This window comes from Hirundo rustica, chromosome 1 (assembly GCF_015227805.2).
Source record: "Hirundo rustica isolate bHirRus1 chromosome 1, bHirRus1.pri.v3, whole genome shotgun sequence".
Classification (NCBI taxonomy): Eukaryota; Metazoa; Chordata; class Aves; order Passeriformes; family Hirundinidae; genus Hirundo; species Hirundo rustica.
The window spans coordinates 101,323,818-101,467,996 of NC_053450.1; the positions used below are offsets into that span (position 1 = coordinate 101,323,818).

A 144,179-nucleotide genomic window follows, 5' to 3' on the forward strand; every position below is an offset into this window, starting at 1 on the left:
TCTTACAATTTTAACATTCCCACTGTAGTAAGGGAAGAGCTATAAGGAATGAAAGTTACACTCTTGTTATGACCAGAACCTAGAAGTGCTACATTATCTGGCTGGGAATCAGCTATTTTCTTATACAGTAACACAACATACAGTTAGGTATTTTAATAAATTTTAAGGGTGGATTATTTCACAGACACAAGCCTTTCTGAATCATAATCTAACTTCTTAAATACCCAGATCTTTCAAATCTCCAGATGAGTTTTTCACAAGTGTAGAACATGGTGAAACATCAATGTCTCTGGACTTTATGAATGCAAATATGCTAAATGTTGTACTGTGATACTCCAGTCCCTGTGGCTGTGGGACTATACTTTAGACTGCCTTGTATAGTATGTAATGTCACACACTGGATAAACAATAGCTTTTTTACTAAATGAAGACCATTTAAAATATTCAAGTATTTTCAAATAGAGCCACACCAGAGTAGGGATTTTCAATATTTCTGAAATTAAGTATATTTAATATTTACTTAGAATACTAAAAAAAATGTCTACGGCTTGCAGTCTCACTGCAGCATAGTGGATTACTGACAGTCATCCACAGTCACATCTGAGAAGCCCTTACAGCAACAGCAAGGGCTTCCTCCCTAACACCATAGGAAAACCTAAATCAACAATGCTAGCTCAACATTTTTATTAGCTTGCACAATTACTGACTCTTGCCTTATCTTGCTCAGACAAATAGGATACTCTTTGTGGTGTTTCACACGGGATGTAAAATTCCACAATCACTTTGATAGGCAATAGTATCCTAATTACTGTGTCAAGATACTGACTTCAAGATACCTCTCAGAAATAAAAGGCTTGATACACAAACTGGCTGTCTGCCTGACAAGGGAAAAAAAAAAACCTTTTTGGAGTGGAAAAACCCAAATGCATACAGTCTAAAGGGGTTGTTTCCCCATTTTTCCTGTTGCAAAAATCCAGCTGTTTTTTTAATTTAAAGAACTTCCACTGAATGCAACATTAGGATTACCAACACTCCTCCTCCCCCAAGTCTACTGTGTAAGAAATATTCTCCTGAGTATATAAACTGGACATTGAGAAATTATGTAAATGATTTTTAATGCACTGCATTTGTATATGGTCACTATATTTAAAAAAAAGAAGTGTAAATTTACTCTGTGCATTAGAATTTTATCATTGCAAACCAACATTAGAAAATACTGTCATAGACTGAAAAAAGAAAAAGACATTCTTATAACTGGAAAATCAATCACCAAAACCACTAAATGCCACAGCTCAACATTCCAGAGAAGCACTAATAATTGTTAGTTATACACTACACAAATGATATATGTCCTCAGTCAAGGAAGTAGGTGTCAGGTTTTTAGGGAACTGTACATATACTGACTTTACATTTATTTATTGTGGCTGTTGTAAGACACTTTATTCTTCTGATAAACTATGATTGTTTATCAAAATATTCTGTAATTCAAGAGAAACATTCATAAAGTGTGTTAAAATGAAAACCACCAGTCCACAGAAATCATGTCCACAAAATCCAATTTTGTGGATTTATAGCAGAAAGGCATTAAACTACTGTCTTGCAGGAACAGCAGAGTAGTCACTGCAGTATAACTGGCACAGCAGTAATGATTAAATTGACACATCCTCCTGTCACAGCTGTTAATCAGCTTAATAGCAGTTACATTATTGACATTCTTGTAATTACTTTTCCTACAGCATATTTGTGCAAAATATATTTGACCTTAATTTTCAGTACTCAAAGGTGAGTTCAGTTTTCAAATGTATGGTCAAAGTAACAGTGCTAAATACATGAATCAACTCAACGGGTTATCACAATTATCCTAGTGTAATACCGGTACTACCTGCTACCTCGGCAAGTAAAGTAGATTTGTTGTACCTTCCCATCTTCTGAGCAAACACCCATGTGTTCTCCACTTTCATCCAGGCTGATCTGATTTATCTTCACTGGGCTCTAGAAAAAGAAAACAAAGAAATACTGTTAAAGTTATATCACCAGTCTCATGCTTTAACATTCCTTGTACTTTGAAAGATTTACATGTAAACAGCTGAGTAATGTTTAGTTGCATGAATCAAAAAACCCTCACAGAATAGGTATTTCTGTAACAAAGACAAAAGACAGCCTTCTTTCCAGCCTTCTGTCCAACTCCAAAATGCTGACTTTCTTTTTACAGTTACGTGCCTCAGGGCTCTGGATTTCTCATGAAGTGCCTTAAGCATCTGTGCCTGTGCACCATGGCTATTAGTTCCTGCTCTCAAAACTTATGATAAAATATGGTGACACACAGGCATCAGGGCAACTGAAAAAATCTTTTTGTTTGGTCTGATGACTAGAGCTGGTAGTTATTTCTTTTCTTCAAATACTTTCTCTCACTTTATTTTTGGCTCTAATACTGTCCTCAGAAGTGAGTATTAGAAGGTATTGAAGTGCAACATAGGTTTATTCGTTCTTGGACAAATACGGAGAAAAGCCTGCAAACTGTCTCAATTTAATAAATTTTCCCTTCCCTATCCAAATACACTTTGGTTCTAACCTACAGGGTTAGACAGTATCTGCTACTGTTTATTTAGCTTAAACAGCTATTCATACCTGAGGTATGGAGCACTAACTTAGAACATCATTTGAATAACCTGATGCATATCTTCTTGCATACAAAACCCAATCCAATTATATTCAAGTACCAAGCTTGTACCAACTTCTTACATATCCTGACCCTGATTTCACCCTCTGTAACAAATAGCTCATCATTTCAAGAATCACTAAAGGATCTTCACACAGGTAAGTCTCATACTTTTAAGAACAACTTCTTTTATTCTCATAAAATATTGAATGGATTAAACCACAACTCAGATCATTCCTGTGGTTCTGACCATGATAGAAGAAATCCATTGTATGTTTGTGTAAAAAATAAAGTGCCACTGGAAAAGCACTGGGGTTGTGGGATCACATCAGATGTTACACAACTGTGTCTGAAGTTATCACTGCTATGGCAGTTGGAATTGCATTAAAATTACATGCTAAGTATATAAAAACACACTGTCCACATGGGATATCAGGATATAAAGAATATATCAGGATATCAGGAGATAAACTGAGGTGTTCTCACACCCTTTGGAAAGTTTTTCCCCTCATAGTCTTTCACACACACAAAAAATTCCAACTCAGAGAAAGGAAGCTTTCCTCTCATCCACTTTGAAAATACATATGCCCAAATCATATTTTCTAGAAGCTTCTTTATAATCAAGGTTCAACAACTGAACACTGCACTGCCATAGTTGCCAGATGAGTTGGTAAAATTACACAGCCCTTTTTGCTTTCCTGCTTTCTTGTGAGTGGAATACATAATTCTTGGTTTCACCACAAAATATTTCACCTGGAAATATTGCAATTACTGTCTATCACAAAGTGGTCTTTCCACTGTGTGTTGTTTGCAAAGAAAATCACTGGGAATTAAAACCAATTTTCCTTGACTTATGTGCTCCAGAAGTATTTTTGTTTGCCACAGACTGGTTATGCTGGGTTGCTACATTTCAAGATCAAACACGAGTGATGACTAGCAGTGCAGGCAGCTGGTACACATTCCACAGCTGTGTTCCTCCTGTCACATTTAGTGAGGGATCAGCACAGCACACAGCTGACACCCACCAACCTGATGGTGTGGTGAACAGCCTTGCAAAAGATCTATTCTCGGATATTACACACTGTTTCATTGTGTGGCAATAGTGACCATCATGTCCAGGGAGGTTACAACCACCTGCAGGGAAACAAATGAGACAAGTCTTCGTTGATAATCTCGAGGGGGTGAAGACTGAGAAGGGTGAAGACTGAGATAGGTGAAGACAAAGGGTGCAAGAAGGGGCAGAGTCGTGGGTTTTATAGGGTATTATAGGGGCAGGGTTTTCAAAAGAGGAGTTAACAAAGCTAAGAGACCATAAAATGGGAGCATTCACAACACACAGAACTGGCTAATTCCATGACTGGAGGATGCTGAGTAGGGCAAGGTGTATCAGCTGCCAGTCTGACTTTCTAGAAGCCTCATAACCAGCAAGTATTTTTATTCCTGCCTTGCCTTAAAAAATGGCTTTCTAAATTTCTGTTTTGCTCATCAAGGTGCAAGAGAAGACTTTGCCTCTGCCTAGAGGTGGGCATGGGGAAAAAACTAGCATGTCTGCACCATGCTCTCTACAACCAGGAACACCTCTGTCTCTCTGAAAGGACAAGCACAGAAAGTTTAACTGAGCTTATCATGGAAGCGGCATGGGGTTTTTTGTTCTGGGCTGCATCTAAGTTGTCATTGCCACAACTTTCCCACTAAGTTTCTCCTCTTCATTTGTTACTTTACAATTGAAAAGACAAAATGTCTGTCTTCAATAGTCTCGTCTTGGCACAGGGTGATACACTAAGGTACAGTGTTCAACTGGTCATGTTCTTCTCATGACTCCAGCATATACATCCACCATGAGGGTGACATTATAGCAACAGCAGATCTGGCAGTATTCCAGTGTTATAGGCCTTGTTGGAGACATTACTGCAACAAAACCCAGGACAAAAAGACACAAAACAGGACACCCCAGAGGAGCTAACAGCTCAATACTGCAGTCCACACTATTCCTATTTTCCTTTCAAATGGCTTTGATAAAGTTTGACTCTGAAAAAATGAAGTAGGCAGTAGAAAGTAGGCAAAGTAGACTACGTAAGCTATCTTCACATAAATGTTGAATTTGAGGATCGGGATGATGGAATTTGAGGATCAGGATGATGGAATTTGAGGATCAGGATGATGGAATTTATCTGTGATGCGGTTTGAAAGCCATATGGCAATACTTTGGAGATTAAATGTGTGATTGTACTCAGGTAATTAACAGTGCCCAGCAAGGCAAAACCTCTCCTTCAGGATACTAAGGATAACTGGAAGGGCTTCTATACATGTGTTAAGCAAAAGAAAGACTAGGGATAATGTGGGCCCTATCTGGAAGAAAACAGGAGACCTGGCTACCCCGAAAAAAGAGGAGGCTGGGGTTCTCAGTGACTTCTGTGCCTCTGTCTTCAATGGCAAGTGCTCCAGCCATGCCACCCAAATCAAAAAAGGCAGATGCAGGGACTGCAAGGTTGAAGATCCTGAGCCCACTGTAGGAGAGGATTAGGTTTGAGACCATCTAAGGAACCTGAATGTGCACAAGTCATGGGACCCAATGAGGTTCATCTGTGGGTCCTGAGGGAGTTCACAGATAAAGTTGCTGAGCCGCTATCTATAATTTTTGAAAAATTGTGAAAAATTTTGAAAAATTCAGTCAGGTGAAGTCCTTGATGAATGGAAAATGGGAAATGTAACCCCCATTTTCAAAAAGGAAAAAGTGGAAGACACAGGGAACTACTGACCAGTCAGTTTCACCTCTGCCAGGCAAGGTAACAGAGAAGATTCTACTGGAAATGACGCTAAGGTACCTGGCCAACAAAGAAGTGACTGGTAACAGCCAAAATGGTTTTACAAGGAGCATAACAAGTTTGGTGACCTTCTATGACAGGGCTACAGTGTTGGTGGACAGGGGCAGAGCAACTGACACTGTCGACCTGGACTAAATGCAAAGTGTTTAACATTCCTGCATGACATCTTTGTCTCCAGATTGGAGAGAGAGGGATCTGATGGATAGATCACTCGGTGGATAAAGAACTGGCTGAATGGCCACACAAACAATGCTTTGGTCAAAGGCTCATTGTCCACATGGAGAACAAAGATGAGTGGTGACCCTCAGGGGTCCCTACTGGGACTGATACTGTTCAACATCTTTGCTGGTGATATGCACAGCAGGATGAAGTGCACCCTCAGCAAGTTCACTGATGATACCAGATTGTGTGGTGCAGTTGACACGATGGAGGGAAGGGATAATGGCATGCAGAGGGACTTCAGCAGGCTTGAGATGTGGGCAGAGGCAAACCTCATGAAGTTCAACAAAGCAAAGCACAAGGTCCTACACCTGTGTCATTGCAATCCCAGACACACCAATGGGCTGGGCAGAGAAGTGATTGAGAGCAGTCCTGCTAAGAAAGACCTGGGGACGACAGGTGATGAAAAACTCCACAAGCCAGCTGTGTGTGCTCACAACCCAGAAAGCCAATTGAATCCTGGGCTGCATCACAAGGAATATGGCCAACAGGTAAAAGGAGGTGATTCTACCCTTCTACTCTGCTCACATGTGAGATCCCAAACAGAGTGCTGCATTCAGTTCTGGTGTCTCCAACATAAGGAAGACATGAAACTGTTGGAGCAAGTCCAGAGGAGGGTCATGAAGTTTGTAAGAGGACTGAGGCAACTCCTTTATGAAGACATGCTGAGAAAGCTTAAGCTGTTCAGCCTGGAGAAGAGAAGGTTGCATGGAGACCTCAGGGCAAACTTCCAGTACCTAAAGGGGACCTACAGGGATGCGGAGAGGAACTCTTCATCTGGAACTGCAATGATAGGACAAGAAATAATGAGTACAAATTGAAAAAGGAGAATTTTAGATTTGATATTGGGAAGAAATTATATACTGTGAGTGTGGTGAGACATTGAACAAGTTGCCCAGAGAGATTGTAGCTATCCCAAGCCTGATAGTGTTCAAAGCCAGGCTGAATAAGGCCTTGGGCAACTTCATCTAAGGGCAGGTGTCTCTGCCCATGGCAGGGGGGATTAGGACTACACAATCTTTACATTCCAACCAATTAACATTCTGTGATTCCAAAATTCTAGAATGTTGTCAGTGGAAAAAAGGGTGATTCCAGAGTAATTGCATTTTTCCCACATTCAAAACAGCGCACAGTACTTCCAAACTTGTTCTACTGTTAAACAGAAATTTGATGATACAGTATTTCATAACAGCATATACAACTAGCAAAGTGTTACAAGCCTTCTGCATGCTCAACACCTCCGTCAGTTACTATTAACTTTTTCTTTCTCCTATCGTTTTTTTTCCTTTTTGTCTGCACCACACACAGATGACAATCAGGGAAAACAACTAAATCCAACTAAAGAGACTTGCTCATTTACACAAACCACCTGCTAAATTTCAACAGGAAGTGACAAACACAGAGTAAAATTTTTTTCAGTACTCAAGCCAAACTAGCATATTAACTATTAGCCTGTTTGCTGACTTTACAAATCAGAACTTTCTGTGGAGCTCAGAAAGTGATGATAGATCATGATAGTCCAGGCTGAATATTACATGCATTTAAAAATAAAGTTTCAGGAAGAACTCTAATGCCAGATTCTTCTTGTTGAGAGTTAAATAACAGTCAAGCCTATGATTTCCAGAGCTATGTTCCACTGCAAAGCTGTTTGAGAATTAAGATCTCAACCTATCCAGGAAATCAGAAAGAAAAGACCACAGATAAAATTGGTACATATATTATCTAAACTGAAGTGTTTCTTCCAGAATCAGCTCCAATTCTTCTTTTCATAGCCATCATTTGTTTAAATATACTTCTGTGCCAGTCAGCAAAGTTGCTTACCATTTCAAATTAAATTGCATCAAAATTAATTGCATTTAATTGCATCCAATACCCTGTGGATAATTTTGATATTTCAGAAAGAAGGAACACAAATAATATGGTGGATCACCCCCTCTCACCCTGCTTTTACTTTTAGATTTTTTTATTAAATGTTATAAACTCAGGCATGAAGTTACATTACAACTGCCTTTCCCTTGTGGGTTTTTGTTGGTTGTTTTTTTTTTTTTTTTTTAAAAGCTTTGTCCAGCTAACCCACTGAAGAGTTTGTCTAACAAAAGAAAACACGCTTTGGATTTTACAGTAAAGGAATAAATGCCCCTCCTGCAAGATCTACCTTTACAGGTCTACAAAAGATGAAGAATCACTCAAGGTTAGAGAAGACACAAGTAGTTACTAATCATGATTTGAAAGACTGATTATTTAATACAGTTGGAACCATGATCCACACTGGGGTTTGGTCACTTGACTGTTTTAAAGGCATTTTAAATGGGTGTTGGAAAAAAACCTGTAATATGTACAAGAATCTAAAATTTAGAACATATAATCTATGTAAACATCAATCAGTTAAGAGATGGTCTAATCCTAAACCCAGAGGCAGCTGTATATAAAATGTTGAAAAAACTACTATTTATTATTTTATTAGCACTACATTGGGTAATCTTTTCAGGACCCCTAGCATTAAGTCAAAAAAGTAAAAATGCACAACTACTTTGTGATCAGAATGATGCTTCCATCACTGTACAAGTGATAATAATACACACTGAATTTCTCAAGCAACGTAATTCAAATCTGTCAATAAGGTGGATCCTGTTAGTTAGGAATGGAAATACACTTAAATTATTTACCTGGGAACAGCTTCAGAATTTCACACCCTGTTGAAGTACCAGCAAAGAAGGAAGAAATACCTTCAGCTGAATTTCTATTAGCTGCAGTTTTTCTTCTGATAGAGACATGTTTGGAATTCTGGACAAAATAACTAAGTTTGACTGTTCAAAATCAATAATGTCAAGCTGACACCATAGAACAAAAAAAATGTTACCTTAATGGATGAAAGAGAAGTTTAGGTAGCAGGAGAGAAAGCTAGCAGACACCTTGCACATAAAGATCTAAATGCAGACTTTTGCAAAACCCAAAATTTAAAGGAAAGAAAAACCAAAAATCTAGCAGCAAATATACCTCATGTGATAATCAATTACCTAATGTAAAATGCTTGAAACAAATGTTCTTACTATGGATTAAGTCAGCTCTTCAATTAGGAGTAAATTCGCTCAGAAAGCTTCTTTTAATTGTGTACTTTGTGGCAACCCCTTCTCCCCTGACACTCATCATCAACCCACCTTATACAATCAGTCCTCCAATGGTGAACCTGAGAAATCAATCTACTAATGTATAATTTGTAAAGCTCCCCGACTAACAAATGGATAATTGATTCTTTCACAAACACTGCATCCCAATGGATATGAAGTGGATGAACATGAAACATAAGACTGGATTTTGCTCCAGTTCTGTGAGAAATGCAATATTTACAAGCTAGGAATCTAAACACTTTAATAGTTGTCAGTGACTTCATGCCTTTTAGCCATGGTTTGCTGGCAAGCCACACACACATTAAGAGTGTGAAAAGCAAAGCAGTGTTCAATCATACTTAAAGCAAAGCTCATTTTACTTCAAGAGGTTCTCATCACTTCTACAACCCCCTTAATCAGTGCTTTCATCCACTGTTTTTAAAGAATTTTCAGAAAATTTTCTTAAATTAATTTAAACATTATTATTTATCTGTGTGTGAGGAGCCAATTTAGCTTTGATTTGTCTCAACACTGATTGTCAGAGGCATAGGGGGGAGGGGTTGCATATATGCCACCTGCAGGAGGCAACTAGAAGAAGCCTTGTCTCCAGGAGGACTTCACCTTGCAACATCTCCCACAGGACAGTCAGTAAGAGACACTGAACTCCCCAGAAAGGTTCTCCAATCAGACGGTGAAAGGTCTCCCCCGCAACAGAAGGTTGGACTGGGCCAATGGTCTCCTGTCCACAGGCAGACTTTGGGAGCAGCCAGAGGGCATGAAAAGTAACTGCACCTTGAGCTCTGGGGGGGCTTTGGAGACTGTGTTTTTGTGTCTTTTTGGGGACTTGTCTTTTGGCTGGGGGCTTTTGAAACTTGCTTTTTGGTTTTGGTTTCTGCATGCTGAGGGGCTTGCTGCTGCTCGCTGCTGTGCCCTTGCTGGCTAGCTCGCTTCTTCCTTTGCCCTGGCCCCAGCCTACATTCTATGTCTCCTGTCCTTGCTGACTGACTCTTGCTTGCCCTTGCACCTATCCTGCCTTTCTCTGTGTCCCTGACAGCCGCCTTGCCGCTTCACCCCCGCATCCTTGCCTGACTTTCTTGCATCCAACCCTGCAACGCTGATCCAGCATGCCTTGCGCCCCGATCCAGCTGGTCGCCACGACTCTCGCCACGACCCTGTCCAGGGTCCTGGACCTCCGGTCAGAGCACCTACTCGCAGCGCGTCCGGTCCCGTTGTCGTGGCAGCCATGCCTGCGAGGCCGTGCCTCTCCGAGAGCCGCGCAGGCTCGTGTAAGAGCCAGCCCGTGCACAGGCAGGCAGTGTGCGCACTGCCCATCACCTGGACACCGACCGCACTTCCCCCAACTCTCAGATGCTAATGCTCTCTTGACCCCTCTCTCTCCTCTCCCTCTCTCTCTCTTTCTCTCTTCCCCTTCTTTTCCTTCCTTCTTTTCTGTCTTTTCTAGCCCTCTTTCATTTGTGTAATTTTTTTTTTTTTACGTTACCAATAAACCACGTTCAGATACATTTGCCTTGTTTGGCTTAATTTACTTCCTGAAATACATCCATTTCTAAAAAACCTCGCAGCTTCCGTCAGGGAAACGCGACACTGTGCATATACACACACATATACCAAAAGAAAAACACCTAAGGGTCTTTTCTGCTACATGAGTATCAATCTAGATCTGCATAATGATTATGCAGCTGTCCTGCATACTAAGGCAAACTGTATATACATAGTTGCAGTGTAATAAAAAACCTGTCTCCAAAAAGTACCTATTTTTCATTTACTCATTTTTCATCTGCATGCCATTCATGTAAACAAGCATGTAAAGCTCCAATGTACAGCAATATGATCAATCAACTCATGGTTTTATACGGTTAGCCTAGTGGAGTATGGACTACCATTATTATGTCTGTATTATTTCCACCATGGTGGAGGTATCCAAGCGTAAAATACTGATTTGCTAACAAAAACCACCTCAGTTATTGTCATAACTAAGCTAAGATCCTCAGAAAATGCAAGCCTTGCTCTATGCAGGATGAAGAAGTTGCTTTAAAAAGCACCCCAAATCCTCAGCAACATCTAAAGCACAAGTGCATTACATGCGTGTCCCATCTGTTTCGACTTCAAAACACTCATACCCAGAGATCTCTTGTACTGAGGAACTGTCTTTAAAAAGAAACTGAACCCATGTACTTTTTACATCCCAAATGCTGCAGTGTTGCACTGACTCACATGTATTTCACATATTTGTAGAATTTTGTTGATACAATACAGGCAAAAGCAACTCAAAACCCAAATTCTGATGCTGTACTATGATTTACCTATAAAAAGACAGAAGTACACACATATGTATTTACACATAGCCGAGAAACAAAGTACAATTAACACAACAGTCTAAACTGAATAGGCAGCTGTAGGAGTTAAGATGTTAAAAAAGATGTTAACCACTGCCCACAACAAAGTAGGATACTCTGAATTCACAGCACATAAAGTCTCATTTGCTGAAAATTTACTAATGTCCACACTAAAGAGGTTTAGTTCAACAATACTAGCAGTGAAATTCTGGTAAGTGAGAATTCTTGCTCCACTGCATTTCCAATAACACTCTTGAATCTGTCATTCTCCAAACGGGAGATTATGTTGGTTAGAAGAAAAGGGAGGGGGGAAAGCTTGGGAGAGAACAAGGTCTGGGACACAGAACAATAACGACACAAACTTTTATTTTGTCAGCAGGAAGGCAGACCTTACCTACAAAAAACACAGATCTCAAAAGCTTATCTAAAACTAAGGGACTATGAGGACAAGAACTCTCATATATAGTCTAAGACAGTGAGAAAGAACAAAAAGCCTACAGTGATTTCAGTATTTTCCACATCAGTGAATCCCTTAACCTTGTTTGTCAACTGCAGGGACTAAGAAAAAAAAAAAAAATCCAAGGAAAAAAAATATTAACAAGCGATCTCCCTAAGTCTCTAGTAGCTACTAGATAATCAGGATGCTTGTTTAGGAATGATAGAACTGTTAGCAAAACAAAATATATATTTGAAAGCCTAGACTACTTCCTAGCAGAATTGAATTGTTAGCTATTTCCTGATGGATCCAAAGAAAAATTTCTTTTCTATTAAAGCACTGCTGGGTAAGGGGATATCCTCCTGGGAACTCTGGGCCAAAGTAAGCAAACTACTCCCATTTCCTTTCCCCCCCAAGCCCCCTTTGCCATCTGTATAACTGTAAGGATCTTCAACAATGTTATGTCCTAAGCCTTCCTCCACTTTGTTGCTATCTGGGTGTTAAAGCCATTTGAGAATATGAAGCAATATCCCCCATCACACACCCATGGGAAGGCTGAAGTACAGGGGGAGGGCTGAAGAAAGTCTGTTGGTGATAGATATGCCTTCCTTGGAAAACCCAACACCCCCTGGGGAGAAAGACTATTCCAGGCAATGTGGAGGTTCACCTCACCCATTTCTGTAACTGCTTTCTTTTCAGAATAGTTTGCCAAACACAATGAACTTGTGAGAATTCATCTTTAAACATAAACTTTCAAGAGAAGCTACTGAATTATTAAAATGGGTTTTGAAGAACAATCCCCAAAACATATCTAAAACTCTGAGGACGTAACTTAAGGGGCACTTTCACTGCTCGTTTCTAACAGAATACCACCAGGACTGTCATTAATGTATTTAACAGAATTTTGTAGAATTCCATTCTTGAAGTGAAAAGTATGAGATCTTACGCCATTTCTTGAGAAGACACATTTCAGAAACATGACTAAGGAAAAAGGCCAAGAAGGTCATATGGTGAAAGTTCTTGTGAGGAGAGATTTTCCTTTTAGAGATTATTTTTTTGGTACTTCCACTAAACAACTTTTGAAGAAGCAAAGGGGCTGTTGACTATTCTGCTCGGGACTCACGCACTGTTGTGCCAACATATTTCTAGGAAGGTCTTCTGAGAAGCCATGATGCTCAACCCACTCTCCGACCTAACACAAGAGAGAGGATATCACCCCATGGAGCCTAAAAACACTGTTTCTCCACACATTCCACACAGGGCCATTATTTTCTTCATAGTTCTTTTTTTTCTATAAGCTCTTGCAATGAAAAACTGCAGTAAGTACCTTCTCTATTTTAGTTTGTCAACCTCTCTACTACAGACAATGATCCAAACTCAGTGGCTACTGAAATCAGTGAAAGGATCTCCACTGATGGAATTAGAGAGATGCAGAAATATTATAAGGGCATGAATTCCCTTTCATGGCTGAAAGCAACATAAGTAGTCATATTCCTGGCATAGTTAAATATTACACCGGGTGATCAATGTTCAAGCTCAACCAACACCAACACCTACAGTGTCGTTTTCCATGTAGTTTTAGTTATCAGCACTGACACAGATTGGCATAAATCAGAGCTATATGCAATAATAAACACATTTTCTGATTACTGAAAGCACTGTATACTCTTTGGATACCAACTCTGGAACTTTCTTTATTTGCAATTATAAACATCTGGCAAAATCTCACAAGTCCACCAGAGATACTCAGTGTTGGGTGTCCAATTCTTGCCAGGATCCTAAAACATATGCAAACCAAAAAGATGGATGGAGATAGAAAGTACTCACACAAGTAGAAACTGCGTATCATGAAGTGCACTGTAACTTACTGTAAGCAGTATATTGTATGCCATATCCTCATTGTGACAGTACAATAGGGAAAGCTAAATATGAAGATGAATTGATCCTGTGCAAGTTCCTCAACACATTTACATACAAAGAAGCTCTATTTCAATACCAGTGAAGTGTAGATTTGATTGCATATCAAACTTTATTTAAAGTAGATCAAAAAAGCAAATGGATTCATTCACTCCATCTTTACACTGCTCACATTTCAAAGCTCCTACCTATAAAACTGCCAAGACCTTCAGCAGCCAGACTTCAATTAGCAGCGAGTTTAGGATTACAGTGGTGAATCTTCCAGCACCAAAATACTGATTTCTGATGCTTCTTATACTTTTATTTTTCTGTGTCAGAGGACACTGAGTGAAACTAACTTCTTCAGCAGCACCACAGTGGAGGTGGCCAGCTTGAAAATAGATACTTTTATCAGCAGCCACTCTGAGGGTATTAACACCAGATACAGGTCAAATCTGGACTGTACATAAAATATTAATATGTTTAATATTCCATCCCAAGTGAAATAAAGTGCTATACACACTGACATATCTTTTAAAACAAGTAAATCTCATCCTTCAGAAAGGACTCTATTAGAATTTTTAAATTCATTATCAGTATCTTCCCCATAGGAAAAACTACTTGGTTTTGCCTTCATGTTTTGCTCATCATATTATGCCCCTGTTACGTCATTAACTATTTTTAACAGTGCTGTATTTTTATTGTTAATGGAAACAAGGGGCTGTAGCTCTATCATTAATGTCAACTTGTATAAAAAATATTGTCCTCCAGAGCTCAGTCTTTCTAACTAGGAAAACATTTTCTAATGCAAATAATATTTTATTAATGCCTGAATTCTTAATAATTCTGACAGGCAAACTACTTTTATTCTATATATGGACATAAGTGCCTGTGTTCCCTATGGACAAAAATGCCATCCAGGTATAATACCCCATTTGGAAGGAAAACAGCCCTCGGAATCAGCAACACTAGCTTCTTACAATCACACCTCTCCACATACTCCCTATGCTTGTAAGTGTTATTAGGTTTTAGAAAATCTGAGTTACCAGTCTTCTATGAAACTACTTAATCTGTTCTACCTGAAACTAGCTGTTTCATTGTTGCCAATAAAACTCTAGAGCAATTTGGCACAGTGGTCCACTTTCTAAATAGTCATGAGACGTGATACACATTCAAAGAGCAAATGTCACTAGACCTGGATGGTGAAAGGGTTAGAATGGAAAAAATAATGTTTTGATAATTTTGATGTATCTTAATAATACCACAAATAATTTTGTTCAAAACTGTTTGAAAATGACACATGTAAATTCACTTAGCAGGATTACAGTCAGGAGGATCCTCTATTTGATCCTCCATAGAAATAAGAGGCAACAACGTCTGGTGAAAAAAAGAAAACAAATTGGAAACCTTGCCCTTTCATTAATCAAGCTGTATTAAACACCACAGTAGTTATGTTGTTAATATTCTCCATGGTTAGGTTTTTCCCCTTTTGAAATATCTCTCCCCTACAATATTCAATACTTCAATTTTTTTTTGAAAAATCATGCAGAATATGATAGCACCCTACCAAGTCAAGAAAACTGAACTATTTTCTATGTCCAGATGCTTGTGACAGTATGCAATCACAGTCCTTTACCTCATTAAAAGTGACAACAGATTTCTACTGAAATCAGTGACAATAAAGAGAAGGTTGCTAAGGTACCCTAAATGTAATACATTTAGAGTTGGGCATGAAATGCGACTGACAACAGGATATCCACTCTGAAGAAAAGTAGTTGATACTGGAGAACAAAACAGGAGACTTCTTCTTAGGCTTCTAATTGAAAGGTAACAAAGTTGCAGAAGGACATTTGGGTTACATTTGGTCTAAAGATGGGGCTGTAATCCTATCATGGATTAGCACAATTTTGTTTTCTACATATAGAGAAATGTAAAATGTTTTTCTTTGCCCTGACTGCAGCATAGGTTGGGGGGGGGAAGACAACGACCTATCAAAAAGCAGGCTGGGATACTGGCAGCTAAGTTAACCAATGAGAATTGTCAGTGTGACTTTCGAAGGAACATTTAAAACTAATCTGCTGGGACCACCTCGCTCTCTCCCTTCGGTGATCTGCCATGAGGTAACATTGTGGTCGGGCCCGGCCCTGCCCGGGTCGGGCTCTGCTGCCCCTCTGGGCGGCCGGGCCGGGTCCGGCCGGGCTTCCAGAAGCTGCTGCCTGCATGGAGAGCAGGGAGAGCCCAGGGTGGGCCCCCCACTGCCGGCCGGGCAGCTGGCCCGGGCCTAGCCAGGCCTCTGAGAACTGCTGCCCGCACGCAGCACGGGGGAGGCTCAGGTCGGGCCTCTCTGTCCTCTGGGCGGCTGGGCCGGGCCCGGCCGAGCCTCTGAGAGCTGCTGCCCGCATGAGAGCAGCCCGGGTGAAGCCTTTTTACAGCTTAGTGATAGCTCCGAGCTGGACCGCCCTGGATGAGACCGAGGGGTGGAAAAAAGGACATTTACCAGTTTCTTCTACCAGCTCAGCCTTGTGGTTTTTGTTTTTTTGTTTTTTTTTTTTGTTTGTTTGTTTGTTTGTTTGTTTGTTTGTTTGTTTGGGTTTTTTTTGTTTTTTTTTTTTTCTTCACCCCTGCAGCCCGGTGCATGCACATGGCATTTGTAAGCCCGGGCGGATTTTAACCCTTTCTTAGCAACACGGAACTTTTAAAGCACAATTCTTACTTGAGAGAAAGAAGAAAGAGAAAAAATAACAGAAAGTACATGGAACAGACACTGCATGAAGTCAGTTAGATGAGAAGTGAAAGAACTAATAATACTGGAATAGGATTGAAGAAGTGGACATTTTTAACTGGACTTTTCTAAGGTAAATTATGAAGAAATGAACTGTTCTTTGCAGCATCTTAGTATTATTTGGGTAGAATGCTATTCTAATCAAAATTAAGGACTGATGTAATAGAGATTTATTTGGGAACTTTGGAACCCCTGCTCCTGGGTCAAAAAGGAGGTCTCAGCCTTTTGAGACAAAGATAATTTTAGATCAGAAGAAGTATTCATAAATAATACCCCAGATACACTGAGAAGCTCTGCGGATAGAACATCACAGTCTGCGAAAACTCCGGGCGGCAGCAGAATGTGTAACAGAGCGAGCACTGGACTATTTTGTCTTGTAGTAAACGTCTTCATAAAAAGATCTGAGAAGTACTCTTCTCCTAGAGTAATGAGTAGTTATGTCTAAGTGGTGAAACTGACTGAAAATCCTAAGTTGTGTCTTTCTATGTTGTTCAATAAGAAAGTTAATAGTTTGTAAGAAGAAAGAAGCATGTTTTAAGGTATCACTCTGTTTTAGTTTAAGTTTTTCTTGTTTCTCAACTTTTTTTTTCTTTTCTTAGTCTTTTAATATATGTTAATAAAACTATTTTCGTTCATTTTTAAGCTTAAGCCTGCTTTGTTTATTTTTCTCCTTATCTCTCCCTCCCACAAAAATATTAACACTAAAACCCCTACATTAATTAGGGTTTCTGCCCGTTTTATTAAATTAAAACCATTACAAATCCTTCTAAAAAAGGTACATGGGCAAGACAGCTGCTAGTCAGGAGCTCAGAAGAGAAGGCAGAAACAACTGCTATTCCAGAATCAGCTGATAAAGTACGTAGGCTTTAAACTTTAGTTGAAATGAATTAGATCTACAGCATACATGTTACTGTTTGCTGCAGTACAAGTACACATCTGACTTGCATGAGCTAACAACGTTCAAGAAATAAATGACTGGACCATACAAGACCTTCTGTAGCTGAACTCATACCTCCAGCTAAACTTTTTACATTATTCTGCACTAAGCTACAGTTATTAAAACTACAAGCTTGAAAGAATAATTGAATGAAACAGTCACACTTGCCTCAGTTTTGAGCTATAAAAATTAATCGTAAGTGATTCTAAAATTGCTTAGAATTCCCACATTTCATCCATACTCCAAGCAACACATTTCTATTAATAACAAATGCCGTCCATATCCCTTTGATCTTTTTGGTTAAGTAAAAATTAAAGCAATATTCCTTTCAAAGGGAAGTCAGATACAATGGTACAAAGACAATGTGAAAACATGTACAAGGGTTTGGGTTTTTTTCTTGTTTCAGACAAGAAACTTTTCTAGATCTATGGAATAAGGGTCACGACACCACAATTTCTGCCAGTCTAGGCAAGATACCATGCCATGATTCCTGCCAAAGATGGTTCTAAATCTTCAATAGCTCCACAGTTCCCATTAGAAACAGTTCAGGTCATAAGCAACCTAATAAGGATAGTACCAGAATAAACATGTAAAACATACTTTCCAAGCTTTTATACCAAAAAGCCGGACTCAAAAGCCATCTGAGTTATTCCCAAAACTACTGTAAAAAAGGATTTCCAAATCCTCTGCAGTTAAAATGAAAAGACAGATAAAAAGAAGCAGAAGTGATATTAAATTGTGTGTAGATGCTTAAGCCTTAAGACAAAAATCACAAAAGGTGACATTTTTATCCTTTTTTTCCATGTGAAAGAGCTAGGGGTTGTCATAAAGCGTTTAAGACAACGCAACACCCATTTGGGTAGGAAGTCTCAAGGTGGAGAAGGAAATTTGTCCCTTGCATAAACACTTGCTTCTATCAAAACTTTAGTTTTTATTTTGATTTTGGGAACTATCACTTAAAATAGTCCACTTAGTTCTGTAAACAAAACAGGATTTCACCTTCAAATTTAATAGATACAGCAACATCATGCAAATAGTAACAAATTCTGTTGCTTCACTTCACTCCCTGAATAAGTTTTCTTACACAGTTCAACACTAACAGCTAAAATGATGCAACTAAAGGTAATAAACAGGGAATTTTAAGTAGCCAGTCAAAGTAAGTGACATTTATATCATCTTAGTCTCAAACTCTCATGCAAAGTTCCACCCAAAGCAATTTTTCATTTCTTCAGTGAAAAGCTAAGTACCCTCCCCACTGGAAGATATTGCATAATCTCCCACAGCAGCTAGTAGGTTTTGCAACATTACTAGCAGCAGTGCTTAGTGCTTAAGAACAGCTGTTTCTTTGTTAGAAATATTTTTTCCTGTTAACAATAAAACTCTTGCCAAGAGACATCAAGTCAACTAAAACCTCTGATGTTTTCTTTGCAACCTGCTGAGTTATCAGCAAAACCAATAGGCCACAGACTGACCTTCAAGCAAGGTCTTGCTCCAGAGGTTGGTGAGTGCTGTAACTTCAATACACCCAAAGAAAATAATATCACCACAGAAGGAAATCCCTTTCAAGTTCTCAGGGTAGCAGAGATGATACAGTGATTTTGGATTACTATCACTCCAATTAAAAAACCCTATAATTAAATAGTAAGTGCTACACAACGTGAGACAATTAAGAAAAAAAACAGGGCGCAAGGAAAGAAAAACGTGAAAAAAGATGCTGTGAGGAGGTGTCTTTCTGAAACTCTAGCAGCCTCGAATAGTTCACAAATGTTGCATGCTACAAGGACTTCATTTTCTCTGTACTAAGAGAAGCTTTAAAACACTGTTTACATCGTTTTCTAGACTCATGCATCACCACTGAAACACTTTCAATGCATTAAACATTTAAATCCCCATTACTTATAAAATAGGCAATCTTTCTGCTTCTAACAGACTATCACTGGCACCATCGAAGACTTCTTACCACTTCTGCTTTAAGTTTGATGTTTATTAGAAGACCAGAATGGGTACAAGTTTTCTTGCCCTTTGAAAGCTTTTTGATTTGTTACATAACTAAACATGTTTGTACAGCTTTCTTCATATCTACAAATCCTTAATCCACAGGACGTCAGTTCAGGCAATAATTATGTCAATAAATTGTAGATAGTCTAAGAAGGAAAGAAAGATGGAGAGACACTTGGAATTAACGTGCTGTGAATCAGTCCTGCATCATCCTTTGTCAGTGGAATTAGCAGGCTTTTCTTCCCTCTTCTTCTTGCCTTTTAGTAATAATTTTCAGTGCATTTGACACATTTCATCTCACTAAATGCACTGAACCCTAATAGAAGAGAACACCAGTTTTTCAAGCATAAGTTACTGAGGATGCATACCAGTTAATCTTAGGCAGCTGACATTGTCAAAGAGAAGCCACCCTGGCAAGAGCTACAGAAATCCTGGGCCAAGAGGAGAGAGGGATAACAAGCACTAAGATACCAAGCAACACAAAAGGCCAAGGCCTACCAATTCCTATCTCAATTACCCCCAAACCATAAATATCTCACAACAGTTTCAGAGCACACATTTCCACTGCTGTTGACAAGAGGAACTGCAAGCCTGAAATGACTAGTCGTCCACTTGGCATAGATTTCAGCATCGGATACTTGAAGAGCTGGATGAGAGCAAGACGACTTCTGAAAATAATTTTTAGTTTTTTACATGAGTTTCACAGAAGCCTCTCTGAATATTTAAGGGTCAAAGTAGTGTAGGCACTACAGTATTTGTATACCAGGATAACCACATTGATTTGCTGCTATGAACATTAGGTAGTACAGTCCTAAGAGGTTTTTAAACACTAAACAAAAAAACTGTGTTATAACTGCAGAACTTCTAGGGATGCCATGCTTTATATTTTAGTGTTTCTTACAGCTGTTTTTAGCTCAAATTAAAATGATAAATGCATTCAGTCTTTAAAAGGAGTGCTGTCATTCAAAATCTGGCCATTCTGGTGATAATGCAACACACTGGTGAATTTTCTCCCTCATTTTGGCTCAAATGCAGATGCAACTCATTATGGAAAATAAAGGATTTATTATAAAAGCAGAATTCTTATTTCTTCAATTTCCAAGACCATTTATATTTTTGAACACAGCTTCCTGAAACTGGGAAAGAAAAACAGAAATCAAGAGGACTATGAGAGCAGTAATGGTATTTTCTAAGTATATTTAATATTAACCTGCCATTAAAATGAATTTTTTAAAAAAGGTTAAAAAAACCCCTCTTGCTTCATTCTGGTTTATTTTACATACTAACAGTGTTTCAAATCTAGTAGCTTCTAAAGTTTCCCGTGTATGGTTTGTTTTTGCTAATTACACAATTAACAGATGTATAGAAAAGTAATTAATTTTTCCATTTTCAAAATTTTCTTTAAAAAAACCCCCAAGCCAAAACAACTCCCTTAAAAATAGAGAGAAGACTCAAATGAAGTACAGTTCCTTGACTTACTTTCGCACAAAGGGCATCACATTGCTATCCTTACTATTAATTTCTGCAATGTCACAAGACAGAAAACATGTGCTGAAAAGATCCTTTCAATAAGAAAAATACATAAAAGACACTCCCCAGGTACACTGTTTACTGCAAACAATTAAAGTATTTCAGTGGTAATACTGCTATTTTACTCAGAAAAAAATCTATACAATACTTTCCAATATAATTTCCAATATTCAGTAACAACAGATACTTCCCCTATTAACAACTTCAAGATAGAACTGTATATGCCATTCCACCAAAGAAAAAGGTTCTGAGAAGGAATTTGCTCTTTTTGAATCAGAGAAAACCAGAAAAAATACCACCAGTGAAAACATTCTTCACCAGCCCATTTACAAGAAAAGCTTTGTCCCTGTGTGACTGCAGGAAGCAATTCTCTTTCTTTGCAAGAAAGGGTTAGGTTTTATTTGGGATTCACAACATGACAATACTTTAATGCAAATTCCCCAGGAGAGACAATAAAGAGGCATTAGTAGGAGAGAACTGAAGGATGATATGAATGTTTTGATAGTGATGCCTCTAGTCTGAAATCGAACATCTTGAGAAGTTCAGATTAGAAGGAAAATATTTTGATCTACAACAGCCAGTTCAGAATAAACTGTCTACGGGTTCAGCAGCTGATATTATTAATTCAGAAAACTCCTCAGTTAAAGCAACCATGTACATCATAGAGCTGCTTTCTTCTCGCATAGGCAGCCTGTTCTGCTCTACAACAGTTAATAGTTCCTCAAAAAACTTTTATTTTAAAGACAAGTGGTGCTAGAGAAAAATCATTCTTCTTCAAACTAGAAAAAAAAAAAGGTAAAAAAAGAAAAAGAAGCACCATTTCCACCTAATCTGTGATATCACCTATTGCACTGGAGACATGTACATTACAGAAGAGATATAAACATTAAGAATAGACTCCAAGAAACATTTCTTTTTCCTATTCTCCAGCTCAAAAAGCAGTTTGTACTCTAACAATAGTTTTAAAAGAAATCATTGCCATCTTTATAAGGAGACACAGCACAAACATCATCCTGAAGCAGGCTAAGCTTGGAAAAGTAACATCTTTGAGCAGAAAATAACTATATAGTCCAACACTAACTTCATAAGAAACCACCCGCACAGCAGGCACTGGAAGGACTTTTTCGTAAAGAAAAGCAAAGAAAATAACAGCAGATTTGGGAAGATGTGTATAAAGAGAATGCAGGGATTTTGTTTTATAGATTTTAGCAGGTCCCCTTGTTCCTTGTTCTATACCTAGGCAGTCCCCTAAGTCTTTACACAAGGACGATTGCATCTCTTGGAACCAGTGTGAGAGAACAAGGCAATGGTGGTGGACAGAAGACTGTTCTACAACTAAAATTTTTCAAGTGCTTTTCACTGAATAGAACAAATACAAGTTCAGGATAGTTAATGCCAGACAATACAAAATCTCCACTTCATTTGAGTGAGTCTCTGCCTTCTACTGCAGCTGTGGAAGAGAATAATTCAGGCATATTTAATCTGACCTGCCTCAAATAGACAGTTTCTCCTACCTCCCAGAGAAACTCTATCAAGAAGCATGCATGTTAAGTAATCAGAACTGTAACGGAGATGCCTAAAGCTTTTCCTCTTCTGAAATGCAGTCAGCATTCTCAGCTGCAGGGCTGATAAACATACAAAATTAAAAGAAATAGAAGCACATAATCAGCTTGACTTTAATCAATTTCCAGTAAGGTCATTGACACTCCGACTAAAATGAAATCTAAAAGTTCCTTCCAAAGCTGTGTTTTAAGTTTATACTCCCCTACTCCCTTGTACAATTCATAATAAGATTTTTCAAAAATCCAAACAAACGCTTGACCCCTTCCATGCAGCTGTGTCAGCTTTAGAACATATATTCTCTTTGCAAACATGTCCACGTCTTGTGATGGTTTCTATGGCTAGTGCTTACACTGCTATGAAAAAACAGAGCTTTGCTATTAGAATTTTTGATGACCTGAGGAGAAAAAAAATTTCTAGTTTTCTTCCTTCCACTTTCCAAGAAAAACAGGGAATTTGAAACTAATGAACTAATATCCACAATAAAAAGGAACATTTAATACTCTAGAACAGAGCTTTAAATTAAGCATTTTATTCTTCTGATACCATGAACCACAATAAAGAAAAAGGCCTCTTCTTTTCCTTCAATCAATACAAACCCCTAATAATTCAAGTTTCAAAATATTTACATAAAATATTAGCATTATATATGTTATTGAAAAACTGAGCCAGCAAGGTAATCTGTTTTCAATTATTTGTGGCAACTAGAAAAGATGATAACACATAAAGTAATAACTGACAATAATCATCCAATGAACAGGTTCAGGCCTTATGGAAGCAATAAGCTTCCATTTATAATAGCCACTTGCAATCATAAATATGTATTTCCTTTTCTGCTTCATCAAGTTTATTATATATATACTGAGATGTGCTCACCATCCAGCGTAACTTCTTTCTGCAAGGACCATACACTGTTTTTTATATTATGGAATGGGTTAGTATAATTGCAGGTGTAACAAGAGTGTTAACTGACTTATTGGTACATTAGTACATCCCTGTAAATGGGTTCTGAATAATGTCATACTTACAACATCAAACTTCTGTGTGATGTTTCCCTGGACATCAAGTAAATAAACTTTGCCATAATGTGTTCCCAGTGCCAAAAACTGTGAAAGAAAGAGACTGGTTACATAAACCCAAAGACATCACAAGAAATACTATAGCAATGCTAAATGAACTCCAGCAACACTGAGAAAATGAAAAAAGCACACCACTTTCTATAGAAAAAGGTTATTTTAACAATACCCAAAGAATAAAACAGGGCTTCAAGCCCATATTACTCTGATAGTGCAAGTTAGCTGTCAGAATGAATCATGAGGACCCTTATCCACTGACAACTAATGGTACGTCTGCAGTCTATACACACCAGCTGATGGACTGTGGCAACAAATTAAAAATGCAGCGTGAGAGCAAGAACCAACAGAGATCTGAAATAGTTCCTAGATCCTTTCTGCAGCTTTGTTTCAATCCTAATGTTTCCTTTGAGCTTTATTTTTAATTCTTCTTCATTATTAAAATAAAAACTAAGTGTACAAACACAGCAAAAGGGCAACTGTAATCCACTGGTTAAATACAGCAGAATTATGGAAGGTCTCTGACAGTGCATTTAAGCACACAGATAACTCCTGGGTTTGCTTTCCTTCACAAAGTAATATTCCTAAACAGAATACTCCCAAGAAAAATACAATTCCTTGGAAATTACAGGAGCTTCATTCTAAAAAGTAGTGGCAAAATAAAGAAATCTCTACCTGAATCCATTCTATCCCAAACTTATTTTGATACACACAAGAAGAGAATTGGTTCTGAGAGATCTGCTGCTAATTGAACCATGTGAACTACACCTGAACAGAAAAGATAGAATTTCAGTACTACTTGATTTATGACAGAGGTTTCTTTTATTTGCCTCCTCCCCCACCCTCCCACTTTCAGCATTACTGAAATAGTCTAGGCTACTCAATTCTCTGTATTTCACTGCATGTGAGCATGCTTCATTGCAACCTATAATGAAATGCTCAAATTTACAGGCACTGCTAAGCGTGTCAGTCAGGCAGCACAATCTTTAAAAAATAACCTTACAGAAAGTCAAGGTTTAAAAGGATTTATCAAAATGGAATTGCTTAAAATGAAATTTCAGTTCAGGCACTTAAAATATGAAGCTACATTAAAAGGAGTCAAGAAAGGGAAAGAAGAGGTTCATTAGAAATTCATTCCCTGCAATGCCTTTCACTCCTGCAAGGTTGCCTTTTTTCAGGAAGAAAAAAGTCCCCCGGGTAAAAAAAATCAATACTGGTTAATAAAACATCAGGTGTGCAGACATAACTAGGTATGACTATTCCACTCTACAGGCCTGCTTGAATGCACCAGGTGCCATGACGATTAGTCATCCACTGCAGACAGCAAGCCTGGTGAAAATATGATGCTTTAGCAGCAAACATGAAAAAATATATATTCTGGGGGGAAATTAGTCTGAATACAGAAGCCAGATCTCAGGATTCCCAATAAAGTTAAACTGCTTTAGTCAGAATCATATTTTACATATTACTGTATAATTTTTCTAATGATAGCATTTAGCAGGGCTTTTCCTGTTCGTTCAGGGAAAAAAAAAATCCCAAAAACCCAACCAGAATGAAACAGAAATACCCTTGCAATACCTATAACCCAGTTTCATTTTTAAGGTCTCTGTTGGAAGAGACCTATTCCTAAAAGATTTCAATACCTGGCTCCTAACAATATTGATTCTTCTCATAAATAGTGTAACTGGTTAGCTGGAAAACTAGAAGTGCTGGGATACTTCAACACTTTTCCTGTATTGCCACGCTTTGTGACATCATAGCAAAAGCTCTGCACATCCTTATAGAAAAATCCTGTTAAACCCTGGGTTTTCAAAATTTACCTGAGATGCAGAAATAAAAGGTAACAGAAACACACCACAAAGAGGAAATGCTTGCCAATTTTCCAAATATCTGTGTAACTCTAAGTTATCAAAACCATTTTAAAAAGACTTATTGTTTTCATTCACACAGTTAAAATACAAGCTTCATCGTAAGAGCCTCTTGAGCCATAGCAATAGCCCTCTGAGGAAAAGAAACATAGCACAAGTCAATTTAGAAATATAGCCAAACAATACAGATAGATCCCTCTACAGTAACTGTTAAGGAGGTATTACTGGCTATGAAAAATTATACATTCAGAAAATAGCAACTATGTTTTACATACTAATAGCTGACAAATCGTTAACTCACACTTTCAGATGCACTTCAGCATGCCCCAATATTCTAAAATATTTTTCAATATTAATAAAAGAGAAGAAAACTCATAAAATACAAAAACAATTGTTAAAGTAACTAAAGAAGCATATGAAGTTTATTCCTTTTAAGAACAAAATATTAATTCTTCTTAAAATTTCTTTACTTTGCATTGTCTATTACTTTACCCCTATCATTCTCCGGTACATCAAAACCTCTGGAATGTGCAGTTCCTCTCTTTGTTTTCAACATACTGAATCAGGGGAGGAGACAGGGGAGTATTAGTATGACACCTCCCAAAAGAAAAACCTCAGCAAACAAAAAGATACAGTAAATACTTTCTTCTACATTGCACTAACATGTCTTCCACAGCTGAATATACGCTAAGCTCCTGGCATGATCAAGTTGGTCTTTACTGACACAGACTGTAAAAGTAAGCACAGTATATTCCAACTTCCTTTGTGAATAAAGAAGTTAGGACTGTATTCTGATTGTAGTTCATAATATACAATATTATGAAACATATATACAATATGAAACATATACAATATTATTATTTATCAAAATAAAATAAAATGTGCCACTTCATAATTAAAACTGAGTGAGCATTTTTCTAGTAGCTTATATAAACATCTCATCTAACAAATCACTGCATCTTGATTTCTCGTCTCTTTTCCTCATTGAGAAAACATATTTCTCACTGAAAAAATGCTTGATAAATACAAGAAGGGAATTGATTTGAGAGATCTGCTGTTAATTGAACCATGTGAACTACTTGTTTTATCACTGAGAAAATGTGGTTTGTGCAATACAGGTTAATGGTGAATTTTGTTTACGTTACTGTTGTCTTGCAGTGCAACTCTACATTTGGCATCACTTCTACACAGAAATATACCAATGATTATAAGCACAGATAAATATATAAACCAAGCAGAAGTGCTTGCTATCTCAGCCACAAAGTCACATAATACCTTTTCATGCACTGTCATGCAGCTGGCTGCATCTTTCTGGAGAATTTCAGTCACTCCATTAGAAAGCCGTTCATACTTGAGCTTAGGTTCTTCTTCACTCTCATCTTCCTAAATTTTTAGGAATGTAAGAAAATGGAAGCAAGAGAGAAAAAAACAACAAAAAAACTTAGAAGTTTATTTTAGATAAAAACAATCCCAAAATTATCACACAGCAACAGGCGAAGATGGATCACTGCGATCTCTTCATAACAGCCATTACAATCAAAAGCCAAACTTTCACAGTTTAATAATCTGAAGGGATTTGGGCTGTGCTTTTTTTGTTACTGGTTTTTCTTTTTACTCCAAAGTTCTGGGTGCAAAGACTGTATAGCAGCATGTCAATTCAGCTGTAAGAGGCACTTTGTATCTAAAAAGCAGGAAAAAATGTGCATGTGTACTTTGTTACATAGTCATTTGCAATTTTGAAGTAAAATACAAAAAGGATGGATACGATAATGAATGATGATAAAATAAAATGTGCCACTGTAGCCACAATGAACTGAAAGCTGAAGCATGCACGTTACAAGAAACTTCATGACCTTTACAAGATGCTGCACCTCTGTAGGAAGGATAGAGACAAAATGCTGTGAACAAAAATAAGAATCCACTAGGAATAAGTTAATTGTATAAAATCCACCAATGGGCTTATGGTAAAAAAAAATTACTATAAATATGTTTTCTGGGAAAAGGATCTGGACACAGTATATTCCTATGAACCACCTTTATCTTCTTTACATTAGGATCTTTTTCTGGTAAATACTGAAGTTTTCCCTTTCCTTCTTTTCAAGCATGTTCAGTATTATCACCCAATCACTACTTAAATGCAAGGAAAGATCATGGGGCAAAGAGTGAAGAGAAAGGAAACCAAGCTAAAAAAACCCCCAAACAAATAAACAAAAGCAAGCAGCAAATTTGTTGCTCAAAGAAGACCCAAGATGTTTATCTTTTAGGAAAAGAAAATCCCAGTTGCAAAATAGCTCTTGGGTCTTAGGCATCTATCTGTAACAGTCAGTCTACAGAAGTACAATGCCAGAGAGATTCCACAGGCTTCAGTAAGTCTCAGTTAATCTTATACATGCACAGACATACACAAACCCTTATATACCCCTTGGTCCTCACTGGGAAACAGTATACCTGCAATAATATTCTCCTACACTCGCTACTGACTGTAATGAATATATCAACACTGAGTAAGTTTCCCACACAGAACATATCTTTCATTCTTAAGCAACCAGAATATACTAGTGAAGTGCTCCAGTTAGAAGTGCTTGACTTCCCACCAACCACTGCCTTCCAATTCCTAAAAATGCCCAGTGTCAGCCTACAGCAAAACGGTATTTGTGCAATATTTTCTTGTAGTCAATGTTGCAAAAAATAGATTTGGAAGAGAGACATGTTAACAGGTGAATAAAATGTTTTTTACTTAAACTGCCTTTGCAGTACTAAAGCCAGTCTTTCCCAAGTTAAATAGTATGGTCATTTACTATGTGTGCTACCATCATATATGGTAACAAGAACATAACCTCATAAATAACACAAAAAAGCCATATAAACACCTATGGAACCAACCAGTATTTAGCCTCATGCTTATAGAAATATGCTGCAAAGAGAGTCTATTTTAAAATGTTATGTGAGTGTTTTATGACAGAATACAAATAAGATTAATACAGGGATGCCAGCAGCGCATGACGTAGGAGTATGAAGTGAGGTGTCAAAATGTCCACCAAGAAACAATTTTATTCAGTAAATCTAACACTGAACAAAGTTGTTACACGACAGAATGACAATGTCAAATTACAGGTCTGTATATAAATCAGTCAAATTCTGCACGCCTACAGATTGTTAATGGCTACAAGGTACAGGGAGGAGGTGAAGCCAAAATAAAAAGCATACATGTGATAGAAGGAGGGCATAAAGAAGTATGTGTCCATTTTATAACAATTAATACATTACTGCATTTTATACATTGCTTACAAAGATTACACTTGAAATGCATGGGCAATCATTGAATAAATTCATAAAAGTAAAAACTGAACTCCAGTCATCTAGTTTTTATAAGATCCCACATGTTGCGGGGGCCTGGACATCCAATGTGCAACCAACATGAAAAGTTAATTCTAGTCTCTTGAGTAGTTTGCAAAAAATCTTTCACCCATGGACCATTAGATAAAGTTACTGTAAATAAGTTTTACCTGTCTTATTTATGAGTGAAAACAGTAATGTTTTCTGCACATGTGTCTAGGTTTGAAAGACAGGTATCTGCTAGGGAGGGGCAGGGCCTCTCTAGGAATGGGGAATACCAATCCCCTCCTTCCAAGATATTATAATTTAGAAGATTAAAGAGGCTTTTCAGTCAGAGCTATGGGAAAAGGAATAACAGTTCTTTACTAGTAAGTATAACAAGGCAAACAAACAACAACAACTACAGCATTAATAATAAACAGAACCAGGAACCTCAAGGGGCTTTGTTTTACAAAGCCCAGGGCAGTCTGATCTCTTGGGACTCCAAGAACCCCAAACTGAACAGTGGAAACTCCTCGGCTGGCGGCTGGAATGGCAGGATGACCGCATCAAGCATCAGGCAGGGGAATGTCCCAGCAGGGGAGGGGGATGCAGGGCTACAGTGTAGCAAAAAGAGCAGTGCTGAAGAAGCCCTGACGGCAGGACAGGGCTGGCCTAGCTCCAGCAGGGCAAGCAAAGGAGTTCAGAATTCCTGGGCACATGAGCAGATGATAGTAGATTTCCCAGGATTGGACTTTTTGTTGACAGTGGACTCCTCCTGCAGCAAGCAGCAGCCTGGCCGTCCTCTCCGATGCCAAGAGCTAGAAGAACCACCCCCCCCGCTCCCCCAGCCCTGTTCTTTTCCCTCCTCCAAAACTCATGTTGGTGTTCCCCCTCCCAAATTTTGGCCACTTCTTTTGTGTTGGTCAAGCACTTTCTAAGCACCAGTACTTAGTCTCTTAGCAATTTATGGGGAAAAATTCTATAGTAAAAAAAAAAAAAAAAAAGAAACAAACCTAATCCCCAACAACATGCATATACAAAAAATATATACTTTCAAAAGTCAGTGCACTGAAACATTCTGCCAGGCTTCAAAGTAAGTAAATAAAATGAAAACTCCCTAAAAATAGGCATGATGATGTACCTATTTCACGCTTTCTTGACAGGTATCTTCTGTGTTAAACAGAAGTCAAGCTAAAAGGTGCATTAAAATGAGGTTGGGGCACTTTACTGTAAACAAAATGAAATAAAAAGGTGATTTGCAAGATTTTTCTACTGCTTCAGAGTGATATATTAAATCCATTTGATGATCTCTTATTTAGAATAACAGGGTTTAATAATTTTAAAGGTATTTTTCTATCAGGAAAAGCTTTCATGCAGTTTGAACTTCTAGAGTAAACACAAGCCACTGTTAATAACAGCAAATCAATATTTTTTGTTAAATTTTAATAATCTTGAAAACCTGCAAATTAAACCATGAGCAGCCTGAGTGGAGATGTCAGTTAGCTGTGTTTCTATGACAACCTAGAGGAATAGTACAAGTCCTGACTTGCAGCAAAGCTAAGATATAAAGAGTGACATTTACCCCATACAAGAGAACTCACAACTTTCCTAAGGGAAAAAATAATAAAAAATCAATTGCTGCACTTACATGGATTTTTACTAAGTGTATGACACTTCTAATTAAATCCTCCTAGAGGATTTGAAAATAATTTTTATAACACTGCTTTTTGTATTACCACTTAATGCTACTTCAATATTTAATGCCTAAAATTATCTGAAACAACAATACTGAATTCTGAGATATTTGGCAAATGTTTTAAGAGAAAAAGAAATATTTACTGCACAAAATGTGTAAAGCACTTCACACGTGACAGCCTTAAATTCTGAAAGGGAAGGAGACCCACAGAGCTGCCAGGAGGAAGGTACTTTTGCGATGTTGTAAAATAAATAATGACCATTTTTCAGCTACAGGAATGCTAACTTGAAACTCATACTTAATTTGATTTTCTACTTGCCTTTTAAAGCTAAAGCTAGCAGTCATATGACTAAAATATGCTGTAAAGAACAGGTATCTATAAACATTTCCTATTGAAAGCCCATTTCCTACTGAATTAAATAGTCTAATTAGCCCCTAAGACTTACACAAACCCCCTCCTACTTAGAACTCTTCCAATTGTCATTGCTGAACACTCCTGGACTGAAAACAAATTCCTTTTCATTCACCCAGCACCTACTCAATACCAACTCTTCTTCTGAAATGGATTTACAAAACTAACGAGAGCTACACATCTGCAACAAGCTCTAAACAAGCCAGTGCCACTGCAAGGGATGCTCACCACTCTTTCTGAAGCCAGGTTCACAATCTTCTTCCCACATTCTACCCCATTTTTCCTAGCTTTGCCTACAGGAACTTCTGTGCTGCTATCATGAGTAGGAAAAAAGGAAAATAAAAAAAAAAAAAAAAAAAAAAAAGAAAGAAAGAAAAAAAACCTGAAATCAATCCTTGTGAAGAAGATTTCTAGAAGTAACCTGTGGGCAGGTCCCAGAGTCATTCCATTAGCCCACATTTGCTCCTGCAGCAGAGGATCTGCCCACGGGACAGTCTGTCACATGAACTACATGCTCTATTGATTACAGATACTCTAATTATGTTACAGGCACTGACAGCAGAGTGTCATCCTTCCGACAATTTGTCCCCAAGGTTTTTCAAAGCCTTTATGGAAATAAACATTGCATACATTATAAGGTAAGTGTCCTTCCCCTTTGCTGCACATCTTCCGTCCCAGTTAGAATTCCAGTTACTCTAAGTGGCCATTCCAGCCTTGTTTATGCCTGCAAGTTTTGATCCTGCAAAGCATTTAAACTCCAATACAGAAATAGCTGAGGTCCATCACTGAAGCAATTTCAAAAAAGACACACTCACAGCCTACTCCAACAAGGCCCTGGTATCATAGCCCTTCTTAAAAGGCTATGTCGGGGGGGGGGGGAAACAAACAAAAAAACAAACCAAAAAAACCACCACAACAAAAAAACTCTACAGGTTTTTGTTTTTGTTTTTGTTTTTTTTTTACATGCTTTCTTTAAAGTTTACATTGATTTCAGAGATTATAAGAAAAATTTTGAATTACCTCATTTCCTCCTGGCCAGGACAGGGTTAATTTTTGCAGAAGCCAGAGGAGGCATGGCTAGGACACAGTCTATCCTACACCACATCATGCCATTGCCAGGTGAGGGGAGGGACAAGGACCCTTCTGAGGAGAAGGGGTTCCTTCTAGTTGAGCAGAGGATGGGTTGGGTAATGCTGGTTCCAAGTCAGAGTAGCGGGAGAGTATGGGTGAGTATTTTTGCATGTGAATCATTCTCCTTTTTGTACACTTTAGTTATTAGTGCTATCATTGTTACTGTTCATTTTCCTATCTCTTTGTTGTTTCCAGTAAATTGTTTTTATCTCAACCCATCATCTTTCCATTTTATGCCTCCTACTCTCCTCTCCAGCCCACTGCAAGGGAAGAGGAGGAGGGGAGCAAGCAAGCAGCACGTGGTTTGTAGAGTCTCAGAGTGAGAAGCAGCTTCTAGCCAGACTGCTATGAAAGGCATAAATCCCATCACCAGTGGGGTTTCTCACCACCATCTGACCCCCCCCCCCCAAAATGTCTGCATACCCTTTTTATCACCAGACTTGCTTGGAAGGGTAGGATTGCACCCAGGACAGACATGCAAACCTTACTTTGGACAAGGGAGGCCAAGAAGCACCTTACAAACTTAAGGTTAACTGCCACAAGATTTCCACAAAACAAGTACTACCAAACAAAAGATACAGATAAAGCTTTTTATTAAAACCTTCACAGTGTTTCTATATGTGGCAACTGTACCAAATGGGTCACAATGCCTCTTTTGGCCCAATAAAGAAATTATGACTATTTTCAGCCTTTAACCTTTCCAGTTAAGCTCTCAGACCTTTGTTAGGACCCAATTATTCATTCAAGGTAAAGAGATACTGATTTACAAATGAACCTGATTTTACACTTGCTGAATTCCATTCCCAAAAATCTACAAGGAAAATAATCTAACACCAAGTCCCTCAGACAAGCAGGTTCACTTATCTGTCATCTCTAGTTTTCTCCACCCATACTATATTTAGGCTAAATGTGGTTTAAACAATCTGGTAATCCAGATAATTAGACAGAAGCCTCTATATTCTCAGTATCACCCACAAATATCCATGTGCATAATTTCTCACTTTCTTCTTTACCATATTTCACACCAAAACATTTTCTAATAGCTGTATGCTAAAACACTGAGACTTACCATACTTTTCTTGTATCTGTACAGTGGCAGTAATTAAGCTTGACAAACTTGTCCTAGGTTACAATGTAAAATGTGCCCAAAGTATGTATTCTATCACCATCTACATGAAATGTTGAAACTAAGTTGTGCACCACTGTTTCCCGTGCCCCCTCCCTCCAGACTATCTTCTGTTAATGGCCCATCAATGCCGTCCTGCATGACTCATAGATAACTCTCCCCAGGAGCTATCTCTGTTTAATAGGCAATCAAGGACTCATTACAAAACTGATAAAATTATATCAGTCCATTGTGAGATGCTCCGCCCAGGGGGAGGAGCCAAGCATTCCCACCTGGATATAATCTGGGCCTTGGGACAGCACAGGCAGCCTTACCCACTGGATTCCCAGAGGACAAGAGCTACCAGACCTTTCTGCAAGAACACTGCTTCAACAAGACCACTTCATCTAGACTGCTACCACCACGGTTTCAGGTTGTATTCTGACTCTGTCAGTGATCTTTTGTACCATTGCATGTGTTTTATTTTATTTTACTTTTTTTCCCCTCTCCTATTAAATTGTTTTTTCTGACTTGGAGTCTCTTGCTGGTTTTGCCTTCAAGCCAGTACATATATTTTGGTGCCCAATGTGGGGCAGGAGGTACTGAGAAAAGTCAGAATTACAATTTTGTAGTGAGGAAAAAAGAAACAGCTGTCCACTATGATGCTCAACATGCTTTCATATATCTTATACCTAGCTCTCTACATTTTCCCACACATAGGGCAGTATTTGCCGGTCTTAATGCTCATGTGTAGACCAGGGTATGGTACCAGAATTGCTGTATTAGTCTATTATGTTTATTGTTTGATAACCTCTGAGGCAATGAGCATCATTCGGAATATATACTCTATTTTGTGTTCTTGTCCTGGTCCAGAATGCTACATCTGGGCTCTCAAGAATCGCACCCAGCCCCTGTGGGGAGGGGTAAAGAACGATTTTTTCCAGTCTTTTAGGTATGGCACAGCAGTTTTCCAAAGTATTGAGTTCTCTCTAGGTGCCAAGGACAGCATAATATTGTTGTTAGTTCTGCTTTGCCTTCTCTGCACGGCCTGCACCATGTTTAGAAATCAAACACTACATGGGGTGGTGCAGCGTCTCCTTGAGGAGGAGGGAAAAAGAAACAAATGCAAAACAACGGCATCCGTGTCTACACAAACTGTCGTAGAGGAAACAGGAACCGCATCTATGCAGACTGTCACAGAAGAGAAAAGAACCAAAAACAAAGCAACAGTGTCAGTGTCTACACAAGCTGTCACAGAGGAGAAAGAAACCAAAGGTGCCATCAGCATCTCCACACAAACTGTCACCAAAGCAGAACAACCTAAACCAGTGGCAGTTGCCCCTGTTCAGAAGAAGAAATCAAAGAGCAAATCAGTCCGCATAATGACTGATGAGGATGTGGCAGGACCTTTGCACCCAGCAGAAGAGACAGAGCCAGAGATCATCACCCGCTCTCTGTCCCTGGGTGAACTGCGTGACCTGCGGAGGGAATTCACCCGCCAGACAAACGAGTCCATCCTAACCTGGCTGCTCCGCATCTGGGACGCTGCAGCCAATTACACCATTCTGGATAGAAGTGAGGCCAGGCAACTGGGATCGCTGTCTCGGGATGTGGTCATTGACCAGGGGATCGGGAGAACCCAACAAACTCTCAGCCTCTGGCGGCGACTGCTAACAAGTGTGAGGGACAGATACCTTTGTAAAAAAGACCTCCAGGTGCACCAAGGAAAATGGAGCACAATGGAACAAGGTATCCGATGCCTGAGGGAATTGGCTGTGGTGGAGATCATTTTCTCAGAAGATGAGAGATTTCCTAAAAGCCCAGATGATGTCCAGTGCACATCGCAGATGTGGTTGAGATTTGCACGGCTTGGACCAGAGATGTACTCCCGTTACCTGGCAACGCTGCAATGGAGGGAAGGTGAGGACAAGGTGAGTGTCTTGGTCAATAAACTAAGAATTTACGAGGATACTGTCACCGCCCCATTTCGTACCCATGTCTCATCCGTGGAAACAAGGCTGGCTGAGCAAGTCCGGAGCTTGATTGAAGAGGGCCATCAGAAACTGAAAAAGGAACTTAAGGAAGAAATTTACCACATCTCACCAGAACCAACAAGAGTCTCTGCCATTAGGAGCAGGTACCCACCAGCCAGGGAGAGAGGATACACTCCACGGGGTAACCTCTAGTCTTTTCTTCGGGAGCATGGAGAAGACATGAGGAATTGGGATGGAAAACCCACCTCCTCCTTAGCAGCCCGGGTACGTGAACTGAAGAGAGAGACACCTACCACGAAGAGCTCATCTAGAGCCAACACTGCTCCAGTCTCAAAGGCACAGAACTCCAGACAGTATAAGAAGAATGATATGACTGATCCACTTGAAGGGACCTCAGGAACATATTTACAGGAAGAAAGCAACGTGTACCATGACCAGAAATAGGGGGGCCCTGCCTCTAGCCAGGTAGAGGAAAGGGACAATCGGATCTATTGGACTGTGTGGATCCGATGGCCGGGCACATCTGACCCACAAAAATATATGGCTTTGGTTGACACTGGTGCCCAATGTACCCTGATGCCATCAAGGTATGTAGGAACAGAATCCATTTCTATTTCTGGAGTGACAGGAGGGTCCCAGCAGCTGACTGTATTGGAGGCCGAAGTGAGTTTAACCGGGAATGGGTGGCAAAAACACCCCATCGTGACTGGCCCAGAGGCCCCATGCATCCTTGGCATAGACTACCTCAGAAATGGATACTTCAAAGATCCAAAAGGATATCGCTGGGCTTTTGGGATAGCTGCTGTGGAGACAGAAGACATCAGACAACTGAGTACCTTGCCTGGTCTCTCAGATGACTCCTGTGCTGTGGGACTACTAAGAGTTGAAGAACAACAGGTACCAATCGCCACAACAACAGTACACCGACGGCAATACCGCACCGACAGAGACTCTGTGATTCCTATCCATGAGATGATTCGGAAACTGGAGAGCCAAGGGGTGGTCAGCAAGGCTCATTCACCTTTCAACAGCCCTATATGGCCAGTGCGTAAGTCCAGTGGAGAATGGAGACTGACTGTGGATTACCGTGCTCTGAATGAAGTCACCCCACCACTAAGTGCTGCTGTGCCAGACATGTTAGAGCTTCAGTACGAGCTAGAGTCCAAGGCAGCAAAGTGGTATGCGACCATTGATATTGCCAATGCCTTCTTCTCCATTACTTTGGCAGCAGAGTGCAGGGTCCAGTTTGCCTTCACCTGGAAGGGCGTACAGTACACCTGGAACCGACTGCCCCAGGGGTGGAAACACAGCCCCACCATCTGCCATGGACTGATCCAGACTACACTGGAAAAAGGTGAGGCTCCTGAACATTTACAGTACATTGATGACATCATTGTATGGGGGAACACAGCAGGGGAAGTCTTTGAGAAAGGAGAAAAGATCATCCAGATTCTGCTGAAAGCTGGTTTTGCCATTAAGCGAAGTAAAGTGAAGGGACCGGCCCAAGAAATCCAATTCCTGGGAGTAAAGTGGCAAGATGGACGGCGGCAGATTCCCACTGAGGTCATCAATAAGATCACCGCCATGTCCCCACCGACCAGCAAGAAGGAGACACAAGCTTTCCTAGGCGCCATAGGTTTCTGGAGGATGCACATTCCTGAGTACAGCCAGATTGTGAGCCCTCTCTACCTGGTCACCCGCAAGAAGAACGATTTCCACTGAGGCCCTGAACAGCAACAAGCCTTTGCCCAGATCAAGCAGGAGATCGCTCATGCGGTAGCCCTTGGCCCAGTGAGGACGGGACCAGAGGTGAAGAACGTGCTCTACTCAGCAGCCGGGAACAATGGCCTGTCTTGGAGTCTTTGGCAGAAGGTGCCTGGGGAGACTCGGGGCCGACCACTGGGATTCTGGAGCCGAAGCTACAGAGGGTCTGAAGCCAACTACACTCCCACAGAAAAGGAAATCTTAGCCGCCTATGAAGGACTTCAAGCTGCCTCAGAAGTAATTAGCACTGAAACGCAGCTGCTTTTGGCACCCCGACTACCAGTGCTGGGATGGATGTTCAAGGGAAAGGTTCCTTCCACGCATCATGCCACTGACACCACATGGAGCAAATGGATTGCCCTCATCACACAGCGCGCCCGTATTGGAAACCCGAATCGCCCTAGGATTCTGGAAATTATAACTAACTGGCCTGAAGGTGAGACTTTTGGATTATCTTCTGAAGAAGAAGAAGAACAAGTGACACGTGCCGAGGAAGCCCCACCATATAACAAGCTACCAAAGACTGAAAGACAATATGCCCTTTTCACTGACGGTTCCTGCCGAATTGTAAGCGCTAACCAGAAATGGAAAGCTGCAGTATGGAGCCCCACACGACGAGTTGCACAAGCTACTGAAGGACAAGGTGGATCAAGTCAGGTTGCAGAACTTAAAGCCATCCAGCTAGCTTTAGATATTGCCGAACGAGAGAAGTAGCCAAGACTCTATCTCTACACCGACTCGTGGATGTTAGCTAATGCTCTGTGAGGATGGCTGAACCGCTGGAAAAAGGCCAATTAGCAGCGCAGAGGAAAACCCATCTGGGCTGCTGAGATTTGGCAAGACATCGCCGCCCGAGTAAAGAAGCTGACCGTGAAGGTTCGACATGTGGATGCACATGTGTCCAAGAGTCAGGCTAATGAAGAGCATCACAACAACGAGCAGGTGGACAAAGCCGCCAAGGTGAAAGTATCACAGGTGGATCTAGACTAGCAACACAAGGGAGAAGTATTCTTAGCCCGTTGGGCCCATGATGTGTCTGGTCATCAGGGGAGAGATGCAACATACCAATAGGCCCGTGACCGAGGGGTGGACCTTACTATGGACAACATCTCACAGGTCATCCACAACTGTGAGACCTGCGCTGCAATCAAACAGGCCAAGCGGGTAAAGCCTCTGTGGTACGGTGGACAATAGTTGAAGTACAGGTATAGGGAGGCCTGGCAGATTGACTACATCACCCTTCCCCAAACCTGCCAAGGCAAGCACTATGTGCTAACTATGGTGGAAGCCACCACTGGATGGTTGGAGACCTACCCTATGCCTCATGCTACTGCTCGGAATACTATCTTAGGCCTTGAAAAGCAGGCCTTGTGGAGACATGGTACTCCTGAGAGAATCGAGTCAGACAATGGGACCCATTTCAAGAACGGCCTTATAAACACCTGGGCTAGAGAACATGGCATTGAATGGATATATCACATCCCTTATCATGCACCAGCTGCCGGGAAAGTTGAACGGTGCAATAGGTTACTTAAGACTACCCTGAAGGCGCTTGGTAGGGGGACTTTCAAAAATCAGGAACTGAACTTAGCAAAGGCCACCTGGATGGTCAACACTCGAGGGTCAATCAATCGAGCTGGTCCTGCCCAGTCTGAACCCTTGCACACAGTGGATAGAGATAAAGTCCCTGTGGTACACATGAAAAGCATCTTAGGAAAAACTGTTTGGATTAATCCCACATCAAGCAAAGGCAGACCCATCCGTGGGATTGTTTTTGCTCAAGGACCTGGTTCCACTTGGTGGGTAATGCAGAAAGATGGGGAAACCCGTTGTGTACCACAGGGAGACCTAATTTTAAGTGAGAACTGGGTGTAGGGTTTCATTCTGTATATGTGTATATTTATCTATCTAGCTGTAAGAATGTATTAATTTAGGTATGATATAGATGGTCATAGAATAAGGGGTGGATTATGTCCTAGGTTACAATGTAAAATGTGCCCAAAGTATGTATTCTATCACCATCTACATGAAATGTTGAAACTAAGTTGTGCACCACTGTTTCCCGTGCCCCCTCCCTCCAGACTATCTTCTGTTAATGGCCCATCAATGCCGTCCTGCATGACTCATAGATAACTCTCCCCAGGAGCTATCTCTGTTTAATAAGCAATCAAGGACCCATTACAAAACTGATAAAATTATATCAGTCCATTGTGAGATGCTCCGCCCAGGGGGAGGAGCCAAGCATTCCCACCTGGATATAATCTGGGCCTTGGGACAGCACAGGCAGCCTTACCCACTGGATTCCCAGAGGACAAGAGCTACCAGACCTTTCTGCAAGAACACTGCTTCAACAAGACCACTTCATCTAGACTGCTACCACCACGGTTTCAGGTTGTATTCTGACTCTGTCAGTGATCTTTTGTACCATTGCATGTGTTTTATTTTATTTTACTTTTTTTTTCCTCTCCTATTAAATTGTTTTTTCTGACTTGGAGTCTCTTGCTGGTTTTGCCTTCAAGCCAGTACAAAACTATACAGTTTCTTCACCCTGGAAATAATGCTTCAGTTTAGATACCCTTGCTCAGCTAGGACAATGAGCAAATTCTTCAACTTTGCTGATTTGGACAGCGAGGCAGAGCAACTCTACTACAGCTCTGCAGGATTAGGTCTGCTGACAGGGTTACTCTCAGTTTTGGGACACAAACTGACAAGGAAAACAGTGACTATCTCACCACAATATTATGAAGGTTAAAGGATTGAAGGACTGCCTTCAAAGTACCAATCAAACTCACCTACAATCCAATTATCCAAAAGACCCAAAGGGGCTGGTTTCCACTCTAACACTTAACCTCCACTTTTAGGACTGCAGAGTCTTGAATGCTCACAAGTCTTTCCCAAGCCTCACTTCCCTTACAAATCTCCTCTTCTCCATCCCCTTGTAACCCTCAGATGGACCTTTGCTGATACCCTAACTTCCCTCAAACACTTTATCAAGCCCTCTCAGTCTAGACTGCAAGTCCAGGTTTAACATTTTTCATTGTGCCTGCCAGGAACCCCATCTTCCTCCTCTACAAAACTACCATGTCCTCAGTTGGAAGCTCACTTCCAACAAGACAATCCTCATGGCATAGCTTTCCTATACAGAGTTTTTAATGACTGCTTATAGCCTGATATGAAACAGCTGTTCAAAGAACACCAGAATTCAGCATGAACAGCTTACCAAATATACTATAGGTGGTTCTTGGAAAAGGCAAACAGCTCCCATCCCAGCAGCACACCCACACCAGCTCAGAGACATTCAGAGGACACAGATCAAGACTGACTAAACGGATTTGGCAATGCAGACAATTACCATTCTGTATTTCCATATCTAAAAAGTTCAAATATTCTTATAATACGTGGAATGAAAAAGAAGTTTTATTTACTAATTCAGGGTTGACACATGCAAACGAAGACACTGCTTATTTGCAATACAAGGGAATATGGGAAATTAATAAAAATATCTAGCAAATAAACCTACTGCAAGTGCATGGGAGCAACAGATGACAACACATGTAGGAGGGTTAATAAATCAAGAAAATGTTAAGCAGCAAGCTCTAATGAATTGCTAAAATCTGTTGAAGAATTTAAGGAACTGACATCATCATGTCACAACACAGTTGGGAGATCCCTTTGATTTCTACCTCAGACAATGTCAAAGTCCCTGCACTATTTGGTAAAACCAATGAATAGGTTATTTTGGGTTTTGAGAACATGAAGAAAAACTCCTAATCTTTACCTACTAAATGGCTTACCCTGCTCACAACTTTAAGTACAGTAACAACAGGGTTACACCTGTGATGAGGTAAATTTGCCTTCTCCCCCTCTTCCTTGTTATATTTCTATTTCACAGTCACAAAACAATCAGTCTTTATAAATCCTACTATTGCCTTATGACTGCAGACATCAGAATATCACTTGTACTTTAAAGATGAGGGGTAGAAGTTTTGAACCCAAACATTAAATTGGTGTATGATCTATCTGATATAAGAAAGAATCCAGGAATATTTCTGGACATTTGTCCACTTACTCCTACCTTAAGTATGACAGCTACAGCAGGTCTGTAGCTGCACAGGTAAAATTAGCCATAACAAACACCAACTTGACCAGCCTAGCTCATTAGAGATTAATGGTCAACGAGTCCCTGAGTATGATAATGATAGGGTGGATTCAAATTCAAACAGGGGACCCCAGCCAATCCCATTAAATCATGAATGCACCTATACCATTGGCCAGTGAGCTTACATCACATATGTAAGCATGGGAAATTTGAAGCCCCTATAAAAGGGGTCACCCAACAATAAACTTCAGCTGTTGCTGCATGAACTCAGCATGTTCTGGTCGCATTCCTGTCTCCAACATCAGCAATACCCAAGAGCAAATATGTTCAAGTAATCTGACCCACTATTAATTGCATTACATGTGCATACCAGCTGAGTCTTATTCTTCCTCAGCAACACTTGGAAAATTTGAAGATGATGACCAATTCTAGTCAGAATGGGGGTAGGAGAAAAGTTTGACTTTGGAAAGTTTTAGGAGACAAAATTGTCAAAATATGCAAATTACTGTGGTGGGCAATAAGGACATAACACTAGCATTGTAAAGGAGACAGCTATTTACTCAAAGTTCTTCCATTGTAATGACAGGCTTCTTCGGTGTTTGCCTCTGATGCTGCCACTTTTGAAAGAAACTGCACACAAGACAACCTGTTGACTGCATTCTGACATGGAAGTCAGAAAAAATCCCTAGCCTAAGTCCTGCTTCTTCTCACACCAACTGGAACCCAGGTTGTAGTTTAGAAATAATTTTTAAAAATCATTATTTCTGAAAAATAGCTGGAAATTAACAAAAAATATTTTAACTTTTTTTTCATTGTTGCAAAACCTCTAGAAGATTGTTACTCTGTACCATCAGAAAACTCATAAAGTATAATTTAGAATCTAATTAGATCTTTAAAAAGATAGCACCTTGTGCTGGATTTGCAATAATTGATTTTTGGTGAAGATGGAAGAAGTCAGCTATGGAAGTGATTCTCTGTGAAGAGCTGCTAGCTGCTTCCTCTGTGCCTGGCAAAACCAACCACTGGCTGGCTCCAACCATTGGCTGGCTCAGAAAACTGGCACACTGCTAAGTCAATTAGAAAAGCTGGAAATGCCTCCATGATAACACATTTAATAAGGAACAAACAGGGGGAAGTTCTCTTGCTCCCTGCTCTCTACAGAGAAATACGTGGTCAGCTGGGGCTCCTTTCCTGGAGGGGGCCACTGGACCCGTGTGGCTGCAGCTTTCTCAGCACGGCTCGTAACAGACTTTATTTACTTAGCTGCTTTTAACCAGCTATTCTGGAGACAGAATGACAAAAGCGGCGGCAGCAGTGATTCTTTTTCGGTGTCCTGCATGAAGAAAAGGCGTGCGGTGGAGCCGGCAGCTAGCGCGGCTTACGCAGAACAGCGGAGATCACGTGACCAACTGAGAGGGAGGCATAGTGAACAATTGCCTGATTGCGGAGCCTGGACAAAATCAACTTTTCAGCGCTACAGACCTCAATGAAAAACTATTTCAATTGATAGAACTTGATAACAAACGAACCTACGAATACCAATTCTCTCCCGAGTCAGAAAAAAGGAAAAGTGAAGACACGTGAGGAGAACAATATGGCAACACTAAGGCCGGTGAAAAAAAAAGGGAGGGAGAGTCGTTTTGAGCATTGGAGCTGAGATTCTTCTGCAAGCCATGGTGAGGACTATAATACAACAAACTCTTTCCCTGTAATTCACAGGGATCCCTGTAATTAATAAAGTGCATGGGGGGAAAGGTCTTCTAAAAGTTTATTTTAGTTCTCATTATCCTCTTAATATTTTTTTTTCTTTTATACCCTTGAAAGTTTTGAACCTGTTTTGTCCTTAAAGTGTTTTCTCCTAATCCTTATCTCACCCCATGAGTTTTCTTTTCCCCTCCTCTGCTTAACTATAGCTAAAGAAAATGAATAAATTATTTTCCTAGGTACACTGGCATTTGGCCAGCATCAACCCATCATATATCCCAAACTCATTCACTAAAGCTCCTCAAGTAGATGTCCCCATATTTGTTTTTTTAAAAAGACTTCTGTGTTCTAAAGTGGTGCAAATACACCTTCCTTAATGGCCATTTCTAGGTCTTACCTGACCTTCCTTCAAAAGAAAAAAAGTCCAAAAGCAAGCAGAAGAGAGCAGTCCATCCCACAGTATTTTGGATGGCATATTCACTTCTGCTGAAGAATCAAGTGCCACAGGGCAAACAAGGAGAATTATTGTAATAGGGTGTGTAACTATTATAAAGTATAGCTTCATCATTACAATTTCTCCATCCTTAGGAGATGGCTTCCAGAATTCTGCTCCTACCTCAGTGATAAAAGGACTACCAACGCTATTTTCAGAATTAGGATTCTAACTCAATTTCTCCCAATGCAATTGTGATATATGTCCTAAAGTTAATTCGTGTTAAAAGATACAAAATGTAATACTATCCCTATAAGTTTTGTTTTAATCCAATATGCTATGAGTTAACTCAGAAGAAAGCAACTCAGTAAAAGTACAGGAATTTCTCTTGCCTAAAAAGACAAAAGGGGGGACACAAGACAAAACATGATTAGAATTACCAGGAGGGAGACACAAACATGCCTCGGCTGGGAATCATTAAAAAGGAATGTAACATATGTTCTAAAGTTAATTCATGTTAATAGGATATAAAATGTAATACCTAACTGTATAAGTTCTGTATAAACTAGCATGTTGGAAGTTAAGTTTTGTTTAAAATAGCATTTTGTGAGTTAAATCGGGGGAAGGGGACTTAATAAAATACAAGAATTTCTCTAGCCTGAAAAGGCATGGGAGGGACACGAGAAAAGCTTAATTAGAATTACCAGAAAGGAGGACAGAAGACTGTCACTGCCAGGAATCGTTGAAAAGAAACAAAAGGCAACGGAAAACGGGGATGATAGCCCGGAGGACCCGATGATTGTATCAGATCCGTATCTAGATGGTCTCCGTCTGGAATTAACATTTCCACACCACACCTGGACCCGACCATTAACAGCATTGTCCTCCTCCGCTGATCCATTCAGACTCTTAGAACTGAAACCTGCATGTTTAATGAAGCTGCCTCGGAGGGAGGACTTTCGACATCCCGAGCCTCTCTCCGCGATCCAGTGTATAAAAAGAGACTTCTGCAAACCAAAAATGTGAACTTGGGGATAACAGACTGGCAGAGTGTGTTATCGTTATTCACCCAGCGGCGACCCCGGGCTCGACGCTGTCCCTTTAATTGTGGCTGTCCGAGACTGTTATTTTGTCTCTCAATAAAATTCCAAATTTTGATTTATCAAATTTGGTCCTCTCATCTATAAGACAATCAAATCTCCAACACTAACAGAATGCCAAGAAAAGTTCAGACTAAGGCCTTTAACCAGGCTACTTGACAGTACCAAAACTGGAATACAATTTTATTGCAAGTTTTTTGTGGTTTTTGTTTTGTTTTGTTTTGTTTTTCACTGTGTTGAATTTAAATCCTGAGCACTTTAACAGACCTTTTGGAAGCTCACTGAGAGAACAGTGAACACAACTCTTTTCCTCCATTACTTTCCTATCAAAAAGTTGTTCTTACAAGAAAAGTTTAACAAAGCAGAAAAAGAAAAAAAAAAAAAAAAAAACCACACAAACCCTGGCTTAAGAATGAGACTAGCAAAGAGCATTTCATCTTGAAGTCACTGGTTCCAAAACAGGTAGAGGAATAGTGAATAAAAGCTAGAAACCCATTAAAGTTTTCAACTTGCACAAGAATTAATTTCAGTTCTTCAGCTGTTGGTATACAAGAAAACAAAAGGTACAAAGACTGAAATTTCTAAACTATGACAGCATGTTTGTGACTTAAGCTGCTAAAAATATTTTTCCCAAATTCTGTGGAGAAAATACAGTAATGTTAGTACAGTGAAAAACATGAATAACCTCTGATCTCATTCCTTTACAACTGTTCATAAGGCACATCACCAAAGCTTTTCCAGTACCTAGCTGTAAAATTGGTAAATATGGATTAGGATGGTAGAATTTCACACAGCAGCTTTCTGTTCTTCCCATGCATTTCCACAGGGATTTATTTAATACCCTGGCAAAATGCAGATATACACCAAGAGCACAGAATTAAGATTATATGGCTGCCTGTGAATATGTCTCAAAATGGGCTGCATTTACAATATGAAATGACACACTGATGAAAGACAAAACAGAGCATTTTATTTCCTTGCAAAACTGTTGTGACATACAGAATATTAGACTATATTTGCACAATACCAATTGAAGATTTACTCCTACAGGTTTGAAGGAGCTGGGCACCAGCCAAGTTTTGAAGTTACTTACAAACAAAGAGGTGACATACTGCACATGACCAATCCTCATTAATGGCATGTTTTAAAAAAAATAGTAGTAAAAAGTCCATACAATACAATTTGGTTTCATTTCAACTACCTCAATTTATTTTACTGATAGTTTTGTGCATGACAAAGAATACCTGAAACTTCCAAATCCACTTCAGTGTTCAAAAACACAGGGTAAGTCTATTCACACCAAGTACGCCATACAGAGGCAGCACAGGATAAGCTATTTTATCTTCCACATCCAAATCCAGTTATAGCACAGAAAAATCCAAACTCAGTTCAAATCTCAATGAAGCTATGCATTTCTACTTTTACTGTCCTTTTGCTGAGTAAGGAACTTGGGAAAACATTTGTTTCCCCTGTGAACAATACTCAAGCAACCCAGTTGCCACCTTGTGATCTACTGCATATGAAAAGCTGACAGTGTAGTTTGGGGAATAGCAGTTTTTGAAGCTTACCTGCCCACCACTGGGGAAGAGCTGAATTTCACCATTACTTTCTTTTTGCAGCCAAGGGTGTTATTCCACACAGAGAAATACATTTAGTGTTTTCAAAAATCCACATCTGCATACTCTGCTAACACAGTAGCTTTTCAACTGCATTTAATTTATGTAGGAAGCACAGCAGCATTTTTACTTTTTATGTATTCCACAACACACAGATAGAACAGGCACTTCTGGTTACTATTAATAGCTCATTAAATGAAGTATTAATTTTTGCTCAAAACCAGACCATCTTAAAAGTATTTTGCAATAATCCATTTCATCCTGCAAGCCAATCCTCTAATAATGTTTATTAAAATGTTAGTTATAGTGTTAGTTATAATGTTAGTTACTGCAAACTTGTTTTTCAAATAAATGTATGAAAAGATTCCATTTAAACTTCAATAAATAATTTACTATGCTCATCCTACTGACTCAAATTGATAAATTATTTGCATCATACATTTCCTCATCAATAAAGAGAACTTTGTACTTGGAATTTATATAACTTTTCCTTCCATTCTCCCCAAAAGGCCAATTTAAATTAAAGCCATGAAGAGGGAAGCAATATCTCTTCAGACTTCCCAGATATGTGAAACAGAATATACTTTTTGAGCATTTCTCTCCCGTGTTACATTTTAGAAATAATCTAGTGTACAACTATTTATTAGTAAGGAAAAGTGGCATGATTAAAAGAAGTACTTTGGAAAAGGTCAGACAGGAAGGAAAAAAGGCAAGTCGGACTAAGATACAGTAGCCACATCTACTTTTCAACCATCCATTTTTCTTGTAATGCCCCTCCAAATGCTACTATCCATAGAACAGCTTATCTCTTCCAGCCCAGTGCTCCACACCCCATGTTAAGAGAACATTTTGATGGAAACACAGTATGACAAGAAGCCTTTTTCACCAGATGCTTTATTTACTTGAAATTCTTTAATTGCTTTGACCTAATCAAGACCCAACCTACCAGACTGAAACTTGGAGCACACTGAAAAGAGAAAGAAAATATCATGGCTTTTTAGTTGTCTCTTTTTAAAGCTCACATTTTTTTCCTGTGTTCCTCCTCTGATCAGTTTTCAAAACCTTAAATAACAAAAACACTACTAATTTCAGTGGTAAAAGTGTATCAGAGAGGGATATTTCTAAACCACCAGAAACAGTTTGAGCGCTGGATTAACCAGGAATTTCTACAATACCTTTCTCTCTCCAAACTCTCAAGGTATTTATTAATACAGAGTTTAAATAACTAAACAAGAAACTAAATGAATGAACATGTCCCTTGTACAAGGTAACAGTGATCAAAACAGCAAAAAAAAAGTTAAGAGGGGACATATAGAAATGGAAGTGCTAGAATGAAAATATATGCAATACTGATGACCAGTTTATGAATGTATCTAACAAAAAAGCAGGAGTACAGGTATCAATATACCTTTTATAAAAAAATACTATTCTAATACCTTTTTGCAGAACATGACCATCTGCACCCACATGGCATTTTTTGTGATTTAACAAGTAAACAATTGCAAACCAAAAAATTTTTGCTGTAGTGCATCATTAAAAAGAAAAAAAAAAAACACAAAAAACACCAAAAAAACCCAAACCAAACCAAACCAAACCAAACCAAACAAAAAAAAAACAAAAAAAACCCACCAACACACAAAACCCCCACAAAACCAAATTCCAGGGACATTTGTTATTGAAAGGGTACTTCCTGTAAAAAAGCAGCATGCTGGATAAGAACAATCTGCTCTGAACCCCTGTAGTAAATTAGAATTGAGAAAATGTTGAGCCTTTTATTCTTTGATAATTAGCTGGCAGAACTTAACTATCTGAAACAGCTCAACTAAGAAAAGTACGATTTTACAGAAACAGATGTATTGCGAGGAAGAATAATGTGAAAATAAATTCAGATTCAGGCTGTACATAATTTATGAAGATTTTTTTTTCCTCCACAGTTTCCAAATAGCCAAAAGTCAGATTACTTTGCTATCTACTTTTTAGATCTCAAAAAATATGACAGTCCAAACATCTAACTTCAGGTGCTATAAAATAAAATTAAATAAACAAATGAAAACATTGTACTAGGACTTTTCAGCCAAACAAACCTGCTCAGATCCAGCCTCATGGCTGTGTATTTGATGACTAGACAAGGCTGGGACAAGTAATGCATACTTCAGAAAAAATAATTTAAAAACCCACCAAAAATACTAAAATACTAAAAGCAAATGTCTAAAGCCAAACATACAAAAAGAAAATATCCATGCTTCAAGAATGCAGTAAAATTACTTCACAAAACAAGAAGGTTTTCCCCTAAGAATTAGATATACAGCTGCCTCATCATACCATGGCATAACATATAGCAGTCTGATTACAGGGGAAAAAACCAAAAAACTTATAGTATCACAAATCACGTGTAAGAACATGATAGAAAAGTGTCATCTGTATTGTAGTTACCAGGAAAGATCAATTACATTTCTAGAAGTGCTACAAGTTCTACAAATTTTACAAGTAACTACAGCTATCCCTATATTGAAAGTAAGGTCTGCTCAACATCTGAACCATCTCAGCTAATCGATACCTCTGCATTTTACATATTCTGACTTAAATAGCTGGCAAGTATTTTTACACCAGGGCAGCCATAGGAACTCAATATCCTGTGGAGCCATCACTGGAACCAAACTTAGATTGATGAGCTTTTAGATGATATACATTCAAGACAGTCAGTTTTTCCAGACTCCCACATTTGAGGCCTACTAATAAGCTCTATCACCAAGGCTCTGCGAATAAGCATCCTGGCAATAGTTAAAGAGCCTATCATTCAAAACAAACCAAGCAGGTAGCACAATAGCACTATAATCTTATTTGCTAGAAGATGCTAAAGGAATGATAGTAAGAGAGTTGCTGCATGAGACAGAATTAATGCATATTTGATTCCTTGCTAAGATAATGGCCCAGAAGTGTAAAAACATCAGGAAAAAAAGCCTCCATAGTTGGTTTATCCATCCTGTTGACACAGGGGCATAATTTACTCAAAATTGGAAATTTTAATATTGCATTCCTCCATAATAGAAAACTGTCTTCCAAATCTGTTGGCACCCGTTGAAGAGGTGTTTTTTCTTTCTCTCATAACTCTGGGGTGGAGAGGGCAGGTGCCTTCTTTCATGGGCCAGCTGTTAAAACCAGGTGGAGCAATGTTCCTTATCTCTTCCATGACCCATCCTCTCTCCAGGGGGATATCTTCTGTTAATGGGCCATTAAGGCTCACCACATGACTGATAAAATTACATCATCTCTCTGTGAGATGCTCCACCCAGTGGGAGGAGCCAAGCATTCCTACCTAAGATAAAAGCTGAATTCAGAACACCAAAGCAGCTTGTTTTCCACTGGTTTCCCAGAGGAAAGACTGGACCTAGCTTGCCACCACTGGACCTTTCTACAGGATCATCTCTGCTCCAAAAGAACCACATATGTTACTCCAGGAGAACTTACGTGGACTACTCCCAACACCCTGACCAGTGTGTCAAGCTGTATTCTGATTCTGTCAGTGTTTCTAGGATTTTTTGATTGTTTGTTTGCTTTACTACATTTGTATTTTTAATATTCCTAGTAAAGAACTATTATTCCTATTCCCAATCTTTGCCTGAAGGCCCTTAATTGCAAAGTTATAATAATTTGGAGGGAGGGGGCTAACATTATCCATTTATCCATTCCTAGGGAAGCTCCAGCTTTCCCTGGCAGACACTTGTCTTTTCCAAGCCAAGACAAAAACACATCTGTAATGTAAACTGTATATGTGTCATGTGCCCTCTGGAATCATTAGTAACAATATTCTATTTTCTATGAAGAATTTAAATTAAATTAATTGCAAGAGTAATTGTATATGTAAAAAGATTTAGTACTACGGTAAGATGTCCATGGCAAAATATGTATTTTTAATGGCTAAAACTAAACACAGGCTGCAAGAATTAGAATGTCCGATTCTAGAACTACCACCATAAAATACATCCGTGATTATTCAAACTATAGGCCATTCAAAAGAAGTAATTACAATTCTATGATCACAAGAGCTTGGAGCGAAGCTATCAGTTTGATCCTTAGCTCTGACCATACTTCAAATAATATAAGCAACCACTGAGAACATTTACACTTTGTGCTTTTACCATTTCGGTTTTCTCAAAATAATTATTAGAAATAGTCTAATCAGTTTCATTCCATTAACTATTTACTGATGATCAAGATACAACAGACTGGACTTAATACTCAAAGACAACTAAGGCAAAACATTTTCACAGACATTAGAATGACCATTGTCCTTTAGATCCCATATTTACATTCTCAGTACATAAATTTCTTTTCACTTCTCTCTGCATGTGAAATTAACATTAAAAATAGACATCAACTTTAATATAGGTCTACTTGAAATTTTAGGACTTTCAATACTGTGAAAGATGCATGATGCCTATTTTCCCTTAAGGTAAAAAACAGTAAACCCCCACTAATCTGGCCAATCATTTACGATTAATTCTGCTGTAAATACTAATTTGCTACTGCTGAAATCTTGAAAGGCCATTAAAACTGCCGTTTTTCCATTGCAAGAGGCTTTAAGAAAAAAAAATAGAATCACCTCAGTAGGTATCTGTGTTCACTATCCTGTTAATGTCAAGCCTTGTGAGGATTACTATTCTACCAAGTACTGAGTCATTGCCAAACAATTGTTTATCTCCACATCACAAAGCACTATTCAGAATGAAAGCATTTCACACTTGTTGCTGTGTATTATTTGGTTTCATATTGTATTTCATTTTTATATTGGGTTTTATAATGCTTTGTTCTATACCCCCTGTTCCCTTGGAAAATGTACTATCCCAAAGTTTGTCCCTGCCTATCTCCCACATTGCTCCCTTCCTGGAATGTAATCCAACCCTGCCTATCTCCCACCTTATCCCCAATTGGGTTGTGGCTTGCCCCTGCCTTTAGCCCCTTCCCTGGATATAAGCTGAAGCGACACGTGGTCTAACCTCTTGGTTCGAGGAGTGGGACTGGGCTCCTGACACAGGCTGGGGCAGGACCATAGAAGAAAGACTGAATAAAGCCCTGGTTTCACCCTTGGATCAAGTGCAGACCTTCCTTTGCCATTGACGGAGTCTCGCTCTCTCTCTTAAAGGAAAGGTTCTCGGCTGCTCCTGGCTTTTACAACCCTGAGGAAAACTCCTTCTAACTGCGGTTTGTCTTGCAAGCTAGCTGGGGCGAGAATGGAGCTGGAGAGCTCCATGAGAGAGACAAGCCACTTGTGTGATGCCCAGTCGTAGTGCCCGAAGCCACTGATGTGACCCTCAGGAGTGAGGCCCAAAGAACCAAGCGTGGAGCATGCGGCACGGGGCCCAGACTTAATGCAGGCACGTGAGTCCAAAAATGTGGCCCATCCACGCAGAGAGACAGACTCGTCAGGTTTGGCGTTCGCCGTGGAGTCCCCAAAACACTGGACTCCACAGAGTGAGGCTGTGGTTTTCCTGTGTTTTCCCATCAGATTGATGCGAAGAAGCCTCCCGAACAGCACGCTGCTCCCAGAGAAAGCAGATCATGTGTTCATGGCCCACAGACCCTGGGAACTGAAAGTGAAAGCTCTTTTTGCACCAAAGAATCATTTTCAGGCACAGCACAGTGACTGGGAAGTTTTTTTATCACCACGCCAGAGCTTGGTAAGTATTCCCACTAGGGAATCTTAGGAAAAAATCTTTCAGAGGCTTCAAACCACAGGGAAAGGTTTTTCCTTTGGGGGAAGGTTCTCACCTTCAGGGCAGACCTTCAGGGTTGCTTTTAAAAGCAAATTGGTTTAGGCTGTGCAGCTCCTGGGTGGAAGAGGTAAAGGTTTCTCTCCTCCTGGGTTTTTTTTTTTCTTTTCTTTTCTTTTCTTTCTCTCCGGCGGGGTTTTTTTTTGGTTTTTTCTCTTGGTTTCCCAGTTGCAGACAAGAGAGATGCAGAATCTTAAAATCTGAGCCAAAAAAAGGGTGCTAGGCTGTCTGTGTCCCAGAAGAAGGTCTTTTACCAAGATTTAGTTGCCTTGGATGATGGTGGGACCCATTGTTCAAAGAAACAGTTGAAAAAAATTTATTTGCTGGTTGTTTTTTCGCTTTCCCCATGTGTCCTTAGAACAAATCAGCAAACCGCAATTTTGGGAGGCTGCTGCAAAAAATTAGCTGAATCAGGCACATCTAAGGACCCAGAAACCGCAAGTTTTACTCTCTGGAGTTTGCAAATTCAGCTTGCATTGCAAAAGCAAAATGAAGTGAACAAACAGCTAGTTCCTAGTGAATTTTCCCCAGTTTCTGCCCCTCGCAACCCCAAAATCCCTTCCCCAGACTCGGGTATTCCGAGGAAAGCAGCTCACTAGTCAATGCAAAGAAGCTGCAGTTCCCTTAGCCTTCCCCAAATTCCTGATTCCCTCTGCCCAAGTGATCCTGGCCAGACTGCTCAAGAAACCCCTAAACCATCCCTAAACATCCCTTCTTCCCCAGTTTGTAAATCCCGTCTTAGGTTTACCTTTTCGGACAGTTTAGGTGCCCAAAATCCCCAGTTTAGTGATCCCCAAGTTAGTTTTGGTTTTGGGGGGGGGGGGGGGTCACAAGATGGCCAGGACCATGCGGCATTCTTCCCCTTTGTTCCCCAAAATGATGGATGCCATGTGCTCCCAAAACACAAGCAGCCGTCTTCTTTGTTTCCCCCTCATTCTTCCCAGAATTGCTTTTGTAACCCGAGCAACCCCTTCGTCTTCCCAAACCCCTCCTTCCCTTCAATGCCACCTCCGGCACTGCCCTCTCCTGCAACTCCACCCTCTACCCTCAACCCTCCACCCTCCAACTACGCCCCTTATGAGTCATGCCTCCAGCCCCTCCCTACCTCTGGCTCCTACGGTTTCCCAGTTCCCACGGTCCAGAGGGGGATGTGGGGGCAGCCAGGAAACCAGATGCAGGAACCAATCCCAGCTTTTCTGCTACCCTGGTCACATACTGATAGTAAAAAAGAGGGGGTGTTGTCCATGGCGATTGAGGCCCCTTCCCCCAACAAGCTATTTGGGATTTATGCAAAGCTCATAAGGAATTTGGTTGTAAAAGTGAATACTTTCACGACCTTTTAAAAGCAAATTTAGCAGGGAATGTTATAGTCCCCTTTGACCTGCGACAGCTTTTTTCGTGTTTTATATCCTCCACAGAATTCAGATTCTGGGAGGCAGCATGGAAAAAGCTGTTGGGAGAATTACTTCCCAAGCTGTGGCAAAATCCTGAAATGGCTGCTGACAACAACAACTTGCCAATTTGATTGGAACATTTGTGTGGTGATGGTGAATGGGTCTCAGCACTCAAGCAGGCTCAGGAAATTCCTTTAGCTGTCTTGGAGCACATTAAAGATGCTGCTTCCAAAGCATTCTTTTCAATCTAGCCCAACAGCCCTCTCGAATCATATAGTAAAATAAAGCAACTGCCATCAGAACCTTTTATAAAATTTGTAGAGTGATTAACAAGAGTTACGGAGTTACAGGTTAAAAAAGAAGGAGCCTGGGAAGAGGTCTTGGAGGAAATGGCTCTGGCCAATGCAAATGATCAGTGCAAAGCAGCCATCCTCAGCCTCCCCATGGAACCGGCTCCAACCTTAGTTGCTCCAGGTGTGTGCCAGGAAGGTTCCCTTCATGACACCTCACCAAAGCCACAGCTCAAGAGATGCATTCAAGCTACCACAAAGAGCCGCTGCTGCAGACACTGTGCCTCCTGTGCCTGTGCCACGACCATTGCCCAGGAAAAGAACAACGTGTCTCCTGTGCGATTAGGCTGGACATTGGGCATCTCAATGCCCTTTAAAGAGACAATTTTTGGACTTCAGGGACAACGGGGGCGGGGGGTCTCAAGGGCCCAAAGGGAATCTTTAAAAAAATGAAGGATGACCACTGGCTTGCCCAGCGTGCTGCCATAAATGGGGCAAGTCCAAGGAGGGGGGGAGAAAAAACTGAAAAATGCAAATGTTAACCCAACTAAACCTCCTTTAAACCAGTTCTACCTTTTCAGAAGAAGTCACTGGATGTGACTCTTACAGATCATGACATAAGCACACTCAATCTAACCTAACCACTGAATGTCTCTGGGAGCCCTTTAGATTGCAGCTGACAGAGTCCTTGCACCTAAGTGACACAGACTGGCATTTAGGTTCAATGGATCTGCAGGTGCCAGGCTCCTGGCAACACGTTGGCATTAAGTATGTCATCCTTGGGGACATCAAGCACACCCCACAAGAAATGGAGATCCTTCTGGGTCTCGTATCATCAAACCTTAAACAACTTGTTCTTTGGCTGCGCTGTGTCCACCTACCCTTGTTTCTGCCTAAGGGGCAGAAAATAGCTCAGGCAATTCCAGCAACTGACCCATTCCCTGGGAAAGACACGGGAAAGACGAGGGAAAAACACCCTGAGGTTTGCCCCACACAAGCTATTGGGAGGGACAAACCCATAATATCATGTGAGGTCCATCACAGTGGGAAAGTCATAAATATCAAAGGACTTTTGAACGCAGGGGCAAATGTAACAATCATACCAGAAAGGATGTGGTTGTCACATTGGGAACTGCAAAATGTGGCAGGGCACGTGCAAGGTGTAGGGGGAATGCAATTGGCAAAACATTCAAAGAGTGTCGTGTGAATTAAGGGGCCAAATGGACAATTGGATACACTGCATCTGTTTGTTTCGGATTATTCGGAGCCCTTGTGGGGGAGAGACTTGATGGCCCAGTGAGGAGTCACAACTGGCATTCCTGTTCCCCCCCCAGTTTTTCGGGCTGCAGCCACTGAAAAGCACCCCACCTAGAAACTCAACTGGAAAACTGATTTGCCAGTCTGGGTAGAGCAGTGGCCACTCAGTAAAGAAAAACTGAAGGTCTTCAGGAGCTAGTGGATGAACCGCTAGCTAAAGGCCACATTGTGGAGACCACGTCTCTGTGGAATTCCCCAGTCTTTGTTATCAAAAAAGCAAACAAAGGCAAGTGGCGGCTCCCTCACAATCTATGTCCAATTAATAACGTCATTGAAGACATGGGTTCTCTCCAGCCAGGGATGCCATCCCCAAAATTGGAATTTGGCAATTATTGATATCAAAGATGTTTTTTTCCAGATTCCTCTGCACCCTGATGATGCTCCACGTTTCACCTTCTCGGTCCCAACCCTCAACTGAGAAGCCATGAGGAAGAGATACCACTGGAGTTATCTTCCCCAGGGGATGAAGAACTCACCATTTATTTGTCAGTGCTACCTCTCTTCCTTGCTGTCCCCAGTGCACGCAGCTGCGGGAGAAGCCATCATCCTGCACTACATGGATGATGTGCTCATGTGCACAATGATGACTTACTCTCTGTAAGAGTTGGTCTGAAGTTCCCCTCATTTGCCTCACAATCGTCATAAGGACCCCGAGGAGCCCACCACAGTTCTGGCCTGCTCGGGGTGGATGCTTGTCAATCATCTACAGGTGCATTTTCCTGTATCACCACGCCACGGTACACTGGCTTTGAGCAGTGTAATGGCAGTTCTGTACCTAAAGTTTGCACCTGCTTCATGCTCCCAGCTTTACAACAATAGCCTATGAATTTCTCCACCTCTTGGCTAAGTGGACTTTCTGGGGTAACTCTGGTGGTCCCCCACAGAAGATCCTTCATCTGCTCCACAACCACCGTGACAGATGGAGATTGAACCCCCTCCCAAGGACTGAGACTGAGACCTCTATATGAAGCCCCTCTCAAGGACTGAGACATGAGACCCTTACAACCCTAACATGGGGGCAGGGGGTGGGGGCTGACCTAACCAAAGTGAGATGTTTGCCTGCAGGCGTGGTCGTTGGACCGATTGACCGGACCACGAGGACTTCATCTCCACGTTTGGTAGCTATATCCCTTTTTTTCTCTCTCTCTATCTCTTTCTCTCATTCTTAATCCCTCTATTGCATTTGCCATGGTCAATCAATAAAAGGTGCATCTGTTTTAATGCTGAAATTTCCTCTGTGTTGTGTTTTGCACTCTGAGATGAGTAAACGAACCACCACAACCCCCGCATGTATGAGCGGATCGTGACACTTTCCCACGCACTTGACCTGACAATCGATTCTCTAGTTGCTGCAGGGTTCGAGCTTCAGGACGAAAAGATTCAAAGGATGCAACCTTGGAAGTACCTTGGTCTGCATATTGGTAAGTGGACCATTGTGCCACAAAAATTGGCTGTCAAAAAAAACATCAGAACCTTAGCAGATGTCCAGCAGCCGTGTGGGTCTTTAAATTCGGTAAGACCTTGGCTAGGTCTGACCACTGAGGACCTAGACCCCCTCTTTAATCTTTTAAAAGGGGGAGAGGAGCTAAGTTCTCCTAGGACCCTCACCCAAGAGGCAAGAGCAGCCCTAGAAAAGGTACAGGACTGTATGGCCACCAGACAGGCCAAATCAGACTTGCCATTTAAATTCATCATTTTAGGCAAACTGCCACACCTACATGGGATGATCTTTCAGTGGGAAAAAGTGGAAAAATCAAAAAAGGACAAAGACTGTAGAGATACCCTCTTAATCATAGAGTGGGGTTTCCTCAGTCACCACCAGTCCTAAAGAATGACCAGGCCACAGGAACTGGTAGCAGAATTGATCCAGAAGGCCAGGACCCAGATCCGGCAGCTGGCAGGATGTGATTTTGAGTGCATTCACATCCCAACTGATGTAAACTCGGGCCAAATCACAAAACCAATGTTGGAGCACCTGCTTCATGAAAATGAATCTCTGCAGTTTGCTCTGAATAGTCACACAGGTCAAATTTCAATTCATTGGCCTGCTGTTGGGGTTTGAGTCTCCTGTAGAATTTTTTCCCCCCTCCCAAGTTGCTAGGAGACTAAGTGCTGAGTGCTTAACGTGGACAAAAGAACTGATAACTTAGTTTTGGGGGAGGGAAAAAAGCTCCCGGAGAGAGCGGAGGGTGGGGGGATCTCGCGGCTTTTCTTTCTTCTTCCGGGGGGGGAGCACCGATCGGTCCAGGGCTGGCTGCTGGAGTCCACGGTTAACAAAGGAGTCTGGTCCTGGGAATTCTACCATCTGTTGAAGTATCCAGGAATTCGGAGTTTCTTCGCTGTCCTGCTGGATTTTGGGTGAGACCGGGTCCCGCTGCTGCGGCTTTCTCCGGCACTGCCACCTCTGCCTGCCGAGGACACCCCGTGCCTGCGGAGGACAGTCCACTGTGCCCGGCTTCCAGCCATCAGCGCCGGAGCTTCCACCGTTTGCCCTCGGGGTTCTTGGTTCTGTTCTACTATTGTTATAATTGCTGTTGTTTTTTTGTCTGTCCTGTTATATTTACTAGTAAAGGACTATTATTCCTTTTCCCCATAGCTCTGACTGAAAAGTTTTATTTTTAATCTTCCAAATTATAATAACACGGAGGGAAGGATTCAAATTCCTCATTTCCTAGAGAGGCCTGCCTCTCCATAGCAGACACCTGTCTTTTCAAAACCAAGACACCTGCCCACAAATTATTCAGAGAACAAATTCAGTTCAAATTGTCATTAAAAAGTGTTCAGAACAGGAGGCCCTTGAAGGTTCTAACTGTTTTTACAGATGCGTCTGGAACATCCCACAAATCAGTAATAACTTGGAAAGATCCTCAAACTCAGCAGTGGGAAAAAGATATTGTCAAGGTGGAGGGATCACCTCAGGTAGCTGAGCTGGCTGCAGTTGTCAGAGCTTTTGAAAAGTTTCCTGAACCGTTCAATTTGGTCACAGATTCGGCTAATGTAACAGGTATAGTAGTATCCAGAGCTGAGCAGGCTGTACTGAGTGAGGTCTCCAACTGCACTTTTCAACTTGCTCTCAAAACTAGTAAACCTGGTCTCCCACCAAATGAAACAATTTTATGTGATGCACATCAGATCACACACCGATTTGCCAGGGTTCATAGCCATGGGCAACAGAAGGGCTGATGCTCTTGCTGCGCCTGTGGAGATGGCCCAACTTCCAAACATCTTTGAACAAGCAAAGATCAGCCACCAGCTTTTTCACCAGAATGCACCAGGCCTAGTGCGCCAGTTCCACCTAACTCAGGAACAGGCTCGGGCAATTCTGTCAATGTGTCCCTTGTGCCAGCAACACGCACTCCAAGCCCTGAGCGCAGGAGCAAACCCCAGGGATTGAACGACTGTGAGGTATGTAGACAGACTTGACACACATCATGTCCTTTGGTAGTCAAAGGTATGTCCACGTATCTGTAGACACCTTTTCTGGAGCTGTCTATGCCTCTGCCCACACAGGGGAGAAGTCTAGTGATCCCATGAAACACCTAATACAGGCTTTCTCCTTCCTGGGCATCCCCAAATCAATAAAAACTGATAATGGACCCACGTACACACCCAAGGAGTTTGGAAGCTTCCTGCAACAATGGGGAGTAGAGCACAAAACCGCCATCCCCTACTCCCCAACAGGTCAGGCCATCATATAAAGGACCTGCCAGGATCTCAAAAGGGTCCTCAGCCAACAACATCAGTCTCTAAAAGATAGAAACACCCCGTATCCAGTTATCCAAAGCCTTGTTCACTCTGAATTTTTTTATTTGAACATACGAAAATTTTAACCCACCGATTGTGCGCCATTTCAGAGAGAACTGCCAACTGCAGCTGAAAGCAAAGCCACTAGTGATGGTAAAGGAACCAGCAATCTGGGAAACAGAGGGCTCTCATGATCTGATCACCTGGGGTCGTGAGTACACCTGTATGTCCACTCCCTTAGGTCTCAAGTGGGTGCCATCCAAGTGGGCGAAACCTTTCATCCCTAAAAGTGCAAAGCCACCTGTAGAGGCCCCACAAGTGGTCAGCGCTGCCTGGAGAAGGAGAATGCACCGAACCCTCCCCTTCTAATTATCCTTTTTCCCTTAACAGTGTTTTTCTGAAGGATTTGTTTGCACTGGGTGTCATTCTTTTATTTTTCAGCTTTAAAGGTACTCAAGATCTGGACTCTGAGCATCTCCCAAGGACTGAGCCTTCCTCCTCCTAAATTTGATAAGACAGGGGGAGATGCTGCTGTGTATTATTTGGTTTCATATTGTATTTCATTTTTATATTGGGTTTTATAATGCTTTGTTCTATACCCCCCATTCCCCTTTAAAATGTACTATCCCGAAGTTTGCCCCTGCCTATCTCCCACATTGTTTCCTGCCTGGAAAGTAATCCAACTCTGTTCCACTCCCACCTTATCCCTGACTGGGTAGTGACTTGTCCCCACCTTTAGCCCCTTCCCTAGATATAAGCCAAAGTGACATTTGGTCCAGCCTCTTGGATCGGGAAGTGGGACTGGGCTCCTGACACAGGCTGGGGCAGGACCATAGAAGAAAGACTGAATAAAGCCCTGGTTTCACCCTTGGATCAAGTGCAGACCTTCCTTTGCCATCAATGGAGTCTTGCTCTCTCTCTTAAGGGAAAGGTTCTTGGCCGCTCCTGTCTTTTAGAACCCTGAGGAAAACTCCTTCTAACTGCGATTTGTCTCTCGAGTTAGCCGGGGCAGGAACGGAGCTGGAGAGCTCCATGAGAGAGACAAGCCGCACACACTGGGCAAAAAAAGTCTGACCCAGGCAGCTGTTCCACAGAGCAATGTTAAAGGGCCAAAAAACCCCTGCCTTTCACCAGTACTGCTGTTCAGTGCCAGTGAAGACAACCACTCAATGGCAGAAAGAAAAAAAAAAAAAATCTCACAAGAAACAAAGCCACCTTCCACTGGGAAAATATTTTTTAGGAAACCACCACTATAGTCTCTGCACTATCCACTGTCATAGAAATTAGGATTTCTGACTGCTTAGTGCTTAAACTAGATCTCAAGTATGGAGATTTGTCCCTTGGTAAAAAACAAAATCCTCCTAATAGCAAGTCCATTAAAGTTTTGTAAGTCTAGGAGCCACTCTGACTTAGACATACAATGAGTGAAAACACGCAAGGTAATAGTCTTCTCTCTGTCATCTGTTCTTGCCCGTGAAAACTTAAGCTGCTCAGCCACCTTTATTGCTTCTTTCATGTAGCCATCCTAGACCACCCTGATGTCAATTAACTCTTTCATATCTTTTATGGTTCCTTCAATGATAGCAGGTTTGGAATTAATACGTTACTGTTCAGGGAAAAACTCTTGAACTCCATAGCTTCCTTCCTCTCGTCACCCCCAGCCCCCTTTTCCAATCACCTACAGCAGTGTAGGCAGACCTCTTCAGGAAATTAGACAATTTTTGCAAAAACACCATCTCAAGAACAGAGAATTTACAGATTCTCTGTACAGATTCTACAGAATTTACATGATTAAGTCTAGACTGTGAAACAGTCAGTGAAACTGTGAAACAAAGCAATTACCTGAATGTAGTGTTACTGCATATATAATTATACTTACAAATTTTCATTTTATTAAAACAGAAGCAAATGCACTTGAATTTATCTCTCAACATAATTCATTATACTATAATGGGGTGATTGTGGGTTTTTTTAAATATAAAGAAGCTTCCAATAGCAATTCACAGCTTCTTTTTAATAATTTAAACCCAGATGAACAATCCTTGCTACATAATACTGGCCAAACGTCTAAAAACAATCACTGAAATAGTATTTTTCACTCCATATTGAAAAAAAACTAGCACTGATCGCATTGACACAGATTCGAGTGTGAAACATTTTAAGAAGGGTTACCTCAGATTCATCTGTTGATTCCTCATTAGACCTGGTTTCCTGAAAATGACACAAAAAACAAAAGAGGTAAATAGCTAAGTACATAATTGAGCAGTGTTTCCTTTAAAGAAGTACTTTTAAATCCGTATTAAGAAATTAAAGACAAAACAGAAGCAACTCAAAGTTCAGAGTTTTCATCCTTGTCATTCACACTCAATTTGTGCTTGCACTTGCATTTGAGTGCCACAGTGATACTCAGGAGCAACAGGGACACTTACCCAGTTACCCTAAAAGACAGAGTGATTAGGTTGTCTGAGAATCTGTCCCTGTTGTATCTTCCCCTCTTCTAGAAGCAGTAGCAAATTTTGCAAAGAAGCTGCCCATATTTAACTTCCATGGCAGAACAGCATTCTCAAATTACCCACAAGCCAGCTTTGCTATTCAACTATTCAGATGTCAATAGGCTTATTTTAAACTTAAATAATTTCAAACCATTTTCCACAGAAAACCACCATTCAATGACTTTCTCCTTCACATCTGATGTTAATGCAAGATGCAGCTTCCTCCTGCTTTTGAAACAACTGTACCTTTAAAACGGTCTCTGGCAAGATGATTCTTTCTACCCTACAAAAAAAATTTCGTAAGTCAACTCCTGCTCATTTTTTGTCTGTCCACTGAGAAAATCTGCTGATGCAATGCCTCCTCAAAGATGTCAGTAAAACGAAGATTTACTTAACGCATTTATCTCTGTCAATAGCAATAAAGGATTACAACTAAAACACTGGCAGTGAATTTAAGCATTTTAACAATAAAATATGATACAAACAAAGAACAAGCAGGAGAGAAGGCAGCATTTCAAATCTTATGAAGGGACTCTGAAGTGTAAGATTAATAACTACAGAATTCCACCAGACAAGACAAAAAAAAAAAAAAAAAAAAAAGGAAGCACCCTTATCAATAGCTTAGAGAAAAATGGAAAAGGAAGAAAATTTAATACACTGACAACCAGTGTAATTTTTATTTATTTTCTATATTTATATAATGCACTGATTGTGACCTGTACACCAAAAGCAAATGCTTCCTTTTTATTAGCGGAGGCTCACATCAATGCCCTTAATGACAATCACAGCAGATGGGAGAGAAGTAGAGCAGCTCTTCTATCTGATACTGGAAGCTTTGTGCAGGGTGTTACCACCATTACTGACATCAGTTTTCTCCATTTTTCTTACTACAGATAGGTCCACCTCTAAAATACACATCCCATAGAAGGGTTATCAGTGTAGTCCATACTTGCGCCATGAGTTGGGAAACTCAAAGCAAGAAGTACACGGGAATCAAGGGAAGATGGAGTAAAATCCTGACATCCTTTGAAGTTTAGGTTCAACTTAGCAAGCACAACAGTGTGTCTGTCAGTCTCCTCTCGGTTTCTCTTCCAAGATTCAGGTGGTTTTAGAGTCTTTTTGCCTTCTGCAAAGCCCTGAGCCAGATACAGGAAAGAGATGAAGTCTTCAGGTTCTGATTTTTCAAGCTTGCGCACTCTGTTTATTGTTTCTCATCTTACAATTTTCTCAGTGCCCAACTAAAGTCTGTGCAGCTGCTCGGGCATCAGGCGACTCCTCCCCACTGGGCTGCGGCGTTATCTTTTATACTAATTGTTACGTGTTCTTTATTTATCATTATTTGCCAATACCTATCACTTATACTAAAAAAGTCATCCCTACTTTGACCCAATCTCTTTAAACTACTTTGTGCCACCGTCACTGCAAAAAATGGAGTGAGGGAAGAAGAAAGAAGAAGCAGGAGACAATGCCCAAAATCGTCCATCTTGCTCCCATTCACTTCCATACTAAAAACCCAAACCGACCGTTTTTCACCTTGTGATAAGCTGAACTACTATCTTTCACACTCTCGTGACTTGCAATCCATCCTGCAGTGCAGGAAGCCTTTCCCATGGACTGGGATCAAAGCCAATGTCTCTCTGAGCTCTGTGCCAGGGTCCCAGACCCCCCATCCAGGTCTCTGACCCTCCAGGGCGGCCAAATGAATGCCCTGGACTCCAACAGTCTCCCAGTCCCTAACCACAACCTGCTGTAACTTTTCAGGAAATTACAATTTTGTCACCTACAACCTTTGTGTGTCTTAAACTCTACTTAACAATAACCAAGTGAGAACATGACTAAAACATTGTGGTGCAATATTGCCAGCTGACTGGATGAGCTAGAACAACAAAGAAAGTCCAATGCAAAGTATCATCAGATTTCTGATTTAAAAATGTGATTTCCTCTCCTGAATACCAAGAGCTGCCTACTCAACTCCTTAAGAAATCAAAATCAATAGCACTACTGGTACAATATTATAATTCACACTGTGTGAAAAATAAAAAGCTTTCCCAAACAAAGGAATTGCAGCAAGTGACATTTTTGCTGGTATACATGATACTTTTTAGTGCAGCTACACCACTTACATCTGCCCCTCATGGTTCCAATTGTTTTGTCTGTCTAGGAACAGAAACTTACTTTCAGGATGAGCTCACTCTCTAACACCATGCCCTCAGACCAACAGATATGCAGGGTGGAGTTAACAGCCCACTTAACTGAGACAGCAGATAGTCATCACATCCACCTGAGCGACTTACTGAGCTGCAAGTTATGCGCAAAGGCATCCCTAGAGAATATTGACGTACAAAATTAGGGCATGCCAGCAGTTGATTCCAATAACCAATCCATGTGAACTAAGAAAATATAAATCTATTTTTATTTAAGACATCTATCCTGGTATCCCTACTGTATTCAAAAGGCACTGCAACCCGATACTAAATTTCACAAATAGCATACAAATACAGGTAAATGCTTCATGGCTTTTGTGTTTTACTGCAGAAAATAACATTAAAAAATCAGAGGGAGTCTTGGCTTAGGAAAGCAACGCAGAAATTGTATTTGCTCCCTGACAAGAACTTAGCTGAAGGTGCTTAGAATAGATACTTACTTAAACTCACTTTGGTTGTAACTTACTATGAAAACCTTTTTCCCTGGGTTTTCCTATTTGCTTAGGCAAACTGGAACAGTAAACTGCAGTTATGATTGCCCTGGGGTTTTGTCAGGTTCCTTTGCCTTCCCTATAAACGCATGAACTGAGAGGATTATCCTCCACTTACACTTTTTAGTAGCCCCGTAACTGTGGAAAGGAAATCACTAGAAAGGGATTTGTAGACAAGCAGAATCCAAAATCATGCAGGAATAGCAGTCTCTAGCAATATCAGACTCTAGGGGAAAATCAGCAATACACTTCAGCCAGCTGACAAACGCTGCTTAAGTAGTGTAAGAATGCAGTAAGGGAACACGTGTGGATGAGGAAACCATAGAAATGTGAAGTAATCGGTCACCATTATGATCTCTCACTTAACAGATCCAACATAACTTCTCAAAAAATTCTTAAGTGGGCTTTCCAGTATGATGGGTATATGGTTTTCCCTTCCCCTGGTTTCACAAATATCAAATGTAATCCACCACATGTTTAGGCCCATAACATAAACCTGATGGAAGGTGAAAGCCACAAAACTTGAGTTTTACAGAAACATATGCACAGCACACACATCCTTTCAGTAGAGGTGCACTTGCTATCAACAGGAAATAAACTGAAATGAATAAGGTAACTCTCCTATCATAGTCCAAAGAGAGCAAAACATAGGCCAGTTTAATCTCTTGTATTGTTACAGAACACTTGTTCAAGTTTGTTTCATCCTTCCAAAGGCTGTCACAGTTAAAATCTTACCAGTCCTGGGAGAAAAAAGTCTCCCTCAAGGAAGCCAAGCCCTCTCAACAAAACTCTGTCAGCAGGGAAGGTGGAAACCAGACTCTAACTTTGGCGGGTTACCTTGAAGTAATTCTAAGACTCTCACACTTAGTCATCCAAGACTGACAAAGATCGCATAGTTCAACTGTCTGTCCAAATACTGGGTCAGCAAAGAAAGATTTAGAAAGTACCTGAAAGGGCCAGGAAGTACACTTTTTGCTTTACTTTTTTTTTTCTTGGGAAAGAGCAATCTAGGGACGGGGAGCTTTAGGACAACACCCAATTAAGGGAACAACAGCACCAAACTCCTCAAGTTTTGTCTTAGAAAAAAATTCCCTTGTTGAGATAAACTTGGTCATGTCTTCTGTGTCCCTCGGCAGAGAGACCCTCCAGCTCTTTAATCTTGGCTCCACAGCGGCGCCAGACGCACTTCTAAACCCACCCTCCCGGCCAGGCCCAGGTTCCGCTGCCTCCATCTTCCCTCCTCCGCCCCGGTGCAGCGAGGCTGTCTCGGAGGCTGCGCCGAGGCTGCCCTCGCCGGCAGGGCTGGCTGCCGGTCTCTGCCCCCTGGCACAGGCACTGTCCCTCCGTCCCTCCGCTCCCATGTACCCCCACCCCGGCCCCCGCGCTTCCGCCGCCCTCCTCTAAGTCCTGCTCCTCAGCACTGCGGCCACAGTACACTGACAGTCTCTACCTTCTCCCCGGCTTCCGCCATGGCGCGACCAGGCAGATGTCATGTGAGGACCGGAAGCCGACGACGCGGAGGCAGTCTGGGAATTGTAGTTTCGAAAACAAGGGATTTTCTTTCTTGTCTTTCTTTTCTTGCGCCCCTTTTTTTTCCTTCCTCCGGCCAGCCGAGGTGTGGTGGCGATGCCGTACAAAACGGAGGGCAGACACAAGGCTGGGCCCAACGGACAACCCACCTCAGCCAAATTGCCTCTCCACCCCCTTAGCTGCGAGAGGCTTTTTTAAGCTGAAATCCATCGATTCTCTCAGGGACTCCAGCATGATCTCCCAGCTCCTTGGTACCCCAGCTGTGATGAGACTGAAGGTAGCCGCTGCAGTGCTTGACGAACTGGTCCCTGATTAGCGAGAATTCGGGGGTAGCTGAAGCTAAGAGCCATTGCAGCCTGCCTGCTGCCGCTGTTGCGTACAGTACTGCCAGTGCTCCGGGACCAGGATCATCCGTCTGAGCAGCACCTGGTGGAGCAGCACCCGGTTGCCATTAGATCCTCCGATTTACATTAAATCCTACATGTAGCAGCTTCTCTTCTCTTTGTACTTTTTATTTAATCATCAGTATTGAAATGGCCCACTCTAGTGTCAGGAGAAGGATTTCAGAAAGCCTAAATATCTTCAATTCTAGAAGCTGCTGCATTTTGATTTTTAAAAGCATAAAATAAGACTTGAATGTCTTTCTTGCACCCAAGTGGCTTTCTTTATGAGTTAAAAACATAATCAAAGCTAAAAAGCAATAGGCAGAACTTTTTACCATTTGGGTTTTGCCTTTGGAGCTATTTAAAATCTAAGGTGGAGCTACAGTCTTATATGTCCTTGGGTTCAAAGCCATGAATTAAAAAATGTGCAGTGCAGATCACCTTTGGCAATAAAAAAGAAATCTTGTAATACCACACTGCAAAACTTTGAGGCCATACAGTTAGTTGTAAGAGTTTCACCTTGCCTATGAAAATAATGCATATCATTGGCATACCTTTAGAAAGTAATTGCCAGAATTTTGACTGAGAAGAGGTAGAACTCTCCTTTAAAAAATCGCACTGAAAGTGGTATATAAGGTTGAGAGAGCTATAAAAGTTACCAGTTTCAGTGCAAGAACATATGAAAATAGCTATCCTGAATAAATATAATTTGCAAATAATAAAATAAAGTATCTTTTTTATACTTTGTCATGGACTATAAAGGTGCCATGGCGAAGAAGTGTGTAAATGTCATCCAGGCCATATAAACCACGGGATATCTACAGAGAAAGAGATGTTTGGCTTCCATTGGACAAAATATTGCTGAGACCACACCTGGATATAACTGTAAATTTGGAGTCCCCTTTGTTTAAAAAAAAATTGATTGAAAAACTGGAAGGGACCAAAGGACCACTTTTAGGGTCTGATCTGTTGGAGAAGACTGATAAAAAGAAAGGCTTAGCAACTTCAGTCTAGCAATAAAAGAGAACTGAAGAGGAACTGTTAAAGTAAAAGGTATGAGATCAAATCAGTATCAGCTATTTTCAGTACATTTAGGCTGGAAATGAGAAGTAGATTCCCATGTGTCTGACATGCTTGGTCCTCAGAAGAATCTTGCTGGCAAGAAATTTAACTGATTTCAAGATGAAATTTAATGAACTTAAGAGACTGTAAGAGGTATTTGCTAACAGCTGTGTGGCTTACCCAGAATGGTGCTCATTACCGGCCCATTCAGGCTGCCTTCAATCTTAGTCCTATTCAGATCAATGAAAAAATATAACTTTGCTGTCAATGGAGCCAGGATTTATCCTCTAATATATAATGCACAAGCTATTTTTTCTGTTACTTGAAACTGTGTATATCTTGTAAAAGAAAGAGGAAATTTGGCCAGTGGAGTTTTCCCCCTACTTTCAGGGGAAAAAAAACAACAAACAAAACAAAACAAAAAAAAAACCACCCAAACAAAACAAAACAAAAACAAAAAACAAAACAACAACAACAAAACCAAAAAAAACCACCACCACCACAACAAAAAACCCACGTCAATATGGGTTTTGGGCTACAGGGTTTGTTTTCTTCTTTTCTTCCCCCTCCACTCCCCCCCCCCCCGCCCCCCTTTTTTTTTGTTGTTTTTGTTGTTGTTGCTGTTGTTGTTTGTTTGTTTTTTCTTTTTTATAGGTCAGCAGGTATTTTGTGGCACTTTTTAAACTGGAGAGAACATTAGTAACTGACTTTTTAAGTGTCAAGAAAAACAGAGTGCAAGGGGAAGTATGGCAGATCTTGTAAACTTTGCCATTATAACAGGTAACAGTGCACATTTGTTCAGTTTTCACAAACTGAGCCATCAAGGAACAGTTGTTCTTGTTTTCATTGCACACAGAATAAGTAGTATAAACAATATGATTTACTTATTGTGTGCTGCTTATTTCTGGCAGAATGGTGCAAAACTAATTCTTTTGTTGTTTAGACTTAAGGTATAAATTTAATCTGCCATGATTATGGGGTTTTATTGTGTCAGGAAAATTTAATATGTTGGCATCTGATTCTGCCACCTCTTCCACCCTCACCCTCCAGAAGAGCTGAAAGTCATCTAGAAGCAATGCCATCAGTAGGTTTTAAAATCTTTCAGCTCCTCCCACAAAGTTCTTAACATCCTACAGATTTAGGCCTGAGAAGAGTCAACCTTTGGAGGTAAAAATCTTAAACATTGTTCAGTATAAGTGGGAAATACTGCACTGCCTAAAGGAAGTAACCATTCTGTCCTATCCTTAAAACCTATTCTCACCCTCTGTGCAAAGAACTGAAGTCTGGGTTAAATTAGTTGTACTAAAGGTAGAGATTTGGGATATCTGGTTAGATTATGGATGCTTGGAAGTGTAGGTAGAGAATTTTGGCTCAGATTAATCTCATGTGATAGGTGGCTGTACTTTATTGCTTAGTTTTAACTAAGTTCACCAAAAGTTACAGCCTTCATGAATCTTTGAATAAATGTTTTAGCTGTACCATAATGACTTTAATGTTCTTAGTGTCTATTTTAATGCAGAGCTTCCAGTGGATGGGAATTCTGCAAGACATTTCTAACAGGATGCTGACATACTAGCCAGTACTAGCCAGTTTGAATTTTAAAAAATTAAGTCTGTCAGGAACTTCTGTTTGGGTTTTCCTCCCCCCCCCCCCCCCCCCCCCCCCCCCACCCCCCGAAATCAGAATTAATGTTGAAACTTGGACCTTTGATATGGAAGATGTTTATGAATATAAGAATATAGCCTTTTAGAAGCAGCTTTTAGTGATTTTGTGAACGTGAAGAAACAGCATGTATTAAGAACACATAAAAGATTAGGTAGTTACTTAGTAACAGGTCATATAGCTAAGATGTATAATGTTGAAACTCAGCAAAGCGGGACCTAGGTATTTGTCAAAGATCGATAAAGCAGAACTTTGTGGCTTGAATCCAGCAAAATCAAGCTCCTCATCTTTGTCAAGAGCAAGGTGACCTGAAAAATAGCCAAACCTCCACCGTGCCTGCCTAGAAGCGAAGATCAAGCTGAGGAAGATGTCAGCCTTCCTCCAAAGACCCCAACTCAGGACCACCAGGAGGCATGACAGCTCATTAGAATACAAAGCAAGAGAAGGTGAGGAAGGGGCGGTGGGGAGGTGTGGATTTGTAGGATCAATGTGTGTTTAAACCTGGACCTTGTCTTGACCAGGTACCCATGATTTGGAGGAGATATCCCCCGGTGTGTCCCAGCTGGAAATAAAACATACCTGTTTTACAATTTCTAATTGTAAAGTCCTTATTCTATGCTTCACCTTGACCAACATTCAGAGTTCAAATAGTGTTAAAATTTTTCTGCCTTGCTTTAACATACTTTCTCTCTGACTACTGTGAAACATAACAAGTAGCAATTATCCTTTGGTATACTACAGTATTTCAGTCTCCAAGAGCTCTGTTTCTTTCAAACAGGACTGATTCACCCAAGAAAATGTTCCACTGGATTATCTCTCACCACTCTCACCACCACTTCTTCAGTTAAAAAAAAAAAATAGAAATAAATAAAAAAGGTGGTGTTGTCTGTAAGTTAACCGTGTTTAAAAACACTATGCTGTATAAAACAGAAAACAGGTAATGTCAGTACAATGCAAGTTCAAAGATTTTCCTCTTTCTGTTTTTTTGTAGAAATAAACTTGCAAAGACTTTTTTTTTTTTTTTAATTATTTCTTGCAATCAAAGAATTATTTCTGTAAAGCACTTTCAATTTGTACCATAGCTTACATAATTATAGTCTTGAATACGTTCAGGAACTTTGTGCTTTAATAACAATTCTTTTTGACTTGCTAGCATTATAATTTTTTTTGCAGTTGTTTACTTTTTTCTTCTTAATCCATATCTAAAATTTATTTGCAACATTTCTTCCTGAAATAAGTATCAGATCAATGACTGTAGAAAAAAATTCAGTTACAAATGTAAAACATAATAGTATCATATGGGCATCATAGTAACTGCCCTCTTCAAGTGGTGCTAAAGATAACCCCTATGTAATTTACAGTATCATCAAGAAGGCAAGGTAAGAAATGGAAGTATGCATTACCACTATGTTCCAGCACTGCAGTATATTTATATTAAATTTAAATTATCATCTATTTTTATAAAAATGAGAGTGGTAACAATTTATTACAAATTCTATAAAATAGTTGATCTTTATTCCCTGACATTTAAAGACTTTCTCAAATTAAAGTAAATTATTTTCAAATCCTTCAGAGAGTCTCCTCAGTCTTTTCTTTCTTCCTCTGACCCTCCCTGTCCATCTGTCTTTCTTTTGCTCACTTTCTTTGTCTTCTCTCTCAGGCAGTCTTTATTGAAAGATACTTACTTGTGCTGTGTAGAACACACAAAGAAGATGAAATAATGTGAAGCACAGTAAACAACATAAAGCCATTTATTAAAGATAAACATGGGCTGTCATAAAGGGAGAGGTAGTAAGAGATCCTCCTAAAGAATTTATAGTAAATATTAAAAGGGTCTTGTAGAGAAGGATCATTTGAAATTGAAAATTTATTATGCTGAGAAAATTTCTTAGATCTATAGATTATGAAGCCAGATGGGAATAATAATGTTATTTAATCTGAGCTTCTCCCTAACATGGGCCATGAAATTTACCTGAATTAATTCTTCTTTGTACCATTTTTTAGAAAAGAAATATGTGATGTGTGACATCACATTTCCAACTACACAAAACTCCCTGCACTTCTGATAAGTTGTTTCAAGAGCAGTTCTGCTCACTGCTGGAAAAATCAAGAACACAAAAGAAATAGAGCAGTGATCCATCTATCTTGGTCTTCCACAGTGGTGATAGGATGCAGTCTGAGGAGAGCACATACTGCCGAGCTTCACACCCTTGTCTTATCCTAGCATCTACTGGCATGGAATTAGGGATGTCAGAAGGCATGTCCCTGACTGCTTCTTCTCATATCTGTTAACAAACCTGCTGTTGATGAATTTGTCTCTTTTTGACTTGCTAACACTATGTACCTCCAAAATCTTTTGAGATGACGAAACCCCAAAGCTGTCTGCCTTCTGCTTAAAGAAGTTTTGGGGTTTTTGTTTTTGGTTGGGTTTTTTTGTTTGTTTGTTTGTTTGTTTTCCCCCTGTTTTAAACTGCTCTGCTATGGTTCTCTACCAGTTTTGATAAGCACACTTTCTGTCTAATGCAGGACTTGGTACATACCAGGTTTTTCTTATCCCTATGGCAAATTTAAATTTTTCTTACCTCAGCTTTGAACCCCTCCATTCAGTCCACCATAGAATCATCTGTCAGTAACTTCTGAAAGTTCTGTATTCAAAGATTTCTGTTCCCCATGTAACAACTTTTAGTCTGACATTTAATTGTTTCTTAGTTATTTGTTAAGTTAAATAGAAAGGTGAATTGATTGTTTCACAAAAGATGTTTTACATCCTACAAATAATTTATTGTGACTGTTGTTTGCTGTACCTAAAATTTGTTACCATCTCTGTTAACTTGTGCTTGGTGGGACATGGCTCTCTTAGTTTAAACATATTCACTCCTGTTATATTATGTTATTATTGTGAACAACTCTACCATTTTCAGTGGGCATTCCACTTAATGGGTTCTTTCTCCTTCCTAATAGTTAAAATACTCCTTGTCTTTCATTCTAATATTTACCAGTTTTTGTTTGTTTGTTTTTTGTTTGTTTGTTTGTGGGTGTGGGTTTGTTTGTTTGTGGGTTTTTTTGCTTGTTTTGTTGTTGTTGCAGGTGGTTGGCTATTTTTGGTATTTTGGGGTTGTTTGTTTGTTTGTTTGTTTGTTTGTTTTGTGTTCCCTCTATATTTTTTTCTTGTGTTTCCTAGGTTTCCATTTCCAAATTTCCAAATTTAAGTTACTGCCACTGATTTTTTTATCTTTGAAACAAAATATAAAGGTGAAAGTCTATAGGTATATATAAACCTAAAATGGATGGTTGCATATTTTCCTCAAGGACATTTTATGGTTTTTGTCTTATTGTAGGGTCCTTATTATTCTTTTAGGAGTTCCCACTTCCCATTTATATGCTCCTCCCAGCTGCTATTCCTTAGTTTCATCCTTTTAAAGCAGCATTAGCATTTTTTTTCTGTTAGTGCCACATTCCATTGTTAAACATAAATGTAATTAGCATTCTCATCAAAGAAAGCACTCTGATTTGATCTAATTTAAAACTGACACATAATGATTAGAGTAGTATTAGGATATAGCTTGGTCAAGAGTTTCAAGAGCAATCTTAAATTTAATCTCCAAGTTAATACTAAGTTTTTAGCAATTTTACTTCTTTCCTATATATTGAGAACTGCTGTCTATAAGTGAGGCTCTTAAAAGAAAAGAGATAATAGGTAGGACCACTAATCTTGACTCTAGAATTTTATATTTTTATCAACATATCTGCAATTTGAAATTGAAAATCCATTATCCTAAATTCTAGAATTTCAGTCTAAGTTTAGAAAATTCTTATATATTATCTGTCTTATGATGGGACATTATTAGAACTGTTTTTCATGGTCATTAAGGTCAACTTTCAAAATGGACTCCTTGTCATTACTGAATTATCAAAACATTTCCATCTATATTCTTGTTACAGATTGCACCGGTAAGAGAATCTCCATTCCCAAGGTGTTTGCTACAGACTGTCTTGAGGCATTGCCTTCTTCTCAATTTACAATTTTAAGTACTTGGAATGATGTGAAGATAGTTGTTCTGTCTGTCAGGTGGGTGTCTTGTGTTATGCAGAGTTTTTTCATGTCCAGGAAGGAGACACAAGCATGCAAAAGCACAAAGCCTTCTAGAGTAGCACCGGAGACCCCTGTCTAGTAATGTATTACATATTTCAGCAAATTCAGATGTCAGGCTATTGAATTATGTTATCCAAAACTGTGGATTTAAAAAATGCTGTGCAGTCCACCAACCTCTGACATGGAAACAAAACTAATGAATTTTAACAGTCCCGCTACAGTCCCTACTAAAGAAGTGATTCACCTCCAGAAGTTTTAAAAGACTATTAAAAAAAAAGAAAAAAAGAAAAAAAAAAAGGCCACATAGCTTTTAACAGTGTTCCTACGCAGCATTGTAACACCATGGGGTTACGGTATAAGAATGTTAAAAGATGATTACTTTCAACAATGGATGTGGATAAATACAGCTGCCACTTAGCAGTAATAGGATATCCTTTCAAAAAAACTTTGGTTTTGAATTTGAAAAAAGTTTTTTTTTTCTATTCTTCTCATACTTTAGCTCCCAAGGAGGTACTTTGTGGGTAATAACACTTTTATGTGCTATTGGGTTGGATAGCAAAGGGCTCTCTACCCATTGCACACTAAGTGTGCATTGCAGCAGCAGAATGCCATTCCTCACCTTCCCACTTCATTTAAGTAGATTTTTATAGTACAGTGCTAAGAATTTGCCTCAGTTTCATCTTTGGATTGCTGTCAGTAGCAATAATGACAGGTCGCAGTGTTCTCCATAGTGTTCACTGACAAGCTAGGAAGTGCCCATAGTGCTTGAAAACTGTTATTTGTTTTGTCTATGGACCATCCATGAGGACCAAATTCCCATTTATCAAGTGAAAAAACGGAGGCAATTTAAGCAATTTAAGAAGAAAATATCTGTCTCCTGATTCCCAGCATTATGTTTTTGCTACAGGACAGCTTTTCCACATTTGATGTCCTGCTTCAAGTATATTCTTTTTTCATTAAGCAAATACTGATTTTGTTCTCTTGCTTGCAAGCAGACTAGAAATTAACCTGGCTCTTTTTGGTTGCTTCATTTTTTTATGAATCACTTGAGAATAGAATTTTTTAGTTAACTGTTGTTCCTCATCTAGTGAGCAATCACAAGTGTCTTTGCTCATGGCATGTGTTAAGCAGCTTCTATTAAGAATGATCCTTCATGACAAAGTGTCAGGCTTTCCCTTCAACTATTTAATATGATGCAGACTGTCCAGTACCCCAACATTTAAAGCAGATTACATGATTTAGAAGAAACAGGACAGGAGCACTCATAACTCTTGTTATTTATTTTATAAGCATCCAGCTCCTTGTTATAGTAATTTATATTATGGTGGTGTGTTGTTGTGCATTATTTGGGTTTGTCGCGGTGCTGTTCCTCGCGCTGTCGAGCGCGGCCACGGGCTAGCTCAGTCTCGTGCACCGCAGCAACGTGTAAGGTCGAGGTGGCAAGCCAGGCGAGCCACCTCCTCCCTGTGGGGACTTGGTTCCCCACACAGCGATGGCCAGCAGATGGTAAATGCAACCCACGGCAGCTAAATGAAAGGCGACTCCTCTGGGCTGGGTACAACAGGGTTTTATTGAAGGGAGAGGCAGCACGAAGCTCAGCACTCTCTGACCCTCTGCCCAGAAGAGCCAGCGGGATCAGCCGTGCATGAGCTTAAAAGGGAAAACAAAATAGGTGTGGTCTCTTCTGGAATAACCAATAAGAACATTCTGGGGGTGTAACAGGGGAGTAACCTTCGAACAGGGAACCAATCGCAAAACGCTGGGAGGGGATTTCCAGGCACCCAGCCTATCACTCGACGCCCTCCCTGGAGCTTTCCAGAAGCCAGGGAAGGGTCCTGGAGTGATAGACAGGGCGCCCAAAGGGAGAGAGAGGGGATTGACAGCTTGGGATAAGGGGGAAGGGATGATTGACAGATAACGGTGAGGGCTCACTAAGTGGTAAACAAGTTGAGACTATTACAGAACTGGGGGGGTACAGAGAACAAACCATTTCATGAAACACATACAAAAATCCATAAAACAACTGAAATAAACACGCACCACCACATGGGTTTATATTGTATTTCATTTTTATATTGGGTTTTGTAATGGTTTCTTCTGTACCTCCCTGTTCCCCTGAAAAATATATCACCACGAGGTTTGTCCCTGCTCCTTTTCCCCACCCATTCTCCCACACTGGAATGGAATCCAACTCTCTTCCACTCTCGCCTTATTCCTGATTGGCCAGTGGCTTGTCCCCGCCTCTAGCTCATTCCCCCTGGAGAAAAGCCAGGAGACCACGTGACGTTTACTCTTGGCTCCGGACGGGAACAGGGGTGAGGGCTCCAGACCCTGTGGGGGCAGGACCACAGAAGGAGGACTGAATAAAGCCCTAGTTCCCCCTGAAGCAAATGCAGACTCTTCCTTTTGCCATCGACGGGGACCTGCTCTCTCTAAAGGAAAAGGTTCACTGCCGCTTTGGGATCTTTAAGGCCCTGGGAAAAAAATCCTTCCAACTGCGGTTTTTCTCTCAAGCTAGCCGAGCCAAAAACGGAGCCGGGGCTCCGAGAGAGAGACACCACAGTGGTGACAACAGCAAACTACTTACTTTTGAACATCGTTGAGAAGATAGAATTTACAGCTGAAAAAACAGACTTCTAAATCAGCACAACGATCTCATTTGAATTCTGTCTAACCCTTGAAGTAGCTGGTATTAGTAAGAGATGGGGAGGATCAAAGGGTTATAGGAAAAGATGCAAGTGAACTGCCACGACGAGAGTTGGTGGTGGCAGGTACACTGGGACTTTGGAGGTTTGCTAATACATCCATCACTACTTTTGAAGGATCAGTTTACAGATCTTCTCCGTCAAGTGATACATGACATGTTAATTCAGACTGTAGTCATTTGGGGAGCAGAATTACTGGAGTAATAAGCCTAAGTATTATTTTCTGTGGCAATCTCTGAGAAAATTTGATTGAGATGGCAGAATGGGAAAGTAATGGGAGCTGACTGATATCATGGGATGTACCACACAGTCACTAAATAGGAAGAGGATTGTTTCACTGTTTATACATCACTTTCCCTATCAATGAAATAGAAGACATGAAATATACTGATTGTTGTGAGGTATTTTGATATCTATGATGAAATGTCCTAAAAATCTGAGGCTCATTCTAAAGCTCTTTGAAGTGCTCAGAAGACCCTTGATTCAGATATCTTAATTTCCATTTGACTTAGTCTGCAAGTACCCCACTAGCCCCCTGAAATTTGGAAATGTACAGCTGAATGCATTTCTCAAAGATGGAAAAATATATTCTCAAGTAATCATCATTATCTTTGACTATTTGACTATTAAGTTTGAATTTAGAAAACAGCAGAATGGTATATGCATTTGGATTATTTGTAATATTTTACAAGATCAAGGTGAAAACTTAGAAGACAGAGAAGGAAAAAACCCAGCATGTTTCCCTGACACCAAAGAAAGAGCTCTGACAGAAACAAGCTCTGGGCTTTTTTTATCTTTCTTTTCTGAAGGGGATGAAAAAGATCAGGAGAAACTATGTCTCATTAGAAGTGAATAAGTCTGTGGTAATCCATACTAAATTTACCAGCTCATATCTTCTAAGAAGGTATTAAATACCAAAGGGCAGGTAGTTATATTGAAAAAAAAAATAATAATAATAATAATAAAGTTTATGTTTAATTTTTTCCATGTAATAAATGAAATGGCACAGACTTTCCAGATGACTTTTAAAACTTTTAGTGTGATAGGTAAGGTGAGAGAAGGTTGTAAGATGAATGCTTATTATTCAACAAAGTTCACAACAAATGAAATGTGTGCTGTAAGAACATACTTTGTTTTCCCCCTCTCTCTCTCTCTCTCTCTCTCTTTTTTTTTTTTTTTTTTTTTTTTTTTCTTTCCTGGGGACTAAATAGCTTCTTTGTTAAAATAGAAACATTACCTTTATGAAGAAAACATTCCTTCCTAATCAATATTTTTTTAACCTCTGGGTTATTACCTCCTCAAATATCTTTTTTTTCTTCAAGATTGATCTATGTACTTTAATGAAAAATCTGAAGAGCAGACACGCTATTGTTCACATTAAAACTTTCAAAAGTTATTACCTGTGACAGGGCATTACTTGTCTTCAGTACATTTTTTTTTTCATCTATCAGGTTCTTGGGATGTATGTGTGTGTGTATATACATATAATTGGGAGTGAAAAGAATTAGCTGTTGGCAAAGCAGGAATATCCACAACCTGGTTAAAGATCCAGGAAACACACATGCCATGTATTTTATATCTTGTATACGCCACTTGGCTTCTTTAAACATCAGTTCAGATATGTGATAAATGAGTTTAATACTTTAATGGCTTTCTTGACCACTTCAGAAGCCTGATGATTGCTGGAAGCTTTAAAATTTATTTTTATTAAACTACAGGTGATGTAAAATAATTTAGCTTTTCAATTTTAAAATTTTTCTTCATTTTTAGAATAGAAATATGCATATAATATAAAAAGTTACTTATATCTAAAAACCCTTATGCCAGCTAGTAATTCTCCAGAAGATTTTCTCTGCCCAGATCATTAGTTTGTATCACAAAACAGCTTAAACTCTCAGGAGTCCAAAACTGTGGTTTGTCTCCATCAGGACTTTGACTGTTGGATATCTGTCAGAATTAGCTCAATGGTATATTTTTTTGGACCCCAGATCTGAAGGGGTCAACAGGTTTGAATGTATACCTTCAAACCAGATGTAGACCATGCATCAAAATAGAACCTTAGATATTTTATTATTTCTTGAGCTCTGGCCAGAGCAGGATGATGAACACTGTGTTTGAAACTGCTGATGCTATTGAAAAACCCTACAATAAAATATCTGTTGCTATTTTTTTCTTTGATCACCAAGCTGAAAGCAAGATTTTATAATGAATGGCAAATCAGGATTGCTTCCTTTTCTATGTCTGTCACCTATTTTATATGCAGAAACTTGGACAACTGTTACCTGATTATTGGACTCAGTTCTAGGATGCCTTTAAAATTTCAGTGTTCTCTCTTATCCTGCTCCTATATTATCAGAAGTTCTCATTGAGCTTTGCCTTTCAGTCCTGTTACATAGTGTACTCTATGCCACATTAAGTTTGAGTGCACAATTTTTATTGAGCCTATATCACAAGCTTACTACTCATGTAAAAGTAGATAGAAACCCAGTTCCCATCTCGTTCATAAATATTTTTAAATAGGAGTCATGTTCTTAACTGTACTGGACCCATTTATAATTAGTGATCAAGCTAAATTCAGAAAACTGATTGTAGTATGATAAAGATGAATAGGTAAGTAGGAATACATGATATAGTAGTAGGAAATATCATGAGACTGGACTGGATCCTAGGTGTCCTTTCCTGGCATAATTGCTATTTTTCTCCTGTTTAATTTTTTAAAAAATTATTTTATGAATTTGGGAACTTATCCAAACTAAAAAATCTTGCTTTAAAATACATGCCTAAATGACACATTATTTTTTGTGATATCTGAATTGATGGGTGAAGTTGCAGGCACTGCAGGGAAGAATGTGACTCCTGAACAAGTTGAGGCTGTTCAGACTAAGGGCTAACCCTATCTACTTCAAATTCTTGTTTCAAAATGGTTCTTATTTAAGATTTTGGCTTTTTTCCCTATGTTTAAGAACATTATCCAATGCTCTTAAAAGTACTAGAAACATTCCCATCCCATGTTGCATCAGAACAAAAGAGAATAAAATGTTCAGTGGATTAATTTTTCATTTTACAGGTCCTTAAAGCTGCTTAATTTTTTAGAGCTTGAATAAATAAACTGGGAGGAAGAAAGTATCTCTTGTGTTAATGTCAGGGGCAGAATAACTTTGTTAGCTAAATGTACAGTATCATTCTTGTTCATGGTGTGTTGAGCACTTCATTGGATTGAACAGAAGAAAACTGGTAATGACAGAACTTGTTTCCTAAATACGTAATAAATCTCTAGTGGATAAGGTTCTGCCAGGCAGGGAAATGGACGAAAAACATTTCATGATATGTCACCAGATATCTCAGTGAACCTTATCCCCTTAGAATTTACAAAACAGTGATAATTTCTGAATCCTTTTTACCATGCTTTGCATGTCACGTGCCAGATTCACTTCTCTGCAATAATGTCAACACATATTATGCACGTCATGGTTAATGGCTCAATTAGGTTTCTGATACTGTAAGAAATATGGGTTGGCTAATGTGATGGAAAGCCCTCAGCATTAGGAAGATTTAAGGCTCCTGGGCACTGTGCAGCACTGTGCACCATTACCCCAGCCAGTCCTGGCTTTTAATTATCTGTTACACACTCTTCCACTTGTACTGCATCTGCTGAATACACATGGTTATGTTAGCCAGGTGGGCACTGGTTCCGTTGTAGCTACAGTCATGATGATTAGCAGATAACTTAAAGATTGCTTTTTTTTCCTGTTTTCCTGCTGCATTCTTCTTGCTGCTATTTCTAGTATAGAACTGATCACAACAATGCATAATAAATACCAGTATGATCTTTTGAAAGTTTTATTAAAAGCACAAAACCATGTCTGCTAGTGAATGAATACCTAAGATACAAGCTTACTGAGATTAGCATCTGCTTTCTTCTAAGACCTTTCTTCCAAGCAAAACAATGAACTAAGTACCTTCCAAGGTCGTTTAATAGCTGGAAATCTCAGATAACAGAGGTATATTGGGTAACTGATACAGCACATGCTGAAGAATATGAATCTGCAATGAGTGAACATCCAACTGCAGCTTTTTCCTCTGAAGTGTTAACACAGGACCACAGGAAGATTCTGTTCTTTCAGCCTCTCAGAATTATAGGTTGTTACAGTGTCTTGGTGGTACATTAACCAGAGGCTGAACAATACAGACACATATGAAGAGCCTCCTTTTGACATGCTGAGCAGCTAAGGAACATTGTAATCTCAGAGAGTCAGGCTTCACAGGGAGACGTCCTTATGGTTTTTCTAAATTTAGATATTTTCTGAAATAGGTGTTACTGAGTAGCTATTCTAAAAAGCTCTAACCAATATCCTTTTATCCTCATAACAAAATAGTATGTGCAGAGGAGGTTGAGGAAAGGGGATGGGGAGGCTTTCTAACCCGAGAAAATAAAATATTCTTCAGTATTCATGTTCTGGTTTAAATGTCCTATCCACAGGTTAGTAGAGCTTCCAGATGTGTTTCTCTTTGGCTTGCTCAGAGCAGAAGGCAGAGCTCCTCCATCTACTGGTTGTCTGGAGCACTGAGTCTGCCTCTTTCTCACCTGAACTTCTGGCACTTCAGACCCTTTCCCTCCACCCACTACTAAGGTCTGACAAGTGCAGGAAGGACTAGGCTCCAGGGTGAAATGCACCACATATGTATCCTGGAGCACAGAGAAAGTCAGATGAAAAAGGCTGGGAGGGTTTGTGCTTTTGCTGATCAAGGACCAGAATTTCTACCCTGCTTCTGTATCATGCTGTAGTATAATTTTTTTCTACTTCTTAGTCAAGTAGGACTGGCAAAGATGGGTCTTCTCTTTGTGTCTGACAAAGTCCATTGAAGTCAATAGAAAGAATTCCTATCTAGTTTTACTCTAACTCATGTTTTACCTCATAAAAACAAGCTTTGAAAACCATTAAATCTTAATAAATTATCTATGTTTATGTGATTCCTTTCTGCTCTTCTTCTACTCAAAAATTCCAGATGCAGTGGGATGAGGTAAATCTTGAGAATTGCATTATTTTCTCCAGCATTACAAAATGTAATTTAAACTTTCATGCAAAAAAGTAGTACTACAGTTTACAGAAAGACAAATTTGCCTCATTAGTTAATTTCTAATAAAATTTTTTCTGATGCTCTGTCACTTTGATCTTTTGATATTTTAAGTTGGACAGAAGGGACAGCTCTGCAGCAATACTGACTAGCAGAGTGTCTCACTAGAGTAGCATTGTGAGGCAGGTGAATTATGTAAACAGATGGTAGCTAATAGCAATTGAAGTAAAATAACACTATTATTAATCTAGAGGAATTTCTACAGAACTCTTTACTCATAGATCTCAAAAATTTATAGACAGATTCTTAAACTGAGGACTCCATTTTGCTGGTCAGTCAGAACAAAACCAGACTGCAGTCCTGGCAACTGTAGGCAGCAGTCTGTGCTCCATCTGTTGTGCTCTGCATCAAGCCAGCCCTGTTGGCTTTTGTGAGCCGGTGAGATGATGGCATCATATATTGAATAAAATATGCTTTGCTGAAACATAAGCCCTCACCACATTGCTCAGGAAGCAGGACTGTGGGGAAATACTGTTCCCATAAACCAGAGAAATGCTTTATCTTCTTTTCAGAAGAGCAGGAGATCCATATTCTTTTCCTGCAAGAATTTCCTAGCAAGCTTCATGAAACCTAGGAACAAGGAGACCACATATGAGTGAAAAAAAGAGCAAAGCCGAATTTCTGTTTTTGAAAATGAGAAGTGATTAAATCAAATTCACTCTTACGTTATGGAAGAAACCTTGGTAGCCACTAACACTAAAATATTTTTAGAATTAAAACATTGTTCACAGGACAGAAAAAATTCATTTTCTGAAGTGGCAGTAGTAAATATTGAACCATTGGCAATTTGACTTTAGGCATCCATTTCATAATCCTTGTTTCACCTTGGAATGCTCAATACTAATTGCAGAAAACTGGAGCAGTGTGATATCTGCAACTTCTAACCTGATTCTAGAATGTATAAAAAACTAAAATAAGTCTGAAAGTTGTTAAACTGTTACAGAGATAAGAAGCAATTGTATGAGATAGTTGTTCTGCCTGGAAAAAGTGGATATTTAAATTTTTCTTTTGCCATTTAGCTTTTTCTTGATAAAAATAATTACTTTATCTTGCAAACATAGAAGCCTGTCACTTATAAATTGCAAAAAAATTCACTTAGAAGAAAAAAAATGTACAACAAATAAATGCGTTAAAATAGATTTTACGCTCAGTAAAGTTAAAATCTTGCAACTGAAAATAAATATATTTCACTAATGCTAGTAAGAATTAGAAAACAAAAGTTCTAATGTTTTCATTTTAAGACTTCTGTGATTTTAATTTCATTACTGCTTTTGGTTTTTGTATTGTTTAGCTGACTTTTTGCTAATGCCTAAGTATTGCAGACAAGAAAGCAATACAAATTCAAAAGACTTATTATTTTACTGTCCTTGTTCTGTTGTGTTTTTGTATTAGCAAAATCTTCTCCAAACTGGCATGATTAGATTCAAAGCTTTTAACTTGTTCAACATTGACTGTGATCACAAACAACACCTTTCGGTCCACGTGTCTTGGACTGCACAGCTGCAATTTCTTTTCACCCTTCGGTGATGACAGTAGTGGAACAGAAAATTTAGACAAGTTCATCCATGTATCACGACAAGATAATCTCCTTTATTTACTACAATATCAAAGGTTGCGATACTTATTAAAAGCACTCATAAATTGTTTGAAGGGCACCAGAGCTTCTTGTTGCTTAAGTGATGCCAATGCTTTCTTCTTTGTCTTCCAAAATATTAAATATTGCCAACAAAAAAACATGCAGCTCACCCCAGCCAACAATTTTTCTGAGACGGAGCAGTTAATTTCTACTCCAGGAGAAGCTGAGCTGTTTGAAAATCTGTCATTAGCAGACTATCTTTCAGAGGACTAACATTAGCAGCGCTGTCAACACAAGTTAAAGAACCTATAAAGGAAAGAGATTCCTGTCCCTGCCCCTCAGCCTACCTGTGAGTCCACCCGACCATTACAAGTTCTAAATGAACAGTTCTGCGTTTTTGTTCAAACCCTGAATATTTGTGTTTTTCTTGGCTTGCTGTAAGATTGTTGGTATTCAAGGTACACAGTAAAATGAGGATGGTTTTACATGAGGCCTAGAGAGAGAGAGATCCTCTCTCTCCTCTCATCATGGAGAGATCCTAGACCAGACTTTTATAGAATTTGCAAGCAGTCAGTGAATTCAACTGCACTTACTTGAAGATCTGAAAGGAAATGTGCAATGTTTTATATAACCAGTTTCCATGAAACAAGTTGTGGGGGTTTTTTTGTTGTTGTTTGTTTTGGTTGGTTGGTTGGTTGGTTTTTGTTTTGTTTGTTTGTTTTGTTTGGGATTTTTTTGTTTTGTTTTGATTTGTTTTGGGTTTTTTTCTGATGATCTCCTGCTTAGGAATATGTTTATTATACTGTTAAGTCTGAAGCACAAACAAAACTGCAACTCCTAACTGTTCAAAATCATGAGCCAGGACTATAAGACTGGCTTAAAATAAGGAAATTATATGTCCATATGATTATTTTCTCTCATTTTTTCAGGCCATACAGAACAGTAATGTCATAGTTTCTACCTTCCTCTTTACATACCAGTATTTGAAGTTTAAGTTTTAAGATGGAATTTTAGGGTTTTGATGCACTAAAGTAACACGGAACTGAAATTATGAAGGGAACACAATGACTGCAAGACTTCACAATTACCTTTATCTGTAGGCCATTTGCTTTCCTGAAGAATTTAATAAATACCGTATTACTTCACATCACAGGTGTTTTCAGAAGCGGTTGCTCCTGGGTGTTTAGCAAAGTGAAATGAAATAAGATAAATGTAAAGTGGTACTCAAGCCTTCTGTCATGGTTTGACACTGGTTAAAACCCAGGCACCCAAGACAAAAACTATTCACTCATTCTCCTCTGCTAAAGTTGAACAGAGGAGGTGTAAAGAAGAACTGAAGGGTTCAAGTTGATATAAGAGTTAGGAGAGAGCAATAAAGGCAGAACAGGCTTAAACTTAAAGTGTATAAAGAAAAAAAAATTATTAACAATTAAAAGAGAATAAAAACCTTTATAACACTGTTTTGCCTCCCTCCAGCCCCTCCTTCCTTCCCACTGACAGTGCAGGGAAACAGGGCATGGGAGGTGGGAGTTTTTGGTCAGTTTTTCATTCAAAATCTTTCTTCAATTTGCTTAGGGAGAGGAGTCTCTTCTCCTATGCCATGGGGTCTTTCCCTTGGGAGACAGTTCTCTGTGAACTTCCCCTGTGGGTTTTAATTTTTCATGAGTAGCAGTCCTGCCTGACCTGCTGTAACATGAGTCTTTCCCACAGGCAAAACAGTCTTCCCAAAACTGAATGGTGTGAGTCATTTTAGTTCATGGGGTATAGTTTTTCAAGGATAAGATGCTCTAGTTTGGAAGCAAGGGCTCTCTTTCTTTATCTCTGGAAGCAAGGGTCTTCTCTCTCTGTTTGAGTTTCCCACTAGATTACAGCTTTTCAGCATCTACCCACTCCAGAGTGAGCTCCTTTTCTCATGGGCTGTGGGTAGATCTCTGCATCCTTCCATGCACTCTGTGTTCAAGTTGTCCCCATTATGCATGGTTTTGGTCTTCCCTTCATAGTTTTGACAGGCCTAACTCATACTTTCTGCTTTAACTCATACCTCTGGAATCTGTTCGTTAAGACTCCCTTACTCCATGAAAGCGTTAATGTTTATTGGTAGTCAGTTGTACCCAGCATAATTCCTCAAAAATCAATGACCCCAAAAGCACAGGTGTTGCAACTTCAATCCCTTGCAAAGAATGTGATGAGTTGTGAAGGTATGATAGCCAAAAAACTGAATTTGTTCACCACAGTATTTTGGGGGGGGTCTAGAAAGTGGCTGCAGCTGGCTTCACATATATTCTGAAGTGACCCTATTCTGTTATTTTTATACTCCCTCTTTTCCTCATCTTCCAAAAATAGTTGGAAATAGTGTCAGCTACCAAGGCAGTAGAAAACATCAATAACTACTTTACCTATTTCCTTGTCTCAGTGACTTGTGACAGAGGACTTCAGAGCCACTTAGTCGATACCCTAATGGAGATGCCTATTAAAAATACTGTGTTATCTTGTTCGTAGATAAAGCAGATAAAATAGGAAGGTACAATGGAAAATATTAAAGCTATCAAAATGCCTCAAAGAATACATATGAACTGAGGCAATAAGGAATGAAACCAAAAATTTTCAGCAAGTTCCAGGCAGTTAGACACTTGAATGCTTGACTGCAGTGCTGGTACCACAATTCTTCCTTTTTTTTTTCTTTTTATTCAGCTTACAAGTGAACTTCTGATGGTGTTCTTCCTCTCATCCATCTCTTTTTTTCAGACTGGAAAAATATATATAAAAATAGGGAAAAGGAGCAGGGTTTTTTGCTAGTTTTGAACATGACATTTTAAGGGAGATCTGGATGATGGAGACAGAGATAGCAAGGAGGTGATGTTATTGTTATATTAGTCAGGGTCTCCAGAGTGTAATTAACTTTATTTTCTCCTCATCAGGCCCCAAAAGCTTGAAGTAAAAGCTTGAAGTATTATTTTGAGGAAATAATTAAGGGAAATAAGCTCCATTTCTATCCCAAATATCTACCATTCAATTTTCAAGTGTAAGGCCTTTGTGTTCCTTACTGGTCCTCTTGTCCAAACTGGACCTACACAGAGACAAGATCCAGCAGATTCATTATGCTCTACACAGAAGTTCTCAAAGAAACCAAGGAATTTTCTTGAGATGATCATTCATTAGCTCTGAAAACTGGACATTTTCTCTCTGTCTCCAAGATTTTGTCTTTTATTTCCAATGATGGCTATTGTCACTTTTCTTCCTGTTCAACTCCCGTTCCTTCAATTGTTCAGCTGCCCATCTCCTATTTCTTTGTTTTCCTGCTTTTTACATGCCATTCTGCCAAAGTTTATACTTCATTTTTTCTTCTCCCTCCCCTCAGTTCTTATTCCCCACTTGCCTTTCTTCTGAAACTCTTTCATTTAAAGAGTTAAAGGAAGTTTAAATGAAATATGTTAAAACTAAATAAATTTTCTGTAGGTCCAACAAATAGGATATTCTTACAACTGCCTCAGTTTAGTTTGGATTAATGTCTTTTCTTTTTTCCACTGTCTAGTTAAATTGTGATCAATCTGGTTCTGAAGTTCTGCCTCAGAATTTGAGTCTGATAATGAAGTCAGTGATGTAAGAAGGTCAAAGTTCAAAATTGTGTGCAGTGCTGATCTAAATGGTGTCAAAATTCAAGATTCCTGTTTTCAATGACTGACAGCAAATATAGATTCTGTATGAGATCATTGTGTCAAAAGTGCTATGCTTCTGCAGTTCAGCATGAGGCTTCCACACAAATAAGGTTGAATCCAGGGTAATGTCAGCCATGTGGCAGCGTAGTTACACTCCTGCCTTTATATTTGGGTACCTTATTTTTATTAGACATGGCTGAATAATGGAACATTTTGTCAAGGGATTTATTTTACTTTTTAATTATTACTTTTTTTTTAGATATTAAAGTTCTAGAATTAAGAATTTGAGAGAAAATAAAGGAAAGTTCAGCAGTTATTTGAGAAACTGAATGAAGGATAAATGTACAGTTTTTCAGATCTTGCCATGTGAGAAAGTTTTGAGGTCTTGCCTATTTAGTATTGCAGCGGAGTAGCTGCAATAGTGGCCAGCAACAAGTGCACAAGAAATTTTGACTTTGTAGGAAAAATCTGTTCAAGTATACAAACTGGTTCAGACATGGTGCAATATTATTAGCATAACATTTAGAAATTATTTTTTATTTGTATTTTGCTTTTTTTTTTTCCTAATTATGGGCACTTATTTAGTCAATGAACAAATGAAGCTGCATACAAAAAATCAACTTGTTCTAATTTTGCTGATAATGATGCACATTTTATAGCTATATTTCTTGACTACAGCAAAACTGATACACATATTGTAGGAGTCTCTATTTGATTACCAAATCCCAGTCAGGCAGTTAGGTCACAAGCCTCCAATGGACAGGTATGTGTGAGTTTTTCAATCAAATATGATGGAAATTAATTTGAGGCTAATATTTCCCTTTGAGATGCTTTCTGTGTGTTTCTTCATACAATACAAGCTTTCTCATGGTGAAAGTTCTTTAAGAGTATTTTGATTTTAAAGGAGTAGCTTTTCCCCTGCTGAATAGTAATAGGATTTGATATTATATAGGACAAGATCTTTGGAACTTAGATTATCCCACCAGAGAAAATACATTCATGTAAACAGGCTAAAGACATTACATTCTTTTTCTTCTGGCTTTGAAGACATTTATCTTGTGGCTTTATCCTGCTTCAGATATTTAATTCTAGTTCTGTAGCATCAAAAGTGAGTGTTATTGCTATTGTTTTCTTTGATGTCTCAATATTAGGTGCTTATTGGATTGAGGCAAAACAGAAATAAAGGCACATGCTGATCAAGAGGAAGGCTCTGAGTCCTTAGCATGTGATACTGCTAAGGGAACGGCTCTGCAAATGAGTGAGAAGGCAGCCTCTGTATGAAAAAGTGTGGCACAGAAGATGGCCCTGTGAAACCTGAGAGCAGAGCACTTTATCCCATCTACAGATTCCTAGAGGTTGGAGCTTGTGGCATCTCTTTTCTCTCTACAGAGTTCTCCACCAGAACCTAGAGAAGCTGTTATGCTATGTTTTCTATTTGAGGAGTGGAAGGGGAATGGGGAAAATACATCCAAGAAGCAACCTACAAGGAATTCAAGGAAATAATTCTGTACATTTTTAATTTCAAGGCTGTAAAATCTGGTCTTTAGTCTCAAGTTGTGGCATGTGGAATAAATACTAGTTTAAGTACAGTCAGTTTCTGAAATTGTCACAAATATACCTTTGAAGGCATATAATGTTTTTGCTGTGGCTTAGAGAGCCATGTCTAACAATTGGTAAAATCTTCCTGAAATAAACAGAGAGCACTGTTAATGCCCAGCTCAGGGAATCTACACTCTTAAAGTGATCTGCTGCCCTTGATCTGTGGGGGAAGTTGTACTGATATTAAGAGTCATTGAGAAAATTGCAATTCCTGTAAGACTGCTCGGTAGTTTAGGTTCTGAATATTTGGAAATGGAATGATTGCATGATATTCTTATATCACACATATTTCATATTCTTATAGACCCTAATGATTTTACGTAATGGTAATTCCATGGTGTGAATGCGTGTCATTCTTCTTTTAGTATTTTCATGTCAAGTACAAAAGAATTGTGCATTAAAATTGGCAAAAAAAAAGTTATTGAAAATAAGAGTACTATCATAGTCTATAAACTGGAAGCAAAAAAAAAAAAAAAAAAAAAAAACCACCAACAAATACCCTGAATTTTTTGTTTCTCCCAATTTTACTGTTGCTGACTAGCAGCATCAACTGCTCATGCTTTTTTGTTTCCATTCAAATACACATTTTGAGTTCTTAGAACCTTATTTTTCAGAAATAAGTCTATTTTGTGTATAAAGCAGCTTGAGGGAATAAGTTACAGAGCAAGGCCCTAAAGGTCTTCCAGAATCAGGAACATGTGAAGATAGAACTCATTAAAATCACAGCATGATATGACTTATACGAGTCACACAAATAAATAATCTAGAAGTGTATGGACTTTAAGCATGTTTTACTTTACCTTGAAAACCAATGTAGTTTAAGCACCCAGGGATACCTTTGACATTTGCTCAATTAAAGATGCTGAAAGCACTAAACAAGTACTGGCCTGCACAAAACCATTTATATTTGATACATTGATATAGCCTGTGGCATACAATATTAATAATAGTTCTCATTTTTACACTGTCCAACTTAATCCAGATAATTTGAAACTAAAAACATTAATCCAAAATGCTTTGTGCATGCACATGTCCCATAAATATGGGACTTAGTCTGTTTCTTTGCATTCTCAGGAGATGGAAGTCAACATAGCTTTATATACTTTAAGAACGCTTTTCTGATTCACCCTAGTTCAGGATTTTACTTCCATTGAAAATTACTTCCATTTACTCAATATTCAGTTTTAAATGCTTTCTATATCTTCATAGAGCATATGTTGATACAATGTACTTTCCTTCTGGTCAATGTTTTTCAGAAGTGGCTGCTTTTTGTCATCCTTTCCCTCTTCTTAAAAGCTTTTATCCATTCACTGGCTAAATCCATTCATCCTTGAAAATTAACAGTGTTTTGCCTATCAAGGGGACTATACTATCCACCTCTTCATTATTGGACTGCAACTTGTTCTCTTCATGGCTGCTGGCACCTATTTTATTTGATGCAGTGAATCTCTCATTATAGGCTTATTAGCATCTATGTCAAGACAATGTGAAAAGTCGTCCTCTGGCAAGACTGATGAATACAAACAAATAAGAGAACAGAACAAATGAGCAATATTTATCATTTCACTGCCACATTAATACCTCTAATTCTAATTGACAGGGCAATTAAACCCCAAAGATATCCCAAGAAAGCAGCCTGGGTAGCTGTGTCATGCCATGTAAGCAACATAGAACTCATTCTGTGAAATAGGATCAAAATGGTTTCTGTGCATTTTGTGTCCCCAAAGCAGCTGTTCTGATGATTCACATCCTATTAAATCCTATTTAATGTGCTTTGAGCATGTCATAATTAGTTAAAAATAGTTTTCATTTCAGATAACAGTTTTGGAATTTTGAAACTGGGAATAGCTTCATTTGGACAAAGAACCCTAAGGGTTCCCCTCTATAGAACCCCTATCATTCACTCAACTCTCAGTCCTCAGACTGTAACATTTCAAAGTCAGGCCTCCATGGGAGATCTCTATAGGAGATAAAAATTTATTCTCCTACTCTCTCCCAAGTCTTTACCCATTGTTTTTCCCAGAATTGGCACTTGTCTCTAGTTTCTCTGCAGTTGCTACCACATTATTTCTACTCTTCATCCTCTTTCTAGCTCCTATTTTTTTATTAACTACCTCTTATATCACTTGGGTTGCCTGATCTTCTGAACATTCCAGCTGCAGGAACAGTGATTTTTCCATTTGTGGACAGTGAAATTGTGAGGGGACACATGTATGCTTACACTAGACTAGACAAGAATAGCTCATCTGGAAAAGATCTAAAATAATCATCCAGTGATAGTCCAACTGTCTGTTCCATTCAAGGCTGATCAAAAGCATGGTGTTAAGGGCATTGTCCAAATGCCTCTTCCACACTGACAGATATGGGGGCATCTCTTTAGGAAGCCTATTTCCAGGGTTTGACCACTCCAGGTAAAGAAATATTTCTTAATGTCAGGTCCATTTGGCCTGATGAGATTCATCCCATAGTAGTGAAGGAACTAGCAGGTGTCACAGAAGGACCCCTCTCATTTATCTACACAATAGTCCTGGGAATCTGTTGAGGTCCCCACTGACTGGTAGCTAACAAACACAACTCTAATTTACAAGTCCTGCAGAGTTCTGGCTGTACTCACAGGCCTCAATGGATGGGACTGGCTTCTCCCCACTCCCTCCATCTCCTGCCATGGGGCCAGAGGACATGTCCCAGCTCAGCCTGAGACCTTCAGTCCCTGCCTGAGCCCTGCTGTAGGTGTGCCCGTCTCTGCCCCTGTCTCCTGGGTGGGCCTGGGAGCTGCACTGCAGAGAGCTGCTCTCCGAGGTGGAGCCCTCAGACCTGGGTTGGACCTTGTCATGCAGAACTCTGGGTTTAACGTGGCATAACTGCTGTGTTCTATTTCTTGTGCTCATAATGAGTCAAGTAACAATGATCCTTATCTTCCAGAAATGTCAGGAGCTTTTCAGCTCCAAAGACACATTCAAGGACACATAACACACAGGTTATAACTGGAAGAAGGATAATATTTTAATTTTTTATTTTTCTCCATTTGTTTTGGAACTGATGCTCACAACCATTACCACAATGTGCATGTGTAGCCAGGAGCAGGCAGATATGTTCTTCACTTTAGCGTTAAAATGCATCCTTTGTAGTCTGGAAAAGGCAAGTGACAGAGCTACAGAATGCAGCAGCAGGAACACAGGCTCAACAGCTCTTGTTTCCTGAAAGGTGAGAACAAAAAGACTGAAGATTTGTACCAACCTCATACAAAAAAAGAATGTATGGTACTGTGGGGTATTTTACAAATTATAACACATATTGATGACAAGCACAAATACTGCCTTCCAAGACTTCCTTTTTTTCTGTGCTTTCTGGCCAGGGATGCACGGCCTGTGTTTGTGTTACCCTGTGCCTGTCCTGTGCTTGTGTTACAGGCAGGGGAACTAAAAAATGGCAGCTCTGGATGGTGCAAGAACTCCATGGAAAATGGAGCCAAGGGAAGAGCAGAGCTCACCCTAATTCCAAGCTTGCAGTGGGCAAGAGAGCCAGAGAAAGCCAGGGCACAAGTGTTGCTGTGGAGATGTGAGGGCAGCAGGCCAGAATGGAGCCACAGGGGCCCAGAGGAGCCCTGACAAGGGGCGGTGCCCAGTGCTACAGGAGGACAAGAAGCAACCCCCAGATCACCCTTGAGGCCCACCCTGGGAGTCTGGAAAGCTTCCTTTCCTCAGATGAGGGTCATGAGGGATACCTTCAAGGAACAAGAGCACCTGACACCTGGCAAAAATGGTCCAAATGAACCCTGGCGAGAGGTTGTGCTCAGTGTGGCAGAGGAAAGCAAAAAAAAAAAAACCCCATGGACACTTGCAGCCCACTGTGGGGTGAAAAAAGGCTTCCTCCCCACAGATGCAGGGCATGAAAGGCCATCTTCATGTACCATGAGCAGCAGAGACTGCCAAAGGGACGAAAAATGTACAAGAAGGGGATCAGAGGAGCCCTTAGCAATGGTCATGCTCAATGCTTCAGAGGCATGCTAAACTGCCTCGAGGAAAATTCCTCCCTGACCCCAGCACTGGCCATCAGCTGTTCTCAGAGAATGTGAGAAAGACTTTTCTACTCCTCCCGTGGGGTGGCCCTGCCTTCCAGAACATGCCCAAGCCCTATTCTGCCCTACATGGAGTCATCTCAGGAGCTTCTGAGACTGGCTACATGCCTCTAGTCTGATCAACCTCAGGGGCACAAATTTTTGTGTGCTTGGAGGAGCACCAGTGGATATGCCAAAGCACTGGAATCTCGCCAACACCTCCACACCTCATTCCTTATAGCTGCTGCCCCTGGCTTCAAAGGGGTTGAAGACAGAATGCTTTGCAGTGCTCCTCAAGTGTTCTTCCAGAAAATCCTTCCTTGGTCTTACCACTTGGTTTGGTGCTCCTTCTCATCTTCTGAGAAGCTGTCTTTTGTTCCCTGAAGTCTGAAGCAGGATTTCCATCTATCCAATGGGCTTTGAGCATGGCTCTACTAGGAGCTGGCCTTGCAGCAAAGAACCTTCAGCAACCACATCCAGCCTCTCTCAACCCCGACCAAGTAATTACAATAGCTCCTTAAGGACTTTCTGTTGCATCTCTTCAAGCTGACGCTGGGCCAGCTCTATGAGTGGGACATAGGAGTGCCCATGCACAACCCCGCTCACTGCAGCTCTGCCCACCACACCTCTGTCTGGTGTCCTTCATAAAATCATTGAACCATGGAATAGTTAAGGTTGGCCTTTAAGACCATCAAGTCTAGCCATCAACCCAGCACCACCATGTTCCCCATTAAACCATGTCCTCATGCATCACATTTTTTTTTTACACTTCCAGGGATGGTGACATCTCCATTCTTTTGGACAGTCTGTTCCAGTGTTTTAAAACCCTTTTAGTGCAAATAGGTTTCTTAATATCTAATCTAAACTGGTGCAACTCCCCAGGTGCAACTTGAGGTGATTTTCTATCATCCTGTTACTTGTTAACTGGGAGAAGAGATTGACTCTTACTTGTCTCTAACCTCCTTTCAGGCAGTTGTAGAGAAGGATAAACTCCCTCTGAGCCTCCTTTTCTCCAGGCTAAGCAACCCCAGCTCCCTCAGCTGCTCCACATAAGACTTGTGCTCCAAACCCCTCATCAGCTTTGTTGACCTTCTCTGGACTCACTCCAGTGCCTCAATATCTTTCTTGTAGTAAGAGGCCCAAAACTGAACACATTATTAGGCTTTCACAGGAAAGCCTTTGGAGTGCCGGCCCTGAGTCTGTCCTTGTGTCCAAGAGTCTGCCCCAGCCCTTGGTGGCTATATACTAGACACAGCTTCCAGGTACTCAAGACATGTCTCCTCCTCTGCTTGGCTTCCAAGGACCAACTTTGCATTGTTGCTTCTCTCAGGCCATGGAATAATCCAATCCCACAGCTCAGAGACCACCCGTATCAGCCACCCCTTTCTGTGCCAGAGCTAATGTCTTTGAAGTCCCACAATGAGGAAGACAAAGGGACTTGATCTGTCTGGTTACAAATCCTTTTCCTGGGACATATGGGGGTTGATTGCAACAGCTGCAGGCCAGTGGAAAGCCAAAGTGCAGCCAGAACTATAGGCTGAGATGGACAGTGCTGTAAGACCACTAGGGAAACAGACACTTTGAAAAAACAAGTGAACAGAGGTGACATTGGTGTGATAAAAAGGTTGGTCATTTTTAGTTCTCAAATATTTGGATCTCTGCCCAAAGCAGTCAGACGAACATGACTTCCAAACTGTGAAAATGGCTCATTGTTCCTTTGGTTGTCACATCCACTTGTCTCACTGAAACCAAAACTGAAACCAAAATGTGCAACTCCTCTGTTAACTGTAGCTGGGCATCTCACCACCCCCGCCACCCCCACCCGCCCCCCCCCCCCCGCCACCCCCACCCCCAACCCCCCTCCCCCCCCCCGGCTCCTGCCCCACACCCCCAAGAGCTTATTGTTTGCTTGTTAGCTGGTGAAATAACTCAGGGCATCTCTCCCCTCACATGAGCTTCACATGAGCTTGCTAACTGCTGAAATGACTCAATCAAGATAGCTTAGTCAGTTATTTTGGCACCATGGGAGTAATGCTTTCATCTTGCTGTGGAAGTGAGATGCAGAGAGATAAGCTGGAATTTTTGGCTGACAGACACTTCACTTTACAAATTATAAATGCTACACCAAACTTTAACAAAGCAGAAGTCTTCTCCACATTGTCTGGAAATGTGTGGAGCTTTCTCCTCAAAGTGGGGTGCCTAGTGTGTGGTTACTCTCTTTAGGGTTCAGTGAAAGGAGTCTGTATACACTATTGTCAATTTGATGGTAAACTACATAGAGTCCTAATCCATACTATTTCTTTTCTAGCTTTAATATAGGTACCTTAATGTCATGCAGTGTTTTATGTAATCAACTAGTAGTTATGTTGTTTTACAAAGTGTAGTAAGTAACTCTGTTTTAGGACTTTTTCTCTATCTCCTGTTTATTCAATAAATAACTAACTTCATAATAGACCTGGTCTGCCATACTTAGAACTTGTGGGCTGAGGAAATTTTAGGTGCTGCCAAAATCTGAGGCTAAGGCATGACTTGTCTGAAGCTCCCATTTAATCAATAATAAACATCCATTGTCTGAGTTTATATGGGATATGAGGCACACTTCAGTAATGGTGTAAAACTTTTAGAGCTCATTTCTCATGATGCCTAAAGATTTTTAGTTTTTTTTCATATATTTGTTGCTTTCTAGATTTTTGATATATAGTTGTATACTTTCTAGGTTTTTTTCCTGCCCTCTCTCACATTCTAGAACAATAAGCCAACCCTTTTAAACACATTATTGAAATTCTGTTTAGTCTTATTCTCAAGAAGAGAATTTCTGACACAGACATCTTTCACTAGAATCTGAGAGACACAACAAGATACAAGGCAAAGGAAAGGTGGGTTGCTGGAGAAACTGATCTCCTATTGGATGTACCTGCTAGATATACTAATTAATTAATCTTATAAAAAAAGTAAAAATCCTGTATCACATGTGTTTAGCCATATTTGTGCACCTGAAAGCTTTCATTAAAGAATTGTTTTTTATCTTATCACTCTTAATATTATTTTGAAAGTTTTAGTTTTTTGATTCTAGGCAGCACTCACTTTATCTCCCTTTCTGAGAGATATTTGCTTGCATCTATATGTGGGAAGGTGTTCTTTGCCTAAAGCCCTATCAAATATGCTTTTTCTTTAAAATTTAGTAGTTTAAGTACTAACAGATTAAGAGAGGTACTATTATTGTAATTTTGTACATTGGTGCCAAAATTGGTGTGTACCTTCAGACTGTGTGAATAAGTGCATTTATACCAAAGACAGACTTTTGGTTGTGGTGATGCCAGAGATGAGAGAGGTTTTGTTCTCCCTGCATGAATTTCGCAGGGATGTAAAGAACATGTTTTGTTTTACCACCATTCCTCACCCATGCATCAAAGGGCACTTGCTAGTGCACTCTTTATGGTGAGGTTGTCTTTTTAGAAAGAGGTCACAAATGTTTTTGTGTTCTTTACCGCATTTTTCCTTGCACTTCAATAACTCTTTTCCTCCTTTGGTCTTCATTCTTGATCCCTTTCTTGAAGTTGGTGATGACCCTATCTGCCTCTGTATTGCTCTTTCTAGTCATCATCTTTCTTCTGCAGGCACTCCATGCCCATAAATCATCTGCTTAATCTTTGTCTACATTCGTTCCAGATGGAATTTGTCTTTTTAGAACATGAGGAATAAGAAATATCCATAGTGTTATGGGTGAGTTCTTACCAGGACTTAACACCAGGACTTTACACCATGGTTGCTTTTCTTGCTTGATGTACAGGAATACATTTTCCTGTATCCCATTCATGGCTTATTGTCACCCTGTGATCTACTCATGCCTCCAGGAGCATTTGCCTCCCCCATGGTCTTCAGACTGGAGCAGAAATTTGTGTCACTCCACCTGACATGGTGGTACCTATTTTTACCCTGCAGTTCCTCGTGCAAGGAGTGTTTATACATGTAGAGGATGTCTCTTCTATCAGAGCTTAAGCTGGTGGGGAGGTTGGGGGCTGTAAAACTATACCATGAGATAGGGCTTTTCTTCCTCATAGGTGCCATGAATAAGAATCGAGAATATGATGTGGACAAGGAAACCTAAATTCTTGAACAATATTTTTTTGCAGTCTAAATTCAAAAGACCTGACCATGAACTTCCCTGTTTCCTATACTTGATGACAGCAAACTGTGAAGGGTGGAGCCTGAGAGATGTGTCAAGGGGGCTCCACCCTTGAGTAACCTGTTGGAGTCCAGCTCCATGCAGTCACAACCTCCACTCGCCAGCTGAGCCATGGATGGGATGTGTGAACACATCTGAACACAGGGCTGGTGGTGTCAGCCCAGCTCCTTTCAGAACTGGTGTCGGCCTCTTAAAAGAGGAAATATCATGGCTGGCATTAACTGAGTTTCCATTGGGAAGTTTCATGGGAGAAAGTGCCCAACCAGTCCAGGCACTACAAAGGAACCAAACCTTGGTGGGTCAGTACAATGCAGTTCATGTCCCTGCTGTCTGTGAGGATACACTTTACCTTCCAGGTTACTAGCTGCTGGCTCTGCCTGTCTGGACCAGGGCCTGTGGGATGGTGCCCTGTCAATGAGGGCATGACCTATGACAGAGCCAGCAACAGCTCCTGGCTTACCTGCCTTCAATGAGCAGCAGGTACTTGCTGCTCCCTGACAGTCTTCTTACATAACATCATCCTCAAACATTTTGCAATTGAGGCACCTTCTAAGCCAAAGGATGTCAATGTATTCATCAACCCATCAGCTGATTACCCTCCATGAACCTATCCTGCATCACCATGTAAGCTTCTGGTAAACATATGGCCAAACTCAAGACCACAAAATGATCTGAGCATAAAAGTCTGGTAAAGAGTGATAAATATCTTAAGGGAAACATTACTAGCAAAACTTTATTATTGTTTTTTCTATTAACTGCATTTATAATAAGTGTCATCACTTATTGACTTTTCCCTGTGAATCAGCAAATAGCAGAGTTTACTGATAAATGAAGAAAACTCAGGAATAATTAGTACATGGCAGCTTTTTTAGTAGCTCAAACTTATCACATATTCTCTCCTGACCCTGTGTAATATACAGCAGGATATAACCAAATTTTGTGAACTGACTATGAGAAGATCAAACATTTCTCACTGAGACATGTCCTAATGTAATCCCAGGAAGTACATCTCTGTATACAGGGTACCTTTTATACAGGAAATATTCAAACATCATCTACAGTGCTTAGAGCAAGAGAAGCACAGGTATATGGGTGCATCATTTTATTTGGGCTTTTTTATTTTTTTTCTATGGGAGAAAGGCATCTACTTAGCAGCCGGGGATCTGAGGCATATGTAGTGTGTAGGAAATGTGTGCTTTCACTGGCACTACACATCCCTTCTGTCACATCCACCTCCACTCATTTTTTTGTTTCTGATGATGCTGTCACTTCATTGTGTTGTGTTGAAGTAGAATTAGCACTTACGCAAGATGAGCAATTTACAGCTCAAGTAAATGAAAGCAAATACACCAGTGAACAAGAAGTTAATTATCATCACACACACTGTGAAACCATCTGCTTTTCCCTGTTGGTGTGTGTGCTGGTTTAAAACCTAGCAGGAAAAATAAACCCACCCAAGCTGCCCCCTTTTCCCCATCCCATTCCAACAGCGGAGAAAACACTAGGAGACGTTTTAAGATGAAATCACAATTTACTGAAAAATTGCAATAACCACAATAGTATTGATAAAAGGGTGTACTCAGCTGGGCTCTGCCCTGTGCCACCACTGATCTCTCATTTTCTTTTTCTTGGAGTGGCATCTCAGGCTTCCTGGTGCTGTCTTTCAGTATCGAACCAGAAAACCCACCACTCAGAGGAACAGGAAAGGGACTGCTGGTAGCAGAGAGGGGCCGGCTGTGCCAAGCTGACCCTGAAACCTGCACATCCCCTCCCTTGAGCCTGGTGAAAGATGATGATCTTTCCATTTCTGGCCCTGGCTTCCTCCTGCTGAAACCATGCCCCTGCCATAATGTGGGTGGTATGGAATTAAACACTGCTAGAAACTCGGCTCCTTTACTCTATAACCATGTCAGTGTGGTAAGAGCATTACTCCTCTGAAGAGTTGCATAGTTACTGAAATGACTCCTTAATAAATTCCTATTACTCAATGAACAGAAAAATATTCATTTTTTTTTAATGTTTCTGCTGTCCTTGACATGTTCTAAATCCTGCCAAAGGTTTTGGAAAAGCTTTGGAAAAAGATGATTCCATTCCAGGTAAGAATCCTCTTTTTGACCATTCAGATTTCTTATTTGCCTCACTTGGATGATGTTAGTTCACCCAAATATGGTCTGTTCTTCACATGGTGTAAATCTCCATTTTTGGAGATAGTATAGCCACATGGTGATAATCTCCATTATTATCCATGATATATCCAATAAAAAGAGGTCTTAAAAAGCCCATTGCACCAGATACTGCAGAAGACACCATGAGACATGAAGAATGTGATTTTATTAGAGTGCTGGAGTTGGGAATGTACCTGGGAAGTATATTGTTAAACCTTACCCAGTCAATATCACCCTTTCTTGCTATGGATTCATCCTGCTTCTCAACATGTTTTTCCTCCACAATTCCATTTCACCTGAGAGGTGTGAGACTTGCTTGTTTTCTGATTAACTAGATTCCATCATCACTGGTGTAATCACTTCCCATCACTTAATGCAGGAGTAGAGGAGGAAGGTGCTGTCTTTTCTCTATATAGTTTACTATGGAGAAAGAATCCCATTTCCTAGATTTTTCATTTTATATAAATTCTAGTCAAATTAGGAAACTGAAAGGTATGTTGAACAATTGTCCTCCCTGAGACACAAAAATAAGTTTTCAATCAAACCAGCTTCTTAGATCTAGAAGGAAAGGGAGAGAATTTATTCCTACTTTCCCAAAGATACAGAGTGTTACAGCAAGTTCCTTTTCTCTAAAATAATAAGATAAAGAAAGTTTTTTGCAGATGTTTTCTTTATACAGTGAAGGATAAGCACGCAGGGAAAGCCATCCCACTGGCTGTACAGAAATGAGTATAATGTAGATTATGCCTTGTTCTAGCAATTTAGGCACAGAAATATCTTTTCCTGAATTTCCTTTACATGATACAGGAAGAGAAGAGGGTGTCATTCTTGAAGTGAGTCAGTATGTCCCAGTAGCTTGGTTTTTGAAAAATGGAGCTCTGGGGCAGTGGAAGAAACCCAGAAATTATACATTAATGAAATCTGGAGGAGGAGAAATTAGAAGTGTTAGAGGTTTTCTTAATAGCAAAATTCCCTCTGAAATGTGAAAGTGATTGGCCAAAATGGTCTTGCAGAGGCAGGAACTGTAATCCATTACTGTCTCTTAATACAAAACAATTTTTTTGGAATTAGCAAAATTCAGCAGAAGTTTACTCATACAGAAATCCTTCTCACATATCCATGAAAATCAGGGTGCAAAATGTCAGTGTGTCTGTTTGGCAGAAATGGATAAAGAGAGTGAGAGAGGGAAGAAGAGTAATTGACTTGTTAATTTTCAAAGTGGACAAAATTGGGTCTGTGTGTTTAAGTGATGAGTAAAAAGCCTGTAGCCAAAGGTACAACAGCTTGCTCCTGACTGTGCCCTGCATCTGTCACTGGAGAAAAGAGGAAAAAGAGTCCCCCTAGTGTACCAATGCTGTAAAGAGCAGGAGTGTCTCGCTCAATTCACTAAATCTGCTGGAAGTTCTGCTACAGCATGTGAACAAGTGCCTAAAGGTATTTTAGTAAATCCCTGGGCTCTGTTGATCACAAGGCTTCTAGTTAATGAAGGAACGAACCATAGACAATCAAATAATGAGCATATAAAAATGATCATTTGTTTTAACACATTTTATCTATGAAGTAATTGGGTTTTGCATTGCCGTATAATTCTAAATACTAATTTTTGCCACCCAGGAGACATGTATTCTACTGGAAGACAGGAGAGAAATTATTTTATATAGTAATACTCTTTTCACAAGTTCTTAGCTGTGTATCTGTGAGGTAAAATCAAACATGTTTTTCTATTCAAAAGTACCTCTTTTTTGTTTATTTGGTTCAATTAATCAGGGAAAGTCTACTGCAGTTAAAGGTACTGAAAGTTAAAGAAAAGTGTTACATTTTCCCTGGCTGCCAGAAATACAGTGTGCAACTCAAAACACAGGCTTTGTACCACTTTGAATTTGCACTGTCAAAGATTACGTGATGAATCAGCCTCCTCCTCGTGTAAGCCCTCTCTCAAAGATTTTAGGTACAGCAATGCAAACCTGGCCCTCAGTGACAGGTGCTGAAGGGACATGTATGTAGGAAGGAACAGCTGCTGTAGATAGCTGTGACTCCGTAATTATTTTCTTCTCAGGTATGCTGAAGGACAGCCATGGATAAAAAGTTTCAAAGGATACCAGAAGATCACTGTTGGAGATACAGCACAGCTGGTTGGTGAGCAGTATTTGTCATTCTGTCCTTCCATAATTTTCCTCAGGATGCTCATGCTAGAGCAAACCTGGCAAGTCAAGTTCCCCTTTGCACCCTGCTCTCCATCTGAGTCTGCCCTGTGGCAGATTAGGCACTATCTTGCTCCCTCACCTTTTTGACTGCTGACAGGAGAGCTAAATCATCTTTTTGGCAACAAAGGAAGTGTGCGTTTGGAGGGGAGGGAGTAGGGGAAGTGGGAGATGTTAGGGAGATAATTCCTCAGAGTAAGTAAAAAGACAAAATGGGACCAACACCTTTTAGGAGATGGCCAGTGGAAAGCCTGAAGGATGAGAAACAATGATGAAACAGTGCTCAGGGGCCAGTTGTGCAGCTCCTACACAAAGGATCAGGTAGATTTGACTGAGGGAAAAGCTCCTCAGAGGTAAGAGCAGCTTCAGCAGTAGTAGAGGAGGCTTTTGCAGCTGTTCAGATTAACAATGGTGCTGTAATTTATGCAGAGGCATTAGCAGCAGGGATGTTGTTTTACATTTTAGATAGTAGATTGGCATTTCCTGGAAGTGTAGGTTAATTATGGTAAAGAGGTAGCATATATCTCACTTTGGGAGGAGGGTGCTCTTGCAGCTCTGCTGGTGTTGTGTGCAAGCCACTGGTTGGTTTATTGGTGTGTAAGGGTGCAGCAGACTTGTGTGCATACAATGCTGTGCTTGTTTGTGTTCTGCAACAAATGTCTATGTCAGTGTCTTTGCTAATAAAAACCCCACAGTGCTAATTGCCAGGTTTAGTTAGTTAAATGTGTTAAAGGAATTTCAAAGGTTATGCATACCCACTGCAGAAAGGCTCTTCTGGAAGAAAAATAATAAAATAGACATCCCTAACTTTCCTTTCAAATTCATGTGCAGTATTTGATTTTAGCATGTCTGTTTTCCTGAAGACAGCTGAGGCAATCTCCTCTACTCACTCACCCACTTATCAGTTGTATTTTGAATTGCTTGCAATGATATGGATGTTGATTATGGCCTTCACAATATTTCCTGTTTTTTCTATAGAATTGTCCTGGAGGAAGAGACCGCAGCAAATTCTCAGCTGACCAGAAGCCAGCCCAAGGTATTAGTTCAGTGTATTTTCTTTCATGAGTAAGAAACAGATAAGATTTCAGCCCAAATGGTGCATTTTAATTATGTTTATAGATGAAATGCATAACAGATGTTGGAAACAACATTTCAAGTACTCTTTCCTTCTCCCAGAGGCAATATTTCATTGTTAATATTGTATATCTTTCTAAAAATGCTTGATTTGAAAAATCTGTTATGCTAAAATATTTTGTTGAATTAGGAGCACTTCTGGGTTCCCATGCATCTATATGTGAATTGTTCTTATTTCTAATTTTTAATTTAAGTTTTTTCTTTACATTTTAAAAAAATAATTGCATTATAAAAACTCAAAGAATGCGAAGTAAGCCGAATATTCCCTGCCTATCTCACTCCCTCAACATTTAATTTTTCTATACTTGCATGCGTATGCACATACATACATACATACACATATACAAATAATATACACACATATACATGCACTCCATCACATTCCAAACACTTCTGGATGTTGAATCTTGAAATTATATGGTGGGAAATATTAGACTGGCAAGTGCCTATAATTAGAATATTGATATTCTCACATTTCTTTGACCATAAAAGCTGAGATCAATATTTTCAATGCCTTTAAAAATGAAATATTAATGTCAAAATATTGCCAGAAACTTACTGAAATGAAAAGGATGTGTTAGGTTAAGCATAGAGACTAGACTGATGTTTTTTCTGCATTTTTATGTCTGACATCCTTTGTAAATTGTACTGTTCGCACCAGTAACTGAAATGCAACTTGAGGAGGACAGAAAGATGCACAATATTTATATGAAGCTGTAATACAGCAAAATGTAAATGGGCTGTTGTTCTACTATATTGCCAGGGGACTGTATTGATCTTCAAAGGGTTAAAGTGCTATGAGGTTACATTAATGTCACCCTTCAGCAATCACTGGCCAATAACGGATCAGCAATCAATGTTGCAGCATGTCGTTCAAGACACTCCATTTTTGGAGACAAGTGGCTGATATATTTTGACAAGAATAAAAAATAGTCTTGGAAATTCTTGAAAATTTTAACTCAGAGGGGGAGATATATGAAACAAACTGCTTTGATTTGAAAAAAATGGTAATGTTTGCCTTCCTAAGTAACAACATTTTATGTCAGTTCAGTGGAGCAGTGAATGAACCAAAACTCTGTTAACCTTCAAAATGTAAAGGATTCTGTAAGTAGGATTTACATAGTCTGAATATTTAATATTTTGAGTGCTCATCACAGCTCGCATAAACTAATATTTAAATATATATTTCCAGTAAAGAAAAGATTTGACTTCTGGTGGAGTAAAGCAGTGAGATATTTTGACTTGTGAGTGCAGACACAGGTTTCTCAGCCCCTGCTCCTTTTTTTCCTGTTAGCAATTTTTTTCTATTGAGTTCTCATAATGTCTGCAAATCCAAAGAAGGCAACACAAGCCACTTCACTTTGGCAGAAAAGAAACTGAAAGGAAAAAAAAAAACAAACCCTGAGAACACAAAAATCCATAAAGTAGAAGTATAAAGGGGAGGAACAAAAATAAAGGCTGAAAGAGGATACAAAGGGTTAAAGTTCTGACCACTGTCTGTATGTATAATGTATTTCTTATTGAAAAGTTTAGGCTCTGAAGAATACATTCAGTTTAAAACACCTTTTAGGTATATTAAATCTTTAGGCTGAAGATTACAGCAAGTGTTTTCTCTTTGGTGACTAGCTGTTTGTCTCACTTTATTTACTTGATATCGGGTATTTGTCAATGTCATTTCATATCTGCAGAAAATTCATATGTTCTATGGAAGTATGTATGTGTGTGAGTGTGCTGAAGGTCACATGACTGTTTCATCCTATTTGGTGGAGCAGCTTGACTTTTTTCCTTTGCTTTTGGTGATGGTTGTGAGTGCAGAAGTTGATTGACAGATGCATGCCAGAAACCCCCATTCTCCTTTTCAAAGACTACATATGATGGATTACGATCTTTCAGCTCAGCAGGACACAGGGACCATGCAAGCTGTAATTGGTCAGGTATGGAGTCAGCCATTTCTCAACTCCCCTTTTATTTATTTTTTTTTTTTTAACAAGGGTCTAACCATATGATTCACATAATTCAAATTCACAGTACCATCTTTCTATCTGTATCTTCATCTACCAGCGAATGTAGTACTGAAAGTGAGAAAGGCAAAAGAAACACAATAATCTGGCCAGGGAATTACTAGAAAAACCTGAATTACCATCCTTTTCTTCTAATAAACCCCATCTATAATTCTGTGAGAGCTTTACTAAATCAATGTATTTATTAATTTGCTGTTTTATTTTGTGTAAATATGCTGAAGTAGAAGAACCGAGGAGTGAAAGTGTTATGTTTGCTGGGGAGTTGCTTTCTATTTGAAATGCTGTTCATTATTTTTATATTGACTGTATTCCTGTACTAGATGCTGTGGGGTTTATTTTTTATTTTTTCTTCTTGTACTCCTAATCCAGATAATGTGTGATTGAGCTTGGTAAATGTAGTAGTCTTTGCTGCTGCAGAGGGGCAGCTTGCAAATTAAACACTGCCACAATCTGAAAGGTCCAGGTGGTCTGTCCGTGCTCCCTAATGCAATCCAGCACAACAGCTTTAATAAACAGCTCTATTTAGTTCTCCCTCCCTGTATCCAGGGAAGTGAACTGGTCTGGGGCTGCTGTGATGAAATGCCAGAAGAATATCTCTCAAAGGCCTCACAAGCTGATTTTTAGAGCTTTTCCGTTTTGTCGTCTTTGTCTTCCAAATGGGTCAGTGAGTCCTTCTCTTTCTGTTTTGTGATTTCTGATAAGTCTGTAGTTTTTATATGTGTGATTTAACCATGCTGTTTAGAGCTTTAGCCAGAAGAGAGAAGAATAATTGTCTTTTCATTTGCTCCAAATACTAACCTGAAGTGGGGAAAGAAATTATTTTGTACTGATGAACAGGGAGGGCTGTTTTCCTTTGAAAGCAGTCGGAGTCAGATGAGGGTGCCTGTTTTTCTAACAAAATTTTAAGTGCTCAACACTTTCTCATTAACCACTGACTTGTAAATCAGTCTCTGGTAAAGGGTATTTTTTTGAACTCTCAAAAGTTTGTGGTTTTTTGCATATGTTTCCAGTATAGTAAACACATGCTGCTGAGCTGATGACATAGTATTTGTTTTCTATATGTTGATATGATGGTAGAAAAATATGCATTCTACACACTGTTTTCAACTAAATTATGCCAAAACACTGAAGTCCCTCAAAGCACATGGTTTATTAATACCATCGTACGTAGTAATGCATTTCTGGGCGGAAAATATCAAATATGTAATACTATGTTTACCACAGACTTTTATTGCTTTAAATATTTTAAAAATAGAAGATACATTTTTTATTAAAAATCCTCCAAACATTAACAGCTTTCTATTAGGCTGGCTTATACCTAAAATGTGGGGCGTGCTTGCCAGTACTACGCTGTGCAAAAAGATGTATTTTAGACTGTGTTAATTACCTTTTGTTTTACTTGTTCAGTCTTTCAGATATATATTTAATGATTCTAAGGCAGATACAATGGCAAGGTTTTGAGCAAGTACACTTGACAGAAAATATACCCTGAAATTTTTATAAATCTAAAAGCTTGTAATATCTCTTTAATGTAACTTTTGTTTTTGCATGTGAGAAAGTGTAAGTTAGCTATTTTATGTTTAAGGCTTGCCAACTCTCAGATAGTGGTTTTGAGGCTGGAAATGGTAGAAGATTTTTTTTTCTGTGTGTAACATTCCATATTTCATGAATTTAAAAAGTTCAGTGAATGTCTGGAAAAATGTTTATGTCATGTGCTAGTGTATTTCATTTCCCAAAATTAATAGCAAGAGCATGCACTTAAAAGAAAAATAAATTTAGGTATTTTAGGTGACTAACTTCTGTGGGTTTTCCGTGTCAGACTTTATAGATGTTATTTTTCTGAAACTTACTGTCTTAGGTGCTGCAAACATTTTTTTTCCGATCAGCGTGTGTGCATATTTGCATTTCATATATGTAAGTGTGCACATCAAAATGTGTTCTTAAATAAGCAAAATTTTCAAATATGTTTTTGTTTTGATTAATTGTCCAGTGTTTGGTTGCTATTAGCTATGTGTTAAGATACATTAGAAAGTTTTAAAGTATTTTTCCTAATAAAAAAAATATGCATTTTCTCCTTGTATAATGAAATAGCTAGTTAAAATATGGGAATGTCAGGGCAATCAGTATAATTAATATACTTTGCTGCAAATAGACATAGACTTTCTGTATGAACTTTAAGAGAAAATAATTATCAAAGGGCAAGCCCTATGGCAGAAAATCTTTCCACGCTGTGAGGCTCTATTTTGTATTGATAAATATTTAAGATTTGCATATTTAGTAGTTGCATATTTTAGAAGAGCCATTTATTTCCTGACACTATTAGAAAAAGTTCTTAAAAGTATTTTTTAACTTTCAAACCTCCAAACCCCCAAAATTGCATAAATATTTATAAATTGTATTTTTTCCAGCCATGAGAATGAATTCTTTTGTAATACTGCAGATGTAGCTCCAAATTCAGTCTTGTGTACTGCTAATGTAATGTGAAATAGGGTAATTAAAAATCTAAACTGTACATGTATAGGTGATGCAATGGAGATCAGACACACTAGCAGTTTTTTGTAGTTCAAGCATTAGTCTATGTATGACACAAATGGAATAGCAGGGGCATACTGATTTAAAGACATTTTCAACACAAAGTAGTTGTTCATCATTAAATGCATTTTTGACCTTTTTGAAAGGCTATTTGGATTTCATCTGTCTCTAACCACAAGTACACAGTGATTCCCACTAATGATGGCCATGGTGGGCAGAGTGCTACAATCCTGACCATTACCCAGCACCTGAGTGTACTGGGTCCAGGGTGCAGAACTGCTTGTGAACCTTCCCTCTGGAGTTTTCCTTCCCCAACCAAACAATAAAACAGCCAAGTACTCTGAAGAACAATGTCCTTGCCTTGTGTGTCAAGATCTAGAAGCTCATTGCTCATCATGATTTTGATTCATAACTGGAGTGTTTGGCATGAAACCCTGATCCCTGCCAGCAATAATCTTTAGCATCCTTCTTTGCATGCCAAACCACAATTTCCATTATTTCTTCAATTGTGTTTTGCTCTTATGGAAACTATTAGCTGGATTTTTATGCCATATTCCATACATATTCTGAGCTCATCTGAATGAACAGGTAATTAAACGTGTCTGCTTTGTATGCTTTCTAAAACCTCTACTAAACCTTTTTCTTATTCTTTTTCCCCTCCATCTATTTTTTTTTTTTTTTTTTTTTTTTTCTTCAGACCTGAGCTTGTGAGTGACAGGTTAGTTCATCAGCATTACAGCTCTCCTGTTTTTGTCTCGTCTCATGCAGACAGGTCACTGTGTCCAATCACCCTTCTGGCTCTGCTGTCGCCAGGGGAACCCAGGCCAGCCTGCCATCTTGATCCACTGGCCCGAGGGCCCAGGCTGGCTGCACATTTCAGTGTTCACTGGTTCTTGCAAATATAGTAAAGTGGGAAAGGAGAGGAGAGCAGCTTAAATTAGATCTCTGTATGTTGAGAGGAAGCAAATTAGGTAACTTTCTTCTTCAAATAAACATGTGTTTGTAGTTATTATGGCTATGTTTTAGTTGTTTTTCTACAAGTTTAGCATAATTTTTTTTCTGTATTTTAATGGTATCCTCCATATATGATTTCACTACGTACTAAAAGCTATTTATGCAAGGGTAAACATGCTCTTTTCCCACAGAGGGTTCTCTGAACCCCAGTTTATGAATCTGATACATTGTTGCAGCCAGTGTGGGTCTATGTTCTATTTCAGTTTTTTGCAATTTTTAAATTTTTTTTGTCTGTGTTCTTCCTCATGATTAACCACAACAGACTGTGTTTCAGAGGAGCCATTCCATTTGTAACTTTTGGTCACTTTTGAGAAGTTTAATCTGTTGTCCGTGTTGTTTTTATAATGCAGACTATTATGTATCCAGGAGTTTAATTTTTATCAAATGAAGATCAGTTCTAGAATTTTGTCTTGAGCAATCTCTACATGATTTTTTTTTTGTAGCAGTAGAGAAGTTCTTTTTCTCTTGGAATATCTGCTTCCAGCTCTAATCTAATGTAAAGGATTGCCTATAACATATACAAAGAGAAAATGACCATATTACGTATAGATTTAGGACCTACTTTTATAAGACAGCAAAGAATTGTATCCTTTTGTCTGCAGTTGTCTGCAGACAAATCCTTTTCTTTCAAGCAAGAATCGCTGTAGGAATGACTACTTGCATAAGTAAGGCCAGACTACTTGTCCCCTTGGCTGCTCACTGTATATCCAGAACAAAGATTTTAGTCTTTTAGTCACCAGCAGTGGTTTTCTGCAGTTCAAGACTGTGGGGGAGAGACTTATGGACAGGTACACATTGACTGGTTTTTTCTGTAGTATGAGACAGTGTAAACAGTAAGAAATATGTTTGCAAAACTTCAAAACCATGCTTTTTAATATTTATGAACAAGCTGGTACTCTGGCAATGAAGCATTCCGTCTTTGCAGAAACCCACTATTGTATACACTCTAGAATACTGTCCCTAAGAATTATTATTGTAAGGAGATGCAGGAATGTGGCTGTTACATTTTATAGTATAAATATTTGTGGTAGAGGAGTTTGGATCTTGATAATTTAATATATGTAAATTCTTTGGTCCTAGGCCTGGATTCCAGCAAAAGAATGCATTCTTCTGTTGACTTCTGTTTTTACAGCAGAAAAGATGAATTTTTATCATTTTGATTCATACTTAAAAATATTTTTCAGCTTTTCACACCGAAATCGGATTTTAATTGAAACCAGCTTTCTAAAAACATTAGTATTTTTTTCTTATTGAATTTCTTTATTCTTTTCTGTTCTGTATTACTGTGCAGTCTCATCTGTGGGTCAGGCCAGCCAATTAAGAGGTCAAATTTTTAAAAAGCTGTGGTTTGTAATCTGTATATAATCACTATATTCTAATTGTAAGAGAAAAATTAAGTATGTCAGCTGACCTTTAAATTGCTGGACGAGTCACACTCCTCCAGTGATGTAGATTATTATCTTCTGGAAATGCATTTACATTCAAGTACCTCTGTTACATTTCCTAGATTCTAGACTGATAAACTGTGTATCAGTCTGGCCCATTTTTGTGTGTACAGTGCATAGAAGTGACTGCTGAGCCTCTTATCTTACAGTGACCTGTAGTTGTAACAAGACTTTTATTTTTCTTCTCTGATCTAAACTTCAACTCAAATGGAAGAAAATAAAAGGACAATCAAAGAGAAATTGTATACAACACTTTCAACATTAGATGAAGACATGGCAAAATATTCCTTTTTCTTGTGATTTACATTGTTCAGCAACATTAGTAATGTAGTTTTTTATTCTGAAATTATAAAAATGGAAGAACCTAAGATCAGGCAATTTTGAATATGTGCATATTTATCTCACACTAAAGTTAAATAGACTTAACATGTACCTAGATGTTGGTCAGCAAGTCACTTAAGCCTGTAAGAAGTCTGCAATTGCTAAATCTTCAAGTGCACAGAATACTGAATTCAATGGGACTCATATATATAACAATTGGCAGGATCTGGTCCAACAAGTGTATTGTGCTACTGCCACTGCTAATAAATATAACAAAGTCTGGCTTAAATGCTAACTAAACAATTGTTATTCAAACTGTTTTGTAATTAGAACTGGCTATTAGAAGTAAAGATAGTAACTCAAGGGTCTTGAACACTTACTTCTGAGGATATCAGGACTACAGGTAAACAGACTATCACTTCAGGGGTTTTGTTTCAATGTTGGCTTCAAAACCTCTGTGATGTGTTGTACTTTCTCTTCAAAAGAGGAATATTAGTTGATGTTTGCTGCTGATTCTCTGTTGACTGGTAGTGCTGTTATACAGTAGTGCTTTATCTAACTGTTAGATCAAAAGAAAATTTTGAAGATCAAGGGACTGTTCTACATTTCTAGCCATTCTTAAAAGAGGTAGTGGGAGAAAGCTTCATTAAAAAAATGTCGGGGGGAGAAAGAGGGGATGCAAAAATCTTTATTTCAAACAATCCTTACATGGCAAATTATAGAAATTAAATTTTTAAGCTGTTTAGAGTAGATTTTGTAGTTATTGATAAGCCCATTTTTTTCTATCTACATTTGTATATGCCATACTATATATAGCAAAACTATCTTTGACTAAATTTGACTCGCATGAGTAACAGCAATTGATACTGTTTAATGACTTGAAGTTGAAGAAAGTCTTTTCAGAAATGAGGGCCTCATAAATGCATCTTGCTCTCTTGCTGTAGATGTACAGCTGACCCATGTCCTTTGCACATGTGAATGAGGATTTACAGGGCAGAACTCTGATAGTTGTTCTTGTCAAAACACATAGGTCTTGTCTTGGCAGGCTTTCCTGTGCCACCTAACTGTAAAAGAAATCCAATAATTTGACAAGCAGTGCTACAAAATCACACTTGAGATAGTAATTTTTGACCCTGTGATATTTCCAGTGAGTGTAATTTGAACTACTTGCTAAATATGACTTATTTCCAAAGGTGACTCATTCCAGGATGGGATTCTGAATACACAAATGGGAAAGGGCATTGTAAAGGGAAATAGGACCTTAAGCAAAAGAAAAATAAAAATGTTAAAAGGGAACTTTGTTCTATTTCAGTCATTGATTCCATGAAGTAACTTTTATTTTATAAGTTGATAGCATTTTCAGGAATCTTGGACTCATGTGCATTTGGAAGACACAATCCAGCTATGGAATGGCACTTCCAAAAAGGAAATATTATAGGGAGAACAGTAAAAGACAAAAGTGGTTTTTAACTACCCCCTGCTATGGAAACAAGTTTCAAGAAACAGAAAATAACAGAGCATGCATTTTTTTGCAAGCAAATTAGTGAAAGTCATGTTAATAGTATCACACAACTGCTGTTAGACATATTGAAAGTGATACTTTTGTATCAGAATGTTGTACTTTTCACTAAACTGTTTGCGTGCCTAACTGCCTTTTCACTTACAAATCCAACTTATGGAACTCTAATGCAGTTTTTACTTGAGCTTTTCTTATGTTTCAAGTGCAAGGAAGTTTTACTGGAATAAGAAGCTGACAGCTTTAGCCCATTCCTGAAAGAAGACATCCTTTGGGGGGTGGGGGGGTGGGAATTAAATAGCTAAATATAGATTTGCAGCACAGACTAAGACTGAAACTACAATATCAATCACTAGAATGTTTAATAATCCTTGTTTCAAACTTATGAATTAAAATCACATTGTCTACCATCAGTGGCAGACTAGCATCAGCCTTCATTTTTCGTAGTATATCACATTAAACGCTTGGGGATTTTGTTTGGGGATTTTAAAATTATAACTACAGAAAAATGTGCCTGATTGTTACTGAATCCACCTTAAAAAAAAAAAAAAAAAAAAAAAAAAAAAAGGGCAAAATATGAAAAAAATTTTGGTAATGGTTAACTTGGGTGTTTCTGAAAAACTGTCATTGGTTCTATAACCTTTTCTACTAGAGCCAGATGCTGCCAAGTGCTGAATGTGTCTGGAGTCCTGGACTTCCCCCTGGCTTTGTTAGGAAGGACACTGTTCCAATGAAATAAAATAATCTGGAATAAAGAAGAGTTATGCTGCTATAGGAAACCAACAGTTATTGCAAGATTACTGCCCATTAAACCTTACCTTCTTTTTGCTGTGCCCATCCCTCTCTTGTACAAAAAGTGCTTTACATTTTTCAAAAGGATTATACAAAGCAGAAATAATATCTGATTTGTGTAATTCTAATCTTTTGGAAGAAAGGTTGAAAGTTGTGGCAAATGTAGAAGTGGCTTCTAATGTGAAAGGATAAAGCAGAAAATATCAAACTCATTTTGCTTTGTGTCAGTCATGATGATTTATCATTACAGTCAGGGCAAACTATGATCTCAGAGCAGAAACAATTTTGTGTATTAAGAGGGGAAAAAAAACCCTCCAAAACCCAGAATGTTCCAGTTTGATTCTTATGTCCTTAGGGTTGCAATATTGAATTCAGAACTGGGGAAGCTTAATCTTGCAGCCAGATTTCACAAGATGCTGGTTAAGCAGTAGGCAGAAGTGATGGTTTGGGTGTTGTAATGCCCATGGTGGGAAATAAAGAAAGATAACAAGATTTTGCCACCAGAAGTCTGTGTGCAGTATTCACCACCTGCTCCAGCTTGTCACCAAAGTTGGCAAGAAAACTTTGCATGCAAGTTGGTGAGCAACACTTAACCATTTCAATGCCTGACAGACGAAACAAACTTGGAGTGGTCTAAAACAGCATGTGAAGGGTTCACAATAGCTCTGAACATAGCTATCTGTTTATTTTGGTGCTATTGCTTATATGAAGGGTGATCATGGAACCATTTAAGCACATCTTCAAGTTTCCCCTCATCTTACTGGGAAAGCTCACATGAGCAGCACATTGTGCACTAGACAATGTAATGCTTGTATCTTCTCTGGTTGCAAAGGATATAGAGATGTACTGCTGGAAAAAAATAAGGCAGTTCTCTATTTCCACTCAGTTAATCCTGGAGAGTAGAAATCCATGTGCCTTGGAGGCTGAAACTGAAATTGGCAAGTGTTTGGAAAATAAGACCTGGATTTTGAATAGCCAAACAAAAGAAGCTCAATATTGGAGTTTCTTCCCCTGAAATATATTGTTTTCTGTTTATTTTTCAAGTTCATGCTGGATTTTAGCAAGAAGAGAAATTTAGGGTTGCCCCCTAACTAGGGATTTAGAGTGACTCTGCAATGAATTTTAACCCAAGAGGCACTGTGGATATTCAGAAAACCTTTGTTCTACTCTGCTCATGTCCTTATGCTAGACCCATCACTGTAGTTATTAGATCTCAAAGACTACATTCTTCAATGTAGTACTTTCTATATCCTTAAACCATAGTTTATTTATTTAAAAGGTTATATCCAGCATTGGATTGGATTGTAAAGTACCCTTTGACTCTCATGAAGGACACAGAAGAAACAGATGCTTCTGAGGGCATATGTCTTTCTAATCATGAAGTACCACAGCATTTTTATTGAATTAAGGACTGCACAAAGATCTGTGCTTTTAATCTTGCCAGTGTGTTGAGAATTTTTTTACTTCTATGGTATCATGATGTCTTTCATTACTGATACAACAAACATTAAGGTATAGAGGTGAATTTCAATTACACTTTTATTTCAAAAGCAGCTGCAAAGTAGCTTAATATTTCTCTAAGAATATAAATAAAAGCACACTAAACTTCAAACAGATGTTTAACATGAGCATGTTCAGGACAGGTTCTCTTTTCTATCTGATATTTACCAGGATCCATCAGAAGTAAATCTGTGGAGCTAAGCAGAGTTACATTTGGACAAACAGGATCACCAGCAGCCTTTAAGCTTGTTCAGTCAAATTCAGAAGCCCTTACATGGGCAAATTTACCAGTGTAGTTTATAATGTTTGAATAATTAGTGATTTCTAAGATAATCAGAAAGAAGACATAGAAAGAAAAAGAGAAGAACACCAAAATTGTGTGCTCCATTCTGACTGATGTTAATTATACTTTCTCCAAACTGATCTTTTTGTTCTTTTTCCCAATCAGTCCTGCAAGGCAAACTGTAAGAAATTGTATGTGTTTTCCCTTAATTTTGGAAAATACATAAAATTTCTTTAAAAAATTCTTTCAAACAAGACTGAAATCGGCATCTGAAAAGAAAAATTTCACTTAAAAAATCATGGTTATTTTTTCATTTTTATAATGCTTATGTTTGCTTCTTTATCTTTTTTGAGAATTTCAACCACTGGAGATAGTAGTGTAATGCTACTTTATGCTGGGACCTCTTTATACCATCTGGAAGTACAAACCAGCTGTAAAGTGGGTTGTAAGAGTAATTTATTTATGCATATTTTCAAGTTCTTTTATATTTCCATAAATGGTAGGAACCCATCTGGATGTAAATAGGGATAGAGTCCAAATAAATGGACTAGAATTTCTGGGTTTTTTTCAGATGGAAATGAAAAGGGATAGGCAGAAATCAGACTGCAGGAAAAGAAAAAAGAGAAAGCCTTATTTAGTTACAAGCAGATATCCATTAACAGACAAGGTGAAAGGTTCAAATCCTGTTTTATTTGCCTCCTTCTATAGCTTTGCTGTCAGTGATGAAAACATGAAAGGGAGGGAAGAGAGCACTACTCAAACCATAGTAGTCAGAGCTGCTTTCTCAATCATTTTGGTTTTCAAATGAGTATACTTAAAACAAAAAGCTTAATCTGGATCTCTCTCTCTCTCTTTTTATTTATTACTTGTGAGCTGCAGTGTTGCTCACTGTGACATTTGACAAAGATCTATCTTTCCAAAGCATTATTCTGTTAGTATACCTGAATCAGTGAAAAAGGAAACAAATTAATTCCATAGGAATTAATGTCAATTAAATGCCTTCTTTCTATACTTCCTATTGCAAGTTGCATTCTTTAACTCCAAGTCAAAGGGTGAATAAAAACAGCAAAGACAAAAAAAAAAAAAAAAAAAAAAAAAAAAAAAAAAAAGACAGTTATGCTAATAATGAATACCTTAAAATTAGTCACACATGGGAAAAATAATAAAATAGCAATTTTGGCATTAACAAAAGACTTTCCTTTGAAATTCTGAGGAGCTTCCTACTCCATTTTATTTCATAATCCCTTTTAGACGGGAACAGAGGAGGCTTAAGGGATTCTGTGAAGTTGTGAGATATTTCTCTCTTTGCTTCCCCATTTTGTGAGGGCCTAAGGGAAAAATATTGGCAGAACTTGTAGAACCTTCTATAATTGAAGTAGCCCAGTATTTCCTATTTTAAGACCTTTGCTGCTGCTCTTAGTATTTCCAGCTGGTTGGCTAACGCTTCCTGAATACTTTTGAAAGCAATTTCTGCTAAAATTCAGTGGTTCCCAAGGAAGATAGGGAAATAGGGGGTATTTTTGCCCATTTTAAAAATACATCATACTTAAGAGCAAAACTCTGAATGTGGTGAGGAGTAGGAGCATTGGGCTTGACATGTCTCTTCAGGTATCCTGTGACAAGCCACCAATGCTTGATTATATTCCAAGCCTTTGAGAAATGTAGTTGGCACCTGTTTTCTTTGGAACTCTAAACAGCTACATCCCCTAACAATTCACAGAAAAAGGAACATCAGAAAGGAACCTCAGAAAATCACCTGCACATGGACAGGATCAGCTTATCTGAGTCACATCCGCCAGGTGTTTGTGTAAGTGCTTCCTGAAAAACTCCATCCAATTCCAAACTCCATGAGCACTAATTCTATAGTATCTTTGTCCTATTCATTGCACCAAGTAAAACCCCTATCTTCCTGCCACTTTTAGGAGTATCAGATTATTTCTGTCCCCCTTGAAATACTAGCTTCTCACTATGCCTGACTTGGCAAATTGTAGAGGTGACATGAGGGACCCTTTACTTTTCTATATATTCTGTGACCCTATTCATGGGGGATGGAGAAAAGAGAATGATTCAAATGAAGACAGGACAAGAGCCAGGGAAGACAAAAGATATGGAGTGAAACTATAAATGCACAAGTAGTTGACCAGGGCTAGAGAGTGACAAGGCAAGAAGAAGTAGGAGCCTGAAGGAAGAATGGATCCAAGAGAGGTTTGGAACTATGAGGGACAGTAGGGAAGAGGACTTGCCCTGTGTGTGGGCAAACCTAGATGAAAGTAACAACAGAAAAGGGACTGGACCTGGTTAGGGATAAAGACAGAAATAGAAAACCCATGGGGCAGGTTCCATTGCTACTCAGAAATTTCTGCTGGCAAATTTCACTGGCAAAATTTCTCAGTTCCTTAAAACATATAAATCTACACATATGAAATGTGGAAAACAGTATTTGTACAGTTAAGCAACATAATCCAAATAATCTGTTTTGCTTGTAAATATACATAATGACCCTCTCATTACATAAACAACTGTATTGTTTATGTAACAACTTCACAGATTAAGTTCTTTTATTTTGACTTCTTTCTCAGTATTATAGTTGATATATACTATTATTTTGTTCCCTAGAAATTGCAGGAAATGTATATATGTATGTATGTATGTGTATATACATATATGTATATACACACGTACATATTTATTCTGCGCCATATGTCAAATTCTAAAAAAGTTTTATTTCATTTCAAAGTGGGAGTTGTTGTCTTTGCATGATTTTAAAAGATTAAAAAATATAATTTTTAAAGAATAAGTAGCTTTGATGAAAGCACTTAAACTGTCCTGCTTATGAAATGTCAGACTGAAACATTTTATTCCACTTTCATACGAATCATAGGCTTTTATTCTACTTTCATATGAATAGTAGGATTAAAGGTTCTAACATAGTTGAATTTTAATTTTGAATTAAAAACTTCCCAGAGATCTTGCCATTACTATTTCCATCTTACCCAGTAGTTTTTCTAGAACAGTGACTGACATCTAGATTTTTTGATATATATAGTCACTGGTCTTTGCATAAAGTAGACACGTTAAGCCCCCATCATAGGGGATACTCGGCTCTTGATTCTCCACTGCCTCAACTAGTGATTTACAATGTTAAAAATGGAAGCATTGCAAAGTCCAGTGCTTTTTTTCACTTTAAGTGTTCAAAACAGTTCCTTTACTGCAAAGTAAATGCTTCAGGCTCCTTAGGAGAAACAACATTGTATTATCATTTGAACAGATATAATGACTACTATCAGCAACTTGAAGTCACTTTAATTCCTATACTACACCAATTTTATCTCTGACAGGAGGGGATAATTTTCTGAAACTTACTTATCATCTCTTGAGCATTATTTACAATTGTGAATATAATCTCACATATAATTTAGTAAGAGAATGTTACCACGCTGAAGGAGAACTGGGAAGAGGTATCTAGTACACACCATGGTGATGTGCAAAGGGGAAACAGTAAATGCCAACACAGGGGTGTGAAAAAGGTGGGGCTAGAAGAAAGTAGGAGATGCAGTGTGGAAGGAGGGAATGGCAGTTAAAGAAGAGGTGCTTTGGTAAGGTTGAAAATATGAGTTATTTTTCTAATTTTTTTTGTTTTGTTTTATATATTGAACTAATTGCAATAAGGTTTCAGAAAATGTTGGGAAGGATGAAGCCAAAATCCTATAAATAGGATTGCCTATATTCTGAGAATGAGAAACCTGTAGGTGAGATAGAATTGAAAGTAAGTTTTGATGTTTGAGATGTATTAGATACTGGATCTCTGGGAAAACAGTTATGTGACCATCTGAAAGTTACCTGCAGCCAGACCCAGAGGTCAAATGGAATGTTCTGTCTCACCCCTCAATGTATGGTTCATCCCACACCTGTAACCCTCCCCTGAAGTATCAGGTATCTGTAACCCCATTGGCCCAAGGCTTGTTCCAGCCCACCTTGAAGACCCCTGATAAGGGGTCCCAGGGGGGCTGGACGCTCTCTCTTTGCTCTTTGCTCTTTCTGCTTGCACCCTTCCCTGAGGACTTTCCTCTCTTGGAATTTCCTCTCCCTACTTCTCCCTTCCCCCACCTTCCTAGGCCTTGCCACGAGCTGCAGCCTAGCGGCTCAGAGCAAGGCCTCCACATCCCTTACAATAAACCTCATCTTCTAAAACCTGACTTCGGAGATCTCTCGTCTACATTCATCTGCACCGTCCTGGAGTCCTCAGCAGCAGGAGGAAGCTATTTCTACAATTGGCGCACAACGTGGAAAACGCCGGACCCAGCCTTTCAAGCTGTGAGAGACTTCCCCATGGACGGTAAATTACCAGTTGTATGCTAATCGGTGTCGTGAGCACAGTATATCGCTGCATGGCAGCGTGAGGCTGGAGCTCTTTAAAGTTGCCGAAGACAAAACCTTGAGCACGAGGATCGTTACTAAGTAGCGAACACTCGGAGCTCTGAGGAGGTTTTGCCGGGCGTCCCTCGAGCACAGACGGCTGCTGCTGAGCGGCGGCCACTGGGGCTCACGGAGGGAGTTTTGCCGTGGTACGTTGCCACGTGCGTTGAGCGCGTGTGGGCACTGCTTTGCGCTGCCCGCACTGAAGCGCCGAGGGGAGGTTGGAGTCCCTGAGCACGGAGGAGCTGTTCCTGAGCAGCGCCTGGAGCCGTGGCTTTGAACGGGACCCCGCGCAGCGTCCTGAGAGCCGACTGGAGTGTCTGGCCAACCCCCACGTCGGATCTCGAGTGAGGACCTGCTTCTGCGACATCGAGGTGAGCTACACTGGTGTAAAAATGGGGCACTGCCATTCTACCCTTGATAGAGATCTCTATAAGAAACTTAAGTATCTTTTACGCTGCAATCACAGTACTTTACATAAGCAAGAGCTGAAAGACCTTTTAGAATGGACTCTAGTTAACTTTCCCAATGCTGACCGTTCAGCCGTCTTTACCAGAGACTTTTGGGACTCAGTTGGAAATAGACTCTTTAATGATATTTCACTGAAGAATTTTGCTGCTGCTGAGCTCGTTCCAGCTTGTAGGGCCCTCGTTGAGATCTTTGCTACAAAAAATGCCTCTGCAGCCACGACATCTAGTCACGCGGCTCCCGGAGATCCCCTCCGCGTGGCCGCCGGTCTGCAGCGGAGCCCGCCCCCCTCCCCCCCCCTCGCCGCGCCACGTGGTTTCGGTTTCCGCGGCCCCGCCGAGCGCCGCGGACCCATCCCCCACCCTCGTGGCCGCGGCACCCGTTCCCTCGGCCCCTACGCCCCCACCGGACCCTGCGGCCCCTCCCACCGCGCCCTCGGTCCCGTTCACGGCTGGAATTCCTGTTACCGGGGCTCCCTCCCCCCGCTCCGTTGTGCCGGGCCCCGTCCCCGTCTCTGCCCCTTCGAGCCCGCCCACTGACAGCGTCCCTGCGGTGCTTCTCGCTGCCGGCACGGCGGCAGCCCCGCCCCCTCCATACCACGCGGCCCCGGCTCTACCCCCCCTCCCTGCCGCGAGTCCCGCCGCTCCGCCTGCCATGGCTTTTGCGGCTGTGGTTGCCGCCGTTGCCGGACTCCTCCACAACCAAGCGGCCACAGTCTTGCAAGCAGCACAGAGTCCCCTCGCAGCGGCCGACGCGGCGCTGGCGGCGCAGCCGCTCTCGCCTGTGCCCGCCGCTGCCTCGCCGCCGCCACCTTTCTACGACCCGGTGGTGCCGGCTGCAGCGGTGCCGGCGCCCGCGGTGCCGCCGGCGCCGGTACCGGCTATCCCTGCAGTTCCCCTTGCGCCCGTCACTCCCCCGCGTGTTCGGGCGCCTGCAGACTGCCCCAGCCCCACGCCGCGGCGGATGCTACAGCCCGTTCCAGTCCCGGCTCCGCGGCGTGCCCTGGCCCTGCCCGCAAGCTACGAGCAGCTCACTCCCGCGGCACAGACGGCGGCTGACTATGCATGCCCTGTCCCCGCTCCGCGGCGAGCCCCGGCCCAGCCTGCGAGTTACCAGCGGCTGAGTGCCGCGGCACGGACGGCGGATGGCCATGCGAGCCCAGTCCCTGCTCCGCGGTGTGTTCTACCCCGCCCCCCCGTCCCTGCCGGAGCAGCAGCTGCACCAGACGCCGCGGCCGCCACCGGGTTCGCTGCGCTGCCCCCTGCCGCAGCCCCTGCGTGTCCTGTGCCCGCAGACTCCTTCGCGTTCCCTCCCGCGGCCCCTGAAACTACCGCTGCTGCGGCTCCCGCGCCCCCGCCACCTCCCGCGCGCCCCATGCGAGCCGCCGCCATAACGTCCCCCTACACCGAGACTGCGCACCTCGCGCATGCGCAGACTGCGCACCCCGCGCATGCGCAGTACGCGCCAACCCGCCAAGCCGCATCACCGCCTGTAATACAGCCTGCCAGCTCCCGCAGCCATGCAGAAACCTACGCTCAGCCGCAACTTGTTACAGTGCCATCGCAAATAGTCCACACTGCCGCGCGTGCTGCACAGCCCCCGACGCCACAGACTTCAGCAGTTTCTGCACAACCACAGCCTTCAGCAGCCCTTCCTTCGTCCACGACCCTGCACACAGCACAACAGCAACACGATTCTACAGCGACTTATATGTATCCTTCCGCGCCTCTTCCACCGCCAGACCTACATGCTACTGTAACAGCTTCATGCCTGACGACTCCTCCCGCGGCTTCAAGTTCCTCTCAGATGTCTTCACTGACAGGCTCTGTGCCTTCTGCATTCCTGCCTGTGCCTCCTGCATCGTGCCCAAGCATGACAAAACCACAGCTTGGCACACAAGCCATGCAACGAGAAGGGGGAGGATGGAATGTGACAGCCGCTTTAACAAATACAGGACCGACAGAGAACTGTTTTGCCCTTGAAGATGCTAGCCCTCTCAAATCTGAGGATCCACCAACACCAATCCCGATTTTGGAAGGTCCCCAGAAATGTTCTGATGACCTTCAACTGACAGACTGGCATGAAGTCACACGAGAAATTTGCAAAGAAGAAAATCTAAATCCTCTAGCCATGCCTGTGATATTCAGCCAGCAAGCTGGAGGTCCCAGAACAGGGACACCTATCCCATCTCAGGACATGAAAGAATTGCGAAAAGTGATAAAGGACAGTGGCATCTGCTCTCCATATTTTAAAGAACTGCTGAAAAATACCCTAGAAAGAACACACCAAACCATAAAATGCATTTTAAGCCAAGTGAAAAGGGGGAAAGCCCAAGTGACACCTCAAAAGAGATTGAAGAAAGCTCAGTATGTTTATAATTTTCTGAACAGCTCTGCAAAAGAGCCTCACCCTCACATTTACAGACATTTCTTGAACACTAAAAAAGTAAAACTGAAAGAACACCCCCCAGTTTCAATTAAAAATTTAAAATCAAGACAGTTAGAAAGACCATATAATCCTGTAACATGGGGGAAGAGGTTTGCATTTGCCTCCACAGAAGGAGGACTCAAGTGGGTTCCAGTGAAGAATGTGAAGCTGTACCACGCATCGAAGCCCGCTGAGACCCCCACATCAGCCAGTACTGCTGCAAACCAAGAAGCAAGCACCCAGACCTGAGCTTCGCAGAATCATCAAGAGAAGATGATCTGCCAAGAACAGCCCAAGAAAAGACTGGAGTTTTATTATTTGCATGTTACTTTTGTTCTTTTGTTTTAGTTTTTGTAGTGAAGCTTTACCTAAGTCAACCAAAGATGAATGTCTGAGTTGTTTTAGCTAAGTCTGCAGGCTCTGATACCATCTGTCTATCCGACAGAAGCCCTGAAAAACCTGTTTAGTTAGAGTACCTTTTCCAAAAGATTTTGAAGGTTTGTGCTGCATGAATTTATCTGATCACTCTGTTTCCATTCATAAACAATTGCAAGAATTGAGAGATTTAGCTAGCCAAATTACAATAGATGACCCATCCTGGTTAGACAATTTGTTTGATGGTTTGAGCTTTGCACCTTGGCTAAAGGAACTTTGTAAGATAGGTTTGATCATTCTAATAGTAGTAGTTGTAGTTTTAGTAGCGGTTCCCTGCATACTTCACTGTGTGCAAAAATTAATGAGTAAGACAGTATCTAGTGTTTTAGTTGTTAATAAAAACGGGGGAGATGTTGGGGAGGAAGAAGCCAAAAAACCCTATAAATAGGATTGCCTATATTCTGAGAATGAGAAACCTGTAGGTGAGATAGAATTGAAAGTAAGTTTTGATGTTTGAGATGTATTAGATACTGGATCTCTGGGAAAACAGTTATGTGACCATCTGAAAGTTACCTGCAGCCAGACCCAGAGGTCAAATGGAATGTTCTGTCTCACCCCTCAATGTATGGTTCATCCCACACCTGTAACCCTCCCCTGAAGTATCAGGTATCTGTAACCCCATTGGCCCAAGGCTTGTTCCAGCCCACCTTGAAGACCCCTGATAAGGGGTCCCAGGGGGGCTGGACGCTCTCTCTTTGCTCTTTGCTCTTTCTGCTTGCACCCTTCCCTGAGGACTTTCCTCTCTTGGAATTTCCTCTCCCTACTTCTCCCTTCCCCCACCTTCCTAGGCCTTGCCACGAGCTGCAGCCTAGCGGCTCAGAGCAAGGCCTCCACATCCCTTACAATAAACCTCATCTTCTAAAACCTGACTTCGGAGATCTCTCGTCTACATTCATCTGCACCGTCCTGGAGTCCTCAGCAGCAGGAGGAAGCTATTTCTACAAGAAAAAAGATTAGGTGTAGTAGCCAGGATTACATGGTGGCAGAGAGCTGTGTGAAACAGTTGTCTACGAGAAAACTGAGAATAATAAAACCAGATCCATGTTACATCCTTTCTCTTCACCTTTATCCATTTATGCATCTGCTCAGATACAAGTTCAGGGGCCCATCTTACAAGGCATCAACAAACCATGCTTGTGGTAGTGGTGCAGTAAGGACTGAGAAAAGCATAAAACCAGGGCTCAATTCTGTCACCTCACTGTTCTGTATCAGTGCGTTATGAAGATTTTAGCTGTTGCCAAATTAATGTTAAACCCCTTAATTCCATTTTTATTCTTCAGCTTAAGGTAGATTGGCACCAGGAATTGTCTGGTGGCAAATTTGGGCCCACAGTGTTTCAGATAAAATTTACAAAACCAAGAACAAGTTTATGAAGACAGACATGACTTACATCCTGTTCTGTTAGCAAAGGTGTTGCTGGCCATGGTATCAATCCTTCTCTCAATGTGATTTAATTATTTTTTTGAAGTTGCTTTTTTAAAAGACAGTTTGTTTCTTGGTCAGTATCTTTCTGCTTTGAATAAGTTTTTGGCTTGGTTAATGCCACATTGGACGCTCACGGTATCTGCAGCTGTCTCCAGCATGAGCATAGAAGGATAAAGCATAGGAGGATAAAGTATATATTTTATCCTTCCATTTCATGATTTCCTCTCTTCCCTTCAGGCTAGAGAAAGAAAAGAATAATTATTATTTTATTAAGTTTTACTAAAATAATACTTTTCCCCTCACAAATGTTCTGATAAGAATGGGATTTTTGGGCAAGCTCACATCAGTATCTGAGGTGTGTAGATGTATAACTGAGTCACTTTATGCTGCAGTCCCATGCCAGAAAATATTTGGGTAACCATTGTTAAAAGATTGTGATTTATTTCTGAGTTGCTTCCTAAGTCAGAGTTATGAAATACAGATCAAAGATCCATGAAAAAGAGATGGCCACTTCTCCAGCATGTAAGAGTGTGGGAAGAGTGTGGCCAGCAGGTCGAGGGAGGTTATCTTTCCCCTCTACTCCCCCTCATGAGGCCATATCTGGAGTGCTGTGTCCAGTTCTGGGCTCCTCAGTACAAGAAAGGCAAGGAGGGGCCCAGCAGAGGGCCACAAAGATAATTAGAGGTCTGGAGCATATCTCTTTATTAGGAGACACTGTGGAAGCTGGGACTGATGCATAGAAATATCTCAAAGAAAGTTGCCAAGAGGATGGTGCCAGACTCTCCCATGGTGCTCAGTGGCAGGACAAGGAGTGATGGCTATAAACTAAACCACAAAAATTCCACCTCAACATGAAGAAGCACTTCTTTATGTTGAGGGTGGCAGAGCACTGGAAGTGGCTGCCCAGGGAGATTGTGGAGGCTCTCTTGCACCTGGATACTGTCTTGGCAGAGTGCTGGACTAGATGATCTACAGAGTTTCCTTCCAAATGTAACAATTCTGTACTTCTGTGGTCCTCTGTGTAGTTCAAGCTTGGAAAAAGTGTGTGATCCTTTTTTCTTAGTTTTGGTGGTGTCTTTCTCATAGATTATGATTTAAAGGCTGAACCACAACCACAACAATCCCCCTGCAAGAAACCAACTGGTTTTTGATAGGTGGAAAACTTTTCTTCAAAGAGAAAAGACAGATAACCTGTGAAAAATTATAACATTAATGGAGAGCTTTAAAATCTGTTTCTAAAAGGAGGAACAAAGAAATAATTATTCTGCCAATATCTTTTCATATTGGGCTCTTTTTCCCAACAGCCTGATGAAGGTTTTGACATTTAAGTTGCAAAGATAAGAAAGATGAATTCTCAAACCTCAGTTTTCATATTACAACTTCATACTACAAGATTCCTTTTAAATCACAGGCAAAAACTGGATTAATTTGAGAGTCTATCCTTTGCGGTGGTTAATCAAGTATTGCATTACAGTACTGCTAACAAGCTTTCTTCTCAACAAAATGTGTGTTGGACTTACTACAATGCTCTTCCATTGTAGAGGACTTCTGTATCTAAGTGTCTTATGCTTGAATAGTATTACGTCAGAGTGTCTTTCTTAAAGAATCTGCATCAGTGCTGCCTCGCCTTGAGTTGTGTGTGCAGTTTAGACTACCACAATATAAAAAATACATAAAGCTGTTAGACAGCATCCAGAGGAGGGTGTTTTGGGTTTACAGGGCCAAAGTTTGGTTGTGGGGCTACAGGGGTGGCTTCTGTGAGGAGCTGCTAGAAGCTTCTTCCATGTCCAGCAGAGCCAAACCCTGGGAGCTCCACAGATGGATGTTCCAGTGGTTAAGGCTGGGCTAATTAGAGATGATGGGAACACAGAACACCTCTGTGATAACAGATTTAAGAGGGGAAAAAAAAAAAAAAAAAAAAAAGAATTACTGTGCAGAAGTAATTGCAGCCACAGAAGATTGGAATGAGAATATGTGAGGAGAACAACTCTGCAGACACCAAGCAGAGGAGAAGGAGGAGGACGAGGTGCTCCAGGGCACTGGAGCTGGGATTCTCCTGCAGGCTGTGGCAATAACCATGGTGAAGCAGCGATGCCTCTGCAGCCCATGGAGGACCAAGGGGATGCAGAGATCCACCTGCACCTATGCCAGAGCAGGTGGATGCCCGAGAGAAGCTGTGACCTTCTGGGAGGCCCGTAGAGAGAGAGGCCCACTAGTCCATCCTTGAAGAACTCCACCCCATGGAAGAGTGATCCACGCTGCAGCAGTTGCCTGTGGGATAGGCTCACATTTCAGGAGTTCACTGGCAGCTGCTGCCCATGAAATGGACGTTTGTTGGAAAAATTAATGGAGAACTATTTGCCATGCTGGAGCAGGGGGACGACTTCTCTCCCTGAGCAGCAAAAAAACAATGGAACTGACCATAACCCCCATTCCCTGTTTCTCTGTTCCACTGGGGAAGAGGGTAGAGCTGGGAAGGAGGGAGGGGTGTGAGGAAGGTGTTTTTAAGGTTTTATTTTATTTCCAATTATCCTGCTCTGATCGTCTTAGTAATAATTTAAACTTATATCTTTAATTCTAGCCTGATTTGCCCATGATGGTGTTTAATGAGAGACCTCTCCCAGTCCCTGTCTCAACTCATGAACCCTTCATTATATTTTCTCTACACTCTCCAGCTGCCAAGGAGTGTGAGAGAGTGGCTTGGTGGATGCCTGGTATCCAGCCAGCATTAACCCAGAGAGCCAGGAGAATGGCAAAGGGCCTTGAGGGGAAGCCATATGAGGAGTGCCTGAGGTCACTTCGTCTGTTCAGCCTGGAGAAGAGGGGAATGAGGGGAGACCTCATTGCACTCTTCAACCTCCTCACAAGGGGAAGTGGAGGGGCAGGAACTGATCTCTTCACTCTCATGAACAGTGAGAGGATTTGAAGAAATTGCATGAAGCTGAGCAACAGGGGCTTTAGGTTAGATATCAGGAAAGGGTTCTTCACCTAGAGGGTGGTTGGGCACTGGAACAGGCTCCCCAGGGAAGTGGTCACAGCACCAAGCCTGACACATCTCAAGAAGTATTTGGACAACATTTTCAGGCACTCTTGGGGCTGTTTTGTACAGGGGCAGGAGTTGGACTTGATGATCCCAATGGATCCCTTACAACTCAACTGATTTTATGAATCTCTCTTCAGTGTGCTTATATATTCTGAAGTGTTTTACAAATGCAACATTCTTCTGCTTCTGAGCCCTTCAGTTACCTGAAAGATGAAATGGAAAAATATGCAGTTGAGCTTAGCAATTTTATGTGGCAGTGTGTAAATGGAAGTAAAGAATGTGTTGCCAGTGGAATTTAAAAGATTGCATCAATTCCAGTGTGGTGCTTGGGCAGGATATCAGCATTGCTCGGAGACTTCCATTGTCCTCTGATAGCCCTAAAGGTGAAAAAATGTAGCTCTATAGATACAAGTGTATGGGCTGCTTTTTCACTGTGTTTCTCCTTTAGAGAATAAATCACAGATGTTAATGTGTGCAGAAATAACTTCTGAAACACCTATTTTATTCCGTATTTTTGTGTTTCTACCAGATGCTGTTTCCAATCTAGACTGTCCTCTTTCAGGTGTTTTTCCAGGATCACGCCTTTGCAGGGGTAACAGTATCAGGAGATGGAGTCCAGGGCATTCGTTCATTCATTATGTATTTACAGATTTCTAGCAAAATCAACCAGGTTGGAAAAGATCTTTGAGATCATCAAGTCCAACCTGTAACCTAACACCACCTTGTCAACTAGACCATGGCACTTAGTGCCACATTCAGTCTTTTCTTAAACATCTCCAGAGATGGTGACACCACCACCTCCTGGGCAGCCCATTCCAATGCCCAGTCACTCCTTCCATGAAAAACTTCTTCCTGATGTGCAGCCTAAACCTTCCCTGCCACATTTAAGACTGTGTCTTTTTGTCCTGCCACTGGTTGCCTTGGGATATGAGACTAACCTCCACTTGGCTACAACCTCCTTTCAGGGAGTTGTAGAGTGTGATAAGGTCTCCCCTGAGCCTCCTTTTCTCCAGTTCTGTCAGCTGCTCCTCATGGGACTTGTGTTCCAGACCCTTCACCAGCCTTGTTGCCTTTCTCTGGACGTGCTCCAGCATCTCAACATCCTTCCTATATTGAGGGGCCCAGAACTGGACACAGCACTCAAGGTGTGGCCTCACCAGTGCTGAGTACAGGGGAAAAATTACTTCCCTGGTCTTGCTGGCCTCATTGTTCCTGATGCAGGCCAGGATGCCATTGGCCATCTTGGCCACATGGGCACACTGCTGGCTCCTGTTCATGCTGCTGCCAGTCAGTACCTCCAGGTCCCTTTCTGCCTGGGCACTGTCCAGCCGCTCTGTCCTCAGCCTGTAGTACTACAGCAGGATGTTATTGTGGCCAAAGTGCAGGACCTGGCACTTGGTCTTGTTAAACCTCATATTGTTGGATTCAGCCCATCGATCCAGCCTGTCCAGGTAGCTCTGCAGAGCTCTCTTACACCTTCCAGCAGATTGACACTTGCACCCAACTTGGTGTCATCTGCAGATTTGCTAATGGTAGACTCGATCCCCTCATCCAGATCATCAATAAAGATCTTAAACAGGACTGGGCTCATACACAGATCCCTGGGGGACACCACTAGTGACTGGCCACCAGCTGAAGGCAGCACCATTCACCACCACCATCTGGGCCTGGGCATCCAGCCAGTTCTTAACCTAGAAGAGTGCTCCCATCCAAACTATGGGCTGCCAGATTTTCCAGGATTGTGCTAAAGGATACTTAAGTCTGTACCAAGGAAGACAAGACCTAGAATGTAGAACATCATAGTCCCATCAGTTATTACAGAACCTTGTCCAAAACATGGGCTGTATGCATGGACATGGTTCTGATTTTGTAGCTAACTATGCTGTAATCAATATTGCTAAACAAATCTTTATCATGAGACAGTCAGACAACTGTAAATACTAATTAAGGACTAATCCAAAAACCTTTTGAAGTTGCAGAAAGATTGAATATGCTTTGAACATGTCCCAGGATAAAGAAATAATCACTATTTAGCAGGGTTCTGCCTCTACAGTTGAGGGAAAAAAAAAAAAATTTTGCTAATGAGGGACTCTTTTTGTTTACCTGAATCCTCCCATGTTCTAAAGTTTTCCTGGTTTTAGCTTGGTAGAAAGTTTACATAACAAGTATGAATGCACTGCAGAGAAGCAGAAGCAGAAAACCCTCTCTTGCTGTGAAAGAAGCTCACTCATTAAAATAAAACACAGGGCAATTATACAACTATACTATATTGTCAAGCTCCAAATCTGTTACACTTGTTTACAAATGTCTGGAAAAATGATGAAAACCCTTACTTTACTGAAGTTAACAGGGGTATTTTCATTAACTGATATTGCTTAGAGAGTTTGTGATAGTTACAGGTACAGGAAGTCTGTGCTGGAGACAGAACAATTCCAAATCTGCTCTGAACAATCTCAACGAACAGAGAATAAGGAAAAATTTCTAACTTCCAAAAGCTTAGTATTGACAAATAAATACCCAGTATACCATGAAGGAAGTTAAAAAAACCCAACAGCTTCAAAACCTACATTCTCATTCTCATTCTCAGTGGTTTAAAGAACCCTATCTTCCAAGGCTGAATATCTTTTTATTGCTCCCTTTTGCTGTCTGGTAGTACCTACATTTGGTGTAACCATTCACTGCTTCAGGAGCAACAAGAACTTTCAAAACAAGATATTTGTTAATTAAATATTCATTACAATATTCAATACAGGATTTTTATGCTTTATGTCTTGTTTTAGTATCACTACACACATTTTCTTTAAATGTGTACATTAGGACGCCCTGATACTTTAAAATTACTAAGGGAACCAAATTATATACTGTCAGGATCAAATGAAACTGCCTCAATAATGTTCTAGTCACAATAGTTTTGAGCCCTGCTTGTATGGGAAAAGCCCTGCTAATGTCAGTTATGCCCTTAAAGTTCAGAGTATGCTGCAATCCCTCACTGGAGTATGGCCTAACCTCTGAATAGGTAAATCAGGTCAATGTGGGATTCTTCCACAGTAGTCCTCTCTTCCTGCTCCTCAGGCTGTGGGCATGCAATTGTCCTTATCAACTTGATTATACCTCTGTGGTTAGTATTGAGTTATCCAAATGTCATCTGATTAGCTTTAACAGAAATATCATATAGTAATATGCACAACTGATGCATTAATTTCTAAAGAATATCCAAGGGATTTACTTCTGTTTATCTGTTTCTATTATACAACCAATGCAATCTAAAAGTTATGTGTTCATATAAGATGTTGGCTGTATGTAAGCCTCGAGTCAGACACATGGATTTCAGGATGCTTATAATCCTTGCTTAAGTATAATATAATTGGACATTAATATGTTGATTCAGTTCCTCTGAAGAGAAAGATTTAATGCATTTAATGCATTCATGTTGTTTGGGTTTTTTTTCTCCTCAGAAGTTAGTAATTTTTATCTGATAAAATATTGTTGCTGTACAAATGGGAATTTTCATTTATCCCATTTTTTAGGAGTTAGACTTAATGTTACCTGAAAGGATTTTAAATTATTACAAGTATTTCCTAAATTTAAAATGTTACAAGTGCCTTATAAAGGAGTGCTGCAGGTTAGGATTTTACTTTTTGTTTCTTTCCTTCATGGAATTTTGTCCCATATATTGCTAAGAAACAATAACTATCAATAAAAAACAAAAGATGTAGCTGGGTGTCACAACATTCCATTAAAATGGCCCTGACTGGGAGCAGTTGCAAGGGATAATGCAAGAGAAAATATGAGGGGGTTACCCCAGAGGTTTGGGGCTGGGTTTTTGGTCAGTCTGGTTTCTCTGTTTGGGGGAGGAAGGAGCAGTTTGCCTTTTTTCCTTGCCACCTGACCACTCAGAGCTCAGAACCAGTGCGTATGGTGCTGAAACATCGGGACTGGTTCCTGCTGGACCCTCTGCCTGCAATGTGTTGCTGTGGCCACTCCTGTGCAATTGACTCCGAGATACCGGTCTGCTGTGATTTTCCTGCACTGCAAGTCTGCGTAATTATTTTTGTTTGTTTGTTTGCCAGACTTTGGGGGCGAGGCGGGGGGTAGTGGGGTGAGGACGACGACGACGGGGAAGCACGTCCCCGTATGAACCACCTCTCCGCAGTAGCCTGGCGATTGTGACAAGCTGCCTCCCGCGACTTCCCGTCCAGGCCAAGCCGCGGTTAGCTGTATGGTCTCTGATCTTGCGCTGGAGCGCCCTCTGCAGCCCTGGGGGAATCATTGCACATGCCCTACCCACCGGGAGCCACCACTGCCTCTGTCAGTTGTGACTGTAACTGCAAGAAAGGGGAAATTAAAGAGCGGGAAGAGACTTTATTGCTTTTTCTCTTCTTGTTGCTGCCGTTGTTGTTTGCTTGCCTTGTTATATATACACATACTAGTAAAGAACTAGAAAAAGATTCCTTTTCCCATATCTCTGCTTGAAAGTCCCGTATTTTCAAAGTTATTATAATTCAGAGGGAAGGGAATAATATTCTCCATTCCAAGGGAGGTTCCCACCTTCCTTGGCAGATACCTGTCTTTCAAACCAAGACAATGAGAAACTTAATTAACTTTTTGATTCTTGGATTTGGAGAGTAATGCAAAACTGCATTTGGTAACTGGAAGGATCCTGTACCATTTACAATTATGTAGTTTAATGGAATAATTGCCTAGCAAACCTTCATCCACATCATATAGGGAAATTTTTGAAGAATTTTCAGTTTTTCAGATGTACTTGCATGTTTTATCAATCTCATAATTGTCAGTCTGTGGGTTTCTTCCTTGTTGTTAGACTTTTAAAATTTTTCTGTGTGTCTTCTCATGCCTAATTTCTCATTTGGCATATACTTGCTCTGACTTATGCATTTAAAAATATATGTCAAAGGCTGAGGCAGCCACTCTAAAGCCTGTTTTCTCTCTAAGTGCAATAAAAGAAGGCAAGTACTGTGAGCTACACTGGAAAGTCTTACTAAACTCTTGTAAATAATTCTTAAGTAAGGAAATATGAATTGTGCATTTCATTATACAGCAATTAAAAGCAAATAATTAAAAGCAAATAATAATTGGAAATGCTTTTTAAAATTCTTGCTGGAGGTTAACTCTGGAAAATGAATTGCAAATTGCAAATGAAAAGGCCTGCAATTTTGGCTTGCTGAAAGAAGTGTTCTAAGCAATGCACCAAGGCTGAGGGTTGGAAATACTCCAATGGTCCTCCAACAGAGGAAGAGGAGGGGGGTGTGTCTAATAGCACAGCTAATTTCTATAAAATAGTGAAAGAGGTTTTTTCTGCATATGAAATATTATCTTGATTGTTTTACCTCAAATTGCCTGGTATATGAGGATATATGTTTTCCTCAAAAAAAAGTTTTTAAAGATACCATTAAATCAAAACAAATACTGACAGTGATGTAATTCTTATGTGAGTTGAATAACAGTTGGGAAGGAAAAAGCATCTTGCAAGAAGCCTTCCAATTTTACAGAGCTTTTGCCTTCAAATATTACTTAATAATAATTTATAATCACATCTGTCCAGGCTTAATACAATTTAAGAGGTGGACACTCTAAAATGGGTTACGTCTCCATTAATATTAAGCAATCCCTTTCCACCAATAAGGAGAGACAGATATGAGTAGATAGATGTGAAAAAAGAGCAGTTTACTACAAAATGAAACAGCAACAGGCAAAAAATAACTGCTTAATTATCACTAGCTACAAAATTTATAACTCTCAGAGTCCCCAGGAACAAAGAGAAAACTAAAATTGCAGAGAACCCCCACCTCCGAGATGGCACCCTCTGCAGATAACTGTGTTTGGACCGACAAAGAGGAAGACAGCAGCAGGTTTTCCACCTCTTCCAACTGTATGTGGAGGGAGAAAACAAAGAGAAAAACAGCAACACAGAAACCAAAACTCCTTGATTACAAAACTTCCCTCTTCCCTATAAAACAACCAGCAGGAAACAAGGACAAAACAAAAAGAAAACTTGGAGTCTAAACTCAGTCACGTGCCCCCTCAATCTCCTTGGCAGTGGCAGTTCTGTCAACAAAGGCAGCTGATACATTCTGGTAGCTGGAACTTGGGAATTGAAGAATCTGCTGAACTTCATCTGGCTGGTTCCAGACAGCATCAGCTCTGCAGCCTCCAAGCCATTGGTGTCGGTGCTTCAGTCTCACGTCCATTTTCCACTGAGGGTGAGGAAGAAAGACAATCTCCTGAGCACTGAAGAATGGTGGCCCAACCTCGACCAGCTCTGACATCATGCTCTGGACAGGTGTTGCAAAATTCACTCTGAAACTGTTTTGAATTTTGAAGTGCAGCTTCTCAGGTTGCCACACGGAAACCCATCTGAAGCACCGCCACCCCCCCCCACCCCCCCCCCCAAGAACCTAGAGAGGAACAAAAGATAAAAAATTCTTCAAGTTAAAAATTATGAAACCTAAACAGTTGTGGGGGTTTTTTGTTTTGTTTGTTTTGTTTTTGTTTTTTGTAGGCAGTACTTGTTTTGATAAACTTCACAGTAAAAAGTTTAAATTCTCTATTTGTTGTTCTTTACCTTTCCAGATGTTGTCCAAGGCACATTTACAAGCATGAAGATGGCCTGGATGTTCCAATATGTTTGCACATAGTTCTGATCACTTATAGCTACTCTCTTTGCCCTCCACTGACTCTCCAGTGTCACAAATTAAATAGCCAGAGAAGTTGTGAGTTTCAAAGGGAACCAGTGTAGCATTGGTGCTATGCCAGAGGAGTTGATCATGGAAGCTCATAGGAAAACCAATGTGTACCCAGCTGGGACTCTGAGCAGTAGTTCCAATATCAATTGCCATGAGATACATATGAGAGCTCTGCCTGTATAAGTTAGAAGCATGCCTCCAACTCAGGTTCCACAGAAGGAGATGATGTTTTCTGCTGCATGGAGAAGGATACTTGGCCATTTTCCTCCCTTCATTCATTCATCCCAGTGCTACTCACACTGGTGTTACTTTTTGGGGTACATCTCTAGTGTCTGTCCTCTTGCTAGATAATGGGAGTTTTCAACAAATAACAAAAAAGCAGCTGTTAGAGGTCTGCTATTTTGCCATGTTATTTCTAATGGTCTAGCTACAACCAAAAGTTAGGGTCCAACTTGTATCTGCTGTGAAGTAGTTGTATTTCACTGAAAACTGGTATGTTTAGTTTTTGAAGCTGAAACTAGCTGGTATGCAGAAGAGACATCTCTGATTAAATACCTCCTTATGTCACTTTGCAGGGTTAAGTGGAATACCCAGCAGACTTTGTAGCCACCCTTCACATGAGAATGAATTAAATTCTGTGCCTTTTTGTGACAGATATGTTCAAATCTGGTACTTAGGAGGATAAAGTTGAAGTAAGTGCACACTGTTTAGTTGTCAACTGATAGTGATTACAAGTTCTCAGTGATTTTTACAGTATTGACGCTACATATAGGTTCCCAAAGTTCTTCAAAGCCTAATAAAAATTCATCTAACCAAGAGGTTCAGTTCAAGTCTGTTGTCCATATGTTACATTTTAAGTTTAAAAGATGGTTGCTGCAGAGATGACCACAAAAAACCAGGCAGACCCTTCTGTCCAAAATCCAAGCAACTCAGTTCATATAAGGAAATTCTGTCTTGGCCTGAGGTGGGATTTGTTAAAATCTTGGATGTCAGTATGACACAAATAGCAAACATATTGTCTGATTAGGAAGGATACTGTCAAGTGACAGACTCATCTGAAAGGGAGTTCCCTTGCCAAAAGAAAAGCCATCAACATGGGTCTGAATATGTACAATTTTTTGTCTCCTGTTAGGATCTTGAGTTACAGATGGCCTCTTGTGGCCAAATGTTGCTTTAAGTCTCATATTTAGGAAAAAAAAAAAACCAAAACAAAGCAAACTTTCTGAGTGTTTTCCTGTAATTAATTTTGTGAACTGGCGACCTGCATGGCACATAGACTAGGGCAGTTGAGGCTCCATAGTGTGGGAGCAGATAATTTTCAGGTCTGTGAAGGGAGACACTTAAGTGCATTTTATTAAGCAAAGCTATTGGGAAGTGGATCTAAGAGGTCATGTTGGGACACATGAAATGCTGCTTGCTGGGTTATTACAGAAGAAAAGAAGGGAGAAGAGTGAAGACAGGGAGATCTGCCAGCCCATGCTGTAGTTATGTGGTTGCTGTAGGATGACCTATGTTTGCCTATGTAGTGCCACATGTTCACCATCAGTGCTTGGCCCAGACATCTCTGGGGCCAGCAGGTTGTTTGCTGTGGTGACCCTGGGGCTTCCCATACTGGTGTGTTCCTTGATGCAGGCCCTTACTGCTCCCCATGGCATCTCTCCTATTGTCACTTTATTGAAAAGTTTTAAACAAAAAATAAAAGTCCTCTTCAATTCATTCTTCTGTTTGCTTTGACTAGGCTGCTCTCTAGGAGGGCAAAGTGTCCAAATTTTTTAACTCCGACTAATATCATGTCTGAGATGATGGAACCAGGCTAAAATGTGGTGATGGTTACTGGAGCACTCATCCTTTATTGGCTGGTAACTTGTGTTTTTTCTGCATCTGAACTAGGAGAATTTTCTGTTTGGACATAAGAATTATAGAAAGTCATACTTGTAGGCACAGCACAAATAATGGTTCTATAACCATTTGTAAACAAAAGGTCTGCAGTGGGGTTAATTCCATTATTGCTGTATAGTGCTGTTTACATCAGCCCATGCCATGGGTCTAGGGAACCCTATCCTTGTTGGAGTGTTGCACTGACCTTGAGCCTGTGTAACCTACAGTTAATATTTAACTTGTGTTGAAAAGCGCATAAAGAACTGTATACAATTCATGTCCATTTCCTATCTTTCTGTCATATTAAAATATAAATGTAGATTGACTGGATCCCAATAATATTTATGTCTGCTGCATGCTGTTAATTTCCAAATATGCTTTTCTCCTGGGATTATCTGTCTAACTGGAAAGAACAGACAGTGGTGTAAACTAGGCTTTCTCTTATTCCCTTTGAGGTGTTTCTTTCCATCTTATCTCACATGACTGCATTAAGTTCAAGCTAAGTATCTTCATAAACTGGTGGTGGGATAGAGTAGGAAAACAGCATGGTAGCTAAAGTAGGGGACTTTAAATCATATTTTAAATCATTAAAGTCTCTAACAAGAGCTGCAATGTATTTAGATTGCTAGGGTTACTATAAAAATTATTTAACAATATGATACCTGAACAACTGAAAGCCATTAAGGTCTTTATAATGTGGCAGCAATAGTGTTCTGGGCAGTGGCATGTTAATCAGGACTGGTGTGTGAAGTGCTCTCCCATTATGCACCAGTTCAAAGGGAGCAGGGCATTTTGAAAAGATGATGGTTGCTATCAGAAGAGCTTGAGCAGGGATACCTGCAGATAGCACAGGCAGGGCTGAGATGAAATGATTAATGCCTGAATTTTATTTTCACCATGGACTTTTTCTCACCATGCATGCTAATTATACCCATAGAGAAAAGTTTTCTTTAGTGGTATCTCCATTTCACCCAGACAAAGCAAAAGATATCTGCTGGCAAGATCTTCTTTCTTGTCCTACCTGTTGAGTAGAATGTTCCAAAGTGCAGAAAGCTGTCTATGCTTATGCCACACAGTGTCTCCATCATTTTTGTCCCCTTTCAGAGAAAGAATTGGAATGTTTCTACATCTTTGTTTATGCAGAAAAGACTCAAGGTGAGTGAAAGAACAAATCCTGTAAGGCAATTCTGTCACTCATCTCATCTTCATAATTTTTCCTTAGCTCTCTCTGCCTTCTGACCCCGCTATTGATCGTGTCATAGGCTACAGTAGTCCAAGGCAGGGGGCTGAAAACCTTTCTGAACAGCAGTTGCCAGTCTGCCTGTTGCAGCTTGAAGAAGAAAAGCATGCTGTGAAAACAATCAGTGCATTTGCTTTAGATCTAAGTGATTCCAACTAGGTCGATGCTTCATGCTGATGTGTTGAGAACATTTAAAAAAATTCTCAGAGTTTGATTTCAACTGAAACATTTCAGCATGTGTCTGACTCTCTGAAGTTGTTATTTCTCACTAATGTAGCGGACAACAAGTTTTCTTCCACCCTAGCACATAGCAGTAAGGAAACTGGGCCTTTATTTGAATGATTTTATGGGAGGGGGAGGTTGGTTGGGTTTTTTATAAGCTGAGGCTCTTGCAAATTGACTTCAGAGGAGTACCAGTTTATTTCAGGAAAGGAAAAAGAGGTAATCACAGTTTAATAGAGTGCAAATGAGAGTATAACTTTATTTAAATCTCTTTTTTTTTTCCCTGTACTTAAATTTTCCTTCAAAGGCATGATAGTTCATTCATAAATACATCAAGAATATTTTATTGTTAAAGCACATGATGGTTCTTTGTAATGAGCTTGCCTTCAATATAATTGGCCTGATTCTTCGTTTGAGATCACAGCAAATGAAACATTGGAAAAGGAAACTATTCTCATCCAAATTAGCATTCATTCAGTTTCCAGGAGTAGCATGAACCCAGAACAACATTTTTCTATGGCAGATAACGGCACAATTGGTTTCCACACTTATTGAAAAAAACACAGAAAACCTGAATTTTCTATAGACTCTTACTGTTTGGTTTGGTTTGCACGTGCTCTGCAACCACTAGTCTATAGGAAGCTAAGCTGAGCAAAAACCACAGGACTGTGGTCCTAGTTTGGAGCTGGCTCTTCAGTGGTTTTACATGGGAGTCCATCAGTAGGACCTCACCTCTGATTCTTCTCCACTGCACTTTTCAAGCATACTTCTCTTGTTTTATGTGCCCTTTTCCATAACAAGTATGTATCAGTGCCTGTTATCTCTTTGGGATACCTTTTTAATTATACAGCATATAAATATATATTAAATATATGTTGGAGTTTCTCTTCCCCTAGGGAAGTGAAGCCACCTCTGTGCTGTTGCCATCTTTGCTACTTGCTTCAAATAACACAAAGAACATTTTGTGCTGCTTCAACAGGAAATAGTGAGCAAGTACTTGCCTTGAGGTATTTCACTGAGTTTCAGAATACCAGCAGATAGAGATATTAAAAAAAAAAAAAAAAAAGGGGGGGGGGGGGGGAGGAAAGAAAAAAAGATATTTCGTTGGAAGAAAAATGATGATAATAATAATAACAAAAACCTCTGAAAGCTGTATTTATCTGTGGAGAGGAATTTCCATCCCCCCTGAACTGATCCTTTGCAAATGCAGTGTGTAATATATATGGCACTAATGGATTTCATACTTCAGCATTTATTTCACCAAATATCATACAGGGAACAATAGTTGTCATTTAAGCAGCTGCAGTTGGCAACTGTTCAAGTCCTAGACATTAAAACTAGACAAACCAGTGTAGAGGTGTGTGTGAGAAATTCTGTAGTCTTAGAGGCATTCTTTCATTCATTCATTTTTAAAATTGCCTATGGTGTGTTGCAAAAGTGCAAGTTATGATTTAAATTATTATTACTAGAAATCCTGTGTATAAAAAGTATATACACCTAATTTATTTATGCAAGATTGTGGTTAATTAGATAATTAATTCTGTTTTCGCCAGAGGAATGGGTGGGATCTAGAGAAGGACAAACTTCAATTTGGTTTAAGAAGATTATACTTGACAGAAATGTAGTTAGATCAGACTCTTCTGCTGTAATCTTCCATGGCTGCTGAGCAATGATGAAAAGGTTCTTTCCAATAATAGACTCTCATTTTGGGACTTGTTCCATTGGGCCATATATGTGAAAGCAGAGAGGAAGGTTGTTTTAATAATGAGTCCTTAGCGGTCCAAATGAGTTGCCTTCTACTGGCACGGATTTATATTTTTAAGTTGCAGTCGTTCCCGTAACATTGGAACTGGTTAGAAATTCATTAGAGTGTCAGTTTGTAAATATAAGGACTGTTCAAACAGAGGTCATTATGCTGAAATGCTCAATTCCTCCATGGAATTCAAAGAACATGCATTAACTTGTGTTTGCGTGCACTTTTCGGTGGATTAGTGAGGAAGCAGTTAAGAGTGATTTAAAAATCTTTTTATATATTCTACTGTTCCTCTGCCTCTTACAAATACTTCTTCAAAACACTTTCATTGTAACATTTTCACCCTCCCTCAACTGTAAACAAAAATAGCATTCAGAATCTCTGCCCCAAAAGGAATTCAACCCAAAATCATGTGCTTCCCATATGCATTCTAACCTTCACCCCACTTTTCTTGATGTAATTTTTAAGCCTAGGGTTTTACACAGCATTAGCCATAATTGGAATTGACACCAGAAAACTACAGGAGGCAATTCACTTAATCTAAGTTTTTTGTGAAACTGAAAACAGAGTTCTGCCTGAATTCTCTGTAGATTTCCTGGCAGGAAGCGTTCTGTCATTTTCAGGTGAAATTTGTTCACAAGGACCTTAAAGAAGAGGTCTTGCTTTGATTGACTCTTCGAGAAGTCAGTGAAAGAGACTCCATTGTGTGTAACGACTATTGGGAAACTGTTCTATCCAGAGCTACATTGTAGACTTCTGTTTCTGGACAATTGCTTTTTCTCAGCAACAGTCCAAGAAGAGATTGATGTAACTTCACAGGGAAGACAGACAGTGGTGAGTTAGAGGGAGCTCATCCCAAAGAGCAACCGAACAAAGAGGGTGTGGAATGTGAGAATTGCTATGCTTTGTTACTGCTCCTGTGCTGAACTGATAGGTTCAAGTAAGTCAGCTGTATACTGCATCAGAAGAAAGAGCAAAACTGAGAACAGACCTGTTAGATACAGTTAGCTGTAGGGCTCATCTTTCTGTAATATTTATAACTTTGTCTTCAAATGCTATTTGTGCTCAGATGCTTTTACTACTAGAAAAATAATATATCATTTTTTCCAGAGGAGACAAAAAACTTGCGTATCACTGTCCAGCAACTACCTGTACCTCTATCCTCTTTTTTTTCTCCGAATATTCTACTTTGTCTGATGGTAATACAAATTAAATTGCTTCAAAACTTTTATGTACCAAGGTCAAAATACTAATAACATGTATCCCATAAATCTTAAATTATTTCAGCAGGGTTGTCTAGCTACATTGTCAGGCAGACCATGTACCTATGTCAGTTTGTCCACTACAGAAATTCCACAGTGTAGCCCTGAGTGATAATTAAACCAGATGGATACTAAATGAGAAGAGGACCTTATATTTTAGATTTAGTTCTACTAGCTTTCAGATTTAAATAGACTGCTTGCAACTATCGTGAGGGCTAATACCCCAGTCAAGGACATTGCACCCAAAATGGTAGCTACTGGTCCTTCAAAACCCTATGCTAACGAGTGAGTGGGGCTTCTGTGATCTCTAAACAAAAAATTAAAATTAAAAATGTGTCAGGGACCCGTGGTTAAGAGACTGTTCCAATTGTGAATGTGCAGGTAGTAGAGAAATGGAAAGAAGGCATCAGTAGAGTTGCTTTATACTTGCCACCCACGCAGACGCCAGTTGATAAACTCTGAGTTGTCCGTCTGACAGTGAAATACTCTCTTGGGAAAAAGTCCACTCCTCCTATGGACTTAAGATATATACTGAGACCTTTAACTCTGGTGACTCCAGGCTATCAAGCAAACTAGTTAGCACACAGTCAAAAAGTTTGTATGCCCCCAATACACTAGAGTCAATACAACAAAACTGCCTTAGCAGGATTAGCAGCTACACTTGACTTCCTACTCCTCCCAACCCCCAACTTGTCTCTGCTTTTCTTTTGCCACTCAGCCCACCAAGCTGCAGGTTTCTTTTTCTGGAACATATATTTCTTTGGAAAAAGTTGATATAAAGGGGAAAAATAATTTCCTTTATCCTTTAAGCCTTTATTCTCTTTGCTTTTAAAAATTTATTTACTTCCTACAGTTGGCCATCTTGAGCTTCTTCTTCTCTGCTGTGTCAAGGCTTACTTAAGCTTGAAGGTTTTTTAGGCTTGACCAAGCATTGACAGCGCTATCACAAGAGCTAATACTGGAGAATGCCAGTTTGATGGATTAAGTAAACTTATTGAAATCTTTTTTCTTTAACACTAAAAGATGCCAAGGACTTTTTCTCTTCTTGTACTCCTTGTGAAACACCCACTGACATTAATGGTAGTCCCATGTGTAGAACTAGAGTAGAACATAGCCTTTAATATTTAAAAGGCTTGTCAATGATGTGCATGAAGTAATCTGGAGGTGTGTTGTGATGCTGCTTTACTCTGCAAAGGCCATTCTCCTTACACATTCTGTGCCTTTTAAAGACACTTGCGTGAACTGGAGGGCTGATAGCACCAGCTTTACATAACTTTTTCCCTTTCTAAAAAGATTCTAAAACATGTAGTTCTCTTTTGATGTGATCTGCATGCTTTGCTTCGTCAATAAGATATACTTGATGTTTTTTAGTATGGTTCACAAACAGCCTTGCTTCCTGATTTTGCCATGCTGTCAGTCTCTGAAGGAAGAGGAAGAAAGAAAAATCGTAACAGAGAAGCCATTTCCAGTGACCTATACATTCCTTTTGGTGTTTGAAAAATGCCCAATCTTCTATTCTCTTGAGTACCTTGCTCTAAAGCAGTGGTGGTATGCAAGGTAGCTAAGAAAAATTAAATTATTTTGACTCAAAAAGAGTTCATCACCAGTGTCATTCCTATTTCAAACACACACCATGCTTATTTTGTTAGAACTAGGACTGCAGCTCAGTAGGGCAATCAAATTGTCACAGATGGCCTTGGTAGGTTAAAGCATTCTGCTTAGAGAGCCAGCTGCAAAAGTGATTTCTTTGTCTTCCCATAAAGGCTCTCTCACCAACCTCTTGCTCTTCCTCCATCATGGCTCTTGAAATTCTTTGTCTTTACCTTGGAATGTCTGCTTGTGCCCACAAGGGGTTTTGGTGGCTTTTTGGCAGGGAGAGCAGAGCTGGAACATCATTGCAAACACTTTCTGAAGATTTTGGTTATAATTCTAGAAGACTAGGGAAGAAATGAAGGAAGGTGGGGAAAGAAGGTACCAAACCCTTTCTGTGTTTTGAAGATAATTTGGATAATCGACTGAACAAGACATAGATGGTGACTTCCAGTATAAATGCTTATGAATATGGTATTCATTTACCATCATATTAGCCTTTCACAAATATGACTAGAAAGTTTGCTTATTGTGAAGTATTCAAGCTCTGACAGTATTTTCATTAAAATAAGAATGCTACTTCTTGTGAAAGAATCCTAAGGATGCTGTCCAAATCTGCATACAGGGTACAGTAAAATTACTTATGTCAGTGGCCTGGATCATGAACTAGATGGTCACATGAAGTCCATACAAGATCTGAGCAAAAGTCTACTGAAATTAATATGATTAGCTTTTGTGCCTTATAGTGCAAAAGTACACTGGCATCTACAGCTCCAAGGGATTTTTAAAGGTGTTTTGCCAGAGGACGTTCCTCCTGTGCTATTTCTTAAATTTTGATATTTCTGTTATTTCTAAATTAGATCACCTCTGTAAACAATAGAGAGAAAGGTTCAGTGCATCCATGTTGTAGCGCATTGATTGGGTTTGTATTGTGTTTCATTTTTATACCGGGGGTTTGTAATGTTTTTCTATTGTATCCCCTGTCCCCCTTGGAAACTGTATCATGTGGAAACTGTATCACCTGCCCATCCCCCACACTGGAATGTAACCCAACTCTGTTCCACTCCCACCTTATCCCTGATTGGGTAGTGGCTTGTCCCTGCCTCTAGGCCTGTCCCCCCTGGGAAAAAGCCCCAGCACAGGCTGGGGGGCTGTCTCTCTGGCACCGGCGTGGATGGGGAAAGAGCTCCAGCCTGCAGGAGCAGGACTCCAGAATAAAGCCATGATATCCCCCCGGTGAGAGAGCAGGCTCTTTCCTTTTGCCCTCGGCGGTTGTCTGGGCCTCACTAAAGAAATACAACGCATCCACTTAGAAGTAGTATATAGTTCTGAAAGTATAGATAGGCTTCAGTATTATGACATTTTCTTGGTATATTTACTGATTTACTATGTTAATGGTTACTTAACCAATCCTGAGGGTGACCGCAGAAGACAGATAATATGAACAAGTGACAGCAGCATTTAACAGTGCAGAATTGCCAGAAACTGATGGAAACCTAAATCTCTTTCCCAGACTGCACCTTAAAATTGTTCTTCACATTTACAGAAATTACTGCAATGTTTCAGGGTGACAGTAACACTACAGTGGAAACTCTTTGGTAATTTTAATTTTTTCTTTATTATGAATGAAAGAATAGAATGCTTACTAGGTCATCCAAAGCAGACTGTCCTGCAGATTTCAAGGTGTCCACTTGCTAAATGTGTAATGAAAGAACATAGAAATGACATTTCTCCATTCTTACTCTGCTTCACTATGCTCACAGCTGAAATTTGTTGTCTCCAAGACAGGTCCTCTCTTTTCCTCTGTTCTTCCTTCTGTGTCCTCCTAAACACAATTTAGCTGTGTGAGGCTTATTTTCCTCATCTGTTGCATTTTTTGGTTCCCCCCATGAGGCATTTTTAGTTTCCTCTTCTATTAGATAAGGCACAGGAAGACTTGAAGCCAAACAAAACCAGGTAAATTTTCTTGACTAGTCTTTATGTAGGTAAAGGTGATTCTTTTTACTATTCTTTCCTTCCCCTGCCAATGGGGAAGAAAAATGTTAAAAATTCACAAAATCAGAGGGGCTGAGGCTGGAAGGGGCCTCTGGAGGTCATCTAGTCCATACCTCCTGCTCAAGGAGAACAACCCAGACCTGGTTGCCTAGGACCATGTCCATATGGCTATTGAATATCTCCAAGGAAAATGTTGCACAGTTTTTTTTGGGTAATCTGTGCCAGTGTTTGGTCATTGAAAAAATATTTCCTGATGTTCAGACAGAACATCCTGTATTTCAGTGCATGGTCCTTGCCCAGTCACTGGGCCCTACTGAAAAGAGCCTAGCTCTGCCTTCTTTGCTGCAAGTACACATTGTTTGCTCACATTCAACTCAGAGTCCATCAGAACTCCAGGTCCTTTTCTGGCAATTTACTTTCCAGATGACTGTCCACCAGCAAAGAGTCATACACAGGATTGTTACTTCCCAGGTGCAAGACTTTGCACTTCTTGCTGAACTTCATGAATCAGTCCATCTCTCCATCCTGTCAAGGTCCCTCCGGATAACTCTTTTTTTTTTCTACAGAGCAGAAAAAATAGGTTAGAATAGGTTAATTTTTTTGAAGCCATTTTTATTATATTTATTTTTAAATCTTCTCAGAAAAAGCTTTACTCCGCAATGAACTGTGTTTCTTTGTGAAATTGGGTGAAAAGTTATGGTAGTAAGAAAAGTAAGTTTCAGCCTTTTCTACAGTGTTGCTCCATAATTTAAATTTGAAAATTCAATTTTAATTTGAAAATTCATACTGTCTAGTTGTATGTAATGTGCCTTTGAATAGAAATGCAAATTTAATCTTGTGACATAGAAGTGCTCCTTTTTGAAATTTTCTAAGAGTATGTTATAGAATTATATTCTGGAATTTTGCACATGCACAGTGTGCTGATATATGTGCATATAACATTCATATAAGGGTTCAGAAAGTATAATTCAGTTAATGAATCCCTTTAACATAATTTGGGACAATGAGTCAAAAAATATTCTTTAAACTGTAATTGGAAGAAATTTTTTCCATATTCTGAAAAACACATCTTAAAGCACATAGGGTAAGATTAATTTTATTGTGTTGCATCACTGGTGTAATTTGTTCCGGACATTTGAACATATCAAAAAAGCCTGACCCTCAGATGCAATGTTTCCATGGGTCTCTCCTTGATGAAAGCCCATCTGGATTTCCTGGATGGAGTCTCCCCTCTTTGAAAACACTGAGAAATTTATGTTTTAGTGAATGCAGGATTTGGTCCTTTGTGAAAATTACAAGCATTGGTCTTTGAAGATGTATATGTCCTTTGGTGTTTAGGCACTTTAGCCTCTAAACAGAGGTCCATACTATTTAACATCTGTTTTTCTTAGTGCAGGTCAGAAATAGGTAGTCTCAAATGGGTGAGTATAGACACCCACGACTTGTCTTGGTTGTAATAATGCAAATATGCAGAAAAATTGTGGACAGCATACATTCCAGGAGCAGACACAGGGATTTTGTATTCATGGCTGAATATGAGAAAAGTAAAGTAGATGGGGAAAAAAGGGAAAAAAAAAAAAAAAAAAAAAAAAAAAAAAAAAAAAAAAAAAAAAAAAAAAAAGCAAACCAGACCAACCAACCTACCAAAAATTTATTAATCCCTTTCCTGGGCCAAATAGCTCTTGTCCAGCAACAATAAATCCAGCCTGGGTAGGCAGACAGTCAGCTGTACATGCTGTTTCCTTTGTGAGAAAACTATTATCAAATTTCAGATATAGTAGTTAATCCTAAATTCAATGTTCTCCTAATCTGTGATATTAGAAAACATTAGGAAATAAAAAGTGGGTTTGTTTGTTTGTTTGTTTGTTTGTTTGTTTTCAGTTTGGTCAATTGGCCTTTGGTTTTATTTTTCCTAAGCAAATTTCCTACAGTCACAGAAAAACATGTCACTGAACAAAACAAAAGAAAGCAAACAAATTTATGTAAATAACAGAGGAAGCCAAACACCTAGAGGTGCTAGATGTGCAGGCTAGAGGAGTGTCTGAATAAATGCTTACATAGTAAACCAGATGATTTGTGCTACTCTGGCTTAATTGATTACTGCACACAAGAATGAACTATGATTGCAGGAGGGGCTATCCTCAGAAGTGCAATGCAAGATACATAATGGTATAAGAGAGAATGGAATTTATTCAGTATCATGTAAAACCAGGTGTGGCAGATCGTGAGCTCTGACCTTAGCAAGATAATTTATTCTTTTATGGAGGGGGCAAAAACATGTCTCTTAAAGTAATGTCTCTAAAAGTAATATTGAGCCCTTGGCATTTTTTGTTTCTTATTCCTGTTGCTGCAAGGATATTGAATATCCCATGATTTTGTTTCAATTAATGTAGCCTTTTCCAAAATCTATGGTAAAAGAAGACAACTGCATATTTCTCTGAGATACCCAAAATTGTTTGGGGCTTCTGTGATAGAAGAGAGCATGTACAGTATTGTCTGTGTATATTATTGTATCTATATGGGTCAGAATTCCCCTCCGATGGATACTGGCCATGGGCTGCCACTGACTAGCTATGTATTTCTGACCTTCTAGGGTTTCTGTGAATTCTCAATATGAGGGAAGGACTAATTGGACTAATCTGGTTTCCTGGATTGTTTTCACCTAGATCAAATGTTCAGACTAGTGCAGATAAGGCACCCAGCTTTAAAATGTTGATGCTGCCTCACTATGATACCCCAGTGTGTGTGCACGTGTATACGCACATGAATGGGCCTTATTTCTTTCCTTTACATGCAGCAAGGAGGTGTTGTGATGATGGGTTCATCATCTGAACTTGCCAAGTTCTTTGAGACACTCCTCCAAAATGGTCTGAAACCCTTGGTGATACTTTACTATGGTGTCCTAGGGTAAATATGAGATTTTTCCAGTCTAAGACTACTTAAATTTATCCTTTCTTCCTTTATGGCAATTATATGAGGTGGCTTTATTGGGAATTGACTGTACTTAATTTGTTGCTTTCCTTTATGTCTTTTTGTCACTGTCAGTCTGCTTACTCCAGTCTCATTTGTTCTGGTGGACTCAAGGAGAGTAGAGATAATAGGGGGAAACCCCACAACTTTTAACTGTTCTCCCATGTTTCATGTTCTCCCATGAAACAGTGCCATTGTTGAGCCTGTTTAAGTGTGCTCTGATGAGCTTCTGCTCAGCAAGAACCTTGGAACCTAGAATCTGTTCTCAAGCACTCTTGTTTATGTTACCCTGTTTATAAAAATGAAACAACCTCCACAAAAACCCAAAAGACAAGCTTAAAGGATTTAGGAAATTGTGTGAGCAGGTTAGTTGAACTATGGAAGTATACAAAACATTGGATCTTCTGGCTATAACATTGATTGCTTCTGCCCTCATTCCACCATGAAAAAAGCCAGAGAA

The 144,179-nt window shown here is 39.9% G+C and overlaps 2 protein-coding genes across 4 annotated transcripts in view; one reads left to right on the top strand and one right to left on the bottom strand.

The window, feature by feature from the left end:
* Positions 1-1,863: 1,863 nt before the first annotated feature.
* On the bottom strand, positions 1,864-65,075 carry VPS41 (VPS41 subunit of HOPS complex). Of its 2 annotated transcripts, XM_040076761.2 has the most exons (6): positions 64,773-65,075; positions 60,308-60,346; positions 27,101-27,145; positions 26,523-26,630; positions 23,335-23,412; positions 1,864-1,992 (listed from the first exon to the last, which is right to left on the bottom strand). In XM_040076761.2, exons 1-6 carry the CDS (start codon positions 64,791-64,793, stop codon positions 1,879-1,881), a joined length of 405 nt encoding a protein of 134 aa, XP_039932695.1. In that variant the 5' UTR covers positions 64,794-65,075; the 3' UTR covers positions 1,864-1,878. The 2 variants fall into 2 exon arrangements, with proteins under 2 accessions (XP_039932695.1, XP_039932704.1); XM_040076770.2 differs by lacking the exon at positions 27,101-27,145 and having other exon boundaries at positions 64,773-65,060.
* A 37,221-nt stretch (positions 65,076-102,296) lies between these two features.
* POU6F2 (POU class 6 homeobox 2) overlaps positions 102,297-144,179 on the top strand; it is a 312,255-nt gene continuing 270,372 nt past the window's right edge. The window contains exon 1 of one of the 2 annotated variants that reach the window (XM_040084661.2): positions 102,297-102,401. In XM_040084661.2, the coding sequence (XP_039940595.1) occupies positions 102,297-102,401 (105 nt within the window). The remainder of the gene's footprint in view (positions 102,402-144,179) is intronic. The other variant, XM_058423089.1, reaches the window with a different exon arrangement.

Bases quoted from the DNA above. Each gene is read 5' to 3' on its own strand.
- VPS41 (XM_040076761.2), bottom strand. From the start codon at position 64,793: ATGGCGGAAGCCGGGGAGAAG. The intron at 26,631-27,100 runs GTCATGAAGTTT...CTAAAAATTTAG, and splicing joins AGGTGCAGCATCTTGTAAAG to GAAGATGAGAGTGAAGAAGA. The intron at 23,413-26,522 runs GTATTATGTGAC...TTTCTTTCACAG, and splicing joins GCATGACAGTGCATGAAAAG to TTTTTGGCACTGGGAACACA.